The sequence below is a fragment of the Rhipicephalus microplus genome, chromosome X, assembly GCF_043290135.1.
Source record: "Rhipicephalus microplus isolate Deutch F79 chromosome X, USDA_Rmic, whole genome shotgun sequence".
Lineage (NCBI taxonomy): Eukaryota > Metazoa > Arthropoda > Arachnida > Ixodida > Ixodidae > Rhipicephalus > Rhipicephalus microplus.
In genome coordinates, this window is record NC_134710.1 from 212,000,033 (window position 1) to 212,144,211 (window position 144,179).

The 144,179-nt window shown below is 44.8% G+C and overlaps 1 protein-coding gene, 1 long non-coding RNA gene and 1 pseudogene across 3 annotated transcripts; 1 reads left to right on the forward strand and 2 right to left on the reverse strand.

Annotated features, from left to right (window-relative positions):
- Nucleotides 1–26,239: 26,239 nt before the first annotated feature.
- Nucleotides 26,240–30,069, reverse strand: LOC119187712 (uncharacterized; annotated as a pseudogene).
- Nucleotides 30,070–51,393: 21,324 nt separating this feature from the next.
- On the reverse strand, nucleotides 51,394–95,835 carry LOC119187715 (uncharacterized). 2 transcript variants are annotated; one of them, XR_012887172.1, is made up of 4 exons: nucleotides 90,095–95,835; nucleotides 87,928–88,019; nucleotides 65,621–67,875; nucleotides 51,394–64,229 (listed from the first exon to the last, which is right to left on the reverse strand). It is a non-coding gene; the product is annotated as an uncharacterized LOC119187715 (long non-coding RNA). The 2 variants fall into 2 exon arrangements; XR_005111889.2 differs by lacking the exon at nucleotides 51,394–64,229 and having other exon boundaries at nucleotides 64,231–67,875.
- Nucleotides 95,836–113,618: 17,783 nt separating this feature from the next.
- LOC142775173 (uncharacterized) lies at nucleotides 113,619–114,455 on the forward strand. Its single transcript, XM_075876517.1, has one exon. It carries the CDS (start codon nucleotides 113,619–113,621, stop codon nucleotides 114,453–114,455), a length of 837 nt encoding a protein of 278 aa, XP_075732632.1.
- The last annotated feature ends 29,724 nt before the right edge of the window (nucleotides 114,456–144,179 follow it).

Below are 144,179 nucleotides of genomic sequence, written 5' to 3' on the forward strand. Positions count from 1 at the left end.
AAGATGGCACTCCTCTCGCAAAAACTTGCGGCACATCTTCACGTCGTCCTTCTAAGAAGTCGATAAGCGGAAGCAGGTCAGGGTCACTGCGCTGCTCTTGTGAAATAGTGGCCGCGTTGATGACTCCCAAGAATGCGGCGTCCATAGACTCGCCATTAATAGCGGCAGGCTCGACGGGTGGCCGCGAGAGACAGTCTGCGTCGGTGTCCTTCTTCCCTGATTTATAAATAATGGTCATATCAAACTTCTGAAGCCGAAGGCTCCAGCGTGCTAAACGGCCGGATGGGTCTTTCAAGTTAGTGAGCCAGCAAAGCGAGTGGTGATCACTGACGACCTTGAATGAGCAGCCGTACAGATACGGTCAAAATTTGAGAACCGCCCAAACCACGGCGAGGCACTCTTTCTCGGTAGTCGAGTAGTTCTCTTCCGTGCGAGAGAGAGCTCTGCTGGCTTAGGCTATCACTTTCTCTGAGATATCTTGCCATTGTATCAGTACGGTGCCCAGGCCTAAATTGCTTGCGTCGGTGTGAAGTGCCGTTGGCGCTTCCTGGTCAAAGTGCGCAAGAACCGGAGGTGTTTGGAGGCGTTGGCATAATTCGTTGAATGCTGTTTGTTCCTTTTCGCTCGAAAGAAAGGGGACATCCTCTCGTGTGAGCCGCGTCAAAGGCGCCACAACAGACGAAAAGTTGGCGATGAATCGTCGGTAATAAGAGCAGAGGCCTACAAAGCGTCTCACTGCTCTTTTGTCATGCGGTGCGGGAAACTTTGCGACAGCGTCGATTTTGCCCAAGTCAGGTCGAACACCTTCGTGGCTGACCACGTGGCTGACCACGTGGCCTAAGAATCAAAGTTCGCTGAAACCGAAATGGCACTTCTCTGGTTTTAAAGTTAGGCCAGCCGAACGTATAGCTTGCAGAACTGCGAATAATCGACTTAGGTGTTCCTCGAATGTAGCTGAGAAGACGATAACATTGTCCAGATAGACCAAGCATGTCTGCCACTTCAGTCCTGATAGCACAGTGTCCATTAAACGCTGAAAAGTGGCTAGCGCAGATCAAAAACCGAATGGAATCACTTTAAATTCATAAAGACCGTCGGGCGTCACGAAAGCAGTTTTCTCACGGTCTCTTTCGTCGACCTCTATTTGTCAATAGCCACTTCGCAGATCCATCGATGATGAATAGCGTGCATGCCGCAGCCAATCAAGAGAGTCTTCTATGCCTGGCAGTGGGTGGACGTCTTTCTTCGTTACTTGGTTTAACTTGCGGTAATCTATACAGAAACGCAAGCTGCCGTCTTTCTTTTGAACCAATACCATGGGAATGCCCAGGGACTTTTGTAATGCTGTATTACGTCATCTTCGAGCATCTTCTGAACTTGATTTTGGATCTCCTCACGTTCTTTCGGAGCCACACGGTATGGGTTTTGACGGATCGGTCTCGTATTTTCTTCAACGATGATTCGGTGCCGGGTCAGTGGTGTTTGCTTGACTTTCGACGTGCACGAAAAACAATTTTTGAACTGGTGTATCAGCTCTAGTAGGCGCTGTTTATCCGAGGCTGACAGGGTTGAGCAAATGTTGACAGACAAAGGTGTCGAGGCTGGGATGGTCGCCTCGTCCGGTTGCAAAGCGAAGCAATCTCTGGCTTGGTCCACGTCGTCGTAGTAGGCAATCGCGGTGCCCTTCTGGATGTGACGACGCTCGTTGCTGAAGTTGGTGATGAGCACTTCTGCCCGCCCATCAATTAGTGCCAGAACGCCTTTCGCTATTGAAACACCTTTCGTAAGCAATAGCGTGTCTATTCGTTCCGCTATCACCTCATTACGGCACCGCCATTCACATAACACCGACACAAGGCAGCAAGATCTCGGCAGGAGCATCACATCATCGGCTACACGTAAACGTTGCAGTTGTTCTTCAGTGGAGGCGTCGATGTAAGGATGGGCGGAAAAGGTGACGATACCTTCTGGAATGTTGATGACAGCACCATACTCTCGCAGAAAATCCATACCCAAAGTTAACTCTTTACAACAGTCCGGTAAAATGACAAAAGTGGCGACGAAGCTCGAATCACCGATTACGAGCCGAGTGGTGCATTTACCAGTTGGAGTCATTAGCTGTCCACCAGCAGTCCTTATGATCGGTCCACTCCACGGCCTCTTAACCTTCTTAAGGTGGTCTGCGAGCTCTTGTCTCATAATAGAGAAGTCAGCACCAGTGTCCACCAGTGCTGTTACGTAGTGTCCGTCTATAATAACGCTAAGGTCGGCACGTACAAATTCATTGGCATTAGTACTCGTGGTTGTCGTCGTCTTCGTCATCACCGTCATCACGTCGTCTTTGTGTAGAGGCAAGGCGGTCTTTTTGGCGTCTCGGTGATTGGCAACCTTGCCCCCGGATGTCGCGGCAGTTAGTTTCCCTGGCACGGGCTTAGGGAGCGGTTTCTGACGGCGTCAGCGTATCTTTGGCGATTCGGGAAATTCTGACCTCGTGCAGGTGAGGGAGACCGCCAGCGACAACTTGGTGAAGACGCTTGGTTGGTCGCAAGGTGATCAGCACCATGGTCACAGGGGTCTCCAAAATAAAATGAAGCGGGCCTAGAAAAATTTCCAAACCGGGCTTCTCGATGACGGCAGTATCGCAAGATGTGGCCTGGTTCGCCGCAGTGGAAACAAAGGGGTCGATGGTCGGCTGTGCGCCACAAGTCGGTCCGACGTACTGGTGGTCGCCACACAGGTTCCCGCTGCCACCACGGCAAGGTAACGGGCCGTGGCTGAAAGGGTACTTCTTCAGGGGCATGCGGATGACGGCGGACGGCATCAGCGTAGGTCAGTGGACGTGGTTTGGGTGGTGGCGCCGGTGATGGAAAGGCTTGCCATAGTTTCTGGCGCACGATTTCCGCAACAGCAGCAACTGGAGGCTTGGTAGACGGAAGGCCGAGGGCCCGCAGCTTTTCCCGCAGGATTTGCCTAATCATTTGCTGTAAAGAGTTTTCGGAAACGGCGGCATTTTGAGTGGCGGCACAAACAGGCGTTTGGTCAGGCACCGGGTGGTCAAAATGGCGGCATCGTTGCCGGAGCGCTCGTTCAATGACAGTCGCCTCTTTGATGAATTCATCCACTGCTGTTGGCAGATTTCGTACAAGGCCGGTGAAAAGCGGTTCCTTAACTCCCCGCATCATGTGACGAACTTTCCTTGCCTCGGGCATGTCAAGGTCAGTGCGGCGAAATAGACGGGCCATATCCTCAGCGAACATGGCAACGCTTTCGTTTGGCTTTTGCACGCGGGCTTCAATCATCTGTTGTGCGAGATCCCGTCGGTACACACTCAGGAACGTCTTGAGAAGCTTTTGGCGGAAATTGTCCCAGGTTTGGAAAGTAGGCTCCCTGTTCTCGTACCATGTGCGAGCGCTATTTTCTATTGCGAAGTAGGCACGGCCAAATTTTCTTGCACGCTCCAACGATTCACCACAGCGGTCCGCTCGAACTGGTCGAGCCACTCCTCGACATCTTCATACGGTTTTCCACGGAAGACTTCGAGAACACGAGGAGTCTCAAAAGTTACCTGGTAAGGATGAGTCGTCTGGGCCGGAGGAAGATTCGCAGACGTTGAAGGGGCCGCCATGTTGATAACAGGAGATGCCGTCAAGAGTTCTGGACTAAGGCCTAGTAGGCGCCGGCTGAATCAGTGTACTGGAGTCGTAACAAGATGTTCAGGCTCCGGACTGGGTGTATGGTCCCGAACAACGCCTTCTTGCATCAGATGGCTGGCCCTAGCACCTCCACCAGTGTCGCGACGTGAACACAGAGGTCGTATTTGAAGACGCTGAGAAAACAGCAGCGGGTCGCTCTTTTTAATAACCGCGCGCCAAAGAGTTCCTCGTCTTTCTCATTGATGCGTTCTGCATAAAAGCGTGCAAATGCGCGTATGCCCTGTCGCCTTCGTCTTTTTCGCGGGACGCACGTGACAATATCTAGAACTTACCGCTGGGGACAGACATTTCAGGGGGAACTATTACCATGTTTTCGGAATTACCAGCGAGATGGCGCAGTGAGCGCGCTTGCCAGATTGTCATGACGTGGTGGTGAGCACACTCGTCTCCCGCACGTACTTTGCCCCGAGGAGAGGTGATGCTCTCGTGGGCGCTGGCTTATCTCGCGGTGGGGACAAACGTAGTCTTAGGGCTTTCACGGGTACGATTCTGTTGCAGTTATCGGGCACATAAGTGTCATTGCAGTCGTTGCACAGTATCCGTTTGCGAAAAGGACACGCTTTTCAGACACAGCTAAGTAACAACTCACACGATTCTTCACGTACATGTGTACGTGTGAGTACGTTTTGTGCGTCATTTGTGCGTGACAAACGCAGGGCACGTTACCATCGTTTGGCAATCTACGCGTGACCTTCCAATTTTTTGCTATTGCGCATATTGCTTCGCTTTTGCGGCAAAGCTGTGACCTTTTTTCATTGGTGCAGCCCTTCGTGATTGTAAACTTTGCTCGATAAGAATAGTTGTCGCTCATTTCGTCGTTGAACTGTCGCCCCAACGCACGCTTTTAGGATGCATCATTTTCGTAATTTGCATAGTTTTGATGCCCTTCAACGCACGAGTTCCTGTTGACCTATCAGCACCTAAAATGAGCACTTCTACCGTGAGTCCATAAGAGTTAATGCTCAATACGGTTCAGCAATGCGATTCACATCTTACTTTTATTCATCCTAACGTGCAGTCAACAGGCGGCAAACAGGATGAATCCTGTATATTTGTTAGTGATTTCGGCTTCTCGTTTTCTTTATTATGTTGACAGGAACGTGGATATCGCCTGATTATGAAATACATCGGGAAATTAGCATAGCACAGTTTCAACTAAGAAATGCCTCAGAATGGGTGGAGGCGTATGCGCGTTCACCTAAGACGGTATCAATTATGGAATGTTTTATGATCAATATTTATGTATTTCAGATAATAAGGCAATATGTTCCAAGTGTGGAAAGTTTGTTTTCGCTGCCTTGTACAGTCCACCTGATGGTAATTTAAGCGAGTTTTTCGAGCAGCTCGACGATGTACTTTCTCATGTTAATATACAGTGGCGACCTAAACAAGGTGGTGACCTAAACATTGACGGTTTCGCCCCGCCGCGGTGTTCTAGTGGCTAAGGTACTCGGCTGCTGACCCGCAGGTCGCGGGTTCAAATCCCGGCTGCGGCGGCTGCATTTCCGATGGAGGCGGAAATGTCGAGGCCCGTGTGCTCAGATTTGGGTGCACGTTAAAGAACCCCAGGTGGTCAAAATTTCCGGAGCCCTCTACTACGGCGTCTCTCATAATCATATGATGGTTTTGGGACGTTAAACCCCACAAATCAATCAAACATTGACGGTTTTTGAAATACAACCAAACAGGCTGAATTTTGTATGCATCTTAATTAGTATTTGTTGTTGAACGTGATAACTAACAAGGGTCTCGTACTGGCAGACATGGTGTCGTTAGGTTGTATACAAGGGACTATTGATCAGCTGCCGGCGCGTAATAGGTTCGCGTGCTACGTGTCCCCATACAGGCTCATAAAAGTGTACCACACTCACCGCCATCGCTACAGGTGGCACTGACTGGCACTCCTACGTTTATATTCACATATAAACCCAATAAAGTGGCGGGGGGGGGGAAGCCGCCGTGATATCTCAGTAGAAGAACATCGAACGCGTTGTTTGAAGGTCGTAGGTTTCATTCCTGCTCACGGCAAGTTATTTTGTCACCCACTTTTCTTTCTTCTTATTTACAATACATTGGTTCTATTGACTTTCCCTATACATTCCTTGGTATTATTGTCTGTTAGATCTCATTAATATTGTGCCAAAACACGAAAAAACGAACCCTTAGGTATACACTTCTTTCCCTTATTCATTAACGAGGGTCTCGTACTGGCAGAGTTGGTGCCGTTAGGTTGTATACGAGAGACTATTGGTCAGCTGCCAGCTCGTAATAAGTTCACGTGCTACGTGACGCCATACAGGCTCATAAAAGAGTGTGCCCCACTCGCCGCTATGGCTACAGGTGGCACTGGCTGACATTCCCACGTTTAAATTCGCATATAAACCCAATGAAGTGGCTGGGGGGATAGCCGCCATGATAGCTCAGTGGTAGAGCACCGAACGCGTTATTCGAAGGTCGTAGGTTCGGATTCTGCCCACAGCAAGTTAGTTTTTCACCCACTTTTCTTTCTTCTTATTTACATTACAATGGTTCTAATAACTTCCCCTATACAATCTTTGGCATTATTGTCTGTTATATTTCTATAATATTGTGTCGAAACACGGAGAAACGATCACAAGGGTATACATTATACATTTCTTTCCCATATATATATATATATATATATATATATATATATATATATATATATATATATATATATATATATATATATATATATATATATATATATATATATATATCTTACAAGGTGGATTCTTACAAGGTGGACCTCCACCAATAGTCCTTACAAGATTATTGGTGGAGGTGCGGGGTAGGTTACTGAGCCGACAGTTCAGAAATAGCACACTCTTGCACCGACGACATGACGCCTAGTTTAATACCAGCAGGCAGCACGTGCGTGGAGAAACCAAAGTTCAAAAGAGACAGATGGGTCTGGTTGTGGCGTACTCTCACCACGGTGTGCGGGACAGCAATGGAGTGCTTTAGCACAACGTCGGTAATAGGTGAAACGACATATTCACCATCGCGCACAGGCGGATCACACAGGAGCTGCACGTAAGTCACGGGTTGCGGCGGAAGATGCAGGAACTCGGTGGCACAAAGGCGACTTTGAGCATCACGGGCAACAGCGGCGTCAAAAGGCAGTTCCAACTGAAGAAGACCCGTCGAGCAGTCGATAAGGGCGGAGTGCGCAGAAAGAAAGTCGAGGCCAAGAATCACGTCATGTGGACACTGCTCAAGCACGGTGAACAATACGACGGTCTGGTGCCCAGCAATACACACGCGAGAGGTGCACATGCCGAGAAAGGTAGATGTGCTCCCATCGGCAAGCATTACTGCACACTTAATAGGAGGCGTGATCACTTTTCGCAGTTTAATACAGAGAGCAGCGCTCATGACTGAAATTTGTGCACCAGTGTCTATGAGGGCTGTAATGGTAACGTCACCCACCAAAAGGTCCAAAATATTTATTGCGGCGTGTAGGAATCGTCAACAGAGGATTTGCAGAACGGGTTGTTAATGCAGCGTCACCTCCGGGAGCTGCATAGTCTAGTTTCCCGAGGTTGAGGGCCCAGGTCGTGCAGGGGAACTGGATCAAGAAATCATCGGCGAGAGAGATCGGCGGCCTTGGGGTGATGGTGACCGGCTGAACCTTCGGCCCTGAACGTTAGTAGGAGCAGGGTGTGGATCGTACAGAGTAGAAAAGCGGCGAGAATTGCCTTCAAAGTGACGCCATGTCCCAGTGTTCCAAGATCAATTGCACGTCCAACGATTGCGACAGTAGCGTGCAATGTGGCCGGTGCGAGAGCAGTGAAAGCAGATCGGTCTATCATCCGACGTTCTCCATTCAGCAGGGTTCCGGTAGTGGGAAGGGTACACCGGAATCTGGTTAACAGAAGCCGAGCTCTCGGTAGTGCGAACAGCGCAAACAGGTGCGATGCCGAGATTCGCTATTTCTTGGCGAACGACAGTTTGGATGAGAAAAATCGTGGATGTGCTATCTTGAGGGCCGTTGGAAGTGATGGCTGCAGGAGCCATTGCTTCGATTTCGCGGCGAACGATCCGGGTGACGTTTTCGGACGATGTAGCTTGCGTGAACTTGGGGCTGTCTTCGCAGGTCGAAGTGGCTGCAGTATTAGGCAGACGCGCAAACTGGCGGGTTATGCGACGGTTCTTGGCGTGCTCGAAGCGCTGACATTCCTTCACAACCGCGTCGACGGTGGCGCAATCTTTAACGATCAACAGATTGAAGGCGTCATCGGCTATTCCCTTTAATATGTGAGCGATTTTGTCAGTTTCGCTCATGTTCTCGTCCACCTTTCGACAGAGGCCCAATACGTCCTATATGTAAGATACATATGCTTCTGTTGATCTCTGCACGCGACATTCCAGGTCTTTCCTCGCGGCTTGCTGTCGCCCAAATTGCCTGCTGAATAACTCGACAAGCTTCAGTTTGCGAACGTCCCAGCTGGTCAACTCCGACTCATGCGTCTCATACCAGGTGAGCGCTGTATCCCGCAAGTAAAATACAACGTTGGCCAGCATCAACGTAGGGTCCCACCTATAGTATTCGCTCACGCGCTCGTACAATGTGACCCAATCTTCAACATTCACCTTGTCCTTGCCTGTGCCCGAGAAGGTTCCGGGGTCTCGTGGATGCAGGAGAATCAGAGGAGGCAGCAGCTGCTGCTGCTGCTGTTGCGGCTGCTGCTGCTCTTGTGGGTGGGCCTGTTGAGCCCATCAGGAAAATGAAGGTGGCGACCACTCTGAAGTTCCGTGTTGGTTCGCCGGGAAAGCCAGGTAGGCGTACCCAGCACATCCACCAATAATCTTACAAGGAAACGTATATTTGCAGATATTTACGATGATTACACGCGACGGCAATGCCTGGCACACTGTCGGGGTGAGACCAGTCTCTATCCACTTCGTAGTCTTTTATTTCAGGCAGGGACCCTCTACCACTTTATGCCCCAATCCCACTACTGCCTTGTGGCAATATATATATATATATATATATATATATATATATATATATATATATATATATATATATATATATATGTTTGTATATATATATATATATATATATATATATATATATATATATGTGTGTGTGTGTGTGTGTGTGTGTGTGTGTGTGTGTGTGTGTGTGTGTGTGTGTGTGTGTGTGTGTGTGTGTGTGATATAAGACAACGGGAGCATTGTCAACAAGGACTAATATATTTATTTCCTAACAGTTTCGGGAGGGGAACTCCCTTCTTCAGAGGATCAGTTAGAGTAACCTAGACGTTCAAACTTGGTTACTGTTACTGCCGCGTTCCTCTCGCCTTGAAAGAGATTTACAAGACTGCAAAAAAACTTCGTATGATGAGCACAAAATCAGAAGTCGGTGTAAGTCCACATCTGGTTCTCATCCTGTGCTAGCCAGTTCTCGACGTGTGTGGGGCCACCCAAGATTGCCGCCGCGGTGGGGTGGCGGAAGGGGCCCGCGCCACTACGCGTAAGGGAAGAGTGTCCCCTTAATGGGTTGGTCGACTCTTTACCTTTCATCTTCTCTAGTTTCCCTTCATTGGACTTCAAGTTGTAGGCGAACGTAAACACTTCACTTTGTACGTGCACGTGGAAAGAAAAAAGAAAAGACACTGTACACGTATTACTCAGTAAAAAAAAACAAGCATGGTCTCCATTTGTGAATATTTGTTGCCAGTGTCTTCCTGGCTTACCTCCCGGAGGTAAGAGAGTCTTCCGGGGCCCTCGTTGATGCCGGCTACCAATGTTCTGAATTTGAAAATAAAAAATGCCTCACGCTGTTCACGCTCACGCCTGTTTGAAAAACCGGACTGTAAAAGAGTACGCTGATATTTTCAAAACTGAGATTTGGCAGGCACAGATGTCTAGACAAAGGTAACTTCGGCATGGAAGTGGCGTGGTACCGTTGATTATTGATCCGCAGTCGAAATGGCGTGTCTGTTTGGCCTATATATTCTTGCCCACAGATGTTGCAATGTAGCATGTATATTACGTTGCTGGGGTCACGATGGGACTTATCATTATGTGCGACGACTTATCGTTATGGCATGGACTTATCGTTATGTGCGATAGTGGATGCCAAGAGTCGTCGGAGTCTAGGAATTCAAGCTGACGTTTGTGGTGAGTGATGCGAACAGGACAGCGCTTTTTACGAACCTTGTTTTCCTTTCGCTGTTTTCTAGAACTAGAAAATTTCGCTCCTTACCTTCCCTTCTTTGTTTTACGTTATTAAGCGAACCATTGAAGTAACTACTAATACGTACTGCTGACTCCCGTCTGAGGGCCACTGTTTTCTTCTACGTCTAATTACCAGAGTGTTTTTTTTTATTTACTACCCCAAAACGTCAGCAAATAGCATACCGCCCTAAAGGCAATGCTTGTATATTCTTTAGCAGCTAGAAACTATTTGCAATTAATTTTCCTGCTCTCCAACCACCCACGACGTATACGCTCAACTAAGAATCACATGGAAGTAGCCGATTAGCCGGAAAGCAGGTGCGCGCAACTTGTCAGTTTAGAGGAAACGTTAAATTAGGGGTGCGACCACTTGAAATCAGCAAAACTTCGACATTGCGGACACTATAAAACCCACAATGTCAATATCTAGCTTGACAGGACGGAGTTAGGAAAAAACAAACGCGTGGAAAGAAGGGTCATTCAGGGCACTAATCCGGAACAAGATCATAAGGTCAGAAGTTCAAAACCACACAGGGTGCTTTTTTAATAGGGAAATTAAATTTTCATACAACTAGGAAAAAAGGTGAGGCGAGCTATGAGTCAGGTGAAGTTGGGAGCTTATAGGCGGTCAGGTGGTTTTCTACATTGCTAATGAAGTGCGTCCGACCATCTACTTAGAGATAGCGCAGCAACGAAGCATGCCATGACAACATTCGGTTTGAATAGAGATGTCGAACCATTCCCAATTGTATATCTACTTTAAACGCATGACCAAGGAATTGTTAAAAAAAGAGGTCTGGGCTGCGGCCTCACTGGCGAGCATCTGCTGGTAATGCACTCCCTCACCAGAGCAGAATTGACCACCCTGATGCAGTGCGTACCTGGCCACAACCTACCATGAACACAGCAATTAAAACTTGTTTCTCAGTCTCCAGCAGCTGCGACGCAACTGTCCAAGGCGGCGGTCAGGCCTGTGACGCGGTGGAGGTTGCTAAGAATCCGTGGATACGAACAAGCCACGATTGGAATCTGAGTAGAATGGAATGAAAAAAATCTTTCAGTACTGCAGGACGCGCTTAGCGTGTAGCGGGCGTCTCCCACGTAGGGACTGACAGGGAGTACCTGGCGGCCGCTTCTTGGGCCTGCAGGACGGCCCATTGCTGGTCGGTGAGAAGTGAGCTCCTGAAGGACCTCTCTCACTTGTATGAGGTAGAGTCGGGAGGAGTTGCTATATTCTCCCAGGGCATGTGTGCGAGTGTCGCCATGTGTCCACATACATGATGGGCATGTGCCGCTGGGGTATGCATCTGAATAATAAACGTGAAGCATGGCAAGGTATGGGTACGTGTGTGTCTGTAATAGGCATAGGGTTAATGCCTGCGGTCTGTTAAGTTTCGGATATTGGAATCTGAACATGGCTACTTTCAACACTAGAACGCTGTCTAGTGAGGCTAGTCTAGCTGTGCTATTCGAGGAATTAGAGGGTGTTAAATGAGATGTAATATGGCTCAGCGAAGTTAGGAGGACACGTGAGGCTTATACAGTGCCGAAGAATGAACAAGTCCTATGCTACCGTGAATTAGTTAACAGAAAAGAACTAGGAGTGGCGTTTCTCATACACCAAAATATCGCAGACAACATAGAAGAATACTATAGCATCAGTGAGAGGTTGGCAAGTATCATAATTAAGTTTAACAAAAGGTACAAGATGAAGTTCTCTTCTGTCAGCCAAGCCCCGATAGCAAGACGTGCCCATTCTGTAGCACCGTATAGGCCGCATCTGTCCTCCTAACCTCACTGAGCCCTATTATATCCCATTTAACACCCTCTAACTCCTCGAATAGTACAGCTAGACTTCCCTCACTAGATAAGGTTCTAGCGTTAAACGTTGCCAAGTTCCGGTTCCAATGGTGGCCTGTCCGGATCCAAAGATTCTTAGCACCCTCTGCTGCGTTGCAAATCTGACCGCCGCTGTGGTCAGTTGCTTCGCAGCTGCTGGGGAATAAGGGCCGTGAGTTATTTGACGTATCCATGTGGGAGGTAGTGGCCAGATACTGCACCAGGGTGACCAATCCTTCTCTGGTGAAGGAGTGCGTTCCCGGTGGTGCTTACAAGTGAGGCCGCACCCCAGGCCTCTTGATGCAGTTCCATCACCAAGCGGATTTTTTTTGTCTGATTGGGAACTGCGCGGCCCCGGGATTTGAACCACGGACCTTTCGCATTGGAAGTGGATGCTCTTACCACTACGCCATCGCCGCAATCTGGGATTGGGGCTCCTAATTCACAAAAACATAGCTGGCAACATAGAGGAATACCATATCATTAATGAAAGGGTAGTAGGTATCATAATTAAACTGAATAAAAGATACAAGATGAAGGTGGTACAGGCTTACGCGCCTACATCCAGTCATGATGACTCTTCAGTTGAAAGCTTCTACGAAGACGTGGAATCGGCAATGAGTAAGGTAAAAACAGTATACTATACCAATGGGAGACTTTACTGCAAATGTAGGAAAGAAGCAGGCTGGAGACCAGCCAGTAGGAGATTATGGCATCGGTACTAGAAACGCCAGAGGAGAGCTACTACTAATAGAATTCGCAGAACGCAATAATTTACGAATTTTGAATACCTTCTACCGAAAACGAGAAAACCGCAAGTGGACACAGAGGAGCCCTAACGGCGAAAATAAGAACGAAATATACTTTATAATGTGTGCACACCCAGGCATTGTGCAAGATGAGGAAGTGGTTGGCAATGTACAATGCAGTGACCATAGAATGGTACGGTCTCGAATTCGCCTAGACTTGAAGAAGGAACGACAGAAACTGATACGCAATAAGACAAACAATGAGCTAGCACTGAGAGCGAAAGTACAAGAATTCAGAGTCTCGCTTCAAAACAGGTACTCAGCTCTTAGTGAGGAAACCAACCTCAGCGTAGATACAATGAATGACAATCTGACGAGTATCATTACGGAGTGTGCAGTGGAAGTTGGAGGCAGTGTAGTTAGACAGGACACTGGCAAGCTTTCCCAGGAAACAAAGAATCTCATTAAAAGCGCCAAATTATGAAAGTCTCAAGTACAACAAACAAAATAGAACTGGCAGAGCTTACTAAGTTGATCAATAGGCGTAAGGTATGTAATGTAAGAAGGTATAACATGGAGAGAATTGAACACGCTCTGAAGAACAGAGGAAGCATCAAAGCAGTGAAGAGGAAACTTGGGATAGGCAAAAATCGGATGTATGTACTAAGGGACAAAGAAGGCAAAATAACTACCAATATGAATAGAATTGTTAAAACAGCGGAGGAGTTTTACAGAGATCTGTATAGTAGCCGGGACAACCACGACCGTATTGCAAGAACTAGCAGTAACCCAGATGACACCCCACCAGCAATGATAGAAGAAGTCAGAAAAGCTTTGGAGAGCATGCAAAGAGGCAAAGCTGCTGGTGATAATCAGATAACATTAGATCTGCTGAAAAATGGAGGACTGATTGTGTTTGAAAAACTAGCCACCTTATTTACGAAGTGTCTCTTGACGGGCAGAGTACCGGGGTCTTGGAAGAACGCTAACATCATCTTAATACATAAGAAAGGAGATGACAAGGACTTGAAGAATTAAAGGCCGATCAGCTAGCTCTCTGTAGTGTACAAGCTATTTACTAAGGTAATTGCTAACAGAGTAAATACCACATTGGCATTCAATAAACCAAAGGAACAAGCAGGATTTAGAACAAGGTACTCAACAATCGACCACATTCACACTATCAATCAGGTAATAGAGAAATGCTCAGAATATAACCAAGCACTATACATAGCCTTCATAGATTACGAGAAGGTGTTTGATTCAGAAGAAATATCAGCCGTCATGCAGACACTGCGGAATCAGGGCGTCGATGAAGTATATATAAACACCCTGCAAGAAATCTACAGGGGATCAACCGCTATCATAGTGCTTCATAAAGAAAGGACCAGAATACCAATGAAGAAGGGTGTAAGGCAGGGGGACACAATCTCCTCGATACTGTTTACCGCGTGCTTGCAGGAGGTTTTCAGAAGCCTAGAATGGGAACAGTTTGGGATAAGAGTTAATGGAGAGCACCTTAGTAACCTGCGCTTCACCGATGACATCGCATTGCTGAGTAACTCAGGGGACGAATTGCAACTCATGATTACGGAGTTAAGCAAGGAGAGAAGAAAGGTGCGTCTTAAATATAATTTGCAGAAAACGAAGTAATGTACAACAACCTCGGCAGAGAGCAGCGCTTTGAGATAGGTAATAGTCCACTTGAAGTTGTAAGAGACTATGTCTATATAGAACAGGTGATAACCGTGGAGCCGAACCACGAGACTGAAGTAACTAGAAGAATAAGAACGGGGTGGAGCACAATTGGCAAACACTCTCAAATTATGACAGGTAGATTGCCACTATCCCTCAAGAGGAAGGTATATAACAGGTGTATCTTGCCGGTACTTAGCTACGGAGCAGAAACCTGGAGACTTACAAAGAGCGTTCATCTTAAATTGAGGACGACGTGGTGAGCAATGGAAAGAAAAATGGTAGGTGTAACCTTAAGAGACAAGAAGAGAGCAGAGTGAATCAGGGAACAAACGGGGTTTAAGGATATCATAGTTGAAATCAAGAAGAGAAAATGGACATGGGCCGGGCATGTAGCGCGTAGACAGGATAACCGCTGGTAATTAAGGGTAACTAACTGGATTCCCAGAGAAAGCAAGTGAGGTAGGGGGAGACAGAAGGTTAGGTGGGCAGATGAGATTAAGAAGCTTGCGGGTATAAATTGGCAGCAGCAAGCACAGGACCGGGTTAACTGGCAGAACATGGGAGAGGCCTTTGTCCTGCAGTGGACGTAGTCAGGCTAATGATGATGATGATGATGATGATGATGATGATCATGATGATGGTGACAAGATGAAGGTGTTACAGGCCTACGCGCCTACATCAAGCCATGATGATCATATGGTCGAAAGCTTTTATGAAGACGTAGAGTCAGCCATTAATATAGTAAAGACCGTAATGCGAATTAAAGGGCGACTTTAATGCCAAAGTAGGCAAGAAACAGGCTGGAGACTATGCAGTGGGGGAATATGGCATCGGCTCTAGAAATGCCAGAGGGGAGTTATTAGTAGAGTTCACAGAACGCAAAAAACGAGTTATTTATACCTTTTTCAGAATACGGGCTAACCGTAAGTGGATGTGGCGATGCCCTAATGGCGAAACTAATAATGATATTGACTTCATTCTGTGTGCACACTCAGACAATGTACAGAATGTAGAAGTAGAGGGCAAGAATACATGCAGTTACAATATAATGGTAAGAGCTGGCATATACCTAGATTTCAGAAAGCAAAGACAAAAACTCATACGCAAGAAGGAGACAAATAATCTTAAGAGGCGACAAACGATGAAAACGTGAAATGCAACCGACAAAATCGAGCTAGTGGAGCTTTTGAAGTTAATCAATAGGTGTAAAGTACTCGACATCAGAAGGTATAACATATATAGAATTGAGCAGGCTGTAAAAAGCGGCAGAAGCCTAAAAGCTACGAAGGCAGACTTGTGCATAGGAAAAAATTGAATGTATGCTTTAAGAAACAAGGAAGGCAGTGTGATAACTAATATGGATAGGATAGTCGAGATGGCGAAGAAGTTCTACAGAGGGCTCTACAGAAGCCAAAATAACCATGATGTTATGGGGAGAAACTATAATAGTCCTAGAGAATTCAACACACTACCAGTAACGACAGGGGAAGTAAGGAAAGCCCCAAAAGGAATGCAAAGAGGCAAAGCCACTGGCGAGAATAAAATAACAAGGAACCTCCAGAAAGATGGCGGAGAAATTAGCCACCTTATATACCGTCACGTGCTACAAAAGGTCTTCAACTCGGAAGAATTGAGCCTGCGGGGAGACGCACCGAAAAGTGGCAAGATGGGTGCTTCAATAATCAACTACTAACCAAAGCAATCGCTGCTCCAGAACATCGCCTTCCATTCTAGCGGGCAGCCATGGCTTGTGCTCACCGTACCTAGCGGTCAAGTGGCATTATTTTCTTCTGAAAAAAAAGTGGGCAAATCGGACATTACCGTCCGATTTGTGTACTTGCTTTCTTTAGCAAAGTAATCGAAAAGCTTTTTTTACTTGTGTTTGATGTGCTATCTGCTTAAATTTAACCTACTCTCTCCCCACCAATTTGGTTTTCGACCTGGCTACTCGACAGAGCTCGCCTTGCTCAGCTTTACTGACCGAATTAAACAAGCCATAGACGATGGATTACTTACTGGGGCAGTTTTTATTGACCTCACGAAGGCTTTCGACACAATTAACCACCGGATCCTTCTGTGTAAACTTGAATTTTTCGGAATTGTGGGTCCCGCTTTGCAGCTCATTCGCAATTACTTAACAAATCGCTTACAGGTAGTTTATGTCAATAACATTGCGTCATCTGCTAAGCCAGTTACCATGGGCGTCCCTCAAGGTTCAATCTTAGGCCCTCTTATATTCCTACTTTTTATTAACGACCTACCTAGTTCCCTTAACCATACTAACTGTCTTCTTTACGCCGATGACACTACTATTTTTACATCCCAGAAAACAACTGCTGAACTTGAAAGTAGCTTAAACTCCAATCTCTGTAATATTTGTCAATAGTGTGTTAACAATCATCTTTATATGAATCCCTCTAAAACTACATTTGTGGTGTTTTCATCCGCACAGAACACATTTCCCTCACCAGTTTCCGTATCTCTTAACAACCATATTATTTCCGTATCGGATCATGTGAAGTTCTTAGGCGTAATACTAGACAAGCATTTGAAATATAACTATCATGTACTCTCAATATGAAAAAAAAGCTTCTTTTGGCATTCATGTTCTCATTAAAGCCCGCCCTTATTTTCAGTCACGCATTATTTTATCATTATACTATGCATATATTCATAGCCATCTTTCCTATTGCATTTCATCCTGGGGTAATACATATGCCAGTCACCTGGAGCCCCTTCTACATCTTCAGAAACGGGCACTACGTCTGATCGCCTTCGCTCCATTTCAATCGCCTTCTACGCCACTCTTTATTTATTTTTCCGTGCTTCCAATTAATCTTTTATTCACTCTCAAGTTAGCTATATTGATGTACCGCCTCATTTATCATGGTCTATGTGTTTCAGGGCTATCCACACAACATCTTGTCAATACTAATAACACCAGGTTTTCAGCCTGTCACAATTTTCTTCCCCTAAAGTGCGTAGCAATTATGGAGAACTAACTCTTAAATTTACAGGTGTATCCGTATGAAACAACATACCACTTGAAATAAAGTTATGTCCCACATTCTATTCGTTTCGCAAAATGTTTAAAGAGTACCTAATCACAAAACGTGTTTTCTAAACTCTGCCGTCGGGCCTTACTCCTAATTTTAGTATTTATTTTACTCACTATACCACTTGCTGTTACACAGAACTTTTCTTGCCTTGTTGTTATGAAATTTTAACCATTCTTTGTTTAATTCGTACAAAGTGTTTTTCACTGCTTGCTGCATTGTTATCGCACTTGACTTATTCTCTAACGGAGGTCCCCTCGACAGTTTTCTAACTTCGGGACCTCCTCTGTACTGTAGAATTTTATTCATGTAAATGTATGCATTCCTGAAATAAAGTTTGATTTGATTTGATTTGATTTTGATGCTCGGAAAGTACAAAGGCAAAGTCGGGGCGAACCACCAAAAGTACACGCATACAAAAAAACAGCAATAAGGTTCACGCGCAGTCGCACTACCGCGTGAATTACGGCTCCAGTCGCACTACGTGTACAATCTCCGAGGAGCGCCTTCGCCGACGTGGCAAGAAGGCGCTGTCAGGGACTACCTCGTAGTTCACGTCGTTCACGCGTCGCAACAGTTTGTTTGGTTCGAAGTAGTGACTGAGCAGTTTTTCTGACAATCCCTGGTGTCGGACTGGAATCCACACCCAAACTTCATCGCCTGGATGGTATTCAACTTGTCGATGGCAAGCGTTGTGGGGCATGCGTCTGCACTCTGCTGGTGCGTAATGCGTAGGCGTGCTAACTGGCGTGCTTCTTCGGCGTACTGTGTAAGCTGCACAGCGTCAGGAGTGATCAAAGCATCGCAATTGTGTGGAAGCATCGCATGCAGAGTAGTCTGGACCTCATGTCCATAGACAAGACGCAAAGGCATTATTCGCGCAGTTTTCTGAACGACAGTATTGTACGCGAATGTGGCGTACGGTAGCACCTGGTCCCAGGTCTTATGCTGGACATCTACGTACATGGATAACATGTCAGCGATGGTCTTGTTGAGTCGCTCTGTCAAGCCGTTGCTCGGCGGATGATATGCCGTGGTCTTGCGATGGCTCGTCTAGCTGAGCTTGATTACGTCATGAATGTGCTTGGCCGTGGATGCTGTTCCTCTGTCTGTGATTACGCACGACGGGGCGCCCTGTCGAAGAATGATCTGGTTTATAAAGAATTGGGCGACGTCGGAAGCCGTAGTGCATTGTAGTGCTTTTGTTTCGACGTACTTCGTCAAATAGTCGGTGGCTACAACAATTCACTTGTTGCCGGCAGATGATAGCGGAAAGGGCCCCAGTAAATCCATTCCTATTTGATCGAATGACGCTCTAGGTGGTTCTATTGGTTGAAGAAGACCCGCGGGTTTTAGTGACAGGGATTTGCGACGTTGACGTTCCCGGCAGCTTTTCACGTATCGCTTAACGAATGCGGAAAACTTAGGCCAGTAGTACGCTTGTCGAACTCGAGCGAGCGTTCGAGAAGAACCCAAGTGACCAACTAGATGAAGGCTCGTCGTGGCAGGTGAGAAGAATGTCGTCACGCATGTCAGCTGGCACAACTAGAAGATAGGTCCTCTCGTTGCCGTTGGAGTTTTTCTTATACAGGACCCCATCTCGCCGACAGAACGACGACAGACTTCGAAAAATACATCGAGGTATAGAAGAGTTGCGTCCTTCAAGGTTTTAGATAACTGCGCGAATTTCGTCGTCCGTGAGCTGTCGTGTAATCAGATCTGTTGTAGTAAGGGCCCCAAAATAACCACTGTCATCTTCGATGTCGTGGCCAAAAACTTTGACTGGTGCATGGGACAATGACTCAGCATCTTCGTGCTTGCGACCCGATTTGTAAGCGATCGTGAACTCATATTCCTGCAGACGAAGACTCCATCGTGCCAGTCGCCCACACGGGTTGGCTAACCAGCACAACGAATGATGGTCGGTCACTACATTGAAGTGGCGTCCATAAAGGTAAGGCCTAAATTTCATCGTGGACCATACAACAGCGAGGCACTCTTTCTCTGACGTGGAGTAGTTGACCTCGGCGCGAGAAAGAGTGCGGCTAGCGTACGCTATTATTCCCTCTGTGCCCTCTTGTTGTTGCACGAGGACCGCACCTAGAACCACATTGCTGGCATCAGTATGAATCTCAGTATCAACGTCTTGGTCAAAGTGAGCGAGGACTGGTGGTGTCTGCAAATGTTCCCGTAGTTAGGAGAAAGCTGCGTCCTGTTCTTCCTCCCAGACGAATGAAACATCTTCGCAAGTTAGACGAGTGAGCGGTTCAGCAATCCTCGAAAAATTGGCTATAAAGCGGCGATAGTACACGCAGAGCCGTAGAAAGCGGCGTACTCCTTTTTATTACGTGGAACAGGAAACGAGGCCACGGCGGTACTTTTGTCAGAGTCTGGTTGAATACCATCTGCACTGACAACATGTCCGAGAAACTTGAGTTCCTTTTAACCGAAGTGGCATTTTTCTGGCTTCAGTGTCAGGTTAGCAGAGCGGAGTGCTTCCACCACATTCTGCAGGCGCTTCAGGTGCTCCTCAAAAGTCGCAGAAAACACGAAAACACCAACCAGATAAACTAGGCACGTGTACCACTTTTGACCGTTAAGAACAGTATCCATCATTCTCTGGAATGTCGGAGGTGCAAAACAGTGGCCGAAGAGAAGCACTTTGAATTCATATAGGTCATCCGGTGTAACGAAGGCGGTTTTTTTCACGATCTCGTTCATCAACTTCGATCTGCCAGTAGCCACTTTTCGAGCCTATCGATGAAAAATACATGGCCCGCCGCAGTCTGTCGAGGGAGTCGTCGATGCGAGGCAGCGGATAGAAGTCTTTTATAGTCACGCTGTTAAGTTCCCTGTAGTCCACGCAGAAGCGCACCGATCCATCTTTTTTTTCTTCACGAGCACGACCGGAGATGACCAGGCACTCTTCGACAGTTGGATAACGTCATCTTGCAACATCTTTTCGAATTCAGTATTTGTCATGTCCCGCTCCTTTACCAAAACGCGGTAAGAGTGTTGTTTTATGGGCGAGGCGTCGGTAAACGTAATTATTCGGTGTATGGTGATCGGTGTCTGACGAACCTTCGAGGTGGATTCTTTAAATTGGTATAAAAGTTCACGTAGCTCGGTCTGTTATTGTTCCTTGAGGGTCGAGCTGACATCAACTTTTGCAAGTAGTCAAGTCACGTCGCTTGGTGTCGGTCTAAGCCCATCGTCGGCTGATGTAGATGTGAAGCATTCAGGAACATCTGCTATAGAGTAGGCGAAAGCGATGGCGGTGTCACAAAACAAGTGCCGGTACTCCTTACTGAAATTAGTCACAAGCAAGGCACAGTGTCCGTCATAAAGCATGACGAGGCTGCTTGCAGCGCAGACACCTAGCGCCAAAATGCCTTCAGCGACAACCTCAACATCCCGTAACTTGCCGGACACCACATCAACTTGGAGGCTTGAACGCGGAGGCAACGTGATGCTGTTGGCAGAAACGTGAAACGTGCTGTCACGGATGTTGTCAGATTTGTCGGAGGATACAGCTGTTGAAAACGTCACGGTACACTCTCGAGAACGATAATAGCGCCGTGCTCCCGCCAGAAGTCGACTTCCAGGATTAGGTCTCGGGAACAGTCACGAAGTACGAGGCAGCTGGCGAGAAACGTACGTCCCCGAATGCTCATTCTGATAGTGCACATGCCGATTGGGGTGACTCCGTCCCCACCGGCAGTACGAATTTGTGCTTCGTACCAAAGCGTAATAACTTTTTTTGTGTGCGCTGCTAGTTTTCCGCTCGTGATCGAATAGCCCGCACCTGTGTCCAATAATGCACTAACGTCGTGGTGACCGTCGACTACCACATGTATATATAAAAAAAATCTGCTGCTGGCTTTCGTCGCTGTCGTTGAGGAATCGCTCCGGGTCCGTGCTTGCGTCAGTGGGAGGCCTTGCTTGCGTCGAGTGTCATCGGCCTTGCTCCCGAAGGTTGCTGTCGTTAGTTTTCCCACCTATAGGGCTTGGCGAGCGCACCGGCGCAGCCCCTGGGAGGCTCCGAAAATTTGGAGAAGATCGCCTTGGGGATGGGGACCGCGACTGCCGCCGCAGTGGCATGCGCTGTTGTGAAAGGTAGTCTTCAATAGCTTTCGGTATTTCGCCGAATCTCGGCCGTGGCGAGTCGACGGCAAAACCCTGTAGTCCGAGGCGACGATGGGGACATTTTCGGTACACATGTCCAGCTTTACCACCGAGATAACACAATGATCGTCTGACCGGTATGCGCCATACTTCAGTTTTTTTGCCAAGCGGCTGTCAATTTTCCAAGTGCTGAATTAGCTTCAGCGAAGGAAGTGTATCCAGGGGCACAGGATTAACGAAGCGTGGGGAAAGAGGAATATATCGACTGACAGCTTCTGCGTATGATGCACGATTCGGCTCCATCGGGACAGGCGGAACATAACTGGAAGGCGGAACTTGGAGAGCCTGTCGTACTTCGTTTTTGACGAGGCTGCAAATAGACCCTGCAGTAGGTTAGGACTGGCACTGATCCTTTGTAGTTCGTCGCGTACCACCTATCGAATTAGGTCGCAGAGAGACTCGATGTTGATGCTGCTTCCTGCACCTCCGATCTCACCTACTGATGAAGCGACACTCACTTGCCTGTCGTACACAGTAGAGCGCTGCTGCAGCACTTGTTGCATGGTTGTGGCTTCGGTCGAAAATTCCGCCACGGTCTTTGGGGGACAGCGAAAAGCTGCTCCTTCACTCGCATTAAATGACGGACCTTCTTTTCTTCTGCCATTTCGGGGTCGGCTCGACGAAAAAGGCTCGTCATGTCCTCGATGTACATCTTGACACTTTCATTCGGCATTTGGAGGCGCCACTGAATTGCTCGCTCGGCTCGTTCACGGTAATCAGGATTGGCCCAACTTGCCAGCAAGCATCGACGAAAGACGCTCCACGAGGGAAAAGGCTCACGGTTTTCGTACTAAGTACGAGCTCCGTCCTCCAAGCTGAAATACACGTTCCTCATCTTGTCCAAGTTGGTCCAGTCATTGTAATCGGAGATCCGTTCGAACTGAGCCAGCCAGTCTTCGACATCCTCCAAGACGGAACCGTGGAACACCTTCGGCACACGTGGCTTCCACGGCGTATGAGGCGTGGCTGCAGCGCTTTCCAGTGCGTTGGGGGCTGCAGCGCCTTCCCTAGCGTTCGGGGGTGTGACAGACGTCATCTCGAAGAAGATGTCCACGCTCAGGAAGTAGTCCTCGCAGTGTTCGGCTTGAGCGGTGAGCAGGTGTTGTCACTGCAGGTACAGGGCTACCTGGAGGCGTTTAGAACATCGGCTGTGTGTTACCCAGCAGTTCCACCAGATGTCACGTGCTACAAAAGGTCTTCAACTCGGAAGAACTGAGCCGGTAGGGAGACGCACCAAAAACTGGCAAAATGGCTGCTTCAGTAATCAACAACTAACCAGAACGCGCGCTGCCCCAGAACATCGTCTACCATTCTAGCGGGCAGCCATGGCTTGTGTTCGCCGTACCTAGCAGCCAAGTAGCAATACAAAGTGTCTCTTGTCGGGAAGGGTACTAGAATCTTGGAAGAACGCGAACCTCATCTTAATCCTTAAAAGAGACACTGGACTTGAAAAATTACAGGCCAATCAGCTTACTTTTCGTTCTTTACAAAGTATTTACGAAAATAATAGCTAATGGATTAGGATGATATTAGAGTTCAATTAGCCAAAAGACCAAGCAAGATTTCGTATCGGCCACTCCAGGGTATACCATATTCATACTATCAATCAGGTAATAGAGAAATATGCTGAATACAACCAACCACTACACATCACTTTTATAGATTACGAGAATGCGTTTCACTCAGTCGAGGCATCAGCAGTAATGCAGGCAATACGGAATCAGGGCATCGAAGAACCCTACATAAACATACTGGAAGAAATCTACAGAAGATCCACAGCCACCATAGTTGTCCATAAAAAAGTGAAAGAATTCCAATAATGAAGGGTGTAAGGCAGGAAGACACGATCTTTCCAATGCTATTCCCCGCGTGTTTCGAGGAGGTATTCAGGACCCTAACCTGGGAAGAATTCGGAATAAGAGTTAATGAAGAGTTCCTTAGTAACCCTCGATTCGCCGATGACATTGCCTTCACGAATAACTCAGGGGACGAATTACAGTTCATGTTTACTGAACTGGACACGGAAAGCAGGAAAGTAGGTATGGAAATTAATATACACAAAAATAAAGTAATGTGCAACAATATGGGCAGAAATTAGACCTTTGTGATAAGTGGAGAGGTGCTGGAAGTTCTTAGGAAGTGTGTCTACTTAGGAAAGGTAATAAGCGCAGAGCCGAACGACGAGATCGAAGTAACTAGAAGAATAAGAATAGGGTGGAGCACAATTGGCAAACACTCCCAAATTATGACAGGTAGATTGCCACTATCCTTCAAGAGGAAGGTATATAATAGTTGCATCTTGTCATTACTTACCTATGGAGCAGAAACCTGGGGGCTTACAAAGAGAGTTCAGCTTAAATTGCGGACGACACAACGAGAAATGGAAAGGAAAATGAGAGGTGTGACCTTAAGAGACAAGAAGAGAGCAGAGTAGGTCAGGAAACAAACCCGGGTTAAGGATATCATAGTTGAAATCAAGAAAAAGAAACGGACATGGGCCGGACACGTAGCACGTAGGCAGGATAACCGGTGGTCATTGAGGGTAACTGACTGGATTCCCAGTGAAGGCAAATGTACGAAGGGGAGACGGAGAGTGAAGACCGGGTTGATTGGTGGATCATGGGAGAAGCTTTTGCCCTGCAGTGGGCGTAGTCAGGCTGCTGCTGCTGCTGCTGATGATGATGATAATGGAGTCACAATTAGGGCTTTCAGTTATGCAGAATTTGAAGTCTGAGAAGTTCCCTTTGATTCACGTGTTGTGATTATCTTTAGGCATACCTTGCAGCGAGCTTTTCCACAGGGATGGAACCTTGACTGAATTTTGGAGGGGCTTGTTTTTGCTTCGACAAGAATGTCCTTCAGGTTTTTATCCCTGCGGTACACCACGTGAGGTGGCTCCACGAAGATTGAAGTTATTCGTTTGATTTGCCTGTTATGTCCTTCAGGTTTTTTATCCCTGTGGTTTTTTATCACGTGAAGTGGCTCCGCTAAAATTGAAGTTAGTCGTTTGCTTTGCCTGATTATGTTGAAATCGCGGGAAAAAACGCTGTTGACTCGTGGCACTGATGAAGAGTAAGTTCCAGAGAAGGCAAACGCAGGAAGAGGAGACAGAAAGTTAGGTGGGCCTATGAGATTAAAAAGTTTGCGGGTATAACGTGGCAACGGAAAGCACAAGACCGGGTTGATTGGCAGATCATGGGAGAAGCTTTTGCCCTGCAGTGGGCGTAGTCAGGCTGTTGCTGCTGATGATGATGATAATGGAGTCACAATTAGGGCTTTCAGTTATGCAGAATTTGAAGTCTGAGAAGTTCCCTTTGATTCACGTGTTGTGATTATCTTTAGGCATACCTTGCAGCGAGCTTTTCCACAGGGATGGCACCTTGACTGAACTTTGGAGGGGCTTGTTTTTGCTTCGACAAGAATGTCCTTCAGGTTTTTATCCCTGCGGTACACCACGTGAGGTGGCTCCACGAAGATTGAAGTTATTCGTTTGATTTGCCTGTTATGTTGAAATGGTGGGAAAAAACGCTGTTGACTCGTGGCACTGATGAAGAGTAAGTTCCAGAGAAGGCAAACGCAGGAAGAGGAGACAGAAAGTTAGGTGGGCCTATGAGATTAAAAAGTTTGCGGGTATAACGTGGCAACGGAAAGCACAAGACCGGGTTGATTGGCGGATCATGGAGAAGCTTTTGCCCTGCAGTGGGCGTAGTCAGGCTGTTGCTGCTGCTGCTGCTGATGATGATGATGGAGTCACAATTAGGGCTTTCAGTTATGCAGAATTTGAAGTCTGAGAAGTTCCCTTTGATTCACATGTTGTGATCATCTTTAGGCATACCTTGCAGCGAGCTTTTCTGCAGGGACGGCACCTTGACTGAATTTCGGAGGGGCTTCTTTTTGCTCTGACAAGAATGTCCTTCAGCTTTTTATCCCTGTGGTTTTTTATCACGTGAAGTGGCTCCGCTAAAATTGAAGTTAGTCGTTTGCTTTGCCTGATTATGTTGAAATCGCGGGAAAGTACGTTGTTGACTCGTGACACTGTTGAAGAGTAAGTTAGTACAAGGTTTGTTTGGGAAGTCGTTTTTGGTACTCTTTTTGGGCCCTTAATTATATTATTCCAATTCACGTTGCGAGCACGTAGTATGGCAACGTCAATAATGTCTTCGGGATAATTTTGTTGCAATAGTGAATGCTTTAGGTGCTCTGCGTGTCTGTCGAATTCCTGTATATCGGTGCATATTCTTCGGTACCGGTAGGCCCGAGAATATGGAATACCCGTTTTGCAATGCCTTGTGTATTTTGGGGAGCAAATAGAATCGACCGAAAACAGAATGGGTCGGTAACATTGCTTTTAACATTTGGCGGTAAATTTTCTTGTCCCGGCGAAGATTATTTAGGGTTCCTTTGATCTTGCTTTCATATTCGGGAGTGGGATCCATTAGGAGTTTTTTGTAGAAATTTTTGTCTGATAGTTGTCGTTCTCCTTCCTTTAGGTAGTCCGACGTGTCTAGAATTACTATGCAGCCCCCTTTATCAGGAGGTTTGATGGAAATTTCAGCGTTTTTTCGTAGTTCATCGAGTGCCCTTCATTCTGATTTTGAAAGGTTATTTCTAGATGGCCGATTTTTTATACGCTCTGATGATGTATTTTTGAACAGCTGATATATACATATCGAGGTGTTTGTCCCTCTGCTGACTTGGACACACGGAACACATTTTATTCACACGCATTATTTTTTAACTATAAAGCATTTACTCATATCTCATAATTCCGAGTATTTTGTTTTTCTTTTTTTTCTCTTTCGCTCTCTTTCTCGTTTTTTTCTGCAAACAACAGAAGTCATTTTCTATCACCCTTCTGCGTTAAGTGGCGAGTTGAACCACTTGTCATCACCGCTTTTCAGGGGTGGTTTAGTAGTGCTTGTACCCGGCGTAGTAAGGTGCCGCCGCGTAGGCTGGTCCGACGAGCTTAGCGGCGGGTGCTGCGTAGGCGATGGCGCCGTAGGCGGGCGCAATGCCGTAGCCTAGTGGCCGTAGCCATGTCCATTACCGTGGCCATAACCGAGGGCCAGCGCAGGGTAAGCCGGGGCCACAGCCTTCACTACGGGGGCAGCGTACGCCACTGGCGCGGCCACCTTAACGGCGGGCGCGTAGACGGCGGGCGCGGCGACCTTCAGGGGCGCAGCAGCCAGCACGGGCGCCACCGAGTGCACCGTCTTGGTCGCGTACGACGTGGCTACGGGAGCCACGGCATAGCCGTGAACCAGGGGCGCAGCGTACGCCACTGCGGGCGCAGCCACAACACCAGCATGCACGGACGTGCACGCGGCAACGAGAAGAGCGAGGGCGCTGATCACCTGCGAACGAAAAAGCGTGTCACACTTGTAAGGCCCCTGGACCACTCCTAGTTACAAAGGTGGGAGAGTGGTTACATCTCGCCCTCACTACCCTTCCTACAGGCGTTATGTCGCCTTCGCCGCTTCCATGATTTGTCGCCACCAATCACTCTATTCTTGTCCGTACAGTCCTTCCGATTATGAAAGTATTCACGGAGGCAAAGATTACGCGCAGTTATCGAGGTCTTAGTACGGTTCAAATTCATTGAATCTACCGTATGATAGACGAAAGGTTAAGCCTCTCGACAAAAGTTGTAGCTTAGCGGATGTAAGCGTTGTATTGGACAGATTGAAGGCATTGTTCTCATAAGTTTTTGGCAGCTCTCGGCTATCCCGTGGCATGAAAGTGTCACCGTCATATTCGAGAGTCAGGCTGTTTCGATTGAGATTACGCTGTAGTTCCGCGTTCCCATATTTCCCTTCAAATATAGGTTGTGGTATGCATGGTCCCTGGCGTTCTTGTAGGGTCTCATTCCCATTTTCCTGTAGCCAAGCAGTGGAGCTTCTCCTGTGCCTATAAAATTTACTAAGTTTTACTATTGAAGTTTCGCCTGTGTTTATTTAGTTCATATCTTTCCAGTTCTCTTGCCTCATGCTCTCCGAGATTAGATACCAATATCTGCGTAACCTCCGCGACGTTGTATTCGGCGGCCTTACGCTCACTATTGTCCGCAATGACCCGAGTCAGTTGCAAGGACGCTACTAGTAATATTTTTTCCCCACTTCTCTCTGCTTCAATTAGTAGAGACATTAAGCGGTTGCAGGCTAGGCGGAGGCCCTTAGGTGCAATTTGGTGAGATAGATATTTGGTTAATTGCTCCACATCTTTTTCGTATTGCACCCGTTTTTCAATTCTTTTCCTAATCGATAGAAATGACTGGGACCATGCGTGTTTGAGACTGCCCGTACCCTTTGTTTCCGCGTGTCATTTGAAAGCAGCCACCCTAGTCTTTGCCGCGTTCATCCACCTGGTGTCACCCGTGTGCTCAGATTTGGGTGCACGTTAAAGAACCCCAGGTGGTCTAAATTTCCGGAGCCCTCCACTACGGCGTCTCTCATAATCATATAGTGGTTTTGGGACGTTAAACCCCACATATCAATCAATCACCTGGTGTCACGCCTCGGTGGTGGGAGTGGCTACGTCGTCACTGCTGGGGCCCTGGAAGCTTCTGTGTGTCCCTCGGCTCCCTGTTGTTGAGTGGGCTTGGCACAGGGGTTGGCCGTGCATGCGGTTGCCGCCTATCTCCATGCCACTGACGTCCATCGTAGCTGTACTCTCGTGTGCTGTGCCAGCAGCGCGACTCCCTCGAAGTTCGCATGTAAGCCGTCAGCAGCCAGGAAGCGGCACAGCGGGAGTGTTGAGGAACCATGTTCTACATACTAGACGCCTGCTCCCAACAACCCGTCTTGGCAAAGACGGCGGGCCTCTCTGATGAATTGTTGTACCCCCCTAATAAACCCAGACAGTGATCGCCAGTTCGAGTCACGTCATCGGCGATCGGGTGCACGAGGCAGTGGCAGACTAACATGCAGTATCGTGATATTCGAGCGCATCTGCCTCACCCGTTGCAACGCCTCCCTCAATGAGTCCAGTGGCCTTGAAGAGCCTGTTTTCATGATGTCTGTGGTGCCCACATGCAGAAACAACGTGTCCACCTGGTCCGGTAGGTACCCAAGCAGTGCAGGTACATCCGGAAACATAGCACCGTCATAATAGATGAAGCACGGCGTCGTCGAGTCGTTCGTTAGACATACTGCATGATAGAGTCCCCGATGACGGCACACTTCGTAGAGTAATTTGAGTATCTTCGTGACCACTGCTTCGTTGATGTGTTGGCAGCCATGGTTCAAGCCACTGAAAGTATTATTTCAATGGGTCAGTTCCTCTTGATGAATATATGGGATATAACACAACGAAAGCGTTGTCAACAAGGATAAATATATTTATTTCGTAGCAGTTTTGGGAGGGAACCTCCCTTCGTCAGAGAATGAGTTAGACTAACGTAGACGTTCAAACTTGTTTGCTGCCGCATCCCTCTCGCCTTGAAAGACGTTTGCTAGAGTGAAAAAAGAACTGTAAATGCTGAGCACAAAACGATAGTTATAGCGCGAGAACAAAACGACGACGCAGAGACAAGAAAGACACGAAGGGTGTCGTCGTTTTGTTCTCACGCTATAACTATCGTCATGCCATACCAACTAGCCCAAGCTGCTACACTTCTGAGCACAAAACCAGAAGTCGGTGTAAGACCACATCAGGTTCTCATCCTGTGCTGGCCAATTCTCGACGTGTGTGGGGCCATCCAAGATTGCCGCCGCGGTGGCGGAAGGGGCCCGCGCCACCGCGTTTGAAGGGAAGAGTGTCCCCTTAATTGGTTGATCCACTTTCACCTTTTATCTTCATTCGTTTCGCTTCATTGGCCTTCAAGTTGTAGGCGAGCGTAAACACTTCACTTTGTACAGCAGGCGAAGAGAAAAAAAGAAAAGGGAGAAAGAAAAGAACAAGAAAAGACTGTACACGTCGAGTCAGTCAGAAAACAAGGATGGTCGGTAGACGATATTTATAGCGCGAGAACAGAATGACGACCAAGAGACAAGAAGGACACGAGCGCTAACTTTCAACCTAGTTTTGTGCAGAGCGCGAAAACATATAGAGAAGACAGTAAACCATGTAAATAAAAACCATGTGGCGCAAAGAGCAATGCATGAGTGAGGGGAAAACACAAAAGCACAGAAAAAGGCAAAGAAAAGTCTCTAAGAAAACGAAACAGAAAAGTAAAAGAAATAGAACAGTTTGCGCACACCGAAACCTTCGAGGAACCTTAGTTCTTTCTCGGACAGAGACATGGAGGGCTTGCTAATACATGACACATGTTCGCGTTCCATCTGCGCGGCCTCGACGATAACTCGGCTGCGCTCATTTATGTGCTTATACAGCAGTCACTGTGTCCTTGAAAAGGGGCACACAGTTGTACTCAATGCAGTACTGAGCAAGAAAACCATCTTTCCCGCTTCAAACATTGTCAGCGTGTTCTCTCAGTCGATCGTTCAGACACCTTTCGGTCGTTCCCACATAACGCTCTGTTGCTGGCCGCGCCTCACCAGAGGATTCGGACAGATGCATCTCAGAAGGCGTCGACGTGTTCCTACGGGGTAAGCCTACCAGCACCGACCTTCCGTTGCGGAAGACGGCCAAGTTTCTTAGAGACAATGAACTTTGTGTCATGCCGTCAGATAAGGAGGGTGGTTTCGCTGTTCTTCCTAATTGCTTGTACTTACGATAGGTGGTCACAGCTATTGGCTCTGCTTTCAAATGTTGTACTGACATTCGTCTAGATAGAGTAAGAACGCAAGCCAAGGAAATGTGTCGCAAACTAGAGATGATACAATTAGCACAGCATACTAGTAAAAGTGACAAAAATGATTGATTAATGTGTAGGATTTAACGTCCGAAAACCAACTAATGATTAACTAAAGAGACGCCTTAGTGGTGGCCTCCGGAAATTTTGACCACCTGGGGTTCTTTAACGTGCGCCCAATTCTGAGCACACGGGCCTACAACATTTCCGCCTCCATCGGAAATGCAGCCGCCGTAACCGGGATTCAATACCGCGACCTGCGGGTCAGCAGCCGAGTACCTTAGCCACTAGACCACCACGGCGGGACTGCCAAGGAAGTGCTTATTTTGAAATAAAATCCCGTCTTAGTGCTCTGCATTGCTTTGGCGCACTTCAAATTTCCCGCCTAAATAGAGTCTGACGTCACTGTTGCAAAACATTGCCCGACTTTACTGCGTGGCCACCGACACTAATAGCAGCAGAGGGAAAGTAGCGTGAGCCACAGCAGCAACAACGGCCATTGAACAATGTTTAGCCATAGTCTTCACTATATCAGGTTACGGCCGGACTAGATTGCACCTGCGCGGTTCGAATGAACCCCGATAGATGGCACGACTTGTTACCTAAGTATAGTGAACAAGATACCTACAGTAACTGTATACGCTACCTTTAGGTAGTAGAGTAGCGCATTTGGTTTACAACGACGCTAGCAACAATGCACTGCAGAGATGTTTGTGCACAGCCCGCACCGCCGAAAGTGAATGCTTGCCGTCTCCGTGAAATCTGTCAAGTGACCATCGTGCGCTCTGTAGCTCGTTGGCTACGACAAACTGGTGCTTTATTTGATTTACATAAATATCCCTAAGCTGCAACATTAAAGTATGTGCGTATAATCGGCACCATTTTAAAAAAAAAGACATACTGAAATGAGCAATGCTGTAGACTTAGTGGGGCTAATGTCCCTAGCCAAACAGGTTTCCAAGTAGTGACTACCTCACCTTTCCTCCTCGCTCATTTGCCTGGAGCGCCGCCTAGAAGGTTCAAAACCTTCATAAAGAAGAGGAAGTTTTCGTTCATTTGCTACGGCAAATAGATGTGAATGAAACAAAATTGAAAAAAGGGGGTCGTAGAATAAACGGTTGCCTATTTGAATAACATTGGAGATACAATCTCCCCAATGCTATTTACCGCGTGCTTAAAGGAGGTTTTCAGAAACCTAGAATGGGAAAAGTTAGGGATAAGAGTTAATGGCGAGTACCTTAGTAACCTGCACTTCGCCGATAACTATGCATTGCTGAGTAACTCAATGGACGAATTGCAACTCATGATTACGGAGTTAGACAAGGAGGGCAGAAAAGTGGATCTTGAAATTAATCTGCAGAAAACTAAAGTAATGTACAACAACCCCGGAAGAGAACAGCGCTCTGAGATAGATAATAGTGCGCTTGAAGTTGTGAAAGATTACGCCTACTTAGGGCAGCTAATAACCGCGGATCCGAACCACAGGATTGAACTAGAAGATTAAGAATAGGGTGGACAACATTTGGCAAGCACTCTCACATCATGACTGGCAGATTGCCACTATCCCTCAGGAGGGAGGCATATAACAGCTGCATCTTAATGGTACTAAACTACGAAGCAGAAACAGAGCCAAAAGGGTGACGAACAATAGTACTCGCCTGGCACCAGTCGCTGTATTGTTTGCGCCCCACAAGTGGTTTTGGGACGTTAAACCCCACATATCAATCAATTATGCGCACCACAAATGTTTTTGACCTCTGAAACGTTAGGTGATCCTCTATCTACGTGAAACCACAGAAAATGTCGATTGTACCTGAATACTAGTAGCAGCACTCACCCTTATCTAAAACAAAACTAAAATAAATTATAGGCAACGCTCGCCACTAATAATTGATCAGAGACGTCCCCGCATGCAGGACTATCAAATAACACTATCATACGGAGTTTCCAAATTTGATGTTAGTGGTCCTTTGAGAAACAAAAGAGCAGAGTGGATCAGGGAACAAACCAGGGTTAAGGATATCATTGTTGAAATCAAGAAGAAATGGACATGAATCGGGCATGTAACGCGTATAGGCAGGATAACCGCTGGTTTTTAAAGATAACTGATTGCATTCCCGGAGAAGGCAAGCGGGTTAGGGGGAGACAGAGAGTTAGGTGGCCAGATGAGATTAGGAAGTTTACGGGTATAAATGGCAGCAGCAAGCACAGGACCGAGTTGATTGGCAGAACATGAGAGAGGCCTTTGTCCTGCAGTGAACATAGACAGGCTGATCTTTCCAGACGTCTCTGTCGTCTTTCCCCTTTTATTTTTATATGTGCCACGCTGATACAGGCCAAGTTCAGGCTGATGATGATGATTATTTGAATATAAAGGGCACAGCACAAGAGCAAGCGGAATGTGTGTTACTCAACTGGCAATGAGGTATAGTTCTATATTGCACATCACTAGTCATGGTCCATGGCGTCTCGCATCGTACATAATAGTTCGTCAAGTTCGCCGAATGTGTTTTGCTCTTGCTTATCATGTGGCACAGTGAACATGCTTCTTGCTGGATCGTGTCAGAGACACTAGGGGGTGATGTTGTGACAAGTTAATACAGCCGGCTTGTGCACACGGAAGAAAAAACCACGGCCAGACAGATACAAGTGCTTGTCTAGCCGCACTGCGATGACAGTTTTCTTTTTGGAAAAATACGGCCATTTTGACAATCGTGATGCCAGGTAATTCTGGTGCGGCGCGAAAAACTTCGCAAACAGTGTGAGGTGACCCTAAGCAGCGCGTTTCGGCTTCTTTATGCCGCGTTCTATAGAAAATAGCTCTAGAACGAATGTCACCTGCAAAAACAGCGTAGCTTCGCCGTGTTGCTAACGAGGCAAGATGGCGGAGCTATGCGCTACTCTGCTCCAGTAGGGAAAAAGTTTACTCACGCGAAACTTAAATTTTCGAATCACTCGCGCTATTCCACATAGTAACGTCAGGTGGTTCTTTTGCAGCGAAAGATGTTATGAGACCACAACTCGGGTCACGCGTGGCGCCGTAGTTGTCCGCCGCTGCAGGTGTCCGTAACCACTATCGCTCGAAGTAAAAGAAGATACCTAGTACCAGAGTCCTTTAATATTGTTGAAAAAGCTTTGAAGGACTCTGCTAGTACCAAGGACACAATAGGGCTTGAACTCACCGAGGGTTTTTTTTCTCACAGAATCCATCCGGGTAACTAGGATCTGGGAAGCTTTCGCCCCGCTTGTTCCAAGAAGATCTCCCTATGCCTAGGTACTATCATAGTCCCTCAATACTTTTTGAGTATTGAGGGCCTATGAAAAAAGTATTGAGGGACTATGGTACTACCTAACATCTGCGATGGAATTTTATCTCTAGGCCGGCTTGTTGCTGTCTTTTCGGGGTTGGCGCGGGAGGTTTGTTGATGTTGCTGGCGGACGGTGCGGTGCGTACGTGGTCTGCCGCCGAGGTGTGTAGCCCTGCCGTGCCGTCACTTAACATCCATGCGTGTTTTTTACTTCCGTGTACCATTCTGAGAGCTTCTAAAGACGGCACCAGATGCGTTTTCTTGTCATGATGTATCAGTGTTCATCGAATCGGCATGAACGACAGCACTTCGCTCATTGTCTTACGGGTGTCACACGGACAAATTTTATCGTGAACAGGCTCGATTTGTATTGTGTGCTGATTAATGGTCACTATCAATCGCAATTCGGGCACTCAGATCCCGGAACGCGATTTCAATGGCTTCTGCACCAAACTCGATCCGGATAAGTTTGAACCGAGTATAGACGTGAGACTGTGCAGTTGGATGGATGGATGGATGGATGGACAGACGAACGGATGGATATGGCTGTACCCTTTAGATCGGGCGTTGGCTAGCGCCACCAAGCCGTAATACTTAATGAACCAAAAACGATTTATTTTCCCCCCTTAAATAGTGAGGTTGAGGATTCGTATTTTGCAGTGAAAGGTTTAATTTTCACTCGTGCCTTGACTTTAGCCACCAATCAGATAACCTCCTTCTAGTTCATTCTACCCGCTTAAAGTCTATTTTGCCCTCCCTGTCCCCGTCCCCAGGATTCCGGCCCACGAGCAGGAGGTGCGCTTTCCCGCACGGTGGGGGCGCGTCTCCGCGTCACTCTATGGGACTGGAGAGAAAAACTATAAAAACTCCTCTCCCTTTCTGATTTTCTCATTGCTTTCACGGTTTCAAGTAGCAACTGTATGTACCTTTATTCTGACGGAGTTACAGTATCGTAGTTGCAATAGCGCGAGTTCCCTAGCTGATTGAAAGATAATGCACAGCGCCTGAGGGCGCTCTCAGAAATATCGGCTGTTTTACCGCATTTGAATCGCTGCCCTGGAAACATGCTTGAAGATATCCAATTGCTTTCTGGGATTTAGGTACTGGTATATGTCTAGTTTATGATAGTACAGAGCACGTTTGAATCGCGTGGTAAAAAAAAAAGTCCCCTGGGCAGTTTTGTTCAGCGTGCGACAGCCGTCAAGCCCTCGTAGCTTTATCTAGCGTTGAGATGGTGTACTCTATGGTGCCACGTAAATATTAAAATAGGGTACGCGTAAAAAAGAAAGGATTCTTATAGAAGGCACATTCATGATCTCGTGAAACAATATTTAGGGTTCGTTGAGGTAAAGATCGATAGTATAGCGAGTGGGGGGAGGGTTCAACTTCATGCGGCACGTGGTGGACGTTTAAGGAACTCGCCCATCGTGGGCCGGAATCCTGGCCTCGTAAACCCCAACGCTTTGAAAAACTCTGCGCCATCATCCTGAACTATAGGGTGAAGCCCTTTACAGAAGATTATGAAGTGTTCGGCAGTTTCTTCTTCCTCTACACACGCACTGCATACCGTGTCTACCCCTTCGTATTTGGCCCGATATGTCTTGGTTCGCAATACTCCCGTCCTGGCCTGAAACAGTAGAGAACTACCCCGAGTATTATCATAGATCCTTTCCTTGGCAATTTCCTGCTTAAAAGTTCGATAGATCTCAAGTGCGGACTTCCTAATCATACCAACTCTCCACATATCGGTCCCAGCTTCCTTCACCTTCTTCTTAACCGATAATTCTTTTTGGTTTGGCCCCCTGCTGTTTTCCCAAGTATTTACCAGTCAATTTTCTGGTTCACTTCCTCCATTTTGTATCAATATTCTTTATGTACAAGTAGCTGAATACCTTCCTAACCCAACGCTCGTCCCCCATTTCTCTCAATCGCTTCTGAAATTTTATCATGCTGCTAGCTTCCCTGCCCTCAAATGATGTCCATCTCATATCGCCTTGTACTCCCTGATTTGGTGTATTCCCGTGAACTCCTAAGGCAAGCCTACCTATTCCACGTTGCTCAATTTCTAATTTTGCTTAAACACCTGATCTTATGCACAAGACCGCATTGCCGAACGTCAGACCAGGAACCATGATCCCTTTCCATATTCCCCTCACAACATCATACCTATTGTAATTCCACAGTGCCCTATTTTTCATGACTGCTGCATTCGTGTTATCTTTAGTCGACATGAATATTTCGTGTTCCCTTAAGTACTCATCCCCATTGCTTATCCATACGCCCAGATATTTGTATTTATCTGTTATCTCTAGCGTGACCTCCTGTATTCTTAGCTCACTACCTTCATTGTCATTAGAAATCATGACTGCTGATTTTTCCTTACTGAATTTGAAATCTAACGTATCTCCCTCATTACCGCAGATGTCCACCAATCTTTCTTGTTGTCGGCCATTAGCACTATATCATCTGCGTTTATCAATGCTGGTGGTGCCTGTTCTATGAGTTTTCCTTATTTGACGAAAGAAAGGTTGAAGCCGAGTCCACTTCTCTCTAATTTGGCCTCTAATTCTTGTAGGTACATCAAGAATAATTAGGGTGACAGGGGACACCCCTGCCTTAGACCCCGTTTTACCCCTGTAGGCTTGGATACCTGTTTTTGCCACTTTATAATTACCTTGTTACCTTTATAGATATCTTTTAAAAGATTAGTGACTACATCTACAACGCCTAGTGTGACCAGTATTCCCCACAATTCCTCTTGAACCATGCTATCGTACGCTCCCTTGATATCCAAAAATTCTAGCCACCGGAGCCTGTGTTCCTTTTCTGCTATTTCGATGCACTGCGTCAGTGAGAACAGATTGTCTTCCAACCTCCTGTGTTTCCGAAACCCGTTATGCAGTTCTCCAGCACCCCCTCATCCTCTATCCATGCCAGCAGTCTTTCCTTTATATTCTGCATCGCCAGCCTGTAGACCACTGATGTCAGTGTTATAGGACGGTAGTTGTTTATGTCAGCTTTGTCCCTCTTTCCTTTATAGATCATGCTCATCCTGCCAAGTTTCCATCCATCGGGAACTTCTCCATCAATTATTAGTTTGCTAACTGCCTTTTTCAAAACCTGCTTAGACTTCGGACCTAATGTCTTTATCAGCATAATTGGAATGCCATCTGGGCCTGTAGTTTTCCCTTTCCCACTCTTGTGAAAATGGAGCCATTGCACCACTTGATTCATCCTTGTCTATTGTGGTGCATAAAGCACTTCTTTGTTGAAATTTTTCTGTCACCCTTGTTCCTATATATTCAATAGCTTCGTTCCCTTTTAGCCTAGCACCTTGAGCTGTAGTTATGAACCTCCGCTCTAGGCTCGTCTCATTTCTTAGGGAGTTCACATGGTTCCGAAATTTCGCAGCTGTCTTTCTGTTTTATTTCTGTACTTCTGCCAGCCACTGAGCTCTCTTTCTTCTAATCTTTTCATTGATCAGAAGGGATGCATCCCTTCTACAGCTTAGAAAGATTTCCAATTTTCTTTCAACATCATCTGTCGGTTCACCCCACTGCTTAGCATGTCTGTGTTCCCTAGAGGCTTCCTGACATTTTGCTATGGCTCTCTTAACTTCCTCATACCACCAACTTTTGGGTATGTGTCTTCTTTTCCGGGGTGACTTGTCACGTGCCTTAGCAAGCTGTAGCTAAACAGTCTAATTAGATTCGTGTATGTCCACGCTGTTTTATTATCCTCAGTGATTACTTTCTCAATTTGTTTAGTAGCTATTTCAATTTGCCTTTCTGAATAAAAATTTTCCTGTAGTTGCTTATCTTGTCTCCTTCCCATTTTCACTGCTCTTCCAAAACTTAGCTTGATACGTTTGTGATCACTACCCAGACTTCTGGAGCCACCTTCATCTATGTGCATTCCCCTGAGCTTATCATACATTCTATGTGATATCAGTGCGTAATATATCGTCGACTGCAGCCTTCCATGTTAACCTTCCATGTTAATTGCCCTTCACACTTCTCGGTACTGTTGCAAATGATCAAATCAAGCCTGTCACACATATCCATGATCATATTGCCTGTCGGGTTGGTATACCCATCTATATCTTCTATGTGCGCATTCATATCTCCTAGTATAATTATCTCGCACTCTCATCCTAACTCCTGAATGCCCTTTTACATACACTCTACCATTGCCTGGTTTTCCTTTTTGGCATTTGCTCCCGTCCACAAGTACACGAAACGAAGGAGTGTCATTTGCCCTGCAACTGTCCCTTTCAGCCAAAAATGTTCATTGCACTCTTGCTTGACCCTTTGCCAGTCTGTACTTTTATGAATGAATGCCCAAACACCACCCCACTTTCTGCTGCCTTCTGTTCTATTACGAAATTCCCACGCATAGACTGGATTGTTAGGAGGTTGTTCCACGTCCAAGAGATGTGTTTCTACAAAACCGTATACCATAGGCCTCTCCTCCCTTAGCTGTTCTTCTATCTCTTCCCACTTCAGCCTGTTCCTACCACCCTGCATGCTAATATACCCTATGTCTGAATTGGCTCGGCGGTCGAGGCTATGTCTATTTCTGTCCCGGACTCTACCTATCTTAGATACTGGTGCCACTTTGGAATCATATCTGTCCATACCACCTGTCAAAAAGTCTCCCTGATTGTTTTCCTCGGTACTAGCTATCCTGCACCCCGAAGGGCCCGCTTGCCCCCCTTAAAAGCTACTGCGCGTCCTGCAAGTCGCCAACCCACCTCATGACCTAGCCGCCCATCGAAGTGAATTCCGTCTCGTTGAAAACCATCCCCGCTATGCACCTCTCTGGTTATTTCCACCACCTCAAAGCCTTCCTCAAGCAGCATCCGGTCCAGCTCGATCCAGACCTCAAAGCAGCATCCGGTCCAGCTCGACCCTGGTCAGTATCAAAAGTGCACGTGTGACACCGCCTATGGATATCCTGCCCGCTTGCAGCCACAATCGGGCCTGTCCACATAAAATTTCTTGGCCATGATTGGGTGTTTTTTTTTTTCAGGCTGAAGAAGCGTCTATCGATCGCTGTTCAGAAATGTGATACCCACAGAGGCCAAACATTATGACGTGATATGCCGTTTGTAATGAGACAACCGGGATTGTCAGTGACAGACATTTCAACTACTGCGATTATATTTTAATAGGAAAATTACGCTTCCTACGAAGAAGCATCGCTGACAAAGAAATTACGCTTTGAAAAATGCATATTGTAAGCGGGATTAGACCCGAACAGCCCACTGTGCAACCGCACCAGAATTAATTCCGCAGCGCGTTCAATATCAAACACCCGTAACGGAGTCCCAGACGCAAGTTTAACCATCGTTTATACCATTACATTACCAATATAACATATGTACCACGCCTCGTCCAGATATGCTACTTCTTTCAAGTGCATACCCGCATGCAAAGAGTTCGCCTACGCGTTCGACTAATTGGAAGGCCCTTAAAATAAAGCAAAGAAGCAACCAGCACTCTCAAAACGTTTGATGGTCGTAAAAAGCGGAACTAGAATTACTATACGCTACCTAAAAGTAGCATATACAGTAACTCTAAATGGAACAGACGGAGAGCGACAGCTTGACAGGAGTACGCGATCATATGCACCTTACCGGCAGGACACCGTCAGACACCATTGGCGCGCATACAAACTTCGCGGACAACACACGCGCCAAGAAGCAATAGGCTTTTCTGGGGATAAACAACTCAACACATGTTCCAATAGTTCCAAGTCACCTGGATGAATTCTGTTAGAAAAGAAATGCTCGGCTTGAACCCGGCTCCGCTCCGTGCCAGCCTTGTATTATACCACTGAGCCAGGCCTGTGCTTGGGACTTGTTGACAAACTTGCCTCAGGCAAGATTGATGTCGTGGAAGCAATCGCGTTAGTATGAGTAATAAAGCATTTCAGAGCAGAAAAAGAAAAACGAGGCGTCCCACAATGCGAATAGCGTAACGAGTGGGTGGTCCAATGCTCCAACCCAATAAAAAAAAGCAAAGCTTGTTCTTGATCACGTAATAACTGCGCATACCCCCTTCAGGCATAATGCCTAATCGTGGTGCCCCACCATGCACAATTGCCACGAAATTCCTTGCAAGTGTGTAGCGGATACCACGCTTTTCAGAAGAATGGCAAAAAAAATTAGCATAGCAAATGCTGACCTAATACACGGAAATTGTTATTAGTAACGCCGTAGTGGGTCCCCAGCAAGTGTGCTTGCAGCAGTTACCCAATGAGTGTTTAGAAAAGGCTCTGAAAGGCCGCTCTTCTAGCTTTCGCTCTGACTATGCCGTGCTTTCCGCGCAGGCATGGCGTTTTTTTTTTTCCTTTCATGAATTAAACAAAAACAAACCACAACGTGATCCGTTAGGAGCGCTAGCGGCGAGATTGCCATATCGAAGGTTCGCTCACTCGCCACTCTCGCACAAACTAGCTGCACGCGTGGTGTTAGATATCCATACAGCGACTGGGATGACTAGAAACCCCCGGAACACCTCTTGCACGCGGATGCACGTACAGATGGAACCAGATTTGTCTAGTCGAGAGCCTCCAGCCGGCCACTCTAGCTGCCGTTAAATTTCTTCAGAAATATGTAAGAGATACCAAACATGGTTGTACTGCATGTTAGGACCTTGTGCTATAATATAAGCATCAACGTACACATCTAGAACGTGAGGGAGCTGCGGCCAACATCAGTGTCGATAGGCAAGCGTTCCGCTGCTCTATGAGTGCGATTCCATTTGTACAGCACGAACGGTGCGTATGAATGGACCTCCAAAATGTCGTGACAATGGTGTAACAAGCTTGCAATCAAGGCTCAGAGCATATCCTTATATGGCCGCTTTACAAAGCGAAGCACTTTTCGCACAGTCTGTTCGCGCTGAGAGTGAATGGTACAAGGATATACCAGCCATCTTCAATGCCTTCCGAAATAGCACGCGCGCGCCAGCGATCACACCCTTTATTCTATACAAAGCACCCCCACCCATCCTCCACCAACTCTTCTTGCGTTGGGGACGGGCGGCGCGTTCCTCGCTACTTGAGAAACAATCGGTGCTATAGACCAGGCACGCGGGGTGATGTTATCGCATCCGTCCTCAGCACAAAAGAGATAGGTCGGCTCTTTTATGGGGTTGAGCTCCTCTTACTCTAACCTTGTCCTGCGTCAGGTGTAACAGGCAGTATCACGCGAACAGTATAATATATGGCGCTGTCTCATCACCATTTCTCGTCTCATTTGCTAGATGGCGTTCGTCCAATAAATGTGTGTGTGCAATAGGAAGGACTGACGCACAGACAATTCGCCCCACTCATTCTCATTCACTGCTTGGATACGCTGTGATTTTTTTTACCTCTCTTTAGTTGTGTTCGTCACCCCCGCTAGGCGCTTTTACCTGAGAATAAAACCCATTAATATATTTATTGAAAATACCCCAAGGGCCCTGTACACACGCCTTTACCGGCGTTACATGAGAGAGGGAGATACCAACAAGTTAGTATCTACAAAATGTGACTAGACGATGTCTGAGGGAAGATTGTTCCAGTCGATGGCAGTCTTCAAAAAGAATGATTGCAGATTTGTGGCAGTGAGAGTATGGGGAGGGTATACGCATCCATACCATGCCGAAAGCATTGAGAGATGATTGATAGGAGGACATATTAAGCTCAACATGAAAAAACTTATGAAAGAGTGAAAGCCTTGCAATTCTGCGACGCATCTGCACACTAGGCAGACCTGCCTTTTTCTTTAGGTTAGTTACACTAGTAATGTCAGAATAATCAAAATAAATCTAATGGCTCCGCTATGTATTGATTCAATAAGATCGGTTAGAACGCATTCAGGAAGATCCCAGACGGAACAAACATATAAACTCAAATTTGTATCGGATTATTGTTTCATAAGCTATACAGTATATTAAATTTCACTGAAGGAGGTGTATGTGTTAAATTTCGCTTAAGATAGCCTAAAGTATGGCTGGCAGCGTTAGTTATATTAATTACGTGAGTGCCCCAAGTGAGCTCGTACCAGAGTACGTAGCACTAGGTTCCGAGGAAATGACGCTGCCGCTAAGAGAATATTTGAATGCCTTGTAGTCATGCCGTCTACTACACAAAAACAGGGGTGTTTTGTGAGTATTCATCACATTCAACCAGTCACTGCACCATTTATCTAATTTTTGTAAGTTGTTTTGGAGCGCTAAGTTATCGCTGACGTTGATGATCGGGCAATGAATGACAAAGTCATCGACGAAATGGCATATGTTAGAAGAAATGTTGCTGGCCAGGTCGTTGATGTAAATGAGGAAATGGAGTGGACCCAATACAGTGCCTTGTGGCACTCCAGATAAGACAGGGGATAAAGTCGATGTTGAATTATTTGCATGCGAAAATTGCTGTCGGTTAGTGAGGAACTTCTTAGTGTGAACGAAAACAAGGGAATGTAAGTTAAGTCAGAAAAGTTTAAATAGTAAGTGTCTATGTGGCACCTTATCGAAAATTTTTTCGAAAGCAATGAAAAGGGCGTCTACGGGTGTGTTCTGATCAAGGCCGACATGAATATCGGGGAGAAATAATGCAAGTTGGGTTTCGCAGGAAAAAAAGTTTTCGAAGCGCATGTTAACCTTGATTTAAAAAGTTCAAAAAATTCAGAAAATTGGCAGTATGAGTATAGATCATATTTTCTATAATTTCCGACCAGATACTGATTAGAGATATTAGGCGGTGGCTCAAGGGGCCTGTCTTAGGGACTGAAACAATCTTATCCAATTTCCAATCATGTGCCAGAATGCTGGATAACAATGACTGTTGAAAAATATGAGACAGGATAACACTGGTTATCTACGGTATTGTTTAACACTTCGCAGCTAGTTGGTAACATCGGGTCATGATGCGGGCGGGGGGCGGAGATTATGGATTGGGACATAACACAAACCATAATAACCAGAGGCGCAGCCATGGGGGGGGACGCATCAATAGCGTGCCCCCCCCCATATGCTTTTCACCATAGGATCATCATCATCATACGCCCACTGCAGGAGAAAAGCCTCTCCCATGTTCCACCAGTAAACTAGGTCATGTGCTTGCTGCTGCCACCTAATACCCCCTAACTTCCTAATCTCATCTGCCACCTAATTTTCTGTCTACCCCTAACCCGCTTACCTTCTCTGCAAATCCAGTCAGTTACTCTTAATTACCAGTGGTTATCCTGCGCCTACTCGCTACGTGGCCAGCCCACGTCCATTTCTTTTTCTTGATTTCAACTACGATATCCTTAAACCCGGTTTGTTTCCTGACCTACTCTGCTCTATTCTTGTCTCTTAAGGTTACACCTCTCATTTTCTTTTCCATCACTCACTGCGTGGTCCACAATTTAGGCTGAACCCTGCTTGTAAGAATCCAGGTTTCTGCTCCATAGGTAAGTACCGTAAAGATGCAACTGTTATATACCTTCCTCTTGAGAGCCATGACATATATGGCGCTAAATTACCTTTTGCCTGCCTGATCTCAAATCAGATTAAAGTGCCTCCCCCCCCCCCAAAAAAAATTATTTTCAATTTCTGCCAACACCTTTGGTTATGAGAAAAGCCAGTCGAGAATGTCCATATAATTGCTAATGCATTAAAAAAATAACAGCTCTCGCCTTCGAGTCGTCGAGTATGCATAAGGTACTCTGTGAGGTTCCTTCTTCCTTATGCACTGATTTATAAAGGACACTTTGGGGGTTTCTGAAGTATAGACAGAACGCCCTGAGCTATGTATAGACAGAGCGCTTGTGCTGTGTGCCTCTTCTTTGCTTCGTGTGTATGTTCTTCCTCATGCTCCCAGTTTGCTTAACGATTATAAATTACCAACTAGTCCACCTTTCTATCCAGAAAACTCTAGCCACATAAAAAATCACTGCAAAAGGAAAACAAGATTTGTTAAATCGTGTAGTCTCAGCACTGAGAGGTGAGTGCCGGAGGATGTTGGTTTATCAGACAAACTAAATAACATCATGTTAAGCCCAGCAGTCTAATCACTTACGAAGAAAATAACTTTCCTTTATTGTTGAAGTCACCTTAGGGAAATCCAGTTGGGACTGTGTGGGTGTCTAGCGTTGTACGTCACAGCACTTGTTTACGATATCTGCTGATAACGACATAAGTGTATTGAGAATGGTATTGCATAAAGCACAAGGTCCATTAGTTTCACCTGCACTTCGTGAACCGGTTCATGGAGGCTCTGCACTCTGGCATTCGTTTCACAAGTTCGACATGGCTGCGGCACCACGGTATTCGTTTCAAAATAGTGCAGCTGTCGTGCAACGCTAGTTCACGAATTCCCCGCACCTGCTCGAGAGGTAATGTCGAGTCCGTACAGCACAAGTTGGCTGCAGCTGCAGCAGACGACACAGCCGATTGCATTCGAGTGTGTTTCTGTGCCTTGAAACAAGTACGACAGTGAACGTTTGCCCATAATTGCACATGTTAAGAACGTACATAAGCAGCGCCACCGCTTACGTTCACATCTCCACAGCATCCACAACCCCCGAGAAAGCAAACCAATAGCATAGGGCTTGCACAGCATCTGCACTCTCATATTCATTTCCACGTCGCCTTGCTGCTGCACGAGCAGAAACATCCTCTGCACGACGACGGCACCCAAACCGCACCACTAGCTGAGGAAGTGCAGGTTGAAAGGAATGGGCCTACAATTTTATTCAATGAGTATTCTGTTTATTTGCTACGAGAATAATCACTGAACAAGTTTTTCCAGAATGTTAAGAGCACGGTGCTATTATTCTTGCATCGTAAGCTGAAATAAGGAGGGCTTCTAAGATGACTGGCTCCATGATACTTGCAATGAATCGAAATATTTCTAGCTCTACACAACAGCCCCAGAATAAATATTCATGTCCGTGAAAGTAAAGTTAAACCCACTTATAACGAACCTCCATATAACGAATTCCTCGATATAACGAAGTTTTTCTATTCCCCGCCGTTGGTCCATGGAAGCACATGTATTTGCGACCTCTAGGTAACAAAGTAAGAGTGAAGACAACTTTGATATAACCAATTTTTCTCACGGACAATCTCAGAATTTAGCTCCGCATTGTGGCATTTTGGTACAAGCATGCATCTTCCGCGGCTACCCCGCCACCAACGAAGAAGCGGCGGCGGAGCGCATGGCGCACCAGGCGAGAGCGAGTGCTTGTTATTGCGCGCAGGTGGGAATGAGGCGGGTCTCAACCCCACGAGCCGGCGTTGCCGCCGTTCTCGCCGTTGTGGGCGCATGCGCGGGTGTCCCCCCCCTCCACACCGCTCTCAAACCAAAATATTTATAAAAGAAACTAAATTTGCGCGTTGGGAGTACCACGCTTTCAGTTAGCGTCACATATGTGGGGCCACACTGCATATGTAGGGCGCTTTGCCGAAAAGTTTTCCGCGGTATGCGTGTCTGTGTCCGTGTCGTTCGCTCTTCGTTTTCGACGCCGTCCGTGTGTGCATAGTTTCACTGCCCGCGCATGGTGTGGCCGTCGGCAACGTTCAGCATTGCTTTTTTTTTTGCGATAGCAATTATATGAACAACCTCGACAGGTTTTTTGCTGTCGCCGCCGCGATTCACTGTATATGTATATGTATCTATATGTATGAAAACTCAGGAACAAAAAAGCCGCCCGCACTCGGCGCCCAGCTCGTCACGATGCGGCGACGCGCGCCTATCTCTCACGCATACTTTGCCCCGCGAATGGCAAGGATGGGGGGGGGGGGGGGGTTAGATGCTTGTGTGCGCGTGCGCTTATGGTGGGGAGAATCGCGCGCCTTCGACTTTGACTAGGACGATTGCGTTTAGTTGCCTGGCGCACAAGGATCACTTCGCTCGCTGGACAGGCGTCGTTTGTGAACAGAGGGAGCTCTCAAACACAGCGCAGTAACAACTGGGGTACTTGTTAGTTCGCACTCATATCTGTACCTTTTATTACTTTTCGTGCCTTGTTTTTGTTAAACAATACGTTAAATGTCCAGCGGTAAACGTTAATTCGCTCTCATCCTGTGTATGTTGTTTTCGTGCGTCATTTCTGCGTGAGCAGCGCGCTGCACGTTTCGATCTGCTTGCCTTTCTCTGCTTCACATTCAAAGTTATTGCTATCGCATTCATTGCTTTGCCCTTCCAATGTATACCTGTGATTTTTCTTAATTCCGGACAACCGTGTCGTCACCACCGAGGGGATGTCAGATTACTCACTGATGGAAACTCTCTGGACCAGGGTGACGACGGATCTTCGGAGGTCGTCTCGTCACGCGCTCCTGTCTTGCGCCGCGAGTTCGCATTCTGGTGTATTTTGTGATTAGCCGATTTGTTCTGGCGACACCAGGGCGCGTTGAATGCAATGCGATGAACGCTGTAGCAAAAAACTATGATGATATAAGAAGTAAGGCTGGCAGCCAACTCTTTTGGATGCGATATCACGGAACTCCTACAAAACGCTGGTATGGGCAAACACGGCCGCTCCAGGAAGAAGTGCTCGTTTCACACGGCCCCTTCGCGTTTAAACCGCATGGATACTCACCGCTTGGATACTCACGCGCGCTTTTACCCGATCGTGAAAATTAAGCTGCGCGAGGGCATGTTATCAATTTGAACTTGTTACCAAGCATGGTGACGACGACAAAAACTGAGATTCTTCATATAATTACTACCGCAATAATAACATATTTTTTTTACTGTAAAGTAAGTGTTTTGGATTAGCTCTGCCTTAAGTTTTCCTTTTGTTTAATTTGCGCATTTATTTTTAGAATTTTCGGACCGAACATGCATATAATGAAATTTTCTTTATATCGGATTTTTCGGGGAATTCATCGATTTTGTAATATCCAGGTTTAACTGTAAATGCAATTTAAGTTTCCCCCAGGATTTGAAGTTAGCTGTTCCAGATTGCTCCAAAATGAAAAATTTTGTTGCTCGAGAGTACTCGCTACGTCACGTGGTGAGGGGCCTTTTAAGGTGGTAAAATAATGAACACGTGCACAAAGGGTTAGAACTATACAGTTTGGCAGTTTTCGAATATGTCTCCTAGTTTATGAAAAAAAAAGTCTTTACTGTTTTTGAAAATCATACGATCTCGACATTATACAGAATACATATTACTTTTTAAAATGTGGCCATGCACTTTTCATCTCTTTCATTGCTTTTATTGTTATTGTTAGCCAAAATTTAGTGCATTATTGGCACTTTCTATCAAATCGCTCAATTAGCTTACACTCCAGTTGTGACACTAAATGTCTCAAATAAGAAAAAAAAATATACAACCACTCAAGTGGTTGTTCATTTTCTCTTTCTGAACCCTGCCACCCCTTGCTGGTCTCTGCAGAACTCATTGGCTATAAATGTCTCAAGATAATATACACAACTGTCACTGCATTCTAACTTGACTTGGTAATAACTCAAGTCAATGTAATTTTTTCATTTCTTTTAAAGTCAGGAATAGAAGTGTTTCGTATGCTACTTCTACCCATGCCCTTTATAGCATGAGAAAAATGCAGGCGAGTTCACCAGTAGCGTTCCTGCATCATACTCATTACAAAGCTGGAGTGCAAAGAGTCATCCACTCTTAGCTGGATGAAAGTTCACTTCTAAATTTTATGTAGAATAGTAAATGCTTAGTTTTTTACAAGCCCGAAAATTGGTAGGAAAGACAAAAAAATTGTCAGCCACTTGTTTATTCTGTATTGCTTTCTGAAAAAGAAAGCATGCAAGCTGAAGTGGCATTTATTCTCGTCAGATATGAAGATATCCTCACAAAAAAAAAATGAGTGACCTGTGAGAGAAATTCACTGTGCCTGTGTGCCTTGCTACTCCTCGCGTCACTTTACCTAAAACATTTTTTTATTTCCCTTTTGCTTTGAACATGAACAATTCAAAGGGACACTAAACAGAAAACGATTTTTCGTGTATTATTATAGCACAATTTTACAATCCCAAGAACACCACTCTTATCGCGACGTGACCTTAGATAAGCGAGAAAACGCTTGAAAAGGAAATGCGAGAGGAGAGGCCACCTTCAGATTTCCGCACCGAACACCGTGACGTCATAGATTTTGAAGACCTCTACTGTGTTTTACGTAGCTTCTAATCAATAAAAATGAAGTAGTTGGCATTTGTTGCTGCTATAGACCTAGTATATAAAGTTTCAGAAATTTGTATTGAGCCTGCATCAGAAATACATTTTGAAATTTGAGATGTCATCCACGAAGATTTCGGCGTGACATTTAAAAAATAAAAGATGAGCTCCAAATTTCATCACTAATAATGAACTTATGAATCTCAATGATACGCCGCACTCAATATATGGTAATAGTCTTCTCACTGTGGAATCCAGCAAACAGATTGGGCTCGCAGTGGGGTTTACTAACGATCCCACAGAGAGCAGCTGAGGCAGTCGCACACGGAGTGGTAGATGAAGAAGTTTCTGAGGGTTGTCCAGCAAAATACTGGTGGACAAATGACCCAAACAGCGACACGAGAGAAGCTTTAGGAGTTAAAATGGGTAAGCAAAGATGGGGACTCGAGGAGGAACCTCCACCACTTGCGACGTAGTACTTTACATGCCTTTATTATGCCTGGAATTACGGGACAAAACCAGTAACCTGAGGCACAGAACAAACTTAAGAGGTCTCTCCACAAGTGATGAAGACAAAGAGCACCATGTGACGGTGGTTTTTATGTACAGGTGATGAAGAAGCGTCTTATAAATGTCCACACTTATAGTAAAACATATAGCATTGGAGTTTACAGGGTGCAGTTTATAAATCCAAACCAAGTCATTGTTTCTTTTTAGCGTTTCTTTAACGGAAATTCCAAACTGTTGCAGGCACATCTAAATAATTTATGTGTCTCCAGTTTGCATCTTGTGTGTTATAAGCCTCTACAGGTTAGCTTCTAATAATGAACTGCACAGGAATGTGAGCATCTATGGTAGTGTCCCATAATGATTAAATGGCATTTTAGGCAAGCACACCAGAACACATGTAACAAGTTCTGGCCCTGGTCCAAGGAACATGGTTAGGCTACTATATGCACATACATAGCAAAGCACACCATATGGCTGGCTAGTTTCACTAAAGTAACTATGTGTGTGACATGAGAGACACAACTGATGAGGTCATGTACCATGCAGTAAAAACAAAACAAAAAATCCCACCACTAAGGTAATTAGAAATTATCATGTGGAAGCAATATGGAGGAATGAAAAATTTGCTGTTGCGTTTTGAAACACTATTGAAAATTCTAGTGGGTCTTATCTTGCCCCTTGCCCTTTTTTAATGGGTCTGACCAAGCCTTTGAATCGGTAATACAATAAAAATGCAAATGGCTGACAAATTAAACTACTAGGTGCGCATAAATCTTTGCAAAAAAGTGTGCAGTTCTCATTGCATTTCTCAGTTGTGTCCAAAGGGCCTAGACAATTGGGACACTAGGGAGAAAGAAACACTGAAAGGAAAAAAAATGTTTGTTTATTAGTAAAATACAATTTTATAATCCTGAAAACAACACTTTTACTGGGAGATAATGGCAGAAAATGCGTGCAAAGAAAATGCGTGTGAGGATTCCCGCACCAAACACTGTGACGTTTGATTTTGGATGCGTTTACTGGGTCATACGCAGCTTATAATCCTGAAAAAGTGAAATACATAGTTATCTGTGGGTGCTATAGACGTAGCATACAAAGTTTCAGAAAATTTAATTTAGCCCATTTTGCGATAGGATGAGAAATCAATTTTGAAATTTTCAACTTCATGCGCGGAGATTTCGGCACAAACTTTAAATATTTATTTTGACCTTGATTTTTACGAGCCCTTCTTCTCTTAGAATCCATCCGAGTATCTTGGGCCTGAGGAAGCTTTCGCCCCCGCTTGCTCTGTAAAGATCTCTTTATGCCTAGGTACTACCTAGGAACACGGGCTGAGTTGTTTATCCCCAGGAAAGCCAGTTGCTTCATGGCACGTGTGTTGTCCGGCACTTGTGTTTGCCAAGTCCCAGAGTCCAGGACTGTGCCAGCACGATATGGTGCTGGCACAGCTGCAGAGTAGGCTGTTAGGGGTCAAATCCCGCGTTTTTTATGCATTCCCACCACTGACAAACATACATTCTTAACATGAACGAAAGCACCCTTGCTACTCAAAACATTATTTCTCCTGCATGAAGATGTGTTCTTGTCACTGTACGTCCACACACTAGCCATTTGGCGTAACCAGCATTGCAATTATTTTAGGTTACAAGCTGGAGTCCAAGAACCTGCTCAGTTTTGGTTTCTTTTTTTAAATAGAAGCACTGAAACTTACGTTAAATTGAGTTCCCATGCCCTTGATTGTTCGCATTACAATCACAGGAGTGGGCCGGATAGCTATAGCCGTTGTCACACGGCTACTTTTGATAACGATCAGGGTCGACCGAGACCAGATTTCTTGATCACGATATACAATCATTACTGCTAATCGGTTCAAACTAATGCCGATCGAATTTGGGACAGTAGTCATTCAAACCTCAATCAGAAGCTAGATCACAGTGCACAGACTGCGATTATTAGTGTCCATGAATCAACAGAAAATACAGATCGAGCCTGATCACAATAAAATTTGCTCGTGTGACACGAGGATAAGTGAAATTTTTTTGTTCATGCTAATTTGCTGAACACTGATACACCTTGGCAAAAAAAAAACACATCTGGTGCCGTCTTTGGAAGCTCTCGGAGGGGTACACATGAGTAAAAACAAGCACGGACTTTAAGTGATGGCACGCAAAGCTACACATCTCGTCAGCAGATCACGTACGCACCGCAGCGTCCGCCAGCAACATCAACAAACCTCGCGCGCCAACCCTGAAAAGACAGCAACAAGCTCGCCTAGAAATAAAATGTTCCTAGATGATACCTAGCCATAGGGCGACCTTTAATGAAGAAGTAAGGTGAAAGCTTCCCCAAGTTCAAGCTACCCGGATGAATTCTGTGATAAAAAAATGTTCATTTGACTTTCAGTAGTTGCTAATGATCTTGGTCTAACAACTTCATTATTTTCCTCAGTGGTTCTGTACATGATTCATATAAGAGACATAATCCGAATGGTTTGACATATTAGGTTGACTGGCCAGGCCATTCTATCCCACTGGCAATACCAGTAACCCTGAATTACCAATATCGCTTTTTTTTTTTTCATTACAGACGAATTGATAACGCTATAAAATATTTTACTGTCAAGATATAAAAAAAACACCCTGGTAGAAAAATTGTAACTGATTCTAGATGGTTCTAGGTGGAACTAGTTGAACTATATCACAAAATAATGCTCAGCTGGAACCATTTGCCTACAGGTTGCCCAGTTGTAACTAATTGAAAGCTCATCCTAACCAGTCTTTCTTGGCTTCTGGTCAAAACTCAGACCACTGCTGACAAATACCAAGGACACTAGTACCAAGTATTGAAAGAGAGAACACACTATCATGAGCAAAGAATTTTTACAAGCATCAGAGATGCGATACCAGCACCAATTGCTAGAAACTGTGCCAAGATGATACTTGCGACATTCTGCTGCATTTTGGAAAAAATGTTATTATATCTCTGTCAATTAATGAGCCAATGGCATAGTTTGTGCTGTATTTCGGAGAGAAAGAAGACAGCAGGCACTTGAACTTTACAAGTCACCAGTGTAATTTTAGTGGTAATTGCAGTATAAAAAAAAGTACTATGTTAGTTGGTTGATGCAAGTCTTCCAGTCACCTATACGATAGAACTTACGTAAATTTCACTTAATGTTGGTGTTACCCGCTCTTTAATGACGCAAGTAGGGATGGGGGGGGGGGGGGGCTTTTTATCACCCTTTTTCAGGAATTCATTCCAAATTTGTCACCACTCACTGTTTTCAGCATTTCTTACTTTATCCAAGCTTGGGGTGTTCAGGGAATTTTCTTGGCATGTCATATCTCGCACTGTTCGGGAAGTAACAATTAAACTGATTGTGTGCCTCCGTCAGCCAGCTGGCCTTCCTTGCCTTTTGTTTTCTTCTTCACTTCCTAGTCGTAAGGATGTCGCAGCGTTCGGTTCCTAATATGAGTTCAGCTCATGTCTGAGTTTTTGAGATCACTGCATGCTTCCTTTCATCCTGCCACTACAATATGCCATACCCAAAATCTTTGCAAATGTATGCAGACAGTCCACTTCCATCTGTCCAATAAATTGTGGTAATAAGACGCGAATTGGCCAATTATATAGACCATGGCCATGAACTTGTTGCACCTTGCAATTACTTCAAGCAGGTGCACTTTCACCCATCTATCTGCCTGTCACTAGAACATTCTGGTCAAGCTCAGTCAAAGGTACCAAGAGCAATTAGTTGTACCCACTGAACAACGCATATCTTGTGAGTCTAAATTATTATAAAATTTTAACGTTATCCTCTTCCACTACATTGAACTTCTAGTTCCTGACGTTCTGAAATTTGGGGCATCTTATTTTTCACTGTTGCCCTTTCTCTCATCGCTTCTGTAGCTTCCGTTGTATCCATGATTTCAAATAACTCAGAACCATAAGAATGTCAAAGATCGGTATGCAAAAGTTTTTGCTTTTTTTTTCTTTTTCAGTCAGGTACAGTGATAGTATGGTCATCACATGCACAGGCTCTAATTGGGAACATTGACTTCAAACAAGTATTAACTGCAATTTAGAACACAGTTCATGCATAAAAATCTATTACAATTTAAGTGTAGATAATTCAGCTGTGTTGTCATGTAAACTGGGTAAAAAAACTTTGGGTAAAGAGCCTTTGGATAATGAGTCACATCAAATAGGACCAACTGAGAACAACTGCTGTTTCCAGGAAGTGTCTGTCTTTTTTTTTTTTACTGCACAAGCTTTGCTCATGTGAAGTACCTTTGTGCCCCTATTCAGTCTCCGCTATTTTAGGAAGCACACTAGGTATTTATGCATTCCAGGTATTTTTCTACAGGTTAACCACAACTATGGTAGCCACCTATATAAGCCATGTTCACACAATGTATGCTATACTCCAAGATATTGCATGAGTTACGAACAAATTCTCATAAGTATTTCTACACTCTTGATTCTGAATTTATTTATTTATTTATTTAGCTATTTATTTATGCATTGCATCCCACTGGACCCGAAAAGCATCGAATAAGGGAAGGGATTATAGAAAAATCACAATAAATAAAGCATAAAAAGATACTACACGAAAGATGAAATGAAGAAAATATGTACAACGGAAGAGAAAAGAACAAACGCTACAATACAATGCTGTAAAATACAAAATGAAAAAAAACAAACAAATGTTTATATAAAAATTAAGGGAACGTACAAACTTCCAAATGCTCATGAAATTTTTTAGGGTCTTTTAACGAAACAATTTCCCCAGGAAGATTATGCCAAAGTGCGATGAGGTGAGGCAAAGCAGAATTATTGAATGACAGTGTGTGGCTGAAGATGCGTCTGTAACTGAGATGATTACAAAGACGATATATATACGAAAGAATTTCAATCCAGAGATGACTGGTTCACAAGTACTAGTGGTATTTATGAAAAATGCATTGAAGGCTGACAAAGCGGTGGAATCGCAAGTAAAAAATCGATGTTCCCTAATTAGTCCTCAACATCCTTTGTGTGTCTATGCTATATTGGAACAGAAAAACCACATAGCAAAGTGTTGGCAAACACTGAAATGCATGTTTCACTAAGCAGATTGTAGACTTTTCCAGAACTCGCTCGATTAACAAGAATAGCATTTGCAAATTATATTTCCGGAGGTGAAGATTATGTCCACCAATATCCCAAGCAAATGTGTTCTCCAGGACAGATCAATAGCATTCCCAATTAAAAAAGAAAAAAAAAATAGAGGAAATTTCCAATGTAGTTAAAACTGACTCCATTTATCAGTGCCTATAGAGTATTAAAGAGTGTTAGTATTTGTATGAGTATGGTTGAATCAATAGCTTATTGCCACATGAATTAAATGGTGCAGTTGGCAGAAAACTAATGGTGTAAGTATGTATACACCTGCTGGCCTGTGAATCTATCAAAATACAATATATTTCATATATAATGAAGAGAAATATATCATATTGAACATAACAGCCGCTAAACACGGCTGCATAAAAGAGAAGGACGAAGTGAGATTTTGTTTGATACTGGACTGGCACCATCTTGCTCGTCGAGTTCTGTGCGTTGTAAATTGATTATTAAAGAAGTTACTCATAACATTATTGATGGAGGTGGACGACTACCGTACCTCGATGAAGACGCACAGCGGTCCCACCATTGGGGACCTTTCGACTGCTTCGACTGCTGGTACTTCCTCTACGCCACCCTCATCAGTCCAAGTCACCACCTACGTCACACTTACGCACCTCCGGGATCCCGGCACTTTCTCCGGTGATGGTACGATCGATCTTGACACGTGGCTAAATTGGTACCAGCGCGCCAGTGCTACTCACCGCTGGGATCCCACGCTTATGCCCGCCAACGTGCTTTTCTACCAGGACGGCACTCCCCGAACATGGTTTGAAAGCCCCAAAGCAGACATAACGAGCTGGGATCTCTTCAAAGAAAAGATACGCGACCTGTTTGGTGATTTATCTGGTCGTCAGCTCGCTGCGAAGAAGACTCTTGCCACATGGGCCCCGTCTTCTACCGAATCCTACGTCTCCTACATTCTTGACGACTTGGCCCTTTGTTCCAAGGCCGACCAGTGCATGTCGAAAGACGAAAAGTTTAACCACGTCTTGAAAGGCATTGCCTACGATGCTTTCAACCTGCTGGTTTTTAACAACGTCTCGAGCATCGACACCATCCTTAAAGAATGCCGACGTCTCGAACAAGCTAATGCCCGCCGCGTAGCCCAAAGCATCGCGCGCCTTCCGAACATAGCGGCCACTTCTTCGTGTGACGACGCCTTCCACCAGGATTTCGATGTGACAACCTCACATGCATTATTCGTGGAGAAATCGAGGCAGCACAACCGGTAGCCAAGCCATTACCGACGCCTGCGCCTTCCCCGACCACGATCTCTATGATACAAGCCATCGTTTGTCAAGAGCTATAGAATGTCGGCCTACAACCTGTTTCTGCCATATACTCTGTTGAGCCTTCTTATCGTCCCCTTTCTGCTCCTCGCATACAATGCAATCCATCCAAATGGCGTACCCTTAATGACAGGCCCATATGTTTTAACTGTCGACGCGTTGGTCATATTGCATGTCACTGCCACAGCCGCTGGGCTTCACCGTCCCATTATGCATCTCAGTATCACGCCAGTTCTGTCGGCCAGTCGTCCCCATCACTTTCTCCATCAACGCCAACCACATTTTCTGCTCCTGCAGCACCTCTGAGCAGACCTCGCTAGGACCGGTCACCCTCCCCTTCTCGTCGTCAGTCCCGGTCGCCCCCACAACACCGTGCTGTCTTCCTGACCTATTCGCAGCACCTCTGACTGGAAAACTAGGCCGTGCAGCCTCTGGAGGTGTAGCTGAATTGACGACCTTCGTAAAAAATTCTCCCTTAACGTTAACGACGAACCAGAACCTTTTGAACGTTACTGTCGACAATGTTCGTGTCAGTGCGTTGATAGATACTGGTGCACATGTGTCCATTATGAGTGCTAACCTTCGCCGCCGACTTAAAGAAGTTGTCACGCCCGCCCTCAACCGAGCTGTACGAGTCGCCGATGAAGGAACTGCCGCTATTCTTGGCATGTGCTCTGCGCTAGTGTCTATTGGGGAGAGAAGCACTGTCATTCTTTTTGCCATTATCGAACATTGCCCTCATAAACTCATTCTTGGTATGGGTTTTCTAGCCACGCACTCTGCCCTCATAGAGCTGTTCAGCTGGATCTCCATCTCGATTTACCTCTCTTTTCTGACCCGATCAGCCCACCGCAAACCAGCCTCTGCTGTAATGATTTCACGTGCCTCCCGCCTAACTCTGTCACACATGTCGACTTATTCTCCACAACGCCAGTACCTGTTGGTGATTCCATGGTGGCCCGATTCCTGCAGTGATGCTTACGCATGGGGTTGCTGTGCTACATATGATTCTGATGATTACAAGAAACCGCACCTTCCTTCCACTGGTCAACTTCTCACTCACCACCACAGGGTATCTCCCTGGCCAAAATTATTGCTCTCTAAGATGACTATGTCGAGCCCTTCAGAGTTGACCATTGCTGCAGCTCAGTCAGTGGTTCGACTCGATCATGTTCTTAGGGCGCCGACATTGAGTGAATGGTGTCATCGGACCTCACGTCTGAGCAAGCTGCAGCACTTTACCACGTTCTAGAGGGCTATCGTAGCCTTTTCAATTTTGCCAGCAACTCTTTAAGCCAAACGACCATTGTCAGCCTGAGCATAAATAGTGTCCATGCAACTCCCATTAACTGATGCCCCTACTGTGTCTCTGCGTCGAAGCGGGCAATATTACAACATGAAGTCGGCAAAATGCTTGCGAAAAACATTATCGAGCCTTCATGCAGCCCCTGGGCTTCTCCAGTCATCCTTGTTAAAAAGAAGGATGGAACGTGGCGTTTTTGTGTCGATTACTGTCACCTCAACATGATTACAAAAAAAGACGTTTATCGTTTACCTAGCATTGACGACGCCCTCAACTGCCTGTACGGTGCTACTTATTTTTCAACTATTGACCTTCGGTCAGGCTACTGGCAGATAGCCGTTGACGAGATGGACCGCGAGAAGACCGCATTCATCACTCCCGATGGCCTTTATCAGTTTAAGGTGATGCCTTTTGGTCCCTGCAATGTGCCAGCCACATTTGAAAGAATGATGGACTCAATGCTCCAAGGGTTGAAATGGTCCACCTGCTTGTGTGGACGATGTTATTGTCTTTTTGCCCACATTCGACTCGCATCTCGATCGTTTGTCAGCTATTCTGGAAGTTTTTTGTCGAGCCGGACTCCACCTTAATGCCTCCAAGTGCCACTTCACTGGTCGTCAAATTTCCGTGCTCGGTCACCTTGTTGATGCCCAAGGCGTGCATCCAGACCCAGAAAAAATTTGCGTAGTCACGAACTTTCCCGTTCTGAGGACCACAAAGAATGTCCGCACTATTGTGGGCTTGTGCTCATATTTCAGACACTTTGTTAAGGACTTTGCGACCATTGCACGCCCCCTCACAGACCTCTTGAAGAAAGATGCCTTGTTTATGTGGAGCCATGACCAAGCCTCATCAATTTCCCAACTTACGACGCTGCTTACAACGCCACCAATCTTGGCTCACTTTGATCCATTAGCCCCAAACGAAGTTCACACGGATGACAGTGGACACGGCATAGGAGCTGTGCTATTGCAGCAACAACGGGGACACGATTGTGTTATAGCCTACGCAAGTCAACTGCTATCTCCAGCCGAGTGCAACTATTCCATCACAGAGCGCGAGTGCCTCGCCCTTGTATCGGCAGTCGCCAAGTTTCGTCCATACCTGTACGGGCGCTCATTCCGTGTTGTCACAGATCATCACTTGCTCTGCTGGCTGGCCTCACTGAAGGACCCCACAGGACGTCTCGCTCGTTGGGCCCTACGCCTTCAAGAATAGACGTTCTCTGCAATGTATAAAACAGGGCGATTACATCAGGATGCGGATTTTTTATCCCGCTACCCTGTTGACGAAGCAACCGATACTGATGCTATAACGGACGTTTTTTCTGTGTCGCAGCTGTTGAACATTGGCGAAGAGCAACGTCGGGATGCTTCTTTACGAGTCATCATTGAAAAACTGGAGTCAATGCCTCGTGACCCGTCCCTACGAATGTTTTTGGTGAAAGACGGGATCCTATATCGCCGTAACCCTGATTCCTTCGGATCAGACCTACTTCCTGTCATCCCAGGGCACCTGCGTTCCACTCTCCTGCATCAACTTCATGACGCTCCTATGACGGGCCATTTGGCTGTTTCTCGCACGTAGGATTAAGTACGACGTCGGTTTTTTTTGCCCTAGACTTGCCCGCTCTGTTTGACGCTATGTTTCCACTTGTGAGCTCTGTCAGCATTGCAAAACTTTGCCTGCCCTCCCAGTCGGCTACCATCAGCCGATCGACGTTCCCACTGAACCTTTCTTTCGAGTTGGTCTTGACCTGTTGGGCCCTTTTCCACTCTTCACAGCCGGAAATAAATGGATTGCTGTTGCCACAGACTACGCGACGCGGTATGCAATCACACGAGTACTCCTGACCAGTCGCGCTACCGACGTAGCGGACTTTCTGCTGTACGACATATTATTAGTGCACGGTGCTCCCCGCCAACTTCTCACCGACCGTGGCCGCACATTCTTATCAGCTGTCATTCATGGAATCCTGAGGTCTTGCCATACCAAGCACAAATTCATTACTTCGCACCATCCCCAGTAAAACGGCCTCACGGAGCACCTCAACAGGACCCTAACCGATATGCTTGCCAAATACGTTGCACCAGACCACCAGGATTGGGACATTCATTTGCCGTATGTGACGTTCGCCTACAATTTATCCCATCACAACACTGCCGGCTATTCGCCCTTCTATCTCCTATATGGTTGTGACCCAACTCTACCCTTAGACACTTTGCTACCTGCGGCCACTGAGTATGCCAGGGAACCCGTTGCCCGCGCCGATCACGCGTGCCAAGTCGCCCGTAATCGTCTACAGGCTTCACAAGCGCACCAACAACAGCTCTAAAATTCTCACCATAGGGACGTGCACTTTTCCCCGGGTTCTTTTATGCTCCTCTGGTCACCTACTCGTCATGTGGGAATGCCTGAAGAACTGTTGTCGCCCTACACTGGACCATTCTGTATCGTTCGCTAAAAGACAGACGTCACGTGTACGAGATTGTTCCAACCGATCCAACAAAGTCATCGTCAGCTCCGAGCGAGACCGTTCATGTGGCTCGGCTAAAGCCCTATTACCCCTCGTGGACATCATCTGTGTAGATTTAGCACCGGGACGGTGCTTCTACTGCCCGGGGTTATGATACATAACAGCCGCTAAACACGGCTGCATGAAAGAGGAGGAAGAAATTAGTTTTCATTTGATGCTGAAATGAGCCACTTTGCTCGTCGAGTTCTGTGCGCTGTAAAAATAGATCATTGAAGAAGTTACTCGTAACAATATGAAAGAACGTACAACACAGTAAAATTCAGATTATGCACAATAATGCCTATGATATTCATACCTTCTGCTCGTTCATGTCACAATATGAGAAAATATGTGAACCATTCTAGTCTTAGACATGGTATCCAGAAACTACATGTGACACAGGTGCAATAAATGAAAAAAAAGAAGTAAAAATTTAAGGGCTAACTTTTTTTCTTAGACCCATTGTCAATAAGAACTGACAGGCAATGATGCCAAGGAAAATATAGGAGATGCGATTAGTAGTACTAAATGTAACGTAAACGTGAAGAAAAAACCTGGACGAATAGATAACTTGCCACTGGCAGAGACCGAACTTGTGACCCTTGAATAACGTGCATCATGCTCTCCTGACAGAGCTACAGCCATGGTCATTCACATGTTTACTTTATGAGGTATATATATTGCGGGCACTTATAAGACGCTTCTCCATCACCTGCACATAACCATCATCAGATATTGTTCTTCATCTTCATAGTATATGGGGATAAATTTCTCAAGTCATGTCTCTGCCTCGAATGCGGCTGTTTTGACCACATCTTCCAGGCCTAAAGAAGGCGTGTAATGCACTATGTCGTAAGTGGTGGAGGTTGCTCCTCGATTCCCCGTCCCTACTTGCCTGCTTTAACTCCTGGAGCTTCACTCAGGTCACTGTTTGGGCCTCTTGTTCACCAGCATGTTGCAGGTCAAACCCTCAAGAGCACTCTTCATCTACTATCAGGCTGTTACTGCCATAGATCCTCTCTCTTGGATAGCCAGCTCTGTTTGCTTGACTCTGCAAAGAGAATGTGCCCGATCGGCTACACAAATATAATACCGTGAATGCAGCAAATTGTTGAAACAATCCGCAAAAGCTCCGCCACGTCTCTTTCTATCTTACGAGCGTGGCAAAGACTTATTCTTTTTATCCACCAGGTTGACTTTTCCGAATGAAATGCTTTCAGGGAGCATCTCCGATTAGTCTTTCGTACTCTGGCAGTTTGATGCAGCCTGGCGAAAAGGATACGCTCGCAAACAACAAATCTGTGAGTCTTATACCTGTTCAATAAAGGATGTTCTCTCGCTCTGTCGACGTGTCAATGCTTCCATGGCCGAGTCAGACAAAATGCGTCATCATCTCAAAGGCATCGAGCCTGTTGCCTCCAATGTTTTGACAATAAAGGACCCCACTACAGGTTCCTGACATTGTAGCTATATGCCAGCACCCATAAGAGCTCGAATCTACGTGGCTCCAGAAGGACAGCTCTCCTGCAGCCATCCCTGACAACCCTACTGCTAACCCCTCATTGCGAGCCGTGATCCGGCCACGCAATCATACGAGAAGAAATGTAGTCGCTGCTTTTCTGCACGTCCGTTTTCTTGTGATTCCTTCGTACCAATTTACTTTGCAACGTAGTGCTTTACACATCTTTTTTAGGCCTGGAAGACGTGGCCAATTCAGATCACTATTAAAGCACTAAAGAGACTCAATAAATATGCCCACAAACAGTGAAGATAAAGAACACTATCTGTAGATGTTTATGTACAGGGTGATGAAGAAGCACCTTATAAATACCCCCACTATGTGCATTTAAACTTGGGAGTGTTAGCGTTGGTAGTAGCCATGACAGCAAATTTTCAACACTCTTTTTTTGGCAGTGACGTGACTGCTCCAAAGGAGTCGTAACTTTGCTTTTCTCCAAAAAAATCATGTCACTGTCTACGGTGGTTGTTGGACAGCCCTGTGGATTTCATGGTGCAGTGTCGTTGGTGTCCAACTTCGTTTCAAATCACGCTCTTTTTTCCATTTTCTGTACTCAATATTGTTTCAAGCATTGTTACTTGTTTTTAAATGATAATTGTGTTTATTCATTGGGGATATAACTATCAACCTTTTTTTATGTCCAATGCAGGATGAAGGCTTTTCCCAGATGATTTCCGATTGATACAGCGCTGGTCGGGCAGGTTTCATTGTATGCGTGTGAATTAAATCTTTCTTTACCCCGCTTATTGAAATCGATCACTGGTGATCGACCCTTTGGTTAGTCGATTTTGGCATACTAAATTTGTTTCTCGTGATCCTAGCACTTTCTAGTACATGTACAGTCGACTCGTGAATTCAAACTGAAAGACGTCCGAATTTTGTTTGAATTATGAAGAAGTTTGAATTATCAGAAGTTCTCTGATGGGGGAAGTGACTGGGAGTGAGGCGATTAGGCATTGACTTTATCAGATTTAAAATTTTTTTAAGCGTTTTTAAACCCTAAATGCATGCAATTAACAGAAAGCAGAAGTATAAGGTCCACAAGTTTATCGGACATTTACTGCTGATCAGACCTCTTATTATAGAAATCGCGGTTTGCCAACTGCTTCTTCGCTATATGTACCTTCACAAAAAACCTCTGTATACCAGTTTAGAAACATCATGGTTTACCATGCATGTGCTTCGTTTCAAACATTTGTTTGCAAGCAAAGCCTTTGTATTTGAAGGCCTAAGGCACTAACTGTTCATTTTTAAACTGTTTGGATTATGCAAGCACCCCAAATATTTAAATGGTACTGGGAAAGCAGCAGATATTTTCTGGTATGGAACCACAAAAAGTATGAATCAACTAAATGATTGGGTTTGAATGAAGTAGCTTTTACATATATCGAAAGAGGAAAGGGCCAACCAAAAATTGAATTTTGTTTGAATTCATTACCCAAAAGTATCAATTCTCAGATTTTTAAATATCACGAGTCTACTGTAGTTAGTCCAGCCACTAAACTTTCACAATCACCTTGAATTTGCCCATTTTGGCAAAATAATGAGTTCTGAAAGACGTTTGCACGAATAAATGTGCATGTGTTGTTGGAAAAATGCACTAGGCTGCAGAACCTGACAAAAGTGCTTGCCCCTCGTGATTATGCTACAGTAACATCAAAGGTGTACAATCAAAAAAACCTTTTCAAGCCAAATATCGAAAAATTCAGCTTCGCAGTCTGACAGTGTTGAGCAGTAATAATTGCTGGAAATTTATGCCAGCTACTATATGCTATTGCTGGGATTCAGGCAAAATTTATTTTACAAAAAATATTTACGAATGTTTGTCACATGTGTAAAGTATCGAGCTGGCCTTCTCAAACAGTTTCCAACAGCTTTGGTTTTACTTAGATCATTATATGAGACACAGACGTATCTAGTGCCACTAGTCGCTCCTCTGTCATCATCGTCACGTGCATATGGGCACGCACCAGCGCTGCAAAATACCTGCACCGCTCGAAACTGTCTTGCAACCCCACCTGAACTGAGTGAGGACGAGCTCAGAGTCTGTGAATGACAGAACCCCAGCTTTAAGTTTTGTGGCGACAATGTTTTGTGCCAGTCTGAGACATCCGCAGCTGTTAATGGGTTTGTTTTGTTTACGGCCTCAAGTTGTTTTCCCTACCGCAAGTGGTAGCTACTGACCTTTGTGCACATCTTATAGCTACTCTGCGCAGAAGGTCCATGCTTCGCTCGGGTGTGGTATGCTGGCGCCGGATGGTACCCAACTGAAATTGGCTGATGGCCAATGTTTTGTAAAAAAAGTGGGCAGAGCTCCGCAACCGCTGTTGTTGGCAGGGTTTCCATCGACTTTCAAGTGAAATTTGTGAAAAGACGAGTGAAATGTTGCCAAAAGTCGCCATTTTTCTTCAAATTGCACCAAAAAAGTCGTCACTCTACATATGTGTGACAGGTCTAGTGAAAAAACTTGGAAACTACGTATAGCGCGGCGGAGTATGATGGTGTACTTGCCATCCATAAGCCCTAAATTATATTGACATTCTTCAATGCCAGTCACATCACGCGCTTCAAAAAGCACATGCATGCACTAGCAGCGTTCCTTAATGCTTGCTTCACATAAAAGTTTTGGATGGTTTCATGTAGCAAATACAAAATGAAGCTGTCACTACAACAAAAGTGGGACACCCTGCGTAGCCTTCCTGCAGACTTAGAGAATTTCACTGCGGTGAAATCTTGAGTCCGATAATCTGAGAACTTAATTACAATGCAACAAAAATAACTTTGAAATTACTGCGTAACTATCGAAATACCTGCAGCACTCTTACTGTGTGGTCATGCTTATGCTATATATTTGCCTCCCTAAGATTCTGAAGGCTGCCCAAAGAAGCCCGACTTATTGGCCCACCCGAAAAGTATGTTATTAACAAATTTAAACTCAACATGCAAAATTAGGGGTACTATAGCAGTGATGCAGCCAACCAGCTATTCAAGTTGAATGTGTGGTCCGAACACGCGGCCTAACCGTCACCTGACCACTTCAGACGTAACACGTGGAAAACAATTAACGCTCTTAAAGCGCCAAAAATTTAGCATGACCGCACCTTCTTGCAGCTCCTGAATCAGTCCACTGATCAAAGTTTCTTGAAGGTAGCGGGCGGATGTGCCAGTGCATCCAGGATCTACGCGACTTAGGAGACACACAGGAGAAACAGGTCAATTGAACTCAATTGTACGTAAAGTGCGCCTTCTACTGGTGGGTGTGAACCAAAGAAAAATAGAAAAATGTTGTCGCCCATTCCCTTTGAAGACACTGAGTATATGATGCATAACTCAGTCAAGACCCAAGTCGAAAATCGCCAAATATTCCTAATGTCACCAATCATAAATCATAACTTTAGGTCGTCACGGGCCTCTCGAATTCACCAATTTGGCAAAAAGTAGCCAACAGTGGCAACCCCAGTTATCGGCCAACCAATCGTCCCATGAAGTGACAAAGTGGGGCCCTGATTGGCAACCAATATCGCTGGTTATAGGTGGCTGCAAACGTGTAGCCAACGGTCAACAAGTGATAAGGAAATTGTCGGCAACCAATAGCTTGGGTGACCAAATGTGGTTCGTTGTTTGGCCATGCTTTGATACCTACCACGTTGGCCAGTTACTATGGGCCAGCCGTGAGCTGACATTGCATGATATCTGTGGGCACATTTTTTTCCCTACAACCTGCGCATTATTTCTCAGTCAGCAAAAATTTCTTGTTTAAGGAATCAGCATGGCTGTCATTACAAGCACAAGAATATTTAATCCATCTGTGCACTAACTGCCATCTACAAGGCTGGCCTGCGACCTTGGGCCTGTGTTGGCAAGCAGAGGTCGGCCTGTGTGAGGCCATTAACCAAAATCGCCCTCGGCTCAACCTTGCTGAGCAAGATTTGGCCATGCACGGCTAGGTCGGCCATGCATGTTGGCAAGCATAGAGCTGAGGTCGTTTCTTCAGTGGGGGAGCTTCTCTTAATGGCAAGGAGGCCACGGGAGCACATCTTACTTCTGACTATAGAGCAGCACTAAACATTTAAGAACTTCATGCTAAATCTTTTGTTTTATTAGAATGTACAAAATGCTAAGAAATATGCTTTCATGCATATATAGGAATGCCAACCTATACTGAGTGAGGTGGCTCATAGAAAGAGGTTACGCTAGACGAAATAGCGTAGTCATTGGACATCAGGTTTATAGAGGTATTATTCACATCATAGGTATCCATCTATACATGAACATTTGGAGGCTTTTATCTGAAAAAAAAAAAAAACAGAATTTACTGAGAAAAGTGTACGAGCTTGCCTGTGTCTTAAGAAAAACCAAGCAATGCTTCACAACATTGCACAAGCAATGAACCAGCACCTCTGTTCCAATTTTCTTTTTTATGTGAATAAAAACATTTTCTACAATATTTATAATTGTTTATTCTGTTTTTGGGTCATTTGTTTCTTAATGTATACTCGGAATTTTCTGTGTTGACTATTCTTGCATTTATACTGTTAGTTATTGCACTGTCTTTTAGCAGGCAACCAGAAATTACTTACTTTTCACATTTTTATCTATTCTGAAATAATTTCAGTGCTGTAAAGATATATTTAAAAAGAAGTATTACATTTTGCATAATTTGGTATGCTGCAATGCATTCTGGAATACTTTTCAAACTGGCAAAAACAATATTCCCGAGATATCTGAAAAATAGCTATCTTCGCATGGTAACGAAAAAGTCAATTTCATTATCCCTTCGAACAACCACCCTCGGTGAGGTTTCCAACACTTTAGATTCATATTGTAGCTTCAACTAATAATTTGTTACTCACAATGTGATGTTCCTAAATCAATCCGTTCCATGTATTTTTCATGACGCTGTCTGAAGGGGACATATAACCAATAAAAAAGGTTGTGCAGCTCAATATAGAAAATTCTAAGGGCTCTTTAGTTCGACAGTATGCTTCAGTAGGTCCCAAAACCAAAATAGATATGACTACAATAAATGTGGCTCCAACTTCATGCCTACTTTGCATGAAATTACACACACAAACCTTGATTGAATTGGTTCTTTTAAACAAAGAAATATGCATGCCGCTTTCGTTCCACTAATGTCTGATATTGCTCTGCAAATGTAGATAAACATCTGAGCTTTCTACAGTGCAGTAGATGCTCGCACGGTGGTGTGCTCTCTGTAACTCTATTATCATACTGAAACGACGCTTGTCCCGTGGGAGCGAAACGTGTTACATATCGTTCTCAGCAGTTGAAACGTGAGAGCACTGAAGGCGTGGATGTGACCAGTTGTCTGCTTTCACTGGGAAGTTCTGGCTGAGAGACGCTACAAGCACCAAAAAGAGCAGATGCGTTTCACGGCAGCGCAGGCCTTCACAAGTGATTTTGCAGCGTGTTTGAACAATATCCGTGTTGTGTTTGCTCTATCGTCTCCTGCAAGTTTTCCAGACTCTACCAATATTTTTATCAAGGTGAGAACTGCCTTTTTCATCATTTTATTGGACCTTTTTTTTTTCTAGAGACGCTTCGACACTGAGCTGAGGTGCATTACGGACGCCTATAGCTGGTCGCAGCTACAACTGCGCGTTGACTTTCCTCAAGCCGCTATGGAAATACAAGTTGAACGAACTGACATCTTCCTTACCAAGATCTTCGAAGAGTCATGGCCATTCCAGGTCGCGGCGTCCAAAGCAAGCTGGTCATCAGGACCCAGATCTACCTGACAACGAGAGCTTCACAGATGCGGTTAAGGGCACACGAAGACGTGGGGCTCAAAGAGCTACTGCCAAAAAATCTAGTAATAAGAGGAACACTTAAGACGTGGCATTAGCAGCAGTACGGCACGAAAATGCGCACTTACACACGGTAGTGCAGCAGTTAACACTTAACACAAGAAATCCACGAGATTAAGCAGTCGATGGTGCAGTCATCTATACATAAGCCTATTTAGGTTGAAACTCCTTTTGCGAGCGTTAACGTTGGTGAAGCGCCAGCCGCAAAGAAACCAGTGGCAACCAGCTCCGAATCTGAATGGCACGACAATCTTGAAGCTACAGTAAGAGATGGGTGCATAAAACAGGCCACAATAATTGAATGGCGGAATGAACAAGAAGAAATGAGAAAACTACTCACTGACTTTCAATGTGCGATCCGCAACATCGGCATTGCGGTCAACAACCTCACTGCCTGCACAGACAGGGTAGAATTTCACATTGATAAATTCAAGGCTCACATAGGCCTTCGCAGAGGCCGATCAATGATGCCTCCTGTGGGCGCTACGTCAATCCCAATAGCCCTATCTCAGATAGCACATACACTGAACACCACAATGGCGAGCTCCACTGACGAGCTCGTGGTGTGGCAGTAGAACTGTCAGGGCTTCATTAAGAAGCAACCACTGCTGCGACAACATGTATGGCACGCGCAACCCAAGCCTCACGTCATAACCATACAGTAAACAGTGGGCACCATATCAAAACTTACAGGTTTTAATGCACATGCTTCCCCAATTCCCATTGATTGAGGAATCCAAATTTTAACACGAAAAACAGGTTGTAAACATCGTGAGACTTTCAATAAAGCCGTTTCCATCTATCCATCCAAGTTCAGGCTGGTGTGACTGCCGCCTTGGGTAATTACAAGATGTGATGGAGTCGATGAAACAAGAAAATATGAAAGAATGAACATGCATCTAGCAGCGCTGATGTTTTCTATGCTGAGAAAAGGTAGTCATAAGGAGCTTAAATGCACCCACCTCGTACAGCAGTACAAAAAAAAAAAAACTTCTCCAATCACTTCTGGAAGAGCAGAAAGAGAGCACTATATTCGGCCTGTCACTATAGGCAGGGTTGTTCTAACAGGCCACCTCACAATTATATCATTATAGCTGTATCAATTGTCTCAATGCGGTAAAGTCTGTGCATGCACTTTTAATGATGGTGGTCAAAACCATCATTATGAACGCCACCACCATAACTCAGCTGATCGTCCAAGTTCTTGCCGGCAAGCGGCTGCTCCCATCACTCCATTGTAGAATGTCGCCCTACGCGATTATTGTTTTAAAATAGGCAACATTACTCAAAAGAATATTGAAAGCATAAAAGAAAGAGAAGAGTTCAGTTGGTCAGCGCGATTAGAACTGAAGTCGCACGTCAACAACGCATCATGTTGCAGTACACCAATAATGTACCCACTGCGCTTAGAAAAATCTACTGCCAAACAACCGGCACAAACAGCTACATTATTTTCTTGTACAAAAGCAAAATTACCACTCCTTGAGAGAAGTAATGCGGTTCTTCAAGCATTACCGTAAAAAAAGTAAAAAAATAACAAAATGGGATTCGAGTTGATGACCTGCAGCACGACCGCTTCCCAACTGCGCAACACAACCAGAAGAGCTAGATGGTGGTGTCTAAAACAACTACAAACTTATGGCAACGGCCCCTAATTTTTATAATTACACAGCAGTGACAGGCCCCCTCCCCGTAGTCATTGCTTTACGATAACAGGGCCCGTCGTTATAGCTACATTGCTATTATGACTGGCCCCCTCTCTTTAACAATAGTACTGCACTGATGGGTTCCATCACCGTAGTCACGATAGTACTGCGCTGACGGGCCTCGTCAGTATAGTCACAGCCCTTTTTTTTTTGCCGGTTGCCGTGATATAGCACAAGATCTTACTACGAGCTGGCAGTTGACCAATAATCCTTCACATACTATCTGGAGGCATCAAGTCTGCTGGAATGAGACCTGCGCTCTGAATGAAAAAAAGGAGGGGTGGAGTAAATAGAAAACTGAAGTTTTTATTTAAAAAATACATAGTACTTAGGTGTCGCATGTCAGACCCGTGGGGCATCCTGTTAAGCGCCACATGTGTAGCTGTCACGCACTCAGCAACCTGCAGAAAATATCAATAAAAGACAGTATTTTGTACAGTATGAATTCTGTCACAAAACTTGCTTGCATGACAAGCCGGCCATATATTTACAAGATTGTATTCCATAAATACACCCAACATTCAACACTTACAAAACTATTCCCCAGAAGAGTTAAAGTAAATTGGTAAGGAGAGTTTGGAACTTTTTTTAATCTAGTGGTTTAGCAATGTGAGAGTTTTAAGAGCACACTCTCTGCTAATTCTCTTTAACAGCACTAGTAGGAGGCTGCCGTTTACACTCTGCCTACTTCGCTAGCCTCTCATCATATGCATTGATTTTCTATACTGTATCCTCCCTTATATTTAATCAACAAGCCAGTCAAGTGGTTAGGCATGCAATTAAATAAGAGTAAATGGGTGTTGTTATTAATGTATTGCAGGAACAAGCTCTTACAGACTGAATATGAGTTAAATTTTACACACGTAAAAACATCATCAATAGCAGATATTATGGCTTCTGCACGTGACAGTGAAGTTTAGATAACTAAGTGACATAAAATGAAAGTAACGCTTGAAGCTCTTAAATAATTAGAAATTCACCAGGAGTATTTGTGGGAAATTATAAAAGAGGAGTGTTTAAATAAGCCATCAGTTACAAATACAGCAGCCGCGTAACTAGATAGGACTGCACCCATGGCAAATATATTTTCATGCCCCTCGTGAAGGTAATTGATTGATTGATTTGTGGGGTTTAACATCCCAAAACCATGATATGATTATGAGAGATGCCGTAGTGGAGGGCTCCGGAAATTTTGACCACCTGGGGTTCTTTAACGTGCACCCAAATCTGAGCACACGGGCCTACAACATTTCCGCCTCCATCGGAAATGCAGCCGCAGTAGCCGGGATTCGAACCCGCGCCCTGTGGACTCGTGAAGGTAAATTTAGTGATTCATATTATTAGTATTATTACTATTATTATAGTGCAAAAAATTACATAATCTCCTGCTAAAGAGAACTATGTGTGGATGCAAAGCAGCGGGGAGATAGTGAGCGACACCCACAGTTCATGTCGCCTTAATCAGGCGCAACAACATTCAAAACATCCACCTGACTACCACTGCTGGTGACCATCGCTTTCACCACAAGAGCGACGTGTATACGAACATGATGGACGAATTCAAACACTTCGACAACCATTGTCTGGGCACCGTCAGTCAGTGTTACTTTCGGCCCTTCTTTCAGCGCTGACTTGGGAGAGACAGGGGGGCCATAGGGAAGGAGAAGAAAGAGGGAGGGGATGCGCATGTGCAGTGAAGGTGTGGATGCAGTGGGAAGAAGCGAGGGACGAGGCCCCTGCCATAAGCTGCTTCACATGTAAAAAGCCATTTGTCTGTTTTGGGCAAGCGTATAACCATGTCTCTTGACTGATTGTCCAATACAGTGAACTAAAGCCATCTTGCACATCCATGCATCGTATAACCCACCAGAAGTCCACAACGTTAGATAGAAAAAATGTGAAAGAAGGAATGGATGTTGCCAGTCACTTGCCTAGTTTCCACGAAATATACGAAGTTTGCAAATTACATGCAACCACATAAAAGAAAATGACAAAGTCGACATGTAATGGGTTCTTATTATTTTGCCATAAAAGAAATTGTTCTAAATTATTGATAGCGTTCATCAAATCTGCATATTATGCCTACATTTTTGTCAATGGTAATGATGCATTCAAATATATTCGTTCTGTCAAACCCTGTTGTCACAAATTAGCATGCACACCAGTGCAAACATTGATCGCGAACAATGGTTGTGAAAAAAGAAAAATGGGTTCTATATATTTTACATATAACATGGCGCACGCTCATTACAAAACGAACTGTCGCTCTCCGGTCATACATTTTCGACATCGGCTGCACTCTGTTCCCTGGTTCTCGAACACACGACCCGCGGACATCTCTAAAGTCAAGCCATGCCCGCACATGACTGTCTTCATCGCACTTTTCTTCTTTTCATTTTTCCTAATAGGAGTGGTCATTAACTACACAGGCATAACTTCTATATACCATTTTTTTTCCTTGAAGGAACCACTACAGTCCACTTGTGTTGGTGCATGACTGTGAAACGAAATTCTCTGTTTCAGAATTGTCAAGATTTTAGTCTTTTTGAAGGCTGGTTTATGTCATTGCAATACCTGCACTCAATCGCCTTTAAAATTGACTGATGTATGAGATAAGGAAAAATATTTCAAATTGCAATGTTAGGCATTTCATACATTTTAGCCCTTTGTGGGTGTTTATTTAAAGTCTTATTCAGAGTATGATATACTAGATAATATGCCAATACGTTCTCATGTAGCCACCACAACCCGTTCACTTGAACCAACAAATGCAAAATCTTGAGCTTTGTTAGCAGATTATGAAGTGTCATTGTAGCTTACCGCCTCATCGGAGCCGAAAGTGAGCTTGACGTTCATGATCCACTTTTTCTACGAGGTAGTAAGTGAAACATGAGTGCATAGATTTTTTCTGGTCTAACTCTCCTGCTTGGACGTCCAATATGCACATTCAGTTAGAGACCTTAAAAGTACGCTAACAATAAGTATGAAGTTGAGGTGGAATGAGCAGACCATTGAAGAAAGCGTCCAGTTTTGGTAGGGTGTGAAAAGAAAAGTTATTAGTGGAGATAAAGCGTAGACTGCGTATCTCCTACTCAAATTCTTATGCCTCAGACTCAGTGCTGAAGGAATATCGTCATGAATCAGATTGCTCTCAGCCAATAAGAAAGTGCCATCACACGTCACCACACGCATGGAATCAGCCACTGTTTGGCCGCGGTGAAGTGATGCCGCGGTTTTCATGATTGCCACGTTTATTCTCGTTGTAGATTTGCAACCTTGCCCCGAAGATCACCACATAGAAGAAGGATTGCATTTCATTGAGTGTGCGAGGATCCCCCCCCCCCCCCCCCTTGCTTTCGCGGCGGCAGCAGCTTTTTGAGAATGAAGCCTGGCTCCAACGGACGGAAAGCAAAGCGTCGTTTTCTTTTACGATGTCACGTTGCTGAATACTGTTTATGATTGCTCGTGTTTATACTTTTCATTTTTATTAACACCGTTTTTGTTTTGGAGAACTCGAGCAGAGGCCCGATGCTGTGAAGAAAATCGCGGAAGAGCAGTGAGAGCAGAGCCATGCTTAGCTACTCAATCCGCCCCTGGAATACGGTACGCATCCGAAGAGCAGGTGGGTGGTTACCAATGAAAAGAAATGTACCATGAGATCAAAACCATCAAAACCACATATTTTTTTTTTTTGCGGGGCAGCAACAGAATACGAGTGAAATCAGTCGCAGAATCGGTGCGAGGCTTGCTCGTTTAAGGAACGTCGACATTACCGGAGTCAAGCTACACCTGGATGCTGTTATAGCCAAAACGCTCACCGGAAGAAGCAAGAAATCAAAACAAAAGAATGAGGAAGATATCAACATAAATAGCTCTCGGCAAATAACGGCTGAACAGCATTTGTGATCATTGAGACAAATGGAAAGGAGCATTAGTATTATCGGCATCAAATGAAACGCAAACAGCCGCAAGCACCTGCAATTTCTAGAGCGTCCCGTCGAGACATCACAGCAGACATGCGCAGTGCTATCAAACAGAACTGATGTGCACCTATTGTCACAGGGTCGTGACGTGGCCGAAGACAGGAAACTTCGTGTTGGGATTTAACTGTTTATTTGGGCGAACCTGTGCCCGGTAAAGGGAAAGTCTAATTACAGCAGCAGTCTTGCACAGACAGCAGTCTCGGACTGATAGCGGCGAACGCAGCGTCGGCCTTCAATCAACAACTGACAAGCGGCGAAGCGCGTCGGCATTTATACTCTTGCCGTCAAATGTTCTAGCGTTATCGCTGGTGGCGGCGTAGGTTCCAGAACAATCTGTACCAGTCGCACAGTGGGCGTGATCTTATCGAAATGATCTACTACAGTCCGGAACCTTCTCGAAAACTGCAGGCGCGGTTCGCGCTGAGAATGGTGTGGTGTTTTGGGACGATAACAAAAACTTGGGAAATGGAACGTGGCATTGCCCCCCTCTGAAAAAAAGGCATCGTCCTGATGCTTTAACTAAAGATGAAGGTACAATAATAATGCTAGAAAGTACAATGAATAAATTACGATACAACTATAATACAAAAAAACACTGTTTCAGTTTGTTAACGCGCATGAAACGGCTTGAGGCGCGCGACATGTACGACTTCAGGTCGCGATCGGCGTCGTTGAGAGTTCGTGATGCCGTCGGGGACAACCTCGTAATCATGTGGGCCAAGACGTCAAACCACCCTGTACGGTCCGAAGTAACGTCGCAGAAGCTTTTCACTTAGTCCACGTCGGCGTATCGGCGTCCACACCCAAACACGTTCACCGGGCTGGTATTCCACGAAGCGTCGTCGAAGGTTGTAATGGTGGCTGTCGGTCGTCTGTTGATTCTTGATACGGAGACGCGCAAGTTGTCGGGCTTCTTCAGCGCGTTGAAGGTACTCGCTCACATCGAGGTTTTCTTCGTCGGTGACGTTGGGTAACATGGCATCGAGCGTCGTTGCCGGGCTCCTTCCGTAGACCAATTTGTATGGAGATATCTGCGTCGTCTCCTGCACCGCCGTGTTTTATACGAAGGTCACATACGGAAGAATGGCGTCCCACGTCTTGTGTTCGACATCGACGTACATTGACAGCATGTCGGCGATCGTCTTGTTAAGCCGCTCGGTGAGGCCGTTGGTGTGTGGGTGGTACGCTGTCGTCCGGCGGTGGTTTGTTTGGCTGTATGCCAAGATCGCTTGAGTTAAGTCGGCAGTGAATGCCATTCCTCTGTCGGTGATAAGGACCTCCGGGGCGCCGTGACGTAGGACGATATTTTCGACGAAGAACTTAGCTACCTCGGATGCACTGCCTTTGGCAGGGCTTTTGTTTCGGCGTAGCGGGTGAGGTAGTCGGTAGCTACCACGATCCACTTGTTTCCGAAAGTCGACGTCGGGAACGGCCCCAGTAGGTCCATACCAATCTGCTGGAAAGGTCGGCAAGGTGGATCAATTGGCTGCAGAAGTCCCGCTGGCCTTGTCGGCGGTGTCTTGCGTCGCTGACAGTCCCGGCATGTCCTCACATAACGAGTGACGTTGGTGGTAAGACGTGGCCAGTAGTACCTTTCATGTATCCTCGCGAGCGTGCGAGAAACACCGAGGCGCCCTGCCGTCGGATCGTCGTGCAGGGCCTGCAGGAGTTCTGGTCGCAGAGCTGAAGGCACCACAAGGAGGTACTTAGCTCGAAGCCGTAAAAAGTTTTTCTATTGTAGAAGACCGTTTCGTAGAAAGAACGACGCAAGTGCGCGCTTAAATACCTTTGGGACTTCGGCGGTCCTGCCTTCGAGGTATTCTATTAGGGCCTTAAGTTCCGGGTCGGCCCGCTGTCGTTCAGCGAAGTCGTTGGTAGTTATCGTTCCCAAGAAGTACTCGTCATCCGGGTCGTCGGGTAGCGGTTGGTCGACAGGCGCACGAGAGAGACAGTCGGCGTCAGAGTGTTTTTTGCCGGACATGTAAATGACAGTAATGTCATACTCTTGAAGTCTCAGGCTCCATCGTGCGAGGCGACCTGAAGGGTCCTTCAAGGTGGCTAGCCAACACAAGGCGTGGTGGTCGCTCACAACTTTGAAGGGCCTGCCATAGAGGTAGGGGCGAAATTTCGACGTAGCCCAGATGATGGCAAGGCACTCCTTTTCTGTTGTGGAATAATTTGCTTCTGCTTTGGATAGCGATCGGCTGGCGTAACTAATAACCCTTTCAAGTCCATTAGCCCTCTGCCCAAGAACGGCGCCAAGACCTACGCTGCTTGCGTCAGTATGTATTTCTGTCTCGGCGAATTCGTCGAAATGGGCAAGTAACGGAGGCGTCTGGAGGCGATGTTTAAGCTCCTGGAAAGCGTGTTCCTGTGGCGTTTCCCACTTGAACTCCACATCGGCCTTGGTAAGGTTAGTGAGAGGATCGGCGATGAGGGCGAAGTTTTTCACGAACCGCCTATAATAGGCGCACAGGCCCAGAAATCGGCGCACGGCCTTCTTGTCAGTGGGCGGCGGGAAGTCGGCGATGGCGGCTGTTTTCCGTGGATCGGGACGAACTCCAGACTTGCTGATAACGTGTCCCAGAAACAAGAGCTCCTCATACGCAAATCTGCACTTTTCTGGCTTCAGTGTGAGTCCGGACGTCTTGATGGCTTGCAGTACAGCTTCAAGGCGCCGAAGATGCTCATCGAAACTCGAAGAAAACACGACGACGTCGTCCAAGTACACAAGGCAAGTTTGCCACTTCAATCCTGCCAGTACTGTATCCATAACGCGTTGAAAAGTTGCAGGCGCTGAGCAAAGGCCGAAGGGCATCACCTTAAACTCGAAGAGGCCGTCCGGTGTTATAAACGCCGTCTTCTCTCGGTCTCTTTCGTCGACTTCGATTTGCCAATAGCCAGTCTTGAGGTCCATTGACGAAAAGTACTTGGCGTTATGGAGCCGATCAAGTGCGTCGTCTATTCGTGGGAGAGGATACACGTCCTTTCTTGTGATTTTGTTCAGGCGGCGATAATCGACGCAGAAACGTAGGGTTCCATCCTTTTTCTTCACTAACACCACGGGGGACGCCCATGGACTCTTGGACGGCTGGATGATGTCGTCTCGTAGCATTTCATCAACTTGTCTCTTCATGGCCTCACGTTCTCGCGTCGAAACCCTGTACGGACTCTGACGGAGTGGTCTGGCATTTTCTTCGGTTATGATGCGATGTTTCGTGATTGGGGTCTGCCGAATTTTCGATGACGACGAAAAGCAATCTTCGTATTGCAGGAGCAGGGCCTTGAGCTGTTCTTGCTTATCGTTCGGTAGTCTGGGATTGACGTCGAAAGCTATTGGAGGGGCTTGGTTCCTCTGAGCAGGTTCCGCAGAATCGGCGAGGGCGAAAGCACTGGTGGCTTCGACAATTTCTTCGATGTATGCGACCGTTGTTCCTTTGTTCACATGTTTGTACTCATTGCTGAAATTCGTGAGCATAACCGTTGCTTTGCCTTCCCGCAGCTCTGCTATTCCTCTTGCGACGCAAATATTTCGGGTGACCAACAGAGGCTGACTGCCTTCAACGACGCCTTCCAAGTTAGGCGATTTAGGAGCGCCGACTGAAATAATGACGCTTGAGCAAGGCGGAATGGTGACTTGTTCTTCCAGCACATTCAAGGCATGGTGTCCTGACAGCGTGCGCGGCGGTAGTGCTTCTTCTGTGGATAACGTTATCGACTTTGTTTTTAGGTTGATGACAGCACCATGGAGGCATAAGAAGTCCATGCCAAGGATGACATCTCTCGAGCAACGCTGTAGGACTACGAAGTCTGTAGGATAAATACGGCCGTTAATGGTGACTCTCGCTGTGCAGATTCCTGCAGGCATTACAAGATGACCTCCGGCTGTGCGGATTTCAGGGCCTTTCCAAGCTGTCCTAACTTTCTTTAACTTCGCGGCGAACGACCCACTGATGAAAGAATAGTCGGCTCCAGTATCGATGAGAGCGGTCACACTGTGGCCGTCAATAAGAACGTCGAGGTCGCTAGTTCGCCGTCTCGCATTACAGTTAGGGCGTGGCGTCGGGTCACGGCTGCGTCGGCTTGTTCCGCTACTTCCATGTTGCGTCGTCCGGCCACCTTCGGTAAGTGAGCTTTTGCCTTCAGGGCTTTGCCTGGTTGGTGTTGTGTTCAAAAAGCTCCGTCGCGGCGTCGTCGTCGTCGGAGGATCTTCGGTAGTTCGTCGCACAGCAACCGCACCTCCATCAGTTGCTGCCCTTAGTTTCCCGAATACGGGCTAGGAGACCGGCCCCGCGTTGGACCAGAGTATTGCCGGAGGTGCGGTGACATGCGGCGGCTGGGCGACGGCAAACGGGAAGGACTTCGTGGTGTCCATTGAGTTCCTGCCAGGCAGTCGGCGATGTCACGTAGCCGATCTCCTGGCTGCGGACGCGGTGCATTGACGGGGAAGCCGCGCAGTCCCATCTGTCGGTACTGACAACGGCGGTATGTGTGCCCGGCCTCGCCGCAGTGGTAGCAGAGCGGGCGGTTGTCAGGTGCACGCCAAACGTCCGTTTTCCTCGGTGCACTGCGCTGGCCCGCTGGGGAACGGTAGGACGTCGGTGGGCGTGGTGGCGGCGGTGGCGTCTGGCGACGGAAGTGCGAAGGGACGGCGTTTTGGCGTGGACGGGGAGGAGCGTTGTGGCGCACTGCAGCGGCGTAGCTCATAGCTTCTGGCTCGGGCGGTGGTGTTTCGGGAATTCAAAGCGATTGCCGGACTTCTTCTCGCACAATGTCGGCGATCGAATCCACTTGAGGCTGCGCCAAAGGCAACAGTTTGCGCAGCTCTTCCCGCACGATCGCTTGGATCGTTTCACGCAGGTCGTCGGAGTCTCTGGCTTGAGCAGCAGCGCATTCTGGAGTCAGGCGACGATTATACTGTCTGGTGCGCATGTCCAGCGTTTTTTCGATGATGGTCGCCTCGGATACAAATTCTTGAACGGTGTTCGGTGGATTCCTCATTAGTCCCGCAAAGAGCTCCTGTTTGACCCCTCGCATGAGGAAAAGAACTTTCTTTTTCTCAGGCATGTCTGGGTCAGCGTGACGGAATAGGCGGGTCATCTCCTCTGTGAAAATTCCAACCTTTTCATTTGGTAGCTGAACCAGGGTCTCGAGTAGAGCAGCGGCCCTCTCTTTGCGAGCGACGCTCGCAAACGTTTGCAGAAATGCGCCGCAGAAGACATCCCACGTTCGAAGCGTGGACTCCCGATTCTCTAGCCAGGTCCTTGCGGTGTCTTTCAGGTAGAAGTACACACAACGGAGCTTTTCTTCGTTGTCCCAGTGGTTGAGGGCGGCCACATGGTCGTATGTTTCTAGCCAGGTTTCCGGGTCTTCAAACGATGAGCCATGGAACGTTGGTGGTTCCCTGGGTTGATGAATGACGATCGCGGGCTGGGACGCTCCGGTTGTCATTGTCGCTGCAGTCGAGGTCATGGTCTTGGTCTTCCGCGCGTTGTCTTGTACAAGGCCGTACTCCGGTGGGAGACCTTGCTGTCGGCGGCTCGTTCCCTGCTCTTGGTTGGCGTCGGTGTCTTCTCCGCGACGGGGGCTGGGTTCACGGCTTGACGAGGGCGTCCGGTACATGAACGAAGCAGAATCTCCACCAGGAGTCACGGGTCATGATGTGGCCGAAGACAGGAAACTTCGTGTTGGGATTTAACTGTTTATTTGGACGAACCTGTGCCCGGTAAAGGGAAAGTCTAATTACAGCAGCAGTCTTGCACAGATAGCAGTCTCGGACTGATAGCGGCGAACGCAGCGTCGGCCTTCGATCAACAACTGACAAGCGGCGAAGCGCGTCGGCATTTATACTCTTGCCGTCGAATGTTCTAGCGTTATCGCTGGCGGCGGCGTAGGTTCCAGAACAATCTGTACCGTTCGCACAGTGGGCGTGATCTTATCGAAATGATCTACTACAGTCCGGAACCTTCTCGAAAACTGCAGGCACGGTTCGCGCTGAGAATGGTGTGGTGTTTTGGGACGATAACAGAAACTTGGGAAATGAAACGTGGCACTATCAATGGTGATGACTGGATGGAGCGTACTACATGGTTTCTATTGCTTGTCACTGTTTGCATTTCATTTGATGCCGATAGTACACGTATATTCCCTTCAATTTCTGGCATTTTTTTAACTTGGTAAAGCTCAATTGACAGCAATAACGACGTGAATCCATAAGTAATAGGAAATAGGATAAATTGCCATTGCAACTACACTTCTTGAATTTCTTTTGTTCTATTTTACACGAGGCCCACCACGAAAGACACGGGTGTAGGAGTCGACATGTTACGACATTATGATCAGGTGATGCCACCTTGCTCCACAGAACCTGGCTCTAAAAACAGGTAGCCAGCGGCCCGAGCATGTCTTTTCTCTGAGTTTACCCCTTCATGCAGCCTCCTTTCACAACCAATTCTTGTTCACTGGCATCTAGAAACAACAAAAGCTTAGAAAGCATGACTAATGTTTTCAGTGGTACTGTAAACCACAATTTGTGTATCGCACATGCAATAGAGCAGGGTACAATTTCACATTTATGGTTTTTTTCTTCCCAAAAATATTAACATAGGGACGCATGGCTGATAAAGCTAGCTTAGAAGGAGCAATTAGCCAGAGACACACGCAGGCATTTGCTGCACGCACTTTCAAGAAGGCGACTTTCTCTGCGGACTGGTGACAGAATTATCAATTTAGTGAATGACATTTACTTCCCACAGGACTTCTCTATTTCTATCAGAAGAAGCAAACACCTCGAAGTCTTCCAAAAAATAATTACTTCGGGTAAGTGATCCCTCATAGGCAACTCCAACCTATGCACGCTGATTGAGGAAAATGTCAGGGGGAAAGTACCAACACACAGAGAAAAACCAGTAGGGGCGACACAGTTTGATGGAAGAAAGCAGTTTTTGAACGAGTTTGTCACTTCAAAAGGTTAATAATGTAGCCTAACAAGATAACCTGTACTTAGTTTTATCCTTTCGTTCTTTCATTCAGATATCTGCTCATGAAAACTCGCCGTGTAAGCTTGGAGGCTGACATGTTTGATTAGTTGGTAAAGAAATTTTTGATCACAACTCTTCAAAAAGACTGTGGGCAGCGCTTTTCCTTTCCAATTATCACTGAGGTTATGTACATGCGGAAGAACCAATGTTGTTTGGGCCAAACCCGAAGAAAACGAAGATTTCAAGATACCAGTTCAGTGGCGAAGCTAGGAGGAGGTTAGGGAGATTCGACCTCCCATCTCACGGATATACATTACATTTGTAAATGTATATACATGTCCCTAACTGTTCCCATTCTAGGCTTCTGAAAACCTCCTGTAAGCACACGGTAAATAGCATTTTGGAGATTGTGTCCCCCTGCCTTACACCCTTCTTGATTGGTATTCTGTTGCTTTCTTTATGAAGCACTATGGTAGCAGTTGATCCCCTGTAGATTTCTTCCAGAATATTTATATATACTTAATCTACGCCCTGATTCCGCAGTGTCTGCATGACGGCTGATATTTCTACTGAATCAAACGCCTTCTCGTAATCTACGAAGGCTATGTATAGTGGTTGGTTATACTCTGAGCATTTCTCTATTACCTGATTGATAGTATGAATGTGGTCAATTGTTGAGTAGCCTGTTCGAAATCCTGCTTGTTCCTTTGGTTGATTGAATTCTAATGTTTTCTTTACTCTGTTAGCAATTACCTTTGTAAATATCTTGTATACTACAGAGAGCAAGCTGATCGGCCTGTAATTCTTCAAGTCCTTGTAATCTCCTTTCTTATGTATTAAGATGATGTTAGCGTTCTTCCAAGACTCTGGTACCCTTCCCATCAGGAGACACCTTGTAAACAGGGTGGCTAGTTTTTCTAACACAATCTGTCCTCCATCTTTCAGCAGATCTGATGTTACCTAATCCTCACCAGAAGCTTTGCCTCTTTGCATGCTCTCCAAAGCTTTTCTGACTTCTTCTATTATTACTGGTGGGGTGTCATCTGGGTTACTGCTAGTTCTTATAGTATTAAGGTCGTGGTTGTCTCGGCTACTGTACAGATCTCTGTAAAACTCCTCCGCTATTTTAACTATCCTATCCATATTGGTAGTTATTTTGCCTTCTTTGTCCCTTAGTGCATACCTCCGACTTTTGGCTATCCCAAGTTTCCTCTTCACTGCTTTGACTCTTCCTCCGTTTTTCAGAGCGTGTTCAATTTTCTCCATGTTATACCTTCTTACATCGCATACTTTACGTCTATTAATCAACTTCGAAAGCTCTGCCTGTTCTATTTTGTCTGTTGTACTTGACACTTTCATGATTTGTCGCTTCCTAATTAGGTTCTTCGTTTCCTGGGAAAGCTTGCCAGTGTCCTGTCTAACTACCCTGCCTCCAACTTCCACTGCACACTCCGTAATGAGACTCGTCAGATTATCATTCATTGTATCTACGCTAAGGTTGGTTTCCTCACAAAGAGCCGAGTACCTGTTCTGCAGCGACACTCTGAATTCCTGTACTTTCCCTCTCAGTGCTAGCTCATTGATTGGCTTCTTGCGTATCAGTTTCTGTCGTTCCTCTTTCAAGTCTAGGCGAATTCGAGACCGACCGTTCTATGGTCACTGCATCGTACCTTGCCAACCACTTCCACATCCTGCACGATTCCTGGGTGTGCAGTCATTATAAAGTCTATTTTGTTCTCATTTTCGCCATTAGGGCTCCTCCATGTCCACTTGCGGTTTTCTCGTTTTCGGTAGCAGGTATTCAAAATCCGCAAATTATTGCGTTCTGCGAATTCTACTAGTAGCTCTCCTCTGGCGTTTCTAGTGCCGATGCCATAATCTCCTACTGCCTGGTCTCCAGCCTGCTTCTTCCCTACCTTTGCATTAAAGTCGCCCATCACTATAGTATACTGTGTTTTTACCTTACTCATTGCCGATTCCACGTCTTCATAGAAGCTTTCAACTGAAGCGTCATCACGGCTGGATGTAGGCGCGTAAGCCTGTACTACCTTCATCTTGTATCTTTTATTCAGTTTAATTACAATACCTACCACCCTTTCATTAATGCTATAGTATTCCTCTATGTTGCCAGCTATGTTTCTGTGAATTAGGAACCCCACTCCCAGTTCTCTTCTGTCTGCCAAGCCCCGATAGCAAAGGACGTGCTCATTCTGTAGCACAGTATAGGCCTCATCTGTCCTCCTATCCTCACTGAGCCCTATTATATCCCATTTAACACCCTCTAGCTCCTCGAATAGTACAGCTAGACTTCCCTCACTAGATAAGGTTCTAGCGTTAAATGTTGCCAAGTTCAGGTTCCAATGGCGGCCTGTCCGGATCCAGAGATTCTTAGCACCCTCTGCTGCGTTGCAGATCTGACCGCCGCCATGGTCAGTTGCTTTGCAGCTGCTGGGGACTGAGGGCCGCGAGTTATTTGACGTATGCATGTGGGAGGTAGTGGCCAGATACTGCACCAGGGTGGCCAATCCTTCTCTGGTGACCTGCGCTTCGCCGATGACATTGCATTGCTGAGTAACTCAGGGGATGAATTGCAACTCATGATTACGGAGTTAGACAAGGAGAGCAGAAAGGTGGGTCTTAAAATTAATCTGCAGAAAACGAAAGTAATGTACAACAACCTCGGAAAGGAGCAGCGCCTCGAGATAGGTAATAGTGCACTTGAAGTTGTAAAAGACTATGTCTACTTAGGGCAGGTAATAACCGCAGAGCCTAACCACGAGATTGAAGTAACTAGAAGAATAAGAATGGGGTGGAGCCCATTCGGCAAGCACTCTCGAATTATGACAGGTAGATTGCCACTATCCCTCAAGAGGAAGGTATATAACAGCTGTATCTTGCCGGTACTTAGCTACGAAGCAGAAACCTGGAGACTTACAAAGAGGGTTCAGCTTAAATTGAGGACGACGCAGCGAGCAATGGAAAGAAAAATGGTAGCTGTAACCTTAAGAGACAAGAAGAGGGCAGAGTGGATTAGGGGACAAACGGGGGTTAAGGATATCATAGTTGAAATAAAGAAGAGGAAATGGACATGGGCCGGGCATGTAGCGCGTAGACAGGATAACCGCTGGTCATTAAGGGTAACTAACTGGATTCCCAGAGAAGGGAAGCGGGTTAGGGGGAGACAGAAGGTTAGGTGGGCAGATGAGATTAAGAAGTTTGCGGGTATAAATTGGCAGCAGCAAGCACAGGACCGGGTTAACTGGCGGAACATGGGAGAGGCCTTTGTCCTGCAGTGGACGTAGTCAGGCTGATGATGATGATGATGATACATGTCCTTCAATAGCAGCGACAGCGTAGTAATTAGAGTATCAGCCTCACGTGCAAGAGGTTCGTGGTTCGAATGCCGGTGCCAAGCATTTCCCAACTGGATTAAAAAAAAAATCTGCGTGATGATGGCGTTGCCCTAAGAGGTCTGGGGTGCAGCCTCACCAGTGACCACCACCAGTAACGCACTCCCTCATCAGAAAAGGATTGGCCCCCCTGTGCAGTATTTTCCCACTACCTCCCACATGATACGTCAATTCGCAATGGCTCAGTTCCTCAGTTCGCAGCGGCTCAGTTCTGTCCAGACCAAGAGATTCTTAGCAGCCGAGGGTGCTAATAATCTCTGGGTCTGGACAGGCCGCCATTGGAACATGACCTTGGCAACGTTTATCGCTAGAACCTTATCAAGTGAGGCAAGTCTAGCTATACTATTCGAGGAGATAAATTGTGTTAAATGAGATTTAATAGGGCTCAGTGAGGTTAGAAAGACATGAGGCATATACAGTGCTACAGAATGAGCATGTGCTTTGCAATTGTGGCTGGGCTGACAGAAGAGAACTCGACATAGGGTTCTTTATCCACAGAAATATAGCTGGTAACATAACAGAATACTATAGCATTAATGAAAGGGTGGTAGGTATAGTACTCAATAGGAGATACAAGATGAAGGTGGAACAGCCTTATGCGCCTACATCCAGCCATGATGACGCACTGGTTGAAAGCTTCTATAAGGACGTGAAATCAGTGATCAGTAGGGTAAAAACACAGTATACTATACTGAAGGGCAATTTGACTGCTAAGGTAGGGAAAAAGCAGGCTGGAGATCAGGCAGTAGTAGATTATAGCATTGGTACTAGAAATACCTGAGGGGAGTTATTAGTAGAATTTGCAGAATGCAATTATTTACTGATCTTGAACACTTTCTACCGAAAACAAAGAAACCGGAAGTGGACAAGGATGAGCCCTAATGGTGAAAGTAGGAACGAAAAAGACTTTATACTGAGTGCACACCCAGGCACCGTGAAGGATTTGGAAGTGCTAGTCAAGATAGAAAGCAGAAACTATAGAATAGTAAGATCTCAAACTCACATAGACTTGAAGAAGGAACGAGAGTAACTGATATTTAAGAAGCCCTTCAATGAGCTAGCACTGAGAGGGAAATGCAGGAATTCAGAGTCTCCCTTCAGCGTAGATACTTGGCTCTTATCGAGGAAACCAGCCTTAGCGTTGAGGAACTGAACGATCATCTGACAAGTATCATTACGGAGGGTGCAGTAGCAGTTGGAAATACGGTAGTTAGACAGGACACTGGCAAGCTGTCCCAGGAGAAAATAAGTCTCATTAAGAAATTTCAAAGCATAAAAGTCTCAAACACAACGAAGAAGAAAGAACTGGTAGAGCTTTCAAAGTTGACTAATAAGCGTAAGGTATCCGATATAAGGAGGTATAACGTAGAGAAAATTGAACATGCTCTAAAGAAAGAAGGAAGCGTCAAAGCGGTGAAGAGGAAACCTGGGATAGGCAAAAACCAGATGTATTCACTAAGAGACAAGGAAGGCAAAGTAACTACCCTTACGAATAGGATAGTTAAAATAACACAGGTCTTTTACAGAGATATGTACAGTAGCAGAAAACACCACGACCGTAATGTAAGAACTAGCAGTATTCTATATGACATCCCGCCAGTAATGACCGAAGAAGTCAGAAAAGCCTTGGAGAGAATGCAGAGAAGCTAAGCTGCTTTTCAGGTTCGGGTAACATCAGATCTGCTGAAAGATGGAGAACAGCTTGCGTTAGATAAACTGGCCACCCTGTTCACAAAGTGTTTCCTGACGGGGAGGGTACCATAATTTTGGAAGAATGCTAACATCATCTTAATGCTTAGGAGATGACAAGGACTTGAAGAATTACAGGCCGATCATCTTGCTCTCTGTCATATGCAAGGTATTTACAAAGGTAATTACTAACAGAATCAAGGCAGCATTAGAATTCAGACAACTAAAGGACAAGCAGGATTTCAAACAGGCTACTAAACAATTGACCACATTCATGCTATCTATCAGGTTATAGAGAAATGATCAGAATACAGCCAACCACTATACATAGCCTTAATAAATTACGAGAAGGCATTTATTTAGTAGAAATATCAGCAGTCATGCAGAAACTGGGGAATCAGGGCGTCGACAAAGCATTTATAAACTTCCTGGAAGAAATCTTCAGAGAATCAACTGCCACCATAATGCTCCATAAAGAAAGCGACAGAATACCAATCAAAAAGGGTGTAAGACAAGGGGATACAATTTCGGCAATGCTATTTACCACGTGCTTATAAGAGGTTTTCAAAGGCCTAGAATGGGAAGGGTTACATAAGAATGAATGGAGCATACCTCAGTAACCTGTGCTTTGCAGATGATATTGCATTTTTGAGTAACTCAGGGGACAAATTGCAAATCATGATTATTGAATCAGACAAGGAGAGCAGGAAGGTAGGTCTTAAAGTTCTACTGCAGAAAGCGAAAATAATGTACAACAACCTCATAAGAGAACAGAGCTTCAAGATGGGTAATAGTACACTTGAAGTTGTAAAAGACCACGTCTACTTAAGACAGCTAATAACCACGGAGCTGAACCACGAGATTGAAGTAACTAGAAGAATTAGGAATGGGTTGGAGCTCATTCAACAAGCACTCTCAAATTATGACTGATAGATTGTCACTATCCCTCAAGAGGAAAGTATGTAACAGCTTCATTTTGCCGGTACTTACCTACGAACCAAAAACCTGGAGGCTTGTTCAGCTTAAATTGAAGATGATGCAGTGAGCGATAAAGAGAAAAATGATAGCTGTACCATTAAGAGACAAGAAGAGAGCAGAGTGAATCAGGTAACAAACCGAGGTTAAGGGTATCATAGTTGAAATCAAGAAGAAGAAATGAACGGGGGCCGGACATCTATCGCGTAGGCAGGATAACCACTGGTCACTAAGGATAACCAATTGGTTTCCCTGAAAAGGGAAGCGGGTTAAAAGGAGTGCACAAAGTTATGTGGGCAGATGGGATTAGGAAGTTTGCTTGAACAAAATGAAAGCAGCAAGCACAGGACCGAGTTGACTATCAGAACATGGGAGAGGCCTTTCTCCTGCAGTAGAAATAGTCAGGCTGATGATGATGATACATAATGTGCACAAACATATGCTAGATCACCAATATAGAGAAGTCAGAACTCCAGCAAAAAGTTTCTGTCTACTGCCCAGGATACATATGTTCACAACTAAAATTGTGCTCATGTTGAAACAGGCCAACACCAACCTATTTATCTTATTGCTTTTTACAGACTTGTCTATGACAAAAGAGCCACACGCTTCTTGATCATATGATCCACAAGTTCCCAGAAGCCACAGGCTCCCAAAAGATTGCGTTTTGTTTGTTGAAGGTGAGGAGCACCATTTAGCCTCTAGCTTCAAATGTAGTAGTAGCAGAGAATAAGTTGAGGAAGGGAGTGTTGAAACAGAGTGATGGCATGCCCTCACTGAAGAGTGAACTTGAAGGGTGACCCTCCCACTGGGCGAGGGGAGCTAGCATTCTGTTTGGTACTTCAGAAGGTCCCAGAGTACATGTTGAGCAGACTTGGCTCAGCGCCCCCTCAAAAATGACGCCCGGGGTCCTTGTACCCTTGCACCCCCTTAGTTACGCCACTGACTCACAGCCTATTTATGCAGTTTCATCACAGCAAATATAATAAGAGGTGCACTAAAACCTCATTATAACGAAGTTGATATTTATACAAAATAAGTTTGTTAAAACTGAAAGCTCGTTATAAAAGTATAGTCTAGCTAGCACTATAAATATTGTAAAACTGTTCTTTATTTATTTCATCATAACAAATATTAGTTATATCTGGGTTTGTTATATCGAGGTTAGAGTATATAACTGATCTACGAAAACATTTACGATTAACGGCAACATATCAACTGACACGCAAGAGGATGTTAATGCAGCGCAGCAGACATGCATGCATGTGTTCAAGGGAGGAAGGGGGGGAGTAGAATTGCTAGGTTTTGAGTGAATGCCTAAGGCACATTCAGTTGAAGGACCACTGGACATAATATTGTGACGATCAATTAGGAGGCTACCGCTGTAAACTATCTGATATAATCCTGCTGCTCCCTTGATATATATATGAAGAGGAATCAAGGAGAACAAACTAATGAAATCATTCAGTAGGCAGCCAATTTTTAAAAAAGATAACACATAAGCATGAGGTGTTTTTTATTTAGATTTATAAGTATCGAAAATGTATTGGTAAATGTCTCACGAGTCAACAATTGTCCAAGTTTGCACAATAGATGAAGAGGTCACGCGAGTTCTGTAAAAGTAATTTTGTTGGTGCGATTGAATAAAAAATTGTTCTTTGTGCATAAAAAAAAATATGCCATGAGAAGAACCTTGATGCTCAAGTGCTGCCCTTCTCTCAAACTGTGCCTACTCAGCTGGTGTGTAGTTGTGCAAGTGCTGCTTCTGTACCTTATCAAACTTCAATTTAAACTTTCATTTTGTCAATCTTGTCATCAGCTCATTATGTGCCTCTGGGATTGCAGTGGTAGTATTTGAGCAAGGAGAAATTACAGTAGAACCATTAAATTACTTTGTAAAACTTGTTTGTGTGCTACAAACTCAAGAAGATGAATGACTTCTGTATTCCAGGAAAATTTACTGCAGAATGTGAATCTGCCTTCACTTTTGATATCACATTGTGGATGCAATTGGGCAATCACACTTTCAATTGCGCTATACTATCAAGAAATTGAGCCTGCTGTATCCAGCTAAATTTAGGTGAAAATGACCAAATTTTCCATCTCTTGATAAATTATGCATACCATGATATCCATGCCTAACCACTAATTTCATACAGTGTTGCTCGTTAGAGCCCCTTCTCTAACTTCATTGAAATGCACACACAATTCTATAAACGGATGACTTCAGCATCAATGCATGTGCTCTGCTCTACATTGCACTCATGTCATTTGTGGAGTGAGAGCGCTTGCAAAATATTTGCAATGTATAAAAATACCTGGAGGCGCACAAACACTTGCAAGCTTCCAGCTTGTGCGGAAGCGTTATGTACAGTCGTGGCCACGTCTATGTAGAGCACGCCAACAGCCAGTTTTTGCTTCGTGGCGCGAAAACTTGATACAGTTTGGTTTATAAAGTGATGTACCAGGAGCGTTCGTGTCCTAGTTGCAAGGCTGACCAGATCAGAGCCTGATATTGCCTCAAGGTTTTGCCCCACAGAGCAAAAACCGCCTGCTTGCCTGCGCTACACAGACGTGGCGGCAGCTGTACAGGCCTAGACAGTGATGCCTAAGGAAGGTAGAAGTTGGTTTTTTTATGCATTGATAGATACACGCAATATAACACAAATTCTTTGCACCAAAATTTGAAGGTGAATTATGAAACAGTTATTCACAACATGCCTAGAATCAATTCAGTCAGTAGTCCTGTATCTTTTGATTAAGGTTTCTAACCGAGCACAATCTCAACAAACATTTGCCATTTGGGCCTGTTAGAGGAAAAAAAGGACCCTTTCTAGCTAGAGTATTAAACCAGAAATATTTCCACATTGAAATTGAACATTTTCAATCTTAGCATATTGTGCTAATTCTTCTATTAAGTGGGGTAAATAGAGTAAATAACTTTTATAGAATTAGAGCAAATGAAACTTGGCGCAATTACGAGTTTTTATAAAACAGCAAAATAACCAAATATGTTAGTTTTGTTTCTCGACTGCAGCAATATTTCTTGTAAAGGAACTTGTTCGAATTGGACATGTAGACTCCAATTAATGTAATTCTGTAGATCTCTATGCCAATTTAATACAGAAAAGACCAATAAATTATTAACTTTATATATATATATTTTTTCAATACCTGTCCACGGAGTTCAATCTCATCTATTCTGTACCAAATTGTCGCGGCGTTGACAGAATGGCAATTCTCGTATTGAAAACGTGCCAAATAAGACAGAATCATAAAAATTTCGTGCTGAAGGAAGTAATTGTGGATGTCATATTCATGATGCATTACTACACTTTACCAAGAGCACTGTGAGAGGACAGTGATAGATATAAAAAGCATGTTTTTCCAAAAACTTTGGAACTCGTTTCACTCACTCATTCCCGTCTATAGACCGGCAGCCCAAGACTTCTGCTCATAAAGTGGGACAGCATGGGCTCCACCGCACAACTTGAATGCCTAGCTTGTACTGAAAGCAAATCACGTCTTCCCAAATAGAGTTCTTTTTGATACAAGGCACATTTCACGCTTTAATACTGCAAATAAAACAACAGAGAGACCCTCAATGAATTACAATATGCAGTGATTATCAGGTTTGCCTGAGGTCGAGGAATTAAAAAAACCTAGGGCTGTGAACAGGAAATTGAACATCAGTAAGTTTAATCTTCAGGACCCCTCTAAATTAGGCATGCATGGATGAAGGTATAGGTGTATGCAGCCATAGATGTAGACCAGTTCATGAGCATTTTCTATTGGCAATGAAAAAGGCACAAGCCCATTGTGCTACAGTCATTGATGACTTGAATGGAACAGTATGAAGACAAGGGGAAGAAGAACAAGCAGTTGGTAATGTTGGTATCAATAGCAGGAGAGATGCTGAAATAAAACAGGAGAGATGTCGAAATAAGCGGTACTTTGTATCTAATGAATACCTTTTTGAGGAATTATAGAAATTGAAAGTGTACATGAACAGGCCTTAATGTAAAAGTGAAAAATAAAACAGATTTAACCATGTGTGACAATCATGCCCAGGCATCGTGCAGAACAAAAGAGTAATTGGCATGATGAAGCATAGTGATCACAGTTTACTCAGGATTACCTAAGGAAAACATGCAAAAAAATTACTACAGAACAGGTTAACACAGATACAGTGAGGGTAAAACAAAGGGAATTTAGGAATGCTCTCAAGGACACAAACAGTGCTTTCAAACAAGAAGGAAGTATGAAGGAAATGAGGAGAACATTATTAAACCGATTTTGGAAGCAGAAAGTGAAATAGAAGGTGAAACACAAAACAAGAAGTGAGCAACCTCTCTTTAAAACAGAAGGCACTCAATAAAAACAAAAGTGATACAAGACGAAGGCATATATTACATCATTAGGCTGAACATAAGTTTTCGAACTATCAAAGCTTGTCGACAACAAGAAACTCTGTGTTGTACAGATTCATTTTAAAACTTGAGAAGGATGGTCATCCAATCTTGATTGAAATCCAAGTCGATTGGAACAATGCAGTTCTACAGGTAGCTATTGATGAGGTTAATAAGGATGCATGCAACAAATAACCTGAAAGAGAGTTACTGGAGACGCGACCTCATAACAGTTGATTTGATTAAATATTGAGGGGATTTATGATAAAAACTTATTGTGACTCTGCACGCCACGTAGTGAGGTGTACCAGTGAGCTAGAAAAACAAGATAACAGTAATATATACACAAGAAAAAAAGTCCCTTCTTATTCTGTTCTAAATGTTCGCAAAGTTAATGTCAAACAAAATTAAAAAAAAACACTCAAGAGGCGAAGCTGGCTTCTGAAAAGTGTTACTTTACGAGTAATCACTGTCACTTTTCGATGCAGTTTAGTGCAAAAAATTCTGCATTTGCAGCGTTTTAAATGTCTTCATGCTAAGGTTCAGTTACAAATTAATGTACGCGGGCGCTACTAATCTTACAAAGAAAAAAAAAAGAAACAGAATCTGCAGAAAGTTTTCTCCGAGAGAAACGTCATCGAATTGTAATCATAATTGTAATCATAATTGTAAAATGCATGTCTTGCATTTGTCTCTATTACCATGAACATAGTACACATCTATTTGCCAGTTTTTCTCTTTTTTTTTCATTGGCTGCAAAAGGATAGCATCAGATATGCGGTAAAGGTTACTCATCTTGGGGTGGGAAATAACCTACAGGCCGGATGGGAGTCCTAGAACTGAGGCAAGGCACAGTGGTGGCGGTTTTCTAGATGGGAATTCATTGGCGTCTTGCTAGGTGTAGACGCCGGAGATACGCAATTAGTGAAGGTCTTTGGAAAACACGTATTCCAAGTGATAAACGTTTACGGAAGAAGTGTGGCAGCTTGGGCTAGTTGGTATGGCATGACGATAGTTATAGCGCGAGAACAAAACGACGACACAGAGACAACAAGGCGTGTCTTCGTGTCCTTCTTGTCTCTGTGTCGTCGTTTTGTTTTCGCGCTATAACTATCGTTCACGGAAGGCCGCGACTCGCAAACGACTTTCACCGTGCTTCGCAAAGTGTACATACCGGACAGATGACTTGCAGAACTAGCGCAAATAGAACTTGACAAGCATGGTATTCGCAAGAAAACCGTACGAAGTGATATTTTCGTTTGGGAAGTTTCAGACTAGTGCCTTTTTGAACAGGCGCATTGCGTGTGCAGCGTATTTGTGTCACGTGTGCCACGAAGATCAGTTTAAAACAATAGTACAACCAACACACCGGTGTGCACTGAAATGCTTGAAAAAAAATTTATCGTCGGTGTACAGAACTTTAAACAATGATATAAAAACTGAATATTTAGTACGCTTGTTTAAAAACTAGGCAACCATGTTCATAAATATGCATCAAAAACAGGCAACACTGTAAACAGCAAAAAAGTTTTGTATAATAATGAATACAAGATATACAAATAAATCAACAATTTTTAATGCAGAAGTATTATAGTAGTAAGAAATAATTTCAATACTTAGTTGTTTGTATGTTGTGAACATGAAAATCTGGCAACTACAAAATATTAAAGTTTGTTCACATTGCTATTAACACATTCAGTAATATTATGGTATGGGCGTCATTGCTTAGCAAAATTGATGTCTTAAACCTGCAAATTTTGTGTCATTAGTATGTTTTTGACATAAAGTGACGACAAAAATATTGCCTAACATCACTTGACCATGCAATGGTGGTTTCGTTTCTGTTGTTTAAAAGGCGTTGCGGCGAAAGTTGGCAAGAGCGTGATCGCGTTCCTAGGACTTCGACGGCGTCTGACGAACCTGGGATAAATTTTCCGGACGCTACAAGACGTATGATTCCTTCTCACGAAACTAGAAGGCTGATCAAACTGCAGCGAAAAGCTTTATCCCTGGTTAGCGCAGCGGCATTTTCAAGCAGACGACAGACATCACTGCTTGTTTGCGACAATGATGGCAGTGGGGCGAGTTCTGCATTTGGTACCTGCATGTGCCACGCGTGTTTTTGTAGCGATTCCCTCCCGCTTACATTCAAAGTAAGTGGATGCATTGTTTATGCACAGACGCTCGTACATTTGGGAAGTCATCGATAAGTGCTGGGGTTTTTGGTTTCGCATTCAGCATTAAAAGCGAAACCAGTCAGTATTTCAGAATTGGCGAGTTTTTGGAATTCTCAAAGCGCCGATGCGCTGTTCGCAGGAGGGACTTTCGTCCTCCTGTGTGAACTGACCGCCTGCCTTAATGTGATGAAACAAATGAGTAAATAAATATATAATTATCTTCAACTACGACCGTAAATAATGCGGTAGGCGGGGAGTAAAGGTGTCGAAGAACCCTTATTGTGGGTATTTTCGGACACATTTCTTGAATCGCCGTGCGGATGTAAAAGCTTTGCGAAGAATAGGAAGGCCGATAACTCGTGTTTCCACACTAGCAACATCTGACAGCACACTAAGCAGTTAGCAAGGAATGCCGGATGCAAGGGAGCTTTTATACTAACTCTTTTCATGGAATATATCTGCAAGTCGTATAGTTGACACGACAGGTGGTTGTGCCCGAGGGACATTGTTCTGGGGAAAATGGGACGTGAATTAGCGCCATCTTTGTTCATGGGTTGTGAGTGGCAAATGTCATTACAGAATTTACAGAAGAGGGTAACTGTACGGCACCAAGAAACCTTCCTGGCAAGCATTTTGTTCACGGCGGGTTCAACAGACATATTCGAGAAAAGACAACCGCACGGCGATATTTTTTATGCCTGAGTGCTCCCCCGACCCTAATATAAATTAGCGCCTCTTCGCTCATTCGGTCGCACATCGAGCAAGACGTTTCGTATATGCGTGTGACGGGCCAGAATCGTGGAAGGGGGTATGATCTGTAGCACATTAGCTCTATAGTCTGTATCTATTTTATTTTATTTTGTCATGTTAAAAGCGCCATACTCTGCATTTCGCTGGCCTTTGCTATGTGTATGTCGTTTAATATTTCTTTCGATTGCTCAACAGTTGATGCTTTGCATCCACACTGAATACCAGCAAATATCTTGCGAGCAATCCTAAAATTAATACAGCTGGTAGTTGAGGGCAAGATATGGTACGGAATTTATTGGTGATGGACGCTGAAAGCGGGCGGCGACAACCGGCACGTGCGAATATCAAATCGGAACGCTTCGACGATAAGGCGAAAATAATGGAAAACTGCTATAGGCTTAAGAATTCCAGTGTGTCTGTGGGCGAAGATATTTCACTCCGTGTGCGTAACACCCGGAAAAAACTTTGGGACAGCACCAAGAGGAACCGAGATAACGGTGAAAAAGTCACACTTGTGTACAACAAGATAACGATAAACGGTCAACGGTATGTCTGGAACGAATATAAAGAAGCGAGGGCAGTCGTAGGAAAAAAATCTGTTGTCCGGAAGGCAAAAAACTGAGTGAAAATGAAACGCCCCTCAGCCTAGTGATAATGAAGCTAAACGCCAAAAGTGTTAACAAAAGTACCGAACTTGAAGCATTCATACTAGGACATCAGCCTGATATTGTGACAATAACAGAAACATGGCTTTCTCCTAACATTTCAAGTAACAATATATTCCCTCCGGGTTATACTGTCATACGTAAAGATAGGTGCTCACGAGGGGGTGGTATAGCAATTTTGATAAAAGAAAATATCTACGTCACACCTATGCCTGAAGTTGTTGGTGCTGAAGTACTTTGGTGTAAATTAACGACAGATAAATCCTTGCTCTATTTAGGCACAATGTACCGGCCACCAAATGATTCGCGTGATGTATTACATGTACTAGCAAATTATATGGAAGCTCATTTCACGCAGTCTGCAAAGATAATCCTTACGGGGGATTTCAACTTCGCTGGTATAACATGGGATTCCCTTGATGATACTGCCGACACTAATAATCCAGATGAGCTGCTTGATCTTTGTTTTAACTTTGGCCTTAGACAGCTTATTCGGAAACCAACACGTGTTACAACAAAAAGCAGAAATGTACTTGACTTGATATTTGTGAGCGATAGCATAGCAGAAAACAGGATTTCATTGGAAGTTTTCAGTGGCATATCGGACCACAAAGCGACTAAATGCTCCTTGTTGTTGGGCACACTGCTGCCTAAGCATAAAGGGAGTACACGAATTTTCGACTGGGTGAATGCCGATGACGTAAGCCTTCTTGACTACCTAGATGAATCCTATTCCACCTTTAGCTCGTTCTCGCCGGATGATACAGTTTCAGTAGATGAATTATGGACAACCTTTGAAAGAATCGTTCAGCATTGCTTATCAAAATATGTTCCCACAAAGATCAAACCAGTCCGCAAGATGAACCCTTGGATAGCAAGAAAAACTATACAACTAGAACGAAAGCTTGCCAGATTAAAGAAAATGAGAAATAAACTATTGTTACCAGGCTGCACGGCTAAAATAAGTGAGCATTCACATGCACTAAAACAATGGCACAATGGCTGTAACAATGGCAAATGATGAATATATGAATGTAACCTTAAGTAAATTTATCAAAGAATCCCCTTCTAAGTTTTGGCGATACCTTAATTCAAAGCCACATCACATCAGTAACCCATCCCCGGCTGAAGCTACTGAAAAGGCTACACAGTTTAATGATTACTTTGTTTCAGTATATACACGTGACAACGGTAAGAGCCCCTACCTCAGTTATCTTCCATGTAAGACTGCCAAACTAGACGACTTAATCCTAACTGAATCGGACATTTTTTGCCTATTACTCGAAATAGACCCTAAAGAATCTAGTGGCCCCGACGACAACATACCAAATGCGTTTTTGAAACGCTACGCAGAATGGATGTCAAAGTTCTTACTGATCATATATAACAAAACATTAAACACTTGCGTAATCCCGGAGAAATGCAGAATAGCCAAGGTTATTCCTATCCACAAATCCGGTGACCTTACGAACACATCAAACTACCGACCAATCTCGCTTACTTGTACGGCCGGAAAAATTCTTGAACATATAATCCTGAAACACATTGTATCATTCGTAGAAAAAAACAACTTAATTGTCACGAATCAGCATGGCTTTCAGAAAGGACTGTCTATAACTACTCAACTGGTTGAAACAATCCACGACCTAGCACTTACAATTACAAATGTGGCCAAACGGATATAATTTTTTTAGATCTATCCAAAGCATTTGACCGCGTTTCTCATCCTAAGTTGCTTCAGAAACTTATGCATTACCTCGGAGATAACATCACCAAGTGGATAAAAAGTTATCTTACAGGAAGACGCCAGTATGTTCACTACAAAGACTACTCTTCAGATTACGGCTATGTGCTGTCTGGTGTTCTACAAGGTGCCGTTCTAGCTCCTATGTTTTTTCTTCTTTTTATTAATGATTTGCACATCAATTGTAACGCAACAGTGAGAATGTTTGCAGATGACTGCATAATATATAAGCAAATCACTTGCCACGAAGATCAGATGATTCTAAACAGAGCCCTTGAACATATATAACACAGTGGTGTCAGACGTGGCAGATGATGCCTAACGCAGATAAAACAGTTTGTATGACAGTGACAAATAAAAGAACGCCCATGAACTTCCACTATTAGTTAGAAGGACAGATCTTAAGGAAAGTAGAAGAATATAAATACTTAGGCATCATAATTTTGTCAGATTTCAAATGGGACAAGCAAGTAACAAACGTTGTTAACAAGGCACTGACCGTTTTGTACTCATTCAAACGTTCGCTTAGATGCGCATCTGTAGATACTAAACGCCAAGCATACTTGTCACTCGTTTGACCAACACTGGAATAATGAAATAATATCTTGGTTTCCCTTCCATAAACATTAAATAGCAAAGTTGGAGGGTGTACAAAAAAGGCACTTAGGTTTATCTTTAATAAGTATCGTCGTCACGACTCTCCGACTGAACTATTAAAGCAAGCCGCATTGCCCACTATACAAGATCGAGCCAGACTGCTTGGCCTTAAGTTTCTTTTCCTTCTTCTTAATGGCAGCATGAATATAAATGGAAACAACTATTTACTACACCCGGATACAACTAGTTCCCGAACTAAACATATCAATCACTTAGCTGAATACAGGTTTCACAACGACATTTTCAGGTATTCTTTTTTCCCGCAAGCAATTCGAGATTCGAATGGCCTAACAAACGATGTTATGAAGTGTACATCACTCAAAGCTTTTATCTCCAAGATATCAGGCGATGCTTTATAGTTATCTTCTCCTGGCAAGATTTCTACATTACGCCATAATAATATGTTTCACTTCTCAGTATCTTTTTTTACTGCCGGAAAACTGTGCTACTCATGATTTATGCTGCATTTGTCGGGCCTTACACTGAGTGTGTTGGACGTCATATCTACTCCCGTCTTTTTTATTATCGTTTGTCATTTTTGTAGTGATTGTATAATTTGTTGCCTAGTGCATATGCACTGTCTAGTCGAACCTAACTTATGTTAGTGCCTATTTAAACTGTGTTCTTTTGAATATGTATCTCCATTCTAATATGCTGTTTATTACTGCTATCATTTAATAGCCCTTGTATAGTTAATGTAGAGAACATATGCATTGTCTGATTCAACCTTACCTACGTACACGCCTACTTGAAGACACCCCCTTTCCTGCAACAGCCTCAGATGTGAAGCTAGAAGTATCCTCAAATAAATAATAAATAAATAAATAAATAAATAAATAAATATATCCATTTACTACGTTCACGAATTCCCTACACCTGCTCGCGAGGTAGTGCCGAGTTCGTGCAGCACAAGATGGCTGCATCTGCAGCAGACCACACAGCTAGGGTGGCTAACACAACCGACTGCTTTCGTGTCTGCTTTAGCGACGTGCAACAAGCTCGACAGTGAACATTTTCTGATAGACACATGCCAAGCAACGTATAAGCGGCGCCGTCTTTTACGAATCACAGCCTCCACAATCAATCAAGTCTTTATTTCAGCTTGTACGCACAAACTAGGGATTTCGAGAAAAAAAGCAGCGAAATTAACACCACTTGATGGGCCTCGCCATATTCGTACTTGTCAGTAGTAGGCACAAAGCGAAAAACAATTACTGCATGGAAGCTTCATACAAACCACTATTTATTGATAAAACAAATAAAAAGGAAATAAAACTGGTACTACAGACATATGTATCCAAATTAGCAACTGCACTGCAAGTACAAAACAATAACACATAGTGATACAATGTATAAAGGCATGAAAAAACATTGTGAATAAGACTACACACATTGCTGAACAATGCTCTTGCAGATGGCACGACAAGACAAATATTTTGGTGGTCATAAAATAAGGTATTCAATAACTTCTGCAACAATAAGACTTAACATAGAAAAAACCATATTTTTGTTCTTCACTTTAGTAACACAAATCTATTTTGTACTGGGGTGTTATATATAATGAAAGGCGACGTGTAAGTGCAACAAATTTTAAAAGAAATGAACTATTTTTCCTTGTGGATGTTTTATAAAAGCATGCAAAGCTGTAGTCAAATAACTTGTTCACGGCTACAATATTGCATTGTAAGAAAACATGTTCAGTGGGCGAATCATAGGACCCATTAACGATTGCGTGGAGCATTATCTTCTGCAGAGTTTGTAGTGTCAATATGCTTGACAAAACTGAGTGGCCCAGACGAGCCGACAATAGCTAATGTGGGAATAAAAGAACGCATAATAGAAAAGAAGCTTAGTTATGATAGAAAAAAAATATATCTGTTACGCGAAGTGATTTCTATGATTCTGGAGAGTGTTGACGAAAGATTATTTACATGGGCATCCCATGATATTGTGCTACTAAACGTTACTCCTAATGATTTAAACGTGTCGACGTACTTAATTACAGTATCGCTTAGGTATAAGCAGGGTCGTATAAATACTTTTTTTTTTCTTTTAGGAAGAAAGAGCACTGCTCTTGTCTTCTGTTTATTTATTTTTAGTAAATTATTTGAAAACCATACGGCAAGAGATGATAGTGCGTTGTACTCGATATCTGCTAAGTGTTGTATATCATTAGAAAAAAAGAATAGGGTGGTATCATCCGAATATATATTGTGTTGTGTGTGAGTGTTCATGTTAGGAATATCATTTATATATATATTGAACAGCAGAGGCCCCAAGGTGCTACCCTGAGAGGACGCCATTTAAAACACTTAGCAAATGTGAAGCGTTGTTTAAATATATATATATATATATATATATATATATATATATATATATATATATATATATATATATATATATATATATATATATATATATATATATATATATATGCAGGTGCGTGCCTGGTACCTCTTTCCTTGCCCTCCGATTTGAGATTGTATAAAGCTGAGCACCAACAAACTGTATCTTTAATCCTGATGAAGGCCAGACTCTAGGCTGAAACGTCGAAATAAACCACGTTGTGACCGCTCACGGAGGATCTACTGGACGATATAGATAGATAGATATATATAAGCCGTTGTTGCCGGGTGGCGATAAGCGATATTACCAAATATTTGCGATATAGCCAGCTACCGGCACTACTCTGTTCACTTATTCATAAATAATCAGTCTTTTGGAAAAATAAGGAAATTATTGCTGACTTTTAAATGCCTGAATATGTGTTTAGGTGCATTTATTGTCAAAAGCAACTACTATAGACAAGAAATGGAGAGGAAAACATGGGTTCATTGGCATGGGTTTCTAGCAGAGGAGCTCTTGAGGAGCTGCTGTCTTGCGACGTGTTTAACTCCTTGCAAATGTTGCTGCTGTGCATTGCGACTGAGAAATCTGATGTTGCCATGTCGGTCGGTCATAATGCTTAGCCTTATCTGTTCGTGTTCTCCGGCTCCTCTGACCAGCAGGGTGGTGCCAAGGGTTCCGGTTGCATCTTGTTCATGGTGTGGTGCCGCAGGTTCTGGTACATGAAGTTAGTAGCCTCCGCCTGTTTCAGTCTGGCTTCCAGCTCCTGGACGTGGCTTTTACTCTGTGCTGCCTGCACACTCTGATTTATCGCCATGTGCAACACCTTGTCGAGCAGGTAGCGTCCGCGTGTGTCCACTATGTCTTCGAAAACAGCATCTAGTTCCTGGCAGTCTGTGTCTTCTTTGGTGTCCATTCGTAGGATGAGAGCCTGGTGTTCCCGAATGTTCTCGTTCAGGTAATTCAGATGTGCCCTCATGCTGTCTATCTGGTTGTTCAAGTCCAGGGTGTCCTTTCCAAGTCTAAGTGCCTTTTCTCGCTTCCACATCATTTTTTCCAGGTAGGGCGTCAGTTTATCCGGTTCTAAGAGTGATCGTTCCATGTCCTTCTGCAAGATGTAGACACTCTGCTTGGTCAACACCAGTTTTTCAATGCCCTTTTCAAGTTTCTGCCACTTCTGATGGGCTGCTTTTGGAGAAAACGGGCCCTTTGGGGACACTGGATTCTCTGTCTCTCGTGTCGTCTGCTGCAGCTGCATCAACTTCCTTTCGTACCGCATACGCATACATTGTAGCCTGTGCTGACACTGCTCCCGTTCACCTATCATCTTCTTCTTGAAGGAGATCTCAGTATTGAGTGTGGCCAGGTCCTTGCTAATCGTTTTGTCTGCCTCCAGTTCTTCAGCTTCGGTGTCTGAGCTTTCTTTTCCACTGTTTTGAGCGGTGTCTTCGTCAGTGTCTAACTTTTTCTCGATGCCCCCGTCCTGTTTGTTCATTTTGGATGACAAGTGTTTCGTCTTGCACTTGAAGTTCTCAACGTCGCGCTTTCCCTCGGCAAGTAAGTTTTCTCTGCTGGTCTCCTCGACGCTGCAGCTGATGTCGTAGAGCGCATTCACTTTTGCTGTCGAATGAGAACCCATGCTTGTGCGTGTCTGGTACGTCTGCAGCTGTTTTTTAAGCAGGGCACACACCTCCTCAGACTCTATGAGCTTGCTTCTGAACGCTTTAGCCTTCTTCTGGTATCCCTGGATAAGGTTCTTGACGTTTTCGCCGGTGTCCGAATCACCACCGCCAACCAACTCCCCAACTGCTTGTTCAGCCAGGAGTTCTGTATTTTTGACTGTGAGGTGCTCTACGGTTTCTTGGAGGACCTTCATAAGGGTGCGTAAGGGTTTGTTCTCGGACTGGAGCATTGTGTTCTGGTAGAACATGTCGTTCACTGGCTCTTTTCTGTCTACCCCGACCAAGCGTCTGCCGTGTTCGTAATCGGTCAGCTGCCGTTTCAGGTCCTGGATCTCCATGCGGAGGGCTGCGATCGTCTGGTTCGACTTGTCTTCGTTACGCGTGATCTGATTCATGATGTCCCGATTCACATATCTCTAGTTGTTCAGCCTTTACATGAAGTCTAGGTCGCTACGAGAGACGCGTGCTCCTTGCCTGCGATGTCCGACAACAGAGACGCTGAGTAACTCCCACACCGCACTAGTTGGCCACCCCTCAAGGAGCCGCGGACCTTTTCATCAAGCAGGGTCGCTGAAGACGTGGATGACTAGCGAGCTGTACAGGACCAAGCTGCTAGTGATGACGACGAATCCTCAAGCATGGCTAATACCCACTGATGGGGATCGGCCATGAATGTATTATATAATTTGGTGAGACGTTTCCGGCATTCTTTATCTGCATGAAAAAACATTGTACGTAAAACGGAACAAGTGCAATAATATTTTTTCACTTATTCAAGTCAGCCAGTGTAGTCGTTACCTTGCGCAGAATTTAGTATGAATAAATAGCCCTTTTTAAGGTAAATTAGTGCAAAAGGAATAATACTTGCTCTATTTATTTCGTTCACTTTCTTGAAGGTAAATACAAGAGGCATCAAAAGTGTTATTGTGGCTGCCAGATTCGAAGTACTCAAAGAAAGTAGGTTGAAATTGTGATGTTCAGCCCCAGGTTAGCGAGTGATGAAGATGATGATGATGATGACTATGATGGTATTGATGACGCCTGGAATATGGCTGTTACCCGTTCATGTGGATCGGGCATTGTTTCATTACGTGAGTTAGACGTTTGCACTATTGCATATTTATAAAAAAATATTGTACCTAAAACGAAAAGCGTGTTATAAGTGTTGTTCACATGTTAGACCACACTGAAAATTGATTGTCTTGACTTCAACTGAACGTGCTTTAAAATCATTCTTAATATTACCAATCATAGTAAAAAACATAGCTCTTTTTTAAAGTTAAACTATTGCTGCAATTATAACACACAATTTGCCAGTTCAAGTGTCGTTCGTTATTTTTTTCGTAAAGGTAAGCACAAACGGCAGCAAGAACATTCTCGTGGCTGAAGTCCAAATTCAAAGCACCAAAAGTAAATATATTGTCATTTGACATAATTAACCCAAAATTAGATAAGAGGATATAAAGAAGTCTTTGTCTTAGTAGTCGGTACCCGCGACATAAGAAAAAAGGATGTTCTCTGCACCTTTTGTTTAGCGAAATCGTTAAGAAAAAATTCTTCTTTTTTTTCTTAGAGATGTTGTTCTTGCGCTGTTTTCACTTCTTCCGCTTTTTCATAGTCGGGCACATACGCTGCGTAACAATATATTTTGGAATCACGAAGAGCTATCAATATAACTTTGAAGCTGTGCAGTTCCACTACATGTAACGGCTTCATTTGCACTGAAGCTGACCCCTCCGTGGTAGCCTAGTAGCTAAGGCCTTTCGCTCCTGACCCTCAGGTCGCAGAAAGGAATTCCGGCCGCGGTTGCCGCAATATCGAGGGAGGTGGAAAGCTCGGGGCCCGTGTGCTTACATCAGTGGCGTAGTCAAGAGGGGTTGGGATAATTATGGGGCGTTGAACCCTCCCCCTCCTTAATTTCTCGCTTGAGCTTCCCCTCCTGCCACTTGCCCACTTTTAAGTCGCTTCGCACTGACATGATTTAAAAACGATATGGTGCTACTACCACAAATAGTTCCTGGGTGCTTTTAAAGTATATAATGACTGCATACAGAAAAACTTGTCACGGTGTTTGTCAAGGTTTCGGCACTTTGTTAGGTTTTGTGCAGAAATCTAAGCCGAATTCGTTGAAAGTAGGCTTGGCAACGATATTAAAGCTGCAGCGGTGGTCATACATGTATGTACCCGCTAGAACAGATCTCACCGGAGTTGATCTCTACAGTAATTTTCACCAAACAGAGATTCATTTCATAGGTAAAAACCAGGCACAGTTCTAATGTCTGTTAGGCCACGTTCAAGCATACTATACAGTGTGTCTCTTTATACGTGTGCTAAGATATACTCAAGCCAAAGTATAACAATTCTATTGAACCTTCGCACGTTCTGCTAACATTCGAACACACACACGCGAGCGCGCGTGCGTGAACGAATATTTGGTTTATTTCCCGAACTTCACTTGCATTCAATTGTACAATATATATTGATAGATCTATTTACTGCGCCCAAATGGCTGAAGGCATTTCAAATTGTCTAATGAAGAAGGTGCAACATAAGTAAACATGCACCCCAATCATAGCCTTAGAAAAGCCTACTAACGTACTCATCATGAAACTTAAGCAGATAAGTAATAGGATCGTGGCCGAAAACTTTTTGATTGTTTAATATGTGGTGTTTACGTTCCCAAACCAGCATATTATTACGAGAGTCCTTAGTGAAATAGTCCGGGAATTTTGACTACCTGTGGTTTTTTAACATGCACCCAAATTTGAGCACACGGGCCTACAGCATTTCTGCCTCCATCTAAAATACAGCTGCCGCAGCCGGGATCAGATCCCGCGGCCTGCGAGTCAGCAGTCGAGTACCCACTCGTCTTGAAAGAGATTTTGGAAGGAATAAAAGACAATCTTAAGGAAAGAAAAGACATCCCTAAGGTGGCTTTTAATCGAATGAGATTGGATTTCATTATTTTGAATATTCTCTTCTTGAGAGCCTCCTCATTAGGTCATTTTCACCGGCATATCTGTTCTGCTGTAGAAAGATTCTTAATCAAATCGAGGCGGTTTGGTTTGCAAATCTTTCAATTAGTAAAGTTTGATTTCTTCTAACCATCTCACAAATCATTAGATTTAAAAGCAATAGGTGATCCCCTCTACAACATTACTCGTTTCTTGGCCAATTCCCAAGAGTTGGTGTGAGCCATGCCTTTAGGCTATCATCATCATCATCATCGTTATCATTGTCATATTCATCATCATCATCATCATCATAAATTCTGCAGCCTGGTAGAGAGCACGTAAAAAGACGGCAGGAATCACTCATCTGCCAACTTGTTCCGTCAAGGCCACCACTTCCCCTCTTTTCGGTGAAACTGACTGGAAGAACATTGCGCCAGCCAGAGCAATGACTATGCGGCAACCATGTGTTATTGACTAATGCCATGATAGGTGGTGTTATTTGTGTGATTAGTGTTTCAGTCAAATAAGGGGAGTCCGAGAGGGTTTAAAATGACGAATCAAAGTGCAGGATAGCACTCCTGACCACGGGTTAACGCTTCATCTCCCACACTCATTGTTTTCTCAACTATAACCGTTTATGCTGTAAATAATTATAAATTGTGCGAGTAAACGTGTTAACTTTACTTTGTCAGTATCATTTCCTCCATTCGGAGTCACTCCACTCTACCCCAGGAGTCCGGGTCCGACGTAACCCTGACGTCTCGGCAACCCAGGTCAGCGGGGACGTGTCGGGGAGACCCCGACTCACCACAGCGTGTTAAACTGGAGAAATCGGAAGAGGCCGCGCCCAGATGACCGAAGCAGTACAACTGATCACCTCAGGGACTAAAGAAACAGTCTCGCTCTTACTCCCAGCAACATTCTCTGCACGCGAGGCCAATGGTCGTCTGGATCATGACGTCAGTCTGAAGTACACGCCCATTGTCAGGCTCGTATGCTTCGCCTTTGCGAAGAAAATGTCGCTGCTTTCTAAAGTTGTAACCCTTTATACGCATATATATTACACAAATTGTACTTCGCCGACTGGATAAGAAACGCTCTTCGACGAATTTTTCAGACTGCCGCCCATACTACTAACATTTCTAAATATAACTTCTCGCATATTACAAGTCCAACGCGCGTGGTACTTGACACGTCGATCTACCATTGCACCGTCGAAATACTGGCTTCAGGTATTCACTTAGAAAGATCCGCACATGCGTCAATACAATTACATTTGTTGCGCAGGGAACATAAGTGATAGGAACGATGCTCAGGCGATAGCTGTACGTGCATCAAGTAGTGATGCAAAAACTATGCGTAATTGGACTATCGAAAGTATCACTATTTTATTCTAAACTATCGGCCATGACATCAATAGTGCCATCAAGATTTGTACTGTCATTAGTATAATATATATATATATATATATATATATATATATATATATATATATATATATATATATATATATATATATATATATATATATATATATATATATATATATATATATATATATATATATATATATATATATATATATATATATATATATATAAGCCGTTGTTGCTGGGTGGCGATAAGCGATATTACCAAATATTTGCGATATAGCCAGCTTCCGGAACTACTCTGTTCACTTATTCATAAATAATCAGTCTTTTGGAAAAATAAGGAAATTATTGCTGACTTTTAAATGCCTGGATATGTGTTTAGGTGCATTTATTGTCAAAAGCAACTACTATTGACAAGAAATGGAGAGGAAGAAATGGGTCCATTGGCGTGGGTCTCTAGCAGAGGAGCTCTTGAGGAGTGGCTGTCTTGGACGTGTTTAACTCCTTGCAAATGTTGCTGCTGTGCATTGCGACTGAGAAATCTGATGTTGCCATGTCGGTCGGTCATAATGCTTAGCCTTATCTGTTCGTGTTCTCCGGCTCCTCTGACCAGCAGGGTGGTGCCAAGGTTTCCGGTTGCATCTTGTTCATGGTTTGCTGCCGCAGGTTCTGGTACATGAAGTTAGTAGCCTCCGCCTGCTTCAGTCTGGCTTCCAGCTCCTGGACGTGGCTTTTACTCTGTGCTGCCTCCACACTCTGATTTATCGCCATGTGCAACACCTTGTCGAGCAGGTAGCGTCCGCGTGTGTCCACTATGTCTTCGAAAACAGCATCTAGTTCCTGGCAGTCTGTGTCTTCTTTGGTGTCCATTTGTAGGATGAAAGCCTGGTGTTCCCGAATGTTCTCGTTCAGGTAATTCAGATGTGCCCTCATGCTGTCTATCTGGTTGTTCATGTCCAGGTTGTCCTTTCTAAGTCTAAGTGCCTTTTCTCGCTTCCACATCATTTTTTCCAGGTAGGGCGTCAGTTTATCCCGTTCTAAGAGTGATCGTTCCATGTCCTTCTGCAAGATGTAGACACTCTGCTTGGTCAACACCAGTTTTTCAATGCCCTTTTCAAGTTTCTGCCACTTCTGATGGGCTGCTTTTGGAGAAAACGGGCCCTTTGGGGCAACTGGATTCTCTGTCTCTCGTGTCGTCTGCTGCAGCTGCATCAACTTGCTTTCGTACCGCATACGCATAGATTGTAGCCTGTGCTGACACTGCTCCCGTTCACCTGTCATCTTCTTCTTGAAGGAGATCTCAGTATTGAGTGTGGCCAGGTCCTTGCCAATCGTTTTGTATTCCTCCAGTTCTTCAGCTTCGGTGTCTGAGCTTTCTTTTCCACTGTTTTGAGCGGTGTCTTCGTCAGTGTCTAACTTTTTCTCGATGCCCTTGTCCTCTTTGTTCATTTTGGATGACAAATGTTTCGTCTTGCACTTGAAGTTCTCGACGTCGCGCTTTCCCTCAGCAAGTAAGTTTTTTCCTCTGGTCTCTTCGCCGCTGCAGCTGATGTCGTTGAGCGCATTCACTTTTGCTGTCGAATGAGAACCCATGCAGGTGCGTGTCTGGTACGTCTGCAGCTGTTTTTGAAGCAGGGAACACACCTCCTCAGACTCTATGAGCTTGCTTCTGAACGCTTGAGCCTTCTTCTGGTATCCCTGGATAAGGTTCTTGACGTTTTCGCCGGTGTCCGAATCACCACCGCCAACCAACTCCCCAACTGCTTGTTCAGCCAGGAGTTCTGTATTTTTGACTGTGAGGTGCTCTACGGTTTCTTGGAGAACCTTCATAAGGGCGCGTAAGTTCTTGTTCTCGGACTGGAGCATTGTGTTCTGGTAGAACATGTCGTTCACTGGCTCTTTTCTGTCTTCCCCGACCAAGCGTCTGCCGTGTTCGTAATCGGTCAGCTGCCGTTTCAGGTCCTGGATCTCCATGCGGAGGGCTGCGATCGTCTGGTTCGACTTGTCTTCGTTACGCGTGATCTGATTCATGATGTCCCGATTCACATATCTCACGTTGTTCAGCCTTTACATGAAGTCTAGGTCGCTACGAGAGACGCGTGCTCCTTGCCTGCGATGTCCGACAACAGAGACGCTGAGTAACTCCCACACCGCACTAGTTGGCCACCCCTCAAGGAGCCGCGGACCTTTTCATCAAGCAGGGTCGCTGAAGACGTGGATGACTAGCGAGCTGTACAGGACCAAGCTGCTAGTGATGACGACGAATCCTCAAGCATGGCTCATACCCACTGATGGGGATCGGCCATGAATGTATTATATAATTTGGTGAGACGTTTCCGGTATTCTTTATCTGCATAAAAAAACAACGTACGTAAAACGGAACAAGTGCAATAATTGTTTTTCACTTATTCAAATCAGCCAGTGTAGTGGTTATCTTGCGCAGAATTTAGTATGAATAAATAGCCCTTTTTAAGGTAAATTAGTGCAACAGGAATAATACTTGCTCTATTTAATTCGTTCACTTTCTTGAAGGTAAATACAAAAGGCACCAAAAGTGTTATTGTGGCTGCCAGATTCGAAGCACTCAAAGAAAGTAGGTTGCAAATTGGGATGTTCAGTCCCAGGTTAGCGAGTGATGATGATGATGATGACTATGATGATATTGATGATGCCTGGAATATGGCTGTTACGCGTTCAGGTGGATCGGGCATTGTTTCATTACGTGAGTTAGACGTTTGCACTATTGCATATTTATAAAATATATTGTACCTAAAACGAAAAGAGTGTTATAAGTGTTGTTCACATGTTAGACCACACTGAAAATTGATTGTCTTGACTTCAACTGAACGTGCTTTAAAATCATTCTTAATATTATTAATCATAGTAAAAAACATAGCTCTTTTTTTAATGTTAAACTATTGCTGCAATTATAACACACAATTAGCCAGTTCAAGTGTCGTTCGTTATTTTTTTCGTGAAGGTAAGCACAAACGGCAGCAAGAACATTCTCGTGGCTGAAGTCCAAATTCAAAGCACCAAAAGTAAATATATTGTCATTTGACATAATTAACCCAAAATTAGATAAGAGGATATTCTCTATTCATCTATCCTGATGAAGGCCAGACTCTAGGCCGAAACGTCGAAATAAACCACGTTGTGACCGCTCACGGAGGATCTACTGGACTATATATATATATATATATATATATATATATATATATATATATATATATATATATATATATATATATATATATATATATATATATATATATATATATATATATATATTTAGGCCGTGCACTCAGGTACCACTTTATTATGTTAAGGGCGTTGTCACGTACACCAGAGTGCTCTAATTTCGTAAAAAGAATGTTGTGATTCAAAGAGTCAAAAGCTTTGCTGAAGTCAACAAATATATCAAGAGTTAAAAGCTGCGCCTGGAAATTCTTTATATATTCTTTTTGAAAGGGCAGCGCATGCTTCGTAGACCTGTTTTGTGTAAAGCCATTCTAACAGTCAGTGATTATGGAATGTTTCAGAAATAAATCCGTTGAGAGGAACGTGGACGAGTTGTTCTAAATCCTTAGGAAAATACGGAAGATTACACACTGCAGGCCTGTAGTTTCCTAAAACGTTTGCATCTCCTTTTTTTTATATAAATCAAGGCTACCCACGCTAGCTGCACATCAGGAGAAAATTGTCTTTGGTAAGCGTGGTGTTCTATATGTACGTTAGACATGGCGTCATAATATCGAGAACACATTTCATTGGCCGACTTTGAATATTGTGTGCATCAAGATACGGGTACCTTTTAGCTTTCTACATGTCAAAAAAACCTCTGTTTTCATCCGTTGGTGCAAAAAAATGTATAGGGATGGTATTACTTTGTCACCTCGAAAAGCAGATATCCCAGCGCTGACTTGACTGTGACATATAATAAATGACTTAGCAAGGTGCAAGCCGGATGTTTCTTGGCTATCAATTACTAAACTTGTGATATTTCTCTCATGCGTGTTCCTCTTGAAAAGCATGTTTACACTCTAAAAAAAAAGAGCGAGTAAAAAGGGTGTCCGTTTGTCCCACAACAATAACCGTCCTCTATATTGCGTTCCATCCTTGCGCTATCGCCCCGCGCCCGGTACATTTCGGTCACAATCGACACGCCCATTATCAGGGTTACATTGCATTCTCGGTAGGAAAGTGGCCAGCGCCAAGTTTTCAAGAAAGGAAGCTCATGCAAGCCTGATGACGAATATTGTTCTGGGACAAAAACACACCCTTTTTCCTCGATATTTTTAGAGTGTAGGCGCCCCTGTTGTTCTTTTGGTTTCTGAGAAAGATTTTTTTCGAATAAGTTGTTATAATAGGTAGGTCTCGCTACCGAAATTTCTCTATTCGAGCGGTTACGCAAGGATTTGTACTTTGCCAGCACGTCTGCGTCTCTCGTTTCGAGGAACATCGCAAACATCTTGTGTTTCCTTTTCACTTGCCTTGTAAGCTGACCGGTCATCCAGTGTTTACGAGCACTTATAGGTGGAGGTATGGGCGCAATGGGAAAACACTCGTTGTATAATAAATCATACATTTCTAGAAATTTACGGTAAGCACCCTCAGCTGTGTTTTCTCTGTATACTGCAGACCAATCCACCTAAGCAATGCGGTTCCTGAATTGTTCGAGTCTCTCAAGAAGTAGAAGTTGCCGCTGAGCATTTGCATTTGCTTTTGAAGGAATTTCCTTTTCAAGAAACAAGAAAACAGGCAAGTGATCACTCATGTCTATTGATATGCAGCCCGAAACAAGCACACAATCACTATTAGTAATCATAAGGTCTAGCGCCGAAGTGCTAGTAGCAGTGACTCGTGTGGGACTACTGATTACATTATTAAAATCAGTGGTTGCATGGGCAATGACAACGGTTTCTGCGTTAGACTGATGGTGCCAAAGTCTATGTTAAAGTCTCCAGCTATGCAAGAAGCAAATGTTTCTGCATTGATAAAGAATATCTCGCACTCAAAGCATTCAAAAAATGTCGATAGGTTTCCCTGAGGCGGGCGATAAACAAAAACAAAATGTTTGGCAGGCCAACTGGATGGTAATACTTTCAATATCAGTTCTAGTGGCTAAGGTACTCGGCTGCTGACTCGCAGGTCGCGGGATCAAATTCCGGCTGTGGCGGCTGCATTTCCGATGGAGGCGGAAATGTTGTAGGCCCGTGTACTCATTTGGGTGCACGTTAAAACCCCAGGTGGTCCAAATTTACGGAGCCCTCCACTACGGCGTCTCTCATAATTACATAGTGGTTTTGGGACGTTAAACCCCACAAATCCATCAATTTCAATATCAGTGCCACAACGGCAGTGATCAGGTAACAGTTCACAGACATACTTGTTTGTAAGCAGCATGGCAACGCCTCTCCTATGCACGTTTCGCTGTACGGTTGACATAAAAAGAATTTTAATTAGGCATGCGCGGAACATCACTATCTTGACGATACCATGTTTCGGTTAAATAGATGACGTCAAAGGGGTTTGTAAAGCGCACCAGATAATCGGTCAATTGATCAACTTTATACACAGCAGATTGCATGTTCAAATGTACTACTTTCAACCTAATAATTTTCTCTGTGCCAGCTTATGCATCAAGCTGCGAGGGCGTGAAAAGAGGTGTGTTACCCGAGCGATTTTCTAGAGGCGAGAAAAGAACAAACAAGTCAAGTATAAGGTTGAGTGACGCCGAACTAAGTCATTCTCAACCAATTGGCTTGACAGTTTTTCCGAATGACATCGGAAGTATCTGTTTCGCGTGCTAGTATGCTGCCCTTCTTTGTCCACGCGTACTTCTAAAACCTTTCCCTTTTCCTTCTGATAGCTGCGCCAAGAAAGCGTTTGTTGTGGGGTTTCAATTGTTCGTTGACGTAGATCCGTTGCTTGGGCCCCGTGAATGCAATTTCAGTAGTCGACAGGTTTGCCTTCTTTGCTGCCTCAAGGAAAAGGTTTTGTTTCGCTCTGGCCGTGAACCAGACACTTAGATTAGAATCATTACTGTTAATAGTTCTGACGGTATGGGCGATGTCAATGTCTGCTAGGTCGATAGTAAACTTGATAGTCTGTGAAACTTTCAAGGCAATCTTAGCGGCCCTGTTCCTAAAAATGAGTTGTAAGCCCTTTATTTATACATTATTAAGCTTGCTGGATAATTATAATTCCATCATTTTGCTTTCAGCTTTAGTTTCAACTAGGTGCTTATTTTTCTGCTTCAAAGCCGCACAGTCATCTCTTGTCCTCCTCACCTCAGCAGTCAAAGTTTGCAGCTCCGTCGGAGCGCTTTTGAAATCATGAGCCATCCCGGAACAAAATGATATGCTCTGATTCATGGTCCAAACTTCAGCGCACATTTCACGTTTGAAGTCATCAATGGATTTATTAATATCAGCAGTAGTAGGCATGACGAGCGAAGAACCGAATACAAACACTCAGTCGGCAGTGGCAGAACCAATAGACAAAAAAGAGCTAGAGTTAGGGACAGCAGTGTTGAAAACATATGTACAGGTGCACTCACGTATGCAGAAAAAAGCAATAGCATGAAAAAGTTAGTCACTAGGTCAACGTGGCACTCACCATGAACTGGACGGAAGATCCGATGAGGGGTTTTTTGTAGCTTCGGCAGCAGGTGACATCACGACGCTGCTGGCGCTGAATACAGACGTAGGCGTGTATGGTACAGCCCGCTTTTGATCATGCACGCGTTCTCGTGCGGAGTTTCTTGATAAGGCATCAGCAACCTATGTAGCAAAAATCAATAGCATGGAAATGTTAGTCGCTGGGTCAACGTGCCACCACCCGCCTTCAAAACAGCTGACAAGTAGCATAGAGCTTGCACGCCAATGCACTCTCGTATTCGTTTCCGAGTCTCGTCGCTGCTGCACTTGCTGAAACGTCGCCTGCACGAAGACGACACACAGACGGCACCTCCGTGAACTAGTTCTGGAAGTGCAGGGTGAATCGAATGTACCTATGATGTAGCCGCTAAACGCTGCTTAAAACACATTATAAGAAACGAGCCATAAAAAATAGAGCAGCCAACTCAAACACGCCACAAAAACCCCGCCAGAACCATTGAAAAGGAATTGCCGGATGTGCCATACAGGAAGTCTGCTGGGTTTGGCCGTTCGGGGTATGCCAGTTTGTCCATATGGCCAGAAAGTTGTCTAATAGCGGCCGAAATTTCGGATGCGTAGCAAACAAACGCCCACCACTAAGAGGCGGCTTTCACTGCGGAGAAAGCTCACAGGTCCGGTACGGTAGCGCCGAGGCGCGCGAGTTCCCCGTGAAAGGCCCCCACTCGGACCCACTCCTCCCATGTATTCGCTCGACGCTTTGGACACTCCCCCTATTCTACACCAATCTACTATGAAACCCATTACAATGCCGCAGCTGTTGGAGGCTAGGGCGCAGTGCAGGTGGTTGCGAATCCGATGTGCGGTGTTGCAGACGTAACGAAGCACACTCTGATCGAGAGTGCGTGACCCAGGGTAGCTTGTGCTGCCTTTGGCTATGTGGTGTAAACATGCCCCTGGTAATGCATATTACTTATTTAGACAGCAAGACATGCAGGTATTAGAAATTGTATACAAGCCGCGATGTTCCAGTAGGGGAGCCATAACGACTGTTAAGGAGAGGGCTCATGATTATGCCGGTGTTATAGGCCGTCATTCGTTCACGCAGATGTTTATTACACAGGGAGTTGAGGCAGTAGTAGAAAAAGCTATGACAAGGGTAATGGAGCATCTAGCAGATAGCATCACTGAATGCATAGCTCAAGACAAGTTGTCAGCGCTCAATTTGCTAAGCTTCGAATGCCCCCTTCAGCAGGTTCTCCCGACACTGGTAGATGCAAAAGTCGATGATTCAGTTGGTAACGGTATGGCGAATACGGCCGCTAGCATCCGTTGCTCCTCATTGTGTAATCAGGCCTCTGGTCAGCAATATGTGCTGGATTTACAGGTGGCCTCAGATGTCAATCTTGGAGCCCGGGATGGAAAACGCAGCCGGTCTCCGTTAAACCATACTAGTCCCTTTTCCCCTAGGTCCTAGTAAAAAAACGCTCCGCCCAGTAAACTGCTCAAAAAGCGTATTTTAGAGAATGTCGTCTCTGCAACAATTCTTTCACCCAAATAGCATCCTTGAAAGTACAATTGTCGCATTAGAGATTGCCACTATCTGGAGCGAGCTATTTCAACTCCCTGACAAGGGCACGCAGCAAGGCTAAGTGATATCACCACTGCTTTTTAACTTGACCCTCCTCCTTGAGCTCCCACGTCTCTTTGACGCTGTCCGTGGGATGCATCACGCGTTATACGCCGACGATATCACTATGTGGACAAGAGGTGCAGGCACGGGTGAACAGGAGGTCATACTCCAGGAGGTAGTTAATATCTCTGAAGAATATCTCAAGACCTGCGACCTCATATGTGCTCCGGAAAAGTCACTACTGTTAGTGCTTGGGGCACGCACCCGGGGATGACCACCAAGCTACGACGCACCTGACCCACAAGTCTTTCTACAAGAAGTCCAAACATCACACGTGGACACACTTCGAGTCCTTGGAGTACGTATACATAATGATGGGTCTGGCTCCGCTGCGCTACCCCGGCTACAGAACACCGTGACACAGCTCACTCACCTAATACAAAGGGTGGCTAACCGCCACAGTGGCTTCAAAGAGCACAACACCATAAAAATGGTACAAGCTTTCTTTTACAGTCACATAACGTACGGAACTCTCTACCTCATTCCGAAGACAGCGGAGAAAGAAAAACTAAATCCGCTGATACGAGAGGCTACAAAGCCGGCAGCCGCCTCTACTGGCCGATTGCTTCGCATGGGAGTTAACAATACGTGGGAAGAACTCGCCAAAGCACACCTGATCAACCAGATCGAGAGACTCAAGCTGTCACCCAGAGGGCAAGCCGTCCTTCGGCGCACAGGGAACGAGACCACCCAATAGAACCCGATCAAGAACGCAAAGGCAAACTACCGTCAGAGCTCCGAGAATGCCTTGACATTCAGCTGATCCCTCGAAACATGCACCCTCAACATCACCGAGCAAGGTGGCTCGCCAGGGTTAACAAGCTCGGTAACAGCCATCGCAATAACCAGCAGGCACGATACGTGAATGCAGCGAAGTATTAGGAACGTAACGCCTTCGCGATTACCGTCACAGATTGCAAGCGCATGGCACTGGCATCGGCGACAACCTTGCCGAACGCGCGGAAACAGCTGAAGAAGCTGCTATAGCACTAGCCCCCCCCCCCCCCCCCCCAGACGAGTGAGGATCCCATCTTGGTCTTTACCGACTCACAAACAGCGACCCGGAACTATCTGCAAGGCAGTGTCTCGACGGTGGGGATTAAGCTACTAAACCTCATGGACAATCCTCCTCCCTACACATGCATTATGTGGACTCCGGGTCACGAAGTTCTCGATGGAAATGAAGCGGCACATGCCCACCGCAGCCCGTGAATGCGTCAGCCGAGCATTTCTGTACAACAGAAGCAGAGACAAGAGAACCCGTACCACTAACGTTTCATGCATTACTTCTACATTATCGGCTTGAACGCAGGTCATACCCTCCGCCATATGCAATACTCACAGGAAACGAAGGCACTGACCACAGGCGCCTTCAAAGCAACACGTTCACCCACGGCGTACCTTTGCACCATATGAGGTGAACGTTGCATAGCTACATCTGTCCTCACTGCAATGTGGCATACACTCTGGCGAACATCCTACTGCAGTGTAAAGTAAGCGTGCCACGGCTACAAGCAGCAGCACCAGATGCGGACCGAGACCTCAGTGAAGCTTGGGATGCTACGGTCTCCCAACCGAACCTGGTCGAGGAGCGTAAACACGGTCGCACGAGCCCGGCAGGTTGTCCAGGCCAAAGGGTTCCTGGAATAAGGGACCCCTCCACCTTCACTCACCAGCTCAACTCAAAGAATGTTTCCTCTCTCTCTCTCTTCATCGATACATTCTGCTGTTACTGATTTACATTGTCTTAGTGCTCAGTTAAATTGTGATTTAGTTTTATTACAAGAATCTTGCCTCCGTCCAGACAGTTTTACTTTAAAAATTACCGGTTGTATAAATAAGACCACCCTTCAAGAAGAGGGGCATAGTGATGCATCGTCATTTGCACATGTCACTGCCACTGCGAACGTTGTGTGCACATACCCTTCAGAGGCTATAAAAAGCCTCGCTCCCAATAAACGTGGTTCACTGTTGTACATTCGTGTCTGTACGCTTCAGTGGCGACGAGGCGGTCGAACCGTTGGTCGCGCTGCGACCATGGCTGCGCACGCGGGCCCACCGTGTTTTGACGAGGAGGCGGACAACTGGGAGGCTTACCGGCTACGCTTGGAAGCATACTTCGAGGTTCACGACGTCACGGACGAGAAGAAACGCCGGGCAATTTTGGTCACGGTGTTGAGCACAAAGACAGTGGATTTATTGGCTGCACGATGCGCGCCGGCGAAGATACAGGACCTGAAATACGAAGACGCTGTGAAGTTCCTGGGTGAGCGATTTGCTCCGACGTGCAACGAAATCGCAAAATCGTACAAGTTCTTCACAAGGAATCAGCTTGCAGGAGAGTCGGTAAATGAATTTCTCGTGGAAATACGAAAGATTGCAAGCAGGTGCAATTTCGGTAGCGCCCTCGACAGGATGCTAAGGGACCGCATTGTTTGCGGCCTGCGCGACGCTAGTGTTCGTCGGCAGCTGTTGGCAAAAGCGGAACTCACGCTGAGGGAGGCGGAAGAGGCAGCGCGTGCAGCAGAGATGACAGCGGCAAACGTGGACTACATGGCCAGCGCGCAAAACACGGACAATGTGCACGCTATGACAATGAAGCGCAGAGGCCAACCAACTAGGCATCCGTCACTACGAGAGTCGGCGAGCAGGGAAGACTGGCGGCACGAAGGGACGTGCCCATACTGCGGCAAAAGTGGTCATACAGCGGAAAAATGCAAGTTCCGTTCTGTTAAATGCTTCACTTGTAAGAGGCAAGGACACCTAGCCCGTGTGTGCCAGCAGCACAAGTCCCGTCAAAACAAAGTATTCCACTGTGAAAGTCAGTGCTCGACTACAAACAATTTCTGCTCAACTTGCAAGCGGCATCGGTGAACATGGTCCAGCCAATTTATCGCACCATGGAATGGGATGGCGTGGCTCTCCGAATGCAAGTAGACACCGGTTCCCCCGTGACAATCATCACATGGCCTACCTACACCAAATACCGTCACCTTTGGCCTCGGCTCCAGAAGACTACCTTGCAACTGACTTGTTTCCTCGGTCAACTTCCCGTCAAGGGTCAACTCAATATCTCGGTGACGTACGGCGGGACCACACTGGACGCTACCTTGGTGGTGCTGGGGTGCTCTGGACCGGATCTGTGTGGGCGGGACGTCATCAAAGCCCTCGAACAGCACGGAAGGCAGGTTCTCGCCGTCGGAATGAAGGCTGCCCCCAGTAAGCCATCCTCTACTAAGGACAAGTTACAGGTGCAGCAGTTGTTGGACGAGTTTCAGGACTTGTTCTCGGACTTGTTTCCTTTTCCTATTTTTCTGCTGGTTGCTGCTACTGCCAAACTTGTCGTCGTAGTCATGCTTTTCGAGGTGTATGAGAGATGAGTGTTTCTGAGGAGGACATATGCCTTGCTTGCATGCTTACCCTAGAAACTACTGATGCTAAAGTGAAATGCAAAAAGTGTGGTAATTCTTATCACATCGAACAGTGCTCTGGACTGACTGAGCCGCTTGATAAGACGAGAAGTGGCACCAATTCTCGCAAAAACTATGTGTGTTCCACGTGTAAAACTGGTGCGCCATGCGTCGGTGCAGGTGCCGCTGCTGCGGCTCGTCAGGATTTTAACTTTGCTGTTGCTTTTGCGGAGTTAAGTCAAAAACTTGATTTTCTAATGCCACTAAATGAAAAGATGAACAGCATTGAACAGGCAGTGCAAACAATGTCTGATCATTTCGATACCATTCTGAAGCGATTGGACAGCCAAGATAAACAAATTGAGCAGCTCCGTAAGAGAACTGAACAGTTGGAACGAGCAAGGCCTGACGAGGAACTACACCAGATAAACTCTGACTTGAATGACCTGGAAATGCGTAGCAGGAGCCGAAACTTGGAAATTCATGGGAAACTTTTCAACGAGCACGAGAATCTACTCCAAAAGATAAACGAGATAGCCAGGATGATCCAAGTTCCTGAGGTCAGCGATCACGACCTTGAAGCTTATCATCGCCTTCCGGCGAAGGCAAATAAGACCCCCGCCATTATCATACGTTTTCAAAGCCAAAAGCTGAGGGATATGTGGCTGCAGAAAAGGCGATTACTAAAGGAAAAGGATGCAAACATATACTTTTCGGAAAACCTAACGCGCAGGGCAAGAACACTATTGTGGACTGTGAAGCAATGGGCTCGCGATAATGGCTTCCGTTACGTGTGGTATGCAAACGGGAAAATCTTCATCCGCAGGAAAGATGGCGAACCGTCCCATGTTGTCAGGGACGCGAGTCAGCTGGCTAATTTTACTGTGGTTAGGCACGTCAGCACATAATATGTGAACATCACGTCAAAATGGCTAACAATAGATTCGTGTTGCCTTGCAACATTCGCAGCGTCATGCCTACCGATTGGTTGGGCTCATCAGTGAAATGTTTTCATTTGAATGTACGATCACTGAACAATAAGGCTGATGAACTGCAAATTTTGTTAGACAGTTTTAACCTGTCTTTTGATTTCGTCATGGTATCTGAGTCATGGCTGAGCAGTAGCTTTTGTTTGCCATCATTTTCCACATTTGCCGTCAATCGTAATGTGGGTCGTGGTGGAGGTGTTTGCATTTTCGTTAATAAGAAAATCGAATGTGAATTGATCTCGGAACTTTGTTGCATGTCATCTGCTGTTGAGGTTGTTTCTGTATTGGCAAATAATACCGTTTATTCAGTGTTCTACCGACCACCCAGTGGAGATGTTGACGTATTTTTTGAGTACATTGAATCATATATTTCTTTTACTTCTGCGCATCACTATGATGTCATTATGGGCGGTGATTTTAATATAGACATGATGTCTAATTCTGCCCATGCAATTGATTTTGATGTGCTGTTAAGAAGTTTTGGCTTCAGTATTGTTACTAAGCTTCCTACTCGTATAACTACTAACTCAGAAACACTGATTGACCTGTTTATTACTAATATTAACAATTCTGTTATACATTCAGGGGTAATCTGTTGCGATTTAAGTGACCACATGGGCATTTATTTGTTTTTTCAGAAAAAGCAGCCTAGATCTAAACACACATGTACCCCAATGGTTCAGTACGTCACACCTAATGCTCTTGAAAATTTTCACAGTGAAATGTCACTTATGTCATGGAGCGATGTGTTCAATGAAACTAATGCAGAGGCAGCTTATGAAAAGTTTCTTAGTAAATTCTGCGGTGTTTATAATAGGCACTTTCCGCTAAAAAAGAAACGTACTATGAAAAAGATAAGAAAACCTTGGATATGTAATGAACTTCATACACGCATTAAACAGAAGAATAAACTCTATAACACATACATTGCCTCCAAAAGCACACAGCTGTTTCAAGAGTTTAAAAGCTACAGAAACAAGTTGACCAGTGACATCCGAAATGCCAAAAAGCGATATTATGAAAAACAATTCGAAAATTCATTTCGGCATCCTGATAAACTATGGAAACAAATCCGTTCTCTGGACGCTAATTTCATTGAGGATACGCATTTCGACAAGATCACTCATAAAGGAGAAGATTACACAGGGGAAAAATTAGCTGAGGCATTTAGTTTGTACTTCGCAAGGGATCATTCTACACCACATAACTCACAAGACACCCGTACTGCCAGATGTTCATCTACTCTTTTTCTTGAACCAGTAGGTGAGAGTGAAGTAACGCAAACGTTTCTTGAGCTTTCAAACAGTACGTCATGTGATTTAAACAACATACAAATTCGTCCAGTAAAATATGTCATTGAATTAATCTGTGTGCCGCTTACACATATCTTTAATTTGTGCCTGCAAACCGCTACATTTCCTTCGGCTATGCAAATAGCAAAAGTAATTGTGCTTTACAAAAAGGGAGACAAAAATGACTTTAGCAATTATAGGCCAATTAGTATCCTTCCTGTTTTTTCTAAATGTCTGGAAAAAATCATACTGAAACGCATGGACAAGTTTTTACAATCTAACAATATTATCAATGATTCTCAGTATGGATTTAGAAAAAACCGTTCTACGGAAATTGCTTTGATTCATCAAAAAGAATATATTCTTGATAAATTAGAAAAAAATAAGTTCGTGTTAGGCATTTTTGTAGATTTTACCAAAGCATTTGACTGCATAGTACACAGTATCTTATTTAGAAAATTGGATTTATGTGGTATTAGAGGGCACGCTTTAGATTTAATAAAATCTTATTTATCTCATCGGAAGCAGTACGTTCAAATCAGCAATTTTCAGTCCAAAACGCGTGATATTACAGCCGGTGTGCCACAGGGCAGTATACTTGGGCCTCTTCTCTTTAACATTTATATTAATGATATTGCGAACATTGATGATCAATCCAGGTTTATTATTTATGCGGATGACACTACAATCCTTTTGTCAGCTGATACACACAATGAGCTATCTTCCCGTGGTAACAATGTATTAGGTAAGCTAGAAGTTTGGACAAAGGAAAATGCACTGTCAGTTAATGTAAATAAAACTAAAGCTATAATTTTTAATTCTATTAATAAAAAATCTGATACTTTAGTACATTTGCTGTATAAATCCCAGCCAGTTGAAATTGTCAGGTCAATAAAATCACTAGGAGTTTATTTCACACTACATTTGCAATGGAATGATCATGTCCACAACATTTTATTAAAAGCATCGAGAGCGGTTGGTATACTTTGGCGACATAAATCTGTTTTACCTTTAAAGGCAAAGCTTGCTATATACCACGCTTTATTCCTTTCACACTTGAACTACTGCACGTTAGTGTGGGCGACAACGACTAAAACTAATTTAAGAAAAATTTCATCACTCCATAATAAAATCCTCCGTCTAATTTACAACCTTCCTCACAGACATACAACAGATCACTTGTTTAGTGAACATGAAATCATCAATGTTTACCACCTATACATTTACAGGCTTTTACGCCGCTATAAGATCGAACAAAAAAAACGTTCATTTACTATTACAGATATCGCTTCCATGATACGTTATCAATCAAAGTACCCTCACCGTCATCAACCACCTTGGATGCTTCCTCGTATAAGAACTAACTATGGACAACAAAAAATTACTTATCAGCTACCGTTACAATTAAACAGGTTATATTCATCAGGTGTTAACATAGCAGATATCACCCTTTCTCAACTTCGCCAATATCTTATTAACACTCCTGACAATTAAGACCTTATCTTCAAAGTTCGTAGATAACAATTAGGGAAAACAATAAACAAAAACACAAAGGATGAAAATGCAGTCACCGCTGCATGTAAATAATATGTTTAATGTATTCGTGCTTTACATATTGCGACTTTTGATTTATATTACTATATATGTTTATTGCACTGTGTCTGTGTGGGTTTTTTTTTTTTTCTTTTTTAGTTTGAAGGCTTTATCAATTCTAATTTTGTTAATGTTGTGTATTCTTGTCAGCTGTGGTGTTCTGTTGCCGCCACCGCCACTGCCTTATGTACATTGGGGGGTGAGAACTTAGTCAAGCGGATAATCGCTTTTATTCTCACCCCCTCCATCAACTGTGTATTGGTGGAAAAATAAACCATTATTATTATTATTATTAAGAGCTAGGTTTAATCAAAGGGCCACCCGTTGAGTTACGCTTGCGCGAAGGTGTCGTACCTCGTTTCTTTAAGGCACGTGCCGTGCCTTACGGGATGAGAGAAGCCGTTAGCCAAGAGATAGATCGTCTCGTTCAGACAGGAATCTTGACACCAGTTGCTTGCGCTGACTGGGCAACGCCTCTTGTTCCGGTAGTAAAGAAAAATGGGTCCATACGACTTTGCGGTGACTTCAAAGTAACAGTCAACGCTGCTTGCCACACGGAAAAATATCCGTTGCCCAAAATTCAAGACATCTTTGCTAGCTTAAGTGGAAGCGAAGTGTTCTCTACAATCGATCTAAAGGACGCTTACAGTCAGCTACCTCTAGATGAGAACGCAAAGCAGCTTCTAGTCGTTAACACGCAAAAAGGACTATTCTGCTTCAACCGTCTCCCTTTCGGTGTAGCGTCCGCCCCAGCAATTTTCCAGAGACGCATGGAAGCCATCCTTCAAGGAATACCGGGTGTTAAAGTTTACTTGGATGACGTGGTTGTGGCAGAGAAGCAAGACAACTGCGAAAAATTGCGCGAAGTCTTCCAGAGGTTACGGGACTACGGTGTGAAGCTTCACCCAAGCAAATGCAAAATACGGAAGAAAGAAGTTGAGTATCTTGGGCACCGCATATGCGCAGATGGCCTTTTGCCGAAAGCGGAGAACATTGAAGCAGTATCAGGAATGCCCAGGCCCACATGTGTGGCAGAGCTGCGGTCGTTCATCGGCTTTGTGGCGAATTACCATGCATTCCTTGGCAACTTGTCCACTGTTCTCGCACCGTTGTATGAACTGTTAAAGAAAAACGCCCGTTGGCAGTGGGGAGCAAGACAAGAGGCCGCTTTCGAAGCAACGAAACGCCTCGTCAAAGGCGCCAAGTTCCTCACGCACTACGATCCGCAAAAGCCCCTCGTGTTAGAAACGGACGCGTCGTCTTACGGCATCGGGGCTGTTTTATACCACCGGGTCAACGGAGAAGCGAAGCCAGTTGGATTTCGGTCGCGCACTCTGACTGCCGCAGAGCGGAATTACGCACAAATTGAGCGTGAAGCGCTGGCAGTTGTCTTTGGGGTGACCGAATTTCGTGAGTACCTACTGGGTAATACTTTCACGCTAATTAAGAATCACAAGCCACTTCTGCGACTGCTCAGCCCGGACAAGCCCGTACCTGCTCTGGCAGCGGCACGGATCCAGCGTTGGTCTTTATTACTCAGTGGCTACACGTACACGATCGAGTACAAGGCAGGAAAAACCCTTCCGGTAGCTGATGCCCTGAGCCGCCTTCCGGCAAGCTACCAGCACGATGCCAGTACCATGGAGTCCATCAATAACGACGCCCGTGAGTACGTGCTTTTTGCTGAGCAACTAGACACCACCCTGATGTCGTCTAGTGATTTGGCCCGGGCGACAAAAGCAGATAGCACCCTCAAGCAAGTCGCTGTCTATATTCGCGACGGCTGGCCTAGGAAACTACCGAGATCAAAACCAGACTTACGTCCATTCTTTTTAAAAAAAAAACGAACTTGTGTGCAGTAATAACATTGTCTACTGGGGCCACCGAGCGATAATTCCGGTCGCCGCCCGGAATTCCGTACTACGCATGCTGCACGAGACTCATCAAGGGATGACGTCGATGAAGAAGTTGGCGCGCTCCATATTTTGGTATCCTGGGCTGGATCGGGACATTGAACGTGTGGTAAACACTTGCCCTGTATGTGTGCAGTGTAGCAGCATGCCACCTGCCAAGGAGCCTGTGCCATGGCCGGAAACCAAGAAAAAGTGGTCAAGGGTGCACGTAGACTACCCCGGCCCGGTTGACGGACATATGTTGCTCATCGCGGTTGATTCGCACACGAAGTGGATAGAGGTGAGCCCAGTGAAGATAGCCAGCGCGGGACGGACTATCGAAGCCTTACAACCAATGTTTAGTAGGTTTGGCCTGCCCCGAACCGTGGTTTCCGATAACGGGCCACAGTTCACTAGCGCGCAGTTTCAGTCGTTCATGAATGAAAACGGAATTCGCCACTTTCGCACCGCGCCTTATCATCCGCAGTCCAACGGTTTAGCAGAGAGGGCAGTGCGAACGATTAAACTGGGACTGCGCAAGAACGCTAGAGGCACACTGCAAGGCCGATTAGACCAAATTCTGTTGCAGTATCGCCGCACCCCTCTGCCCAGCGGGAAAACGCCAGCGTTCATGCTGCTGGGTTTTGAGCCTCGATGCAAGTTGGATAACATCGTGTCATGTCGGCCATGTTCTCACACAGATACGGAGCACCCCGGAACCACTCGCCAAGTTGGAGACTCTGTTTGGTACCGGAACTACGGGACAGGAGCCAGGTGGAAGGCTGGCGTCGTACAGACCCCCGAAGGCCACCGCATGGTAACCATCAAGGCCGCAGACGGCGAACATCATCGCCGGCATCATGACCAGTTGAGAGGAAGAGAAACCGACACCACGGGACTCGCTGCCGGTGAAGCAGAAGTCAAGCAAGAGCCCGGGGTTGAGGCACCGCTGACGGAAGCTGGCGAAACCGGTGCACCACTGACCTCAAGAGAACCCCAGAGCCCAGGTGCGCCAGACACAGACAGCCGACCAAATACGCATGACAACCAGGTTGGAAATGACGCCAGCGGCGCGCAATCTGATGGCAATAAAGAGTTCGATCCTGGCGAAACCGTGTTACGCAGGTCCACCAGAAACCGACGCCCGCCGGATCGCTACCAGCCTTAAGGGGAAAGAAGGCTGATGCATCGTCATTTGCACATGTCACTGCCACTGCGCACATTGTGTGCGCATACCCTTCAGAGGCTATAAAAAGCCTCGCTCCCAATAAACGTGGTTCACTGTTGTACATTCGTGTCTGTACGCTTCACATAGTTACAATGGTATCAAATAGAATGTGTCATTAAGCAAAGATTACATTGAAGCTTGTTTCTCCAGAATGTGAAATTTTAGGTATAAACAAAGCACAACTGATTAGGGCTTTTTGGTACCCAATGCTTACTTCCCGTTAGGTGTATATGACACCTGGGCATTGGAAATCGTAATTGGCACGTGTGGTATAGAAGTATTTTATTGTCAGATTACGCCCATTGCAATCATATTACTTAGGGGTTAAAAACTGATGCATGTGGCATCCAGTTGTGGGATCGGACACAACATAATCATCTGACATGTTTAGATTCAAGCAGCCCCACGTACGTGATAGGTCGTCTTCAGCTTTCGATTTGACTTTTGCAAGCTGAAGCTTTAATGTTTCAGCTTGGTCAACTATTCATTGTGTTAAAAATAGCGACCACTTACCAGTGACGTTTGAAGTAATGAGTTCGATTGCTCCGTTACCTTCTAATTTACGGAGGCTTATAAATTACTCTAAATTTAAACAATCATTACTTGCCTCATTGTCTTCTATAGCAAATACAATCACGAAGTCACAAGCTTTGAGCATTTTTTTCTGTTGTAAAAAAAATTCCCGCGAGAAAGCTGAATATGTGGTTTCGTCTGCAAATCAGAACTCTATATGCTCCTTGGTGAACTAATGAGTGTGTGAGGAATTATAGGTGCCGTAAGGCAGCCTGGAAAAAAAGTTGCTGCTTAATCAGTTCCCTCCAAATTGAAAGGACTATCATTTCTGCGCGGGTAGGTACTTTTCAACGAATAGCTTTGCAAGTTGTTACCCTATTGCACACTGCTTAGAAGACGAACCATTGGGATGAAAGACTAGAAGGACACAATAAGGTAACAGTGAATAGCTACCGGCTCGCCCAAGCAAGCACATTTAAAAGCTTTGAAAGTAAAAGAAGAGTACGATATTCGGAAGTTCGACTACCTGTCCAAACCTAACAATAAACGCACTGTATATATTTCTGCGTAAACGCGGCCTGTAATTGCAGAATATTTTGTTTGTGTCCGCAAGAAATAAAAGACTCGTTGGAAGTAATTCGCCGGAGGTTAGAGCATCGGATTGCTTTCCAATTATTACCTCATTCAATGAATGCAATAAGTGAAGAGGAAGTCACTGCAATTGCCCCGCCGCGGTGGTCTAGCGGCTAAAAGACTCGACTGCTGACTCGCTGTTCGCGGGACCGGATCCCGGTTGCAGCGGCTGCATTTTCTATGGAGCTGATAGTGCTGTAGGCCCATGTGCTCAGATTTGGGTGCACGTTAAAGAACCCCAGGTGGTCGAACTTTCCGGAGCTCTTCACTACGGCGTCTCTCATAATCATATGGTGCTTTTGGGACGTTGAATCCGACATATCTATCACTCAAGTCACTGAAATTTTGGGGGGCTGAACTACGAAAGGTGTTAGCTAGCGTTCCATCAGTGGCTCTGAGCCCGGACGGAGTCACAATGGCTATGCAGAAAATGCTTAATGAGGAATACCATGAATATTTATTAAATCCAAATAATTAATCATTAAGGCTGGCATGGCTCCCATCTGTGTGGAAGATCGCGAAGGTGATACCGTTACTTAAAACTACAGGTAAGAGATATGTTTTGGACAATATGGGGCCTATCGCGCTAACCTCCAATTAGACAAAATTGATCGAAAGGCTTTTAAATATTCGCATGTACAATTTCATTATTGAGCACGCCATGCCAAATCAATCTTTAATTGGCTTCAGAGCAAAATTCTCTATATGGCAGGCCCATATAGGCTTTGAGAGTCGCATTCAATCAAGGATGCGTGAAAGGAAATAAGCTGCGTTAGTCACACCGAACATCGCAAAAGCGTAAAGCGGTATGGCTAGAGCACGTATTTTTCAATGATCGGCTTTACAATCTTAACTTCTTGAGATATATTACGGCGTGGATTGTGGAATTATTTCCAGATAGAACGCTCTACTGTTTCCAGGGTAGCATCTGACCTACTAAACAGGTATGCGCCAACGGGAGGTGTTCCGCAAGGGGCCGTTCTTTCGCCAGTGTTTTTCATTATATTAATGTGCTCTATTCCACGACATACGAACGTGCAGACATATGTGTATGCTGATGACATTGCATTTTTTTTTTTGCATCAGCAGATGATATTCACAAGCTATATGCCATATTACAGGCGTACTGAACAGCCATAGACGTTAGCTCGATGATATGCATTTGTAATTAAATGTTAGCAAATGCTCTTTACTAACATTCCATTTAAAAGACCATACTCACAGGACACTTTATTATCACCTAAGAAATATTTTACAAGTATCTAATATAAAATATCTTGGTGTTATATATGACCAATCTACATATGCCTTGGAAAAAAAGCACATTAAACACACCACCGCAACAGGTATTCGTGCTGTTGGATTATTGAGGGAACTGAGTAGGTGTCGGGGTTTGGGTGCATGCGGTAAGCTTCATCCCCTCGCAATGATTGAAAGACAAGCCTTGAAGCTATGTTTAGGTCTTCCCTAAATTCGTAGCAATTAAGGTTTTGTATATAGAAGCTCGGATACCCAAAACAATTTTCTTTTCCTGACCAGACTTATTTTTTAGATTATACATACTGGCCTTGATATCGTACGCCTCGAATTCCGGCTATACAGAGTTTTCTTGACACAATAAATGTTCATATTAGTGACCTGGCTTCAATAAGAAATAATTGCAACTATGTTAACATACAGTACGATGATATCTTTCGAAAGAATGCTAAACTTATGTCGTACCGAATTTTAAACTCCATTTTAAAGGATTACGTGGCCCACGTGCCAATAAAGACAGTCATTGCAACTGATGCTTCTCAAAATGAGGAAAGGTGGGGAATTAGTATTTTCTCTCTTACTCTAGATTCGTATTTTTCTCTTCGCTTTCGAGATTTTGTGTCCACCATTATAGCAGAACATTTAACGATAATTTTAGCGCTCCGCAAATTAACATCATCCACAAGTTCTGCAGTAATTTGGACGGATTGCTTATCGGTGTGTTCTTCCCTTTCAGGAAATGAGGACTCACATGTTCTAAGTGCACTGAAATCTTCCATTCCTTCCCATATAAATTTTATTAGATTGGTTTGGCTTCCAGGACATAAGGGCCTATTTCTGAATGAAATGGTGGATGCTAGCAAATACATCTTTGAATTGCCCGGTTGCTCATGTATTGCTGGCGTCCAAATTCTTAATATGTGCTCGAATAAGGAGAAAGTGTTGTTAGAAGAATTTTCCGCTCTATTAAATAACGGCCACATTTGGACTTTAAGACCTCATACAACAGTAGATCAGTAAAATATGTCAAACAAAGAGAAATTGAATTTGTAATCACTAGACTGCATTGTCGGGCTCCATATCCTAATTTTTATTTACACAGAGCTGGTCTGGCAGTTTCTCACTGTTCTTTTTGCGTAGTACATGATACAACAGAACATTATCTAATTTCTTACATCAGATATTCCACGTTGCGGAATAATACTTTAGGTATCGTTTGCCGACTCCTTAGATTAGATCCAAGTGTACCAAATGTGCTTTCGTTCGGGGCTGTGTTCCTGGGCCAGAGTGAAGGGAAGGTAGCCCATGCTTTGGAGGACTTCATTAAATGCTCAAAGAGATTTAGATGAAAGAACCGACTCATACTCCTATTTTATAGGTTGCGTTTAAATTTCTAATTATTATTTGCTAAATTATGCAGCTCGGTGTTTTTACTCATCTAATTGGAAGTATTTGCAGTTTTGTTACATTACTACCTTCATCTTTCACTAGATGACATTTAATCAAATAATTAAAAATTTCTTCTGAAAACTACATGGTTTCTGGCCAATCCCCCAGTGTGGGTGTGTGCCACTGTCCAAGGCTCTATACTCTACTCAACTCTACATTTCTAAAGATATTCGGTAACTAAATCCTTCTCAGAATAAAATTTAAATGTCAACATTTCAGATGTCACCAGCATAGGGCACAAACGACATCTAATACATCACTCACACCTGTGCTAGTATTGTTTTTTTCCTTTCATGAATAGTATAACGAATGAATAAAGGTAAGGAGAGGCCCTGTCTATCTCACGCGCTGCGAGAAGGTAGTGAACGTGGCGCGTGAACGTGGCACTACTATCGTTACGGCGAGGGTGCTGCTAAGCGAAGGGCCCCGTCATGGTAAAGCAGCGACTACGGTGAGGGGGCCCGTTGCCGTTAAGTCTGTAGTCTTTTTAGATGCCACTGTCTAGCTGTTCTGGTGGCGTAGTGGGTTGACGTGAAGTTGGGGGCGCGGTTGTTCCATATGCAGACCGTCAGTTCCGAATTCCCGTTTTGTTGTTTACTACATTTTTTTCACGGTAATGCGTGGACGTTGACGTGACTTCTCTCAAAGAGTTATCATTTGGCCTTTTGTTGAAGAAAATAATGTAGCTGCGGTCGCTAGACAAACTTTACCATGTGAATTTCGTGGCACAGTGTCGTTTGTATCCGACTTTGCTTTGAACCACGCTCTTTTTATAAATGATTTTCTGCTGTTATTATTGCTTCAAGTACTTTTACTTGTTTTTAAATGATAATCGTGTTCATTTATGGGGATAAATATCCGCCTTCTTTTACATCCACCGACCGACATTCGTCGAGCTGAAAGCGTATAAATGTTTAGTGCGACCTAGTCTGGAGTACGCAGATTCGATTTGGAGCCCATGAACACCAGAAATATCTAATTGATAAACTGGAATGAGCCCCGCCGTGGGGGTCTATAGTGGCTGAGGTACTCTGCTGCTGACCCGCACGTCACGGGTTCAAATCCCGACTGCGGCGGCTGCATTTCCGATGAAGGCGGAAATGTCGTAGGCCCGTGTGCTCAGATTTGGGTGCACGTCAAAGAACTCCAGGTGGTCGAAATTTCCAGAGCCCTCCACTACGGCGTCTCTCATAATCATATGGTGGTTTTGGGACGTTAAACCCTACAAATCAATCAAACTGCAACGAATACAAAGAATGGTGGATTGGTCCACCTTTTCTGATCATTCAAGAAGGAGCAGCGTTTGCCGTTTAATTTAGCAAGCTAACCTACAGACACTGGGTCATCGTAGACTAATATCGAGGTTAAAGTCTCTCTATCATCTCTATCATGACCACTTCAAAATAAATCACTCTAGATACTCACATTGTCTGACGAGACATTCTTTTCGAACGGGTCGCAGTAAAATGTTGAGGCAACCTATAAGGCACATAAACACGCACAAGTATTCAATATTTCCAGCTGCCATCGACTGTTGGTATAAATTACCTGAAAAACGGTGTCCGCTGCCTCAGCAGACTCCTTTGTTATTATTATTAATAATATCAATTTTGGCGTGTAAAATGTTCACAATCGATTGTTGTATAATATACTTTGAATTATTTCGAACCTATGCGTATATGGAAAGCAACGCTGTATGTTTAGAGCTTTTTGAATTTTTTATATTTTTTGACCATGTGTCGATTATGCCACTCATCCACATGTATATTTTGTCACCACTCCTGCTTGGGTCCGAATGTGTCCCGCAGTATGTGTAAATAAAAAAAGAAGAAAGACCTTTCCCAATGATTTTCGGTTGATACTGCCCTACTCGAAAACATTCGGAAGTATGTGTGTGAATTAACTTCATTATCGCACCGAACAACCACCCCTGGCAAGGTTTTGGTCCCGTTGCATTCATATCGTAGTTGGGCAAATAATGTGATGGGCCCAATTCAATCTCCACGTATTTTTCGCGTAGCTGTATAAAAAAGGACATATGGGCTGATGCGAAACGTAATGCAGGTCAGCATCGAATGCGTTCCAACCCTGAGCGCTGTGTAGTGGGGCAGTATATTTCAATGAATCCTAAAAGCACAACAATGAGTGCTAAAATCAATACATTTGGCTCCGGTTTTGGGCCTACTTCACCTGAAATTGCACACACAGACCTCATGTGAGCGAATCGGCTGTTCTAAAGAAGTGGTTATGCACGTCGCTTTCGTCCCTTGAATATGTGCTATTGCGATGCAAATGCCGATATACGTGCGAGCTCTCTACGGTGCGGTAGATACTCTCTCAATGCTGATGCTGATTCTGATGACCTTTGATGGATGGCGCTTACCCACAAAGGGGGATGGGCCAAGAACCGGGCGGCAGGATACTTAATTGAAGCTAAACTGAAAATGAAGCCAATCTGAAAAAGTAGCTTAAAATAATACTACCAAAAAACAAAAATGTGTGCTGAGCAAGCGGTCAAACCATCTTTTGTTTTTGAAAGACATAACTACGAATTATAAACTAAAGATCTGAAAAGGTAGTGGTTCACTAGCATGGTAATCTTTTAGTTGCGTTGATGTAATCAAACACAGCGGAGCATACATCCCTGTGGCAGTAACCAAATGAAGTTCCGCCAAGTGATAAAATTACTGGTAAATTTACTTGTATTCCTAGCTTTTGTAATGGGGCTACTAAAAATTTTTTTCTCTGATAAGAATAACGATGACAGAATAAAAAGAAATGTTCAATTGTTTCAATTTCGTTGCACCAAATGCATAGCGGTGACGCCTTGAGCTGAGCTTTATTAAAGTAATAATTTAGTTGTGGAACTGCACAGCGCAATCTGGTATAAGTGACCTCTAACTGGCGAGATACACACCACTGTTTATTCCAGCAATAGCTCAAATGCTCGAAATCTTTAAATTTATCTAAATTACCTTTTCCCCATTGCAGGCAGGCATTTCGGAACCTTAGCGCGGTTACGTAAGCCGTATCTGGCAAAACTGGGATGGTGGGCCCACCCAAGGATACTGCTGCTAAAGAGTCCGCCATTTCGTTCAAATATAATCCGCGGTGGCCTGGTACCCATAGCAAATGCAGTTTTTTTTACGTTATTCGGTACTAAATGCCAAAACGTATTCATCAGCTCTGAATTTACTGCCGTAGAAAGTGCATTACAAACTGATAACGAATGTGTAATGATAACTGCTAATGATTCGCTTGAGGGTAATTTCCGTAGGGCAAGAACAATGGCCAATAATTCTGCCATGAATACCGGGGTATAATCTGGGAGTCGAATTGAAAAAGACCAGTTCAAAGAAGGAGAGAAGATGCCAACCCCAGCCTTTTCTTTTGACACAGATGCATCAGTCGCTATGATATTGCTTATCTCTAGGTGGGCTAGATAATCTGCTAACTGGTCATTTAAATACCTATATGCCAATTGTTTCGCGTTATGAGGAAATATATCATCGAATTGTATGCTAAGCATTGACTTTAGGTTGTGTATTGGACCAATATGTCTAATTTTTACATTCAATTGCTTTAGTAGCGCTTGTGCAAGTACTATTTGCGGGGTGTGTAGTCGCGACCATTGGGTTTCGAAAAATAAAGTCGGTTCTTGAATGAAAGCGTAAAATGAGAGTCTTTGGTGTGAACTGTATATCTTTAAGAATGCTTGCACAGTAAGAATTTTAAACCTATTTAGCAGAGAAGGTAGGTGAGCTTCCATATACAACACGTTATTTGCAACAAACTTTGGTAGACCCAGACACAATCGCAACGCTTCTATTTCCAGCAGTATTAGGGGTCTCATTTTATAGGCTGCGCTGCCAGAAAATAGTACACATCCGAATTCCATGATGGGCCGCACATAAAGTTTATATATCATTATTAGCACATCTCTTCTTGAACCCACTTTACGGTTTGCAAGCTTCCGTAGCCACCCCATGGCCCGTGTTGCCTTGGAGTACACATCATCAATGTGACTTCTCCAATTTAATGTGTCATTATATATGATGCCCAAATATTTAAGGGAATTCGCCTGCGGAATGAGCTCATTACTGTACATTAACGAGATGTTGATAGGCTGCAGAAAAGAGAATGCAAGGAGCACACTTTTCTTTACGTTCAGGGTCATATGAATATTTTAAAGCCATCTTTCTATCATATTGAGATAATTTTGTAGACTCTCGTATAATAATTGAAGGTCGGTATTACTTGCGAAGAAAGCAATATCGTCCGCGTACACATATAACTGAATATCCTTAGTTGATGGAATGGAGCTTAAGAAAATGTTAAATAAAACTGGCGACAGGACAGCCCCCTGTGGTACGCCACGTGTCTGCTTATATCTATTTGATGAGTACCCATCTTTAAAGCAGTAATATTTTCTCCCTCTTAAAAACTCCGACACCCACGCAGTGATGTAGTTGGGAAAGTGGTGATATGCCATCTGTTTTAATAAAATTGAATGCTCAACCCTATCGTACGCTTTAGCCAAATCTAAAGTAACTAAAGCACAGTATTGGCGCCGACGCCGAGCCAGTTGTATTAGGCTCTCTAAATCAACATGCGCACACCATATTGAGCAACCGGATCTAAAACCAATTTGACTGGGGTTTAATATTGCGTTATTATTAATATATTTCATTACCCGGGCATTCAAAACTCTTTCAATTAGCTTAACCAGATTTGACGTGATTGATATCGGCCTTCCATTTTCCAAGGCGAATCCTTTTTCCTGCTTTTTAAGAAGAGGAATCACTTTAGACAGCTTCCATTCCGCAGGTATCCACGCTTTTGTCAAAGAAAAATTCACCAGATTAAGTACTTCAGTTGGACAAATCTCGAATATTACTTTTATCATTGAATTTGTTACCCCGTCTGGTCCAGGTGCCGAAGGAATCTGATAAGTGCCTTATTATCTCTGCCAGCTCATCTAAAGTAACCTCCTCGAAATCCTCGCCTGCCATTGGGTTCACAATGTGCAGTGGTAGAGTTGACATAAATCTATCTTGGATCCTTTTCGCAATATTTTCTACTAAATCAGAGAGCTCACGGGGGGAAAGAACAGAAGAGTCAAAATTTTCAGCGGGTGGTAACATCTTTTGAGATCTTAAAAATCTAAAGAGCGCTTTTTTGTTTTTAGCCCTAGAAAGATACTCATGTCGTTTCATATTATAACCATCTTTCGCTGTACTTACTGTGCGTTTGAAGTCTGCTGCTGCGAATTTATAATCACACCAATTTTTTGGACATTGGTTGACCAGCAGTTGTTTCCATGCAGCTTTCCGTTTTCTATAGCTCCTCGTGCACTCTTCAGTCCACCATGGACTAAAAGAACCTCTTGTGGCCGAGTCTAATTTAAACGTTGCGTCTTTTACTGATCTTTTTAACACTGCACACAGACTCATAGCCCTAATGTCACCTTGTATGTCCTTGCGGTGATCAAAAGTAGCCCTCAAGTCTTTTTCTAATTTTCTATAGTTGAGGAATGAGCGGGCCTTTTCGGCGACATGTATTCTTGGAAAGTTCAGTACAAAACTAATAGGCAAGTGGTCACTGTTAGTAGCACAATCTAAAGTTTTCCACGAACATATATTTAGAGATGAGCTTGAAAATGTCAAGTCAATTACAGATTTAGAGAGACCTCGGACAAAAGTAGCAGATTGCGAATTTAAACAAGATAAATTCTTGTCAATAGCCCATTCCCACAATCGTTTTCCGCTTAAATCTGTTTTAAAACCCCAGGCCACATGATGTGAATTGAAGTCTCCAGTGATTAATATATCCTTTCTGCAGGCAGAGAACATATCGTCTAAAATTCGTGTGTCTTGCACCCCGGCTGGGAAATACGCATTTACAAACGACAAGGGAGAAGCGTCTGGTAATATTATGTCTACTATCAAAATTTCACAATCTGGAGTCACACAACGATAAGAGATCGTAGCTTTGTGACTAAACTTAGTTGCTATAAAGACAGCAAGCCCACCACCTCTGCTAGGTCGGTCCAATCGAAATAGCCGATAATTTTTTAGGTGAAACTTCTGGCTGGTTGAAAGCCAGGTTTCTTGCAGTGATATAATATCCGGGGAAAGTTGTGAAGAAAGGTATGATAGGTCTGTGGCTGCGGAAAATATAGATCTGCAATTCCACTGTAATATGGTTAGTGAACCTATTTTGACGACAGAACCGTCGCAGAAACTGCTTGGTCCAAAATGTCCTTTCACAAAAAGTCTTTCTTAGACATGTTCTCAAAGAATTCTTTTTTGTATAGATACTTTTTAAATTTCGAATTATGCGAAGAGTTTTTTGATTGGGGAGATCGGGTTCGCTTCTGAGCCTTATGAGAGTCCATATCCATATCTGCACATGCTTCCGAATCATCCGTAAGATCACCGTCTTCCGTTGTTTTGGAAGTCCCTGCCTCAGGAGAAACCGCTCGCTGACGTGTTGTCGCACTTTCTATTTCCGTACGCTGCGATACCAATGATGTCTGAGGAGCCCAATCGTTCGTAGATGCTACACCTAGAATTTGAGATAGTTGATTGGAAACCAATTGTGCCAATCTTTCAAAAAGATTGTTTGCGAGGCGTTCCATTGCCTTTTCCATAGCTTTCTCTACGGCCTCTGCGATAGATGTTGCGAGAGATGCATCCACGGCGGTGGTATTACGTGCTGCAACACTGGCATATCCTTTGGATCTCTCCTGCATTTCTGCAACGGCTTCTCTCCGAGAGCACCTCTTGCGTTCTACAATATCCAATATGGCAAGCTCCCTTTCTTTTGCTGCACAGTCTGCGGAGTCTGCAGGGTGCGCTCCATTACATAAGCAGCACCTCTCTTTCTCAGAGCTGCACTCGCGGCTGTCATGATTTTCACCACACACACGGCATCTAAGAATTGATCGGCACCCTCTGACGCTATGTCCATATCGCCAACATTTCAAACACTGCAGGGGTTTGGGGGAAAGTGGCTCTACCTTATAGATCAGTGGCCATGCCTTAATTTCGGAAGGTCGGACTGTTCCTAAAAAGGTCACTATCACCGATTCCGTTGGTGATTTTATGTTGTCAATTGTACGGGTGCACCTGTACACTGAAATTACACCCGCCACCGAAAACAAATCGAGCACATCTGCAGGTGTCAGGCTTGTGTCTACACCGCGGACTAATCCTTTCGAGCATGCGAGGTGTGCCGGAATAAATGGGCTTACCGGATGCGCTGCGAATTCGGAACATTGCAGGAGCTCACGAATGCATTCCTGATCTGCGGAACAGCACAGGATGCCTCCGCGACCAAACTGGCGGACCTCAGTGATCTCCTGGGGATGCGAAGTGGCTTTTCGAAGCTCCACTTGAATCGCCTTTGGGTTCTTCATCGGAATACTGCCCCCATCTGTAGGTACCAGTGCCACAGGGACACTTCTCGCTCCACTGCGTAACAAATAGTCTATCGGCCAATCCTTGGCGGGAGTGGACGCTAACCAAGGGGAGTGCCCTTGGCCGGGGGAAGAAAATGACATCAAAATGGAATGACTCGCTTCAGCTGAGAAAGACCAATACAGTTACCGGAAAATAAAGAACTCTCAAAGAACAATAAGGATACTGCCGCCCGATCCTGAGCCCGGGCAGCTTCTTCACAGTCGAGCCTCACAGTCGAAAAAAGTGACTGTAAAAAGTGACAGACTCTCTCAATGGTATACGCTGTCTGTAGCTGTCTTCCCATCCTGAGACGACGTCTTTCCAGTGGGAGCGAGGCGTTTTTCATATCGTTCTCAGCGAATGAATTGCGAGCGTGCCGAAGACGTGGGCATGACCGGTCGCCTGGTGGCTTTCATTGGCAAGTGCTGGTTGGTGTGGCTGCATGATTGGGCAAACCACAAGGTGTGACCGAGTCGATGAAACGAACACGCAAGATTGAACGTGCGTTTAGCAGCGTCGTTGTATTATATAGGCTGAGGAAAGGTAGCCGTAGGGAGCTTGAACGCAGTGACTCTGATGATTTAAAATTCGTCTGAATATGTGACGTAACCATTTCGAGTGGAGGCACAGCACATAGTAAGTTTACAGCGGGAAAACGTTGGCGGAAAACGCTATGCTGCGCACCAGACGCGCGAAAAAGCGTGCGCAGCGTGGGGGGAATGTGAGCACGCAATAATAATAAAAAAAGAACAACGAGGTGTTCAACCGGGGCAACACGGGAGGCAATGGCAATTATTGAGGAAAGAGAGCGTGGGTATGCTTGCGTTACTGCATGCCAAACGTTCACGGAGACGAGTATTGCACAAGTAGTCGAGGTAGCTGTTAGAAAAGCTATGGCTAGGGTGATAGAACAACCAGTTGTCAGCATCTCCGAATATATTGCTCAAGTCGTAAGCAATCAAATTGTTAAGCTTATAAACCGCCACCAAGCGACCCTGTCGGGTCATATATACATCTTACCCCCAATGAGGTAAATTCGATAAGTTATAAGGTGGATGCCTCTGATAGCTGCAATGACTCCTAAGCATCCCCATCGGCTAATGGTCAGGAACCCGTGCTGGACTCTAACGTATCTACTGGTGTGGATATTGATGCCCGTGCTCAAAAACATAGCCGATCCCCACTGAACCGTGGAAACTCTACGTCCCCTCAGGCGAATTAAAAAAACAAGAATCCGGCCAGTAAATTTTTGAAGAAGAGTATTTTGGAAATAAGTCTCCGCAACGATTACTTCAACAAAATAGCATATTTAAACGTTTTACGATAGAATTGTCGTTTGAAATTCGCTGATATTACTGATTCACACTGTCTCAGTTCTCAGCTGATTCCTGATTAATTATTACACCGCCCTTAGATAGGTGGTGGATGAATGACATTGTTATCAAACAGCCTTTACCATAAAGCTATGGTAACAATAAAGCTGCTGTCCCAGGAATTTGAAATTTTAGCTATAAAGATAACTCTGCCTTCTCGTTAGATATTTACAATATATATGTTTATTTTTCATCACGCGTACGTGATATCAGGCCATTGGACACTAATTAGCACGTGTTGAAGAAATATTTATCGACAGGAGATTTGAACGCCCATAATGTGACATTGGGTGCAAAAAAAAAATGGCCAGAATCTGCATGTTACACTGCAAATGTCGTCGAAAGACGATAGTCTTGCATCCAAGGAGAGAGTGAGCAAAACGTCTCATTGATGTTCTGCGCAACAAAATCGGTAAATGGTATTCTGGAGGCGCTGCGTTAGAGTGCCTCGAGCATGTAGCAGAGGCGAACGAGTGCATCGAGGCACGTTAGATACGAGCGCCATCTCGCAGTTATTTTCGAAAACGAAGGCGTGCGTGCCCACGGAGAAAGATGCGCGCCAGTCTCGTAAGTGATAAAGTGTAGAACGCAAAGCGATGGGCAGGTGCCACCACCATGTTGTCGTAGCAAAGTGGTAGAAACACTTACCTTTTTGAGCATCGCGTTGCACTGTCAGCGCAGCGCGATAAACGCTACAGTCGTTAAAGTTACTTGAGTGTGCCTCTTCTAGTATAAAGCCAGGCATAAAAAACATCGCCGTGTTGTTATGACGCCTCGGATATGCGCAACAATTGCTTTTTAATTGACAATCACACAACAATGAATGCTAAACCTTGAGCAATAATTGTGGGTGCTGTAATTGGGATAGGTTGTTTAGTGCTGTTTGAAGTATTGTTTAGGGCGGACAAACAGACAGACAAACAGACAGACCGACAGACAGATCAAACTTTTTCTGTTCAAGGTCTCCAAGAAAAACTATCGTCTTTACAGCTGATGTATGCCGTAACCGTTTGTGCGACTGGTCCTAAGATAAGAAGTTCACCTGTTTAAATTCAGGAAGCCTAACGTACTTGAGAGGTAACACATCTTCTTCGTTGGGTCTTACTTTTGCAAACGTCTGCCTTAATATTTCGGGTTGGTCCGTAGTTAACTGCCCAACAAACAGCGATCATATATCGATTACTCATGAAATAAGAAGTCGGGTACTATCCGTGGCTTCCAATGTACTTACGTTTAAAAATTATTGAAAGAGTGTTTGCTTTCTTAACGAACTTGCCTATCAGATAGAGACACGAAGTCAAACGTTATGAACATTTGTATGTTTTTGCATAATTCCCACAAAAAAACTGACTTCACGGTCACATCTGTGAAGCAGAATGGTAATTCACCGTGGCGTAATGATGATTGTAACAGGGACTACAGGTGTAGAAAAGCAGCCTGGACAATACTGTTATTCAATCATTGCCCTCAAAACTCGAAGGATTACCAGTTTTATGCTGGAGCTTTTAAAAGAACAGTCTCGGTAGAAAAAGAAAGTTACGAAATTCGGACGTTCGAGTATCTATCTAAACCAAACAACAAGCGCGCACTGCATAGATTTCTCCATAAAGTAAAATGATCCCGCGAGCTATGAGCACACTGTCTATAATATAGTGGTTGTTGCTAACAACACGGTGCTACTTCCAGTTCTGAACTTCTCTACGTCGACCCAAGTGCTTCCCCAAGGCATCACTTTAGCCGATCTTTCTACCCTTGATGAATGTTCGATTTGTTCTTTTACACCTGACACTAAGACCATGACGAAACCTGTCATCACGTCGCAAAATAAGGCGTTCCTCGACAAAATGATATCCAGTGACCTCTTACCTTCCCAAGTTGCGGCGCTCCGGGGTGTTCTATTTTCTTACCTGGATATCTTTGACGTTGACGACCGTCCCCTGGGCAGCACAAGTGCCGTAACCCACCGCATCGACACCGGCGACGCCAGTCCACTTCACAAACGCCCTTATCGCGTGTCACGTGCTGAGCGCCAAGTAATACAGACGGAGGTCGAGAAAATGCTCAGTAAAGATGTCATTGAGCCGTCATCGAGTCCTTGGGCCTCCCCTGTGGTCTTAGTTAAAAAGAAGGACAACACCTGGCGTTTTTGCGTCGACTATCGCCACCTGAATCGGATCACCAAGAAGGACGTTTATCCTTTACCTCGAATCGATGATGCGCTCGACTGCCTCTACGGCGCCAACTATTTCTCGTCCCTTGACCTTCGAGTCGGATACTGGCAAATTTCGGTCGACGACCACGACCGCGACAAGACGGCATTCATCACACCCGACGGCCTTTACCAATTCAAGGTCATGCCTTTTGGTTTGTGCAATGCCCCGGCTACTTTTGAACGTATGATGGACTCTCTTCTTCGCGGTTTCAAATGGTCGACCTGCCTCTGCTATCTGGATGATGTAATAGTTTTTTCGCCTTCCTTCGAAAGCCACCTGTCTCGTCTCTCGGCAATTCTTGACGTTTTTCGTTGCGCTGGTCTCCAACTCAATTCGTCGAAGTGCTCATTTGGACGTCGGCAGATTTAACTACTCGGCCACCTTGTTGACGCCACTGGTGTTCAACCCGACCCTGACAAAGTCCGTGCAGTCCGAGAATTCCCGGTTCCGCGTTCCACACAAGAAGTTCGCAGTTTTATTGGGCTCTGCTCATACTTCCGCCGCTTTGTCTTCAATTTCGCGGATATTGCTAGACCCCTCACGGATCTCCCCAAAAAGAATGTGGCATTTTCTTGGGGAAGGGACCAAGAACATTCCTTCGCGTTGCTAATTACCGCCCTCACATCACCACCTGTGTTGGCTCATTTTGATCCAGCGGCTCGAACAGAGCTTCGCACCGATGCAAGCGGCCATGGCATTGGTGCTATACTCGCTCAGATACAGAATGGCACCAACCGTGTGATAGCCTATGCTAGCCGTCTTTTGTCGCAAGCGGAACAAAATTATTCCATCACTAACCGGGAATGCTTAGCCCTCGTTTGGGCTATTGCGAAATTCCGTCCGTACTTATACGGACGTCCGTTCGTAGTCATCACGGACCATCATGCGCTTTGCTGGCTATCGACACTTAAGGACCCTACAGGAAGACTCGGCCGATGGACACTTCGATTACAGGAGTACACGTTCTCGGTTGTTTACAAATCTGGAAAGCTGCACAGCGATGCTGACTGCTTATCCCGGCACCCTGTTGATCCACCTAGCTCCACTGATTTGGAATCCGATGCCTGCGTTTTAGCCATCACTGACTTTCTGAACGTGGCTGACGAACAGCGCCAAGATCCATCACTGCTCACCATCATTGACCGCTTTCAATCGCGTTATGCTGACCCTTCTCTTAGCAGATACCTGCTTCAAGACAACGTTTTGTACCGCCGCAACTTACACCCCGACGGCGCGGAACTTTTACTCGTCGTACCGCATCACCTGCGAAAGGATGTTCTGCGACAATTGCACGACGCTCCAACTTCTGGACATCTAGGAGTCTCCATAACTTACGACCGCGTTCGACGACGAGTATTCTGGAAGGGTCTCTACCACTCCGTTCGCCGTTACGTCGCATCTTGCGACCTCTGCCAGCGCCGAAAGAAGCGTACGACTCCGCCTGCCGGTCTTCTTCAACCTATTGAAGTTTCAGCCGAGCCGTTTTATCGAGTAGGGTTGGACTTGCTAGGCCCCTTTCCTACTTCTACAACTGGAAATAAATGGATTGTAGTGGCCACACATTATGCCACTCGGTCTTCAATCACTCGAGCGCTACCAACCAGCTGCGCAACTTACGTTGCCCACTTCCTGCTCTACGACATTATTCTGCAGCATGGCGCTCCGTCTCACCTGCTCACAGACCGTGGTCGCTACTTTCTATCTCGTGTGGTTGATGATCTACTCCGATCTTGTGCTACCCGTCACAACTTCACCACATCCAACCACCCTCAGACTAACGGCCTTACGGAGCGCCTAAACCGCACTATGACAGACATGCTTTCCGTGTACGAATCTACCGACCACACTGACTGGGACATAGCTCTGCCGTTCGTCACCTTTGCCTATAACTCGTCGCGTCATGAAAGAGCAGGCTACTCCCAATTTTATCTACTCTTCGGACGTCATTCCTTACTGCCCTTCGACACACTGCTTTCATCAGACTACCCATCCTCCACCACTTCATACTCTCAGGATGCGATCAGCCATGCCCTCACGGCCCGCGCGGTAGCCGGCGTGGTAGCCCGCGCTCGGTTATCATCGTCGCAGACAGCACAAAAGTCTCTTTATGACCGTCGACATAGGGATGCCATTTTTTTCTGCGGTATCTATTGTTCTCCTGTGGCTCCCATCTCGACGTGTTGGCCTCTGCGAGAAACTACTATCGCGACACGCTGTGCCCTACCGAGTCCTTCGTCAGGTCACACCTGTGACCTAAGAGATTGCCGTTTCTACAAACTCATCAGCTGCTGCACCCAGAACGGAAGTAGTCCACGTTTCTCGTCTCAAGCTCTACAACGCGGACTCACTCATTTAACAGGCACCGAGACGGTGCCTTACCAGCCGGGGTGATGATACGTGTATGGAACTGTCGCACCGACACAGCTGAATTGGCACCCAAATGAAGAAGACGACAACGTGGTTGTAGTGGGTTGGACTCTGAAGCTTCTCCCGTTGGCCTGCTTGACTGTGCGCTCTCTAAGCCGTTAGCAAGTCCAGCTCTCAGTGAATAAATCTTTCCCGTAACAATATTTTGTCTCCGGAGGAAATCAAATATTCATAAGATATCCTTGGTAGGGGGTTAGAGCAGCGCTTTTCTTCTTAGTTATTCTCATCGCCAAAACATGTCCCAAGTGACAATGTCTTCAATAAAATTTCCAATTCTGAATTACCAGAGGTAGTAGATAGCATTCCATAAGTGGCTCCAGGCCTGGACAGAGTCACGTCGGCCAAGTTAAAATTGCTAAATAAAGCATCTCGAGAAATTTTATGGGAGGTTATCAACTACTCAATAAGAATGGAATGGATTCCTCTAGCTTAGAAAATCGCTAAGGTGATACCACTGCTTAACAATCCCGATTATGGGTATGAACTTCAAAGATTAGGCCCATTGCGCTAACCTCTAAATTTGTGAAATTGATTGAACGAGTGTTAAACATCCGTATAATAAAGTCCATTAACAAGAAAAATATTGTAAATCTGTCTCAAATTGGCTTCAGATCGGGGTGCTCGATATGGCATGTACATATGAATATTGAGAGTCGGATTCGGTTAGCTCGGCGTGAAAGAAAGTATGCCGCATTAGCTACGTTGGACATCACAAAAGCATATTACAGCGTTGAGCACGCAATTTTAGTTAGGCCATTGCACTACACGAACCTCCCAAATTACACTACGGCATGGATTGAAAAATTTTTGAGTAATAGGACATTCTTTTGTTCCCAAAGCGGCATTTCTTCGTCTACGTACTTGTGAACACGTTCTTCCTCCTGTTTTATTTATTATACTAATAGGTTCTATACTACGACATCAGAATGTACACACATATGTTTATGGGGATGACATCACAGTTTTTGCCACCGCTGACAATATTATTATTAGCCGACATATCAGTAAAGGGTGTTCAGGTGGTTGGTTTGTTACACAAGATTAGTCAAAGTCGATTTGGCATGGGAGGGCTAACGCTTTTATTAAAGTACTGTATGTACGTTCGGCTGGTGCTGGAATTTGAATGCACATTGTACGCTGGCGCTCCTGCTTATAAGCTTCGACCACTTGTTACGCTTGAGAGGCAAGCCTTGCGTCTCTGTTTTACGTCTTCCTAAATTTGCAACAATTAAAGTCTTGTATATAGAAGCTAGACTCTCATCACTTGATTCACGTTTCAAATTATTGGTGGAATATTTATTTTTAAAGCTCTTTCAATCCCCAGCAAGGTGTTCTGAAACAGTTTTTGTCTCCCGGCCTGAGTTGTTTTTTCGAACATATTTACCAAGATTCCACACACCTCAAGTTTTCCATATACAGAGCTTTCTTGACAACTTAAATGTCCGAAACAAGCACCGTCTCTCCGAACAGGGATAGCAACAGTTACATCGTAATACAGTTTGACGAAATTTTTTCCCAAACAAGCGAAACTAATGTCAGGCCGAACTTTGAATTCTAACCTGAGTGATTATCTGGTTCATTCATCAATAAGAACCGTCATTGCGACAGATGCTTCGCAAAAAGAAGTAAAAAGTGGAATTGGGATGTTAGACCCTATTCTAGATTTGTCGTTTTCTCTACGCCTTCCAGATTTTTACCCATTTTTGTAGCAGTTTTTTGCGCCAATTTTGGCTCTCCGCAAATAACTGCACCAACCAGTTCGACAAAAATTTTAACTGGGTCACTGTCGCTATCTCGCTGCAAACGACAACTCCCACGTGCTGAGTACTTTTGAATCATTATTTCCACCATACCTACAGTTGGTAAATTTGTTTGGGTACCAAGGCATAAGGGAATTTTCCTCAACGAAATGGCGGATGCATTAGCTAAGTCATCATTAAATGGCCCAGTTATTCACATACTTCCAGCATCTAAATTTGTTATAGGGGCAAGATTTAGGACGAAAATGATGTCGAAGAATTTTCTCTGCCATACATAATAAACACATTGAAATTTCAACACCTAAATCATCGTTGGAACAGCGAAATATGTGACACGCTTGCAGTTGAAGTCGCTATCACAAAGCAGAGGTGTCATACTGAATATCTCAATTTTTATTTACACAGAGCTGGTGTGGCTGCTTCCCCTAATTGTTGGTTTTGTGGAGTCCCTGAGACATATATCAGAACATTATCTGATATATAGTGAAAAATACGCTGTGTTGCGCAAAATCACTTTACATGCCGTCTTCCGTCTCGTAGGATTGGAGTTGATCATTCGAAATGTACTTTCTTTGGGGCTTTCTCCCTAGGGTTCACTGACAGGAAAGTTGTCGATGCCTTGCAGGAGTTTATTAAATCTTCAAAAAGGTTTAGACTGTAGAACCTATTATGACTCCTAAATTACAATTTTTCCCAAATTCCTTTATTCATTCATTTACTTATTGTTGTTGTTGAAACCATGTGCTTCATCTTGTACATCCGTTATTTCTAATTGTCCATTTCTCATTTATTTTTGGCCTTTTTTCAATTGCTTAAAAACCGTGAGCTAACAAATCAACAGTATTTCGTCAGAACTACCCAGTTCTTGGCCAATCCCCCCGCGTGAGTGTGTGCCACCGTTTCAAGACACTTCGTTTCTCTCCTTCTCCCTTCATTTCCTTCTCCCTTCCTTTCCTTCTCCCTTTCTTTGCTTCTCCCTTCCCTTCCTTTTCCCTTCCTTTCCTTCTCTCCTCCCTTCCTTTTCTTCGTTCCTCCCTCCTCCCTTCCTTCCTTCCTCCCTTCCTTCCTATCTTCCTTCCTTCTGCCTTCCTTCCTTCCTCCTCTTTCTGCCTTCCTTCCTTCCACCTCTTTCTGCCTTCCTTCCTTCCTTCTCTTTCTGCCTTCCTTCCTTTCTTCCTTCCTTCCTTTCTTCCTTCCTTTTCTTCCTTCCTTTCTTTCTTTCTTTATTCTTTCTTTCTTCCTTCGTTCTTTCCCTCTTGTCTCTGTCGCAACATATTGGTACCGAAAACCCGGTAGAAGGCCGACATCCTCAGCATCGAGACGTTCCCAGGATGAACAAACTACGCAGACATCGCGGCATCATTCGTGGTGCCACAACCCGACTTCGGTCCGAAGCCAGCAAGGTCCTCTGGCGAGACACATTGCCGTCTTCCGCCGACTTGCAGAAAATCCTCGACGCGCTCCGTGACAAAGATTCAGCTCTCGTCAAACTGGATAAACAGACTACCGACGTCCTCGACAGGGAAGAGTTTGGTGAAGAAGCTCAGGGCGCCCTCGAGTGTACCGCGAGAAGTTCGTGAACGCCATCAGTAGGCTTCGATCTGCGATAAACGCACGTGTAACGGTTGGATCTACTGTCCTCGAAGCCAACCAGTCGGGGCATGCAGGTACGAGTACCGGATCCAGCCACTCCATGGGAGCTGCCCATTTGGACACTACCGGCCCTTCGGTAGCGCGGCTGGCAAGCTTGTTGCGCGTAGCCTATTGTGATCATCGATCACAATAGGCTACGCGCAACAAGCTTGCCAGCCGCGCTGCCGAAGCTTCGACTGCCCGTCTTAAACGACGAGAACTGTGAGTTGCGGGGGTTCTGGGAGCATTACGAGGCGACCATTCACACGCACCTCAATCTCACCGGCATCGGCATATTCAAATACTTGACGACGTACTTATCCGGCACTGCGAACCAGGCCATTGAAAGAATACGCCTTACAGAAGCGAACAACAACATCGCCGTCAAGGTGCTCACCGGAAGGTTTGGCCGAAAAGATGTCTTCATCGACGACCGCATTGACAGCCTCCTAGCCATCGAGCCAAGCGAGAAATCAACGCACGTATCAAGGCTGCGAGACCTCTACGAAAAAAATACAGTTCTGTACCAGCTGTTTGGAGAGCTTTGGTATGCCGTCTTCCGAATACGTGGTTGTTCTGCAACGAGTTTGGATACGATCATTGCCAGAGGACCTGGTGATCCAGTACCGAAGGCGCATGAAAACTGAGACATATGCCGTGAACTCTGTAGTTTAGTCAAAAGACAAGCAAAGGGAATCCTGAAGTTCTTTAAAGTGGAAGTCGAAAGCAGAGAGGAGAGCCGGGGTCACGCGAGAAACCCGGATCAGCGAGCCCGTCACTGAACTATAATATTACTGTGAACAACATGACGCCTCCTGCCATCCGCATTAGCACTGACAGCAAGGTCATCATCGGCCGGTTCGAATTCAAGGCCTGACCCCGCCATCGTGGTCTAGTGGCTAAGGTACTCGGCTGCTGACCCGCACGTCGTGGGATCGAATCCCGATGGAGGCAGAAATGATGTTGGCCCGTGTGCTCAGATTTGGGTGCACGTTATAGAACCTGAGGTGGTCAAAATTTCTGGAGCCCTCCAATGCGGCGTCTCTCATAATCATAGGGTGGTTTTGGGACGTTAAACCCCACATATCAATATATCAATCGAATTTAAGGCCTCAACAGACTATAGACCCTTTTCGAAAAAAGGACGCCCCTAGCACCGTGGTCGCGAACTACAATCTTCCACCATTGTGAGGGCACCGCAGCAGATCACGCAGGCTGTGTGTCCCAGTGACTCTGATGCGCGTTTTTTTTTTGCAGCACGCACAGACACCTCTTGCGTTCCTGCAGGACGCGGACTGCGTGAGAGGGCACGCCGATGAGAGTCTCTTGCAGGCCGGATCCATGCATTGCCAGTCATAACAAGCAAAACTGCTCGTCCAACCCGTTGAAGGGTACAAAATATTGCTCATTGTGCAGCGGAAGCAGCTCAGAAAGCTTATCGCAGAGTACTAGGAGCTCGTACAAGCTAGAAAGC

Coding starts and splice junctions, on each gene's coding strand:
- LOC142775173 (XM_075876517.1), top strand. CDS start 113,619: ATGGCTGCGCACGCGGGCCCACCGTGTTTTGACGAGGAGGCGGACAAC.